Below are 144,179 nucleotides of genomic sequence, written 5' to 3' on the forward strand. Positions count from 1 at the left end.
CCATGAAGCTGGGCTACGGTCCCGCACACCGTTAGGCCGTCTTCCGCTCACGCCCCAACATCGTGCAGCCCGCCTCCAGTGGTGTCGCGACAGGCGTGAATGGAGGGACGAATAGAGACGTGTCGTCTTCAGCGATGAGAGTCGCTTCTGCCTTGGTGCCAATGATGGTCGTATGCGTGTTTGGCGCCGTGCAGGTGAGCGCCACAATCAGGACTGCATACGACCGAGGCACACAGGGCCAACACCCGGCATCATGGTGTGGGGAGCGATCTCCTACACTGGCCGTACACCACTGGTGATCGTCGAGGGGACACTGAATAGTGCACGGTACATCCAAACCGTCATCGAACCCATCGTTCTACCATTCCTAGACCGGCAAGGGAACTTGCTGTTCCAACAGGACAATGCACGTCCGCATGTATCCCGTGCCACCCAACGTGCTCTCGAAGGTGTAAGTCAACTACCCTGGCCAGCAAGATCTCCGGATCTGTCCCCCATTGAGCATGTTTGGGACTGGATGAAGCGTCGTCTCACGCGGTCTGCACGTCCAGCACGAACGCTGGTCCAACTGAGGCGCCAGGTGGAAATGGCATGGCAAGCCGTTCCACAGGACTACATCCAGCATCTCTACGATCGTCTCCATGGGAGAATAGCAGCCTGCATTGCTGCGAAAGGTGGATATACACTGTACTAGTGCCGACATTGTGCATGCTCTGTTGCCTGTGTCTATGTGCCTGTGGTTCTGTCAGTGTGATCATGTGATGTATCTGACCCCAGGAATGTGTCAATAAAGTTTCCCCTTCCTGGGACAATGAATTCACGGTGTTCTTATTTCAATTTCCAGGAGTGTAGATATTAATCTGATTAGGACAGACTCTTTTACCTGATAAGAGAGTACTTAGAAGAAATATAACCTATGCCATACTGTTACGGGATTTTCACAACAAGTAATGATGCCTTCGTGATACGAAAACGCGTGTATGCTTCGAAAATATTTTCTATAAAACGGAGAAATCTACATTTTGTGTGACAAATTCGAGGTGTATGGTCAACAGCATCGCTGTCTCAGATTGGATAAAGTGGATGTTTTAAACTGGAGGCTCCATGTCAGGGTAGAATTGGTTAGAACTACTGTATATATCCAAGCCGCTGGTGTTTGACTCACAGCGTGCCACAGCAGGAGTGACAATGAGGAGTCAGCGACTGGAAGTAACGGATTAGTTCGGCCTGTGACTGGCAGTTAGGTGCGAAGAATCCTCTGACCTGTCTGCTTTTGCCCACAGCAGTGGGGGCTAGTGAAGTGACCAAACAGGGCGAGCGGCGACAGAAGCAGATGTGTGTGTTGCGTGACAAGATTCAAAACTACAAGTGTTTGCGCTGGATGATTGTTCCACCCAGATAAATTGATCGATTGACTGCTAGGTGACAGTATCTCTTTGACCTCTGAGCGTTCAGTATGGCAGGCACGTGATTCCGAGGGATGGCTGTACAGCTGCCTGTATAGCCATCATGAGACGATGCCATGTCACTGCTGGTGGTGGATGGTTTGACTGCAGCTCTCAGCAGACAGCACGTACTTTGCGATCGCGGGTTTGTGTGATCGGTAGGACATTTTTTCACCAGATATGTTTAATGGAAACATTGTGGTGGAGGAGGGTGTTTGCGTTGTCAATCTTTGGTGCATACAATATCTTCAATATATTTAGCGCTATGATCTATTTGAGGCAGAAATTTTATTACTTGGTTTGCATAATATTTGTGTGTGATACTCAAACGTTGAAAATATGTTTTATTGCGTATAAAGATCATTGTAAGGTGGAGGTGAGTCTTGTAAGTGATCTATTTGAATGCTGTAAATTGTTAAACAATTAATTAGATGGGGTAATACAAATGGACTGCTGAACTCTATTTTTGATATCAAATTTGCTTTAGCTCTCCCTTTGTCTCCAGCACTTTCCAACAGGAACACGATATTCTGAAGAGAGATGAAAACCTCCATCTATGTGTTTGGAGACATTGATTCACACGACACAAGAAGTATGATTGTGTTTGACTCACCCTGCTCTTCTGATATTTCATCTCAGGTGGTACGTTTTGGTTCCCTCCCTTCCAATTTCGGTTTTTGCGTTTTTGAGGTACAAAAAAACTCATAAATATCGGTCATTTTTTCACTCTGTACAGTATACTTTAGTACCTCACATTGCACGAAATTCTACTTAGACCACATTCATGGACCCCTGTTCACTTACGTCTCGTTGTTGACTATAGAAAAATTGAGCGTTTAACTTCATTCAGTGCCAGCAACACTCTCGCGCAGTATCGGTCAGGCTGGGTTTCGTGACAGCGCATTCTAGAGACGTTAGCGCTCAAATCTGTACTTGTTTGCAGTATTGGCTGTGACATTAATTAAATGAAGACTGTTGTACAACAATTACTCACTCAGTGCCACCCACTATTAGATCGCATAGGTCGGTAGTATTTCAATGAGGATGACTTCCTACTTCTACCGACAAATAGCGATCAGCGGCTACACAGTACAAGTGAACACCCTTCAGCAAAGGAAAAGAAATGCAACACAAAATGCTATTTTAAATTAGCACCTGGAAGTTGTCAACTATTACTTTAATTTTGAAGGAATATCGAAAGCTTTTGTCGAATGCGTTTCGTGGTGTAGCCGTTTTGTTTTGAGGTTTATGAAGATGTGCGCACCTTGTAAGGTTGGAACTGGGAGGGTGATTTCTTCGTTCGCTAGGAAAGCAACTTTTCCTAGACAGAACTCTCACCGTGGCTATCCTTCTCACTGGGACACATGCAGTAGTTTGGTCGCTTATTCGGTCGGCAGCTTCATTTTATTTTATTATATAGTCGGCGACAGCACTGATGGCCTCTGACCAGGGAATACACAGTGGACAGCAGCGCAGCTAGTCAACCTGAGGTCAATCAGTTTCTGCGGTCCGTGCTGCGTGAACTTCCGCCATATTTGAGCGTTCTATTGCGTTTTACGTGCACGAAACTCCGATTGGCTGATTTCTGTTGTTGTATTTGTTGTATTCTGTGCGTTTTCTCATAATGGCTGAAACACATAGAAGGCGTCTAATGTTTCTAAAACAGGCAAGGGACTCTGTAAATTGTACTCGTCCTTCAAACGTGAGAGAGATTCAGGTGAGCCAGTCTGCGATATTTTAAAGCTGCAAGTCAGGAATGCATTGCAGCGGCCTGTGGCGATATCGGTGTCCGACCTGTCATGCGAACTTTGCAGGAGGCCAAGCTGTCTCACAGCAGGCAACTGGAAATCTGGAATTTCGGTCTCCAGGGAAGAAACACAGCGTGCCACAACGGATGGCAGGAATCTACAGCTTCGATCAAGATGTTTCACTTCGAAAAGATTTTGAATTTTATGAAAGAGGTGAGTTCCCCACGTCAGCGAAATTTCTCACTGTTACGCGTAAAGCTACTGGTTTGAAGGAGGTGCAATGTCAGTGCAAATAATACTGAAGAAAATCGGGATTAAATACGTACAATCTAATAACGGACAGAAATAATGAAGCGCAATGATATTGCTGATGCTATGATGACGTTTCTAACGCACTGCATAAACTCAGATCGAAAGGTACGTGAACTGATTATTACTTGGGCGAAACCTGGGTAAATCAAAAGCGCACTAGAAATTTTATTTTGTAAACAACAGAGGGACAAGGTGACTTGAAAGTTCCAGTAAAAAAAGGAGAGCGCCTTATATCACGCCGATTCTGCTGCTATTGGCTTTGTTGCTCACAGTAAACTTGTATTCCTATCAACGAAAACCAACTCTGACTACCATTCCGAAATGAATGGAGAAACAATTCGAGAATGTTTCAGAATCAGCTGTTGTCGTATTTGCATCCAGTTTCTGTCTTGTTATGGTCTATCCAAGCTATCACTCTGTTGTTCTAGACAGGCCTCCCGCTAAAAACACAAGAAAATGTGTATTCTTTCATAGCTGCGAAGTAATAATATACGACATGTCGAAAACACAAACAGGAGCAAGCTGATGGACCTTGTTTATATTTTAAGTTAGCGGTAAGATATTCAAAATTTATTCCCTAGCTCTGCAACCTGGCCATAGGATGATACGAGAACCTCCTTACCGTTGCCATTATAATTCCATAGAAATGTGAGGTCCCCAGTTAATGGATATGTGGCAGATAATAATACATCATTTAAAGTAGCCGACACTGAAAGGCTGTTCCATGAAGCAAAAGAAAAAATCACCGTTGCTGGCTGGGTAGCTTCCGTTCGTCACGTTGACAAACTGCAAGAATAAGATTATTGGTAAGAAGTTTTTAGAGAAGAAATAATCGATTTATTAATCGTCAGTCAGGCACCCACATCCAGACACTCCATTTCCGAAGGCAGTGACAGTGAAGCATCTGAATGAAAAGGCATATGAATGAAATGTAGATTTATTTTGTAATTTTTATGGGACAGTTACTTTCTTGTTAATCGGCCTGCGCAGTAGAAAGTATCAGAGCATTATCTGTTCTGTAATGAAATTTATACTTTTCTTGTCTCGCTATTCTAACTACAATATAACGTAGTTTAAAATGTTGTTCAGCCAATCGTGGATAATTCAAATCTGATTCTTTCGTCATTTTGTTAATAAAGTAAGAAGCAACAGAAGGTGTAATCCGTTCTTTAAGATGCAACTTACTATAGATTGAATTGTGCAGTGTGAATACACATTTCATTCTGTAATGTGTATCTCATACTTGTTAGGTGTTTCAGTTATGACCTTCAGTCCGAAGACTGGTTTGATGCGGCTCTCCATACTCCACCCTGTGCAGGCCTCTTCATTCAGAGTAACTACTGCAAACTACATCCTTTTAAATCTGCTTACTGTATTCATCCCTTGGTCTCCCTCTACGATTTTTACGTCCCACGATTGCCTCCAGTACTAAATTGGTGATCCCTTGATATTTCAGAATGTGTCCTACCAATCGATCCCTTCTTCAAGTCAAGTTGTGCCACAAATTCCTCTTCTCCCCAATTCTGTCCAGTATCTCCTCATTAGCTACGTGATTTACCCATCTAATCTTCAGCATTCTTCTGTGGCACTACATTTCAAAAGCATATATTCTCTTCTTGTCTAATCTGTTTATCGTCCAAGTTTCACTTCCACACATGGCTATACTCCATATAAATACTTACAGGAAAGATTACCTGACACTTAAATCTATACTCTACGCTAACAAATTTCTCTTCCTTAGAAATGCTTTTCTTACCACTGCCAGTCTACATTTTATGTTCTCTCTTCTTCGATCATCATCAGTTACTTTGTGGCCCAAATAGCAAAACTCATCTATTAATTTAAATGCCTCATTTCCAAATCCAATTCCATCAGCATCGCGTGATTTAATTCAACTACATTCCATTATCCTCATTTTTCTTTTGTTGATGTTCATCTTATATTCTCTTTTCAAGACACTCCTCATTCTGTTCAACTGCTCTTTCAAGTCCTTTCCTGTCTCTGACAGAATTACAATGTCATCGGCAAATCTCAGATATTTTATTTTTCCTCCCCAGACTCTAATTCCTACTCCAAATGTTTCTTTTGTTTCCTTTTACTGCATATTCAATATACAGACTGAATAACATCAGGGATAGCCTACATCCTGTCTCGATCCCTTCTCAACCACTGCTTAATATTCAAGCTCCTCGACACTTTGTAACTACTATCTGGTTTCTGTACAAATTGTAAATAGCCTTACGCTCTCTGTATTTTACCCCTGCCACCTTTAGAATCAGGAAGAGAGGATTCCAGTCAACATTGTCAAAAGCTTTCTCTAAGTCTACAAATGCTAGAAACGTAGTTTGCCTTTCCTTTTCCCATATTCTATGAGAAGTCATAGCGTTAGTACTGCCTCGCATGTTCTTACATTTCCCCAGAATCCAAACTGATCTTCCCCAAGGTCGGCTTCTACCAGTTTTTCCATTCTTCAGTAAGGAATTTGTGTTAGTATTTTGCAACCATAACTTATTCAACTGATAGTTCGGAAATTTTCACATCTGTCAGCATCTACTTTCTTTGGAATTGGAATTATTATATTCTTATAAAGTATGGGGGTATTTCGCCTGTTTTATACATCTTACTCACCAGTTGGAAGAGTTTTATCGTGGCTGACTCTCCCAAGGCCAGCAGCGGTTCTAACAGAACGTTGTCTACTCCCAGGGACTTGTCTTGACTTAGGTCTTTCAGCGCTCTGTCAAATTTTTCGATAACCCATCTCGTCTTCATCTATGTCCTCTTCCATTATATTGCTCTGAAGTACATCTCCCTTGTACAGACCCTCTATATACTCCTCCCATCTTTCTGCTTTCCCTTCTTTGCATAGGACTGGTTTTCCATTTGAGCTCTTTATATTCGTACAGGTGTTCTCCTTCCTCCAAAGTTCTCTTTAATTTTCCTGTAGGTGGTATCTACATTTTCCCCAGTTGTATGTGCTTCTAAATCCCCTTTATTAGATACACTTCATAAATTTATCACAAAACGATGAACCAGGCTTTAGCGAGATATGTTAAACTTCCGCTATTACGCTTTCCATAACGTAGCTGCTCTCTATGTGCTTTCAATCGATTTGACAAAGCAGCATTCCCTGTGAGCTGTACGACCAGAGGCTATTAGTAACTATAGTTTATTAGTAATGTCTGGAGCTTTTGACATGTAATCTTTCTTCCTTATGAGCTATATATTGTTCACAAGTACTAAATTATCGAATACTGTGGCTATATAAAAGTTAATTTTATTTTACATTTTTCATCATCCAGGTAATGTATTTTATTAATTTTTTTCAAGAATGATATCATATTTAAGGTTTTACTTTTATTTTACATGTTTGTGTTTAAAGCCCATTTATGACATAACAATTTGTTCTTTTAATGTATTTCTTGAAATTCTTCCAGTGTAATGAGTATTCCATGAAAATTTTAATTGCAACTGGATGACGACTTCTTGCCACAATATTTCGGCTGACTACCATTCTTGTGAGTGTTTTGCACTGGAGACTGCTAGTTCATGTCGCTAACGTGATAAAAAAAAAGAGTCTGCAGATGCATACACAAAGGCAGTCGCTACATGAACGACCTCTGGGCAATGCTGTTAAAATTCAGTTGTCAAATTAATAAAATTAGCTGTCGGTAGACATGTTATTAAACGCGAAATGTTTTCTTTCTGAAGAAATTAAAGATATCCTACGATGATATAATTCTGTTTGTACATTCAGGGACATATATGGATACTGTACTTTCTGCAAAGTGTGTTGCGAATAGAATTAATAACAAAGAAGTAATAAATTTAAAAGTCATGTGCAATGCAGCACCTTTTCACGCATCTCAGTGTTTATTACTTCATATCTCCTGAACTCTGTATGGTACCAAGATATTATTCTGTAGGTGCATTTAGTGGCACATGCGGATACTGTCTGCGAAATTTATTATGAATTAAGTTAATGGCACAGAAGTAAAAAATTTAAATGTCGTGTACAAAGTGGCTGTTTTTTACACATCTCATTGTTTATGACATCATATCTCCTGAACTATGATAATTAGATGGTTGCCTGACGGTAAGGGATACGTGCACCAAATCTGGTTGAAACTGGTATGGTACTTTAGCAGTAGATGTGGAACACACACATACATACAAATATACATATATCCTTGTTTACAATACATGTGGATAAAAAGGATTCAAGTCCTGCACCTTAGGCAATCCTTATGTGATTGTTAAACAGTCTAATTTTTGATTATCTGCACACAACCTGCTTTCTGTCACTTAGACAGGACTGCAGTACGTCAAGAGTATTCTCTCTTTTTCCATAGTGGAGCAGTTTTTAACTAGTTTTCTGTGGGAGATCGTGTCAAGTCTTTACTCATAGTAAATAATGTTGCAGAAATGTCTTACTGTCAAAGCAGTTATACAGAATTGCTTGTAGTCGTTTAAAGTAGACAGGCCATACTGTGCATAATTGAATAAGTTATTGTGCTCAAAACGCTGAATAACTTGATTTAAGTATCGTATTCGATTGCCTTAGACATTACTGGGATATATGGGGCGGTTGGTAATTGTCTGGTGATGTTGTGTTGACCTTTTTACAGAAAGTTTTATATGCAGAGATTTTGAAGCATTCTGGGTAGACACCTTGTTAGGGGTCTGTAGGCCCTTACTATAACTTTGCATTCGGAACAGGTCTATAGGGCGAACAATCGATTGTAACGTGTTGAGAGAGCGAGTGTCGAGATGGGCCAGTGTGGTTGGTGGGAATGGTGTGTGTGTGGAGGCCATTATTGAAATACAGGGTCTTTAACCGAGAAGGGTGTCACCATCGCCATGGTTAGACCCCTAAATAATACACTCCTGGAAATTGAAATAAGAACACCGTGAATTCATTGTCCCAGGAAGGGGAAACTTTATTGACACATTCCTGGGGTCAGATACATCACATGATCACACTGACAGAACCACAGGCACATAGACACAGGCAACAGAGCATGCACAATGTCGGCACTAGTACAGTGTATATCCACCTTTCGCAGCAATGCAGGCTGCTATTCTCCCATGGAGACGATCGTAGAGATGCTGGATGTAGTCCTGTGGAACGGCTTGCCATGCCATTTCCACCTGGCGCCTCAGTTGGACCAGCGTTCGTGCTGGACGTGCAGACCGCGTGAGACGACGCTTCATCCAGTCCCAAACATGCTCAATGGGGGACAGATCCGGAGATCTTGCTGGCCAGGGTAGTTGACTTACACCTTCTAGAGCACGTTGGGTGGCACGGGATACATGCGGACGTGCATTGTCCTGTTGGAACAGCAAGTTCCCTTGCCGGTCTAGGAATGGTAGAACGATGGGTTCGATGACGGTTTGGATGTACCGTGCACTATTCAGTGTCCCCTCGACGATCACCAGTGGTGTACGGCCAGTGTAGGAGATCGCTCCCCACACCATGATGCCGGGTGTTGGCCCTGTGTGCCTCGGTCGTATGCAGTCCTGATTGTGGCGCTCACCTGCACGGCGCCAAACACGCATACGACCATCATTGGCACCAAGGCAGAAGCGACTCTCATCGCTGAAGACGACACGTCTCCATTCGTCCCTCCATTCACGCCTGTCGCGACACCACTGGAGGCTGGCTGCACGATGTTGGGGCGTGAGCGGAAGACGGCCTAACGGTGTGCGGGACCGTAGCCCAGCTTCATGGAGACGGTTGCGAATGGTCCTCGCCGATACCCCAGGAGCAACAGTGTCCCTAATTTGCTGGGAAGTGGCGGTGCGGTCCCCTACGGCACTGCGTAGGATCCTACGGTCTTGGCGTGCATCCGTGCGTCGCTGCGGTCCGGTCCCAGGTCGACGGGCACGTGCACCTTCCGCCGACCACTGGCGACAACATCGATGTACTGTGGAGACCTCACGCCCCACGTGTTGAGCAATTCGGCGGTACGTCCACCCGGCCTCCCGCATGCCCACTATTCGCCCTCGCTCAAAGTCCGTCAACTGCACATACGGTTCACGTCCACGCTGTCGCGGCATGCTACCAGTGTTAAAGACTGCGATGGAGCTCCGTATGCCACGGCAAACTGGCTGACACTGACGGCGGCGGTGCACAAATGCTGCGCAGCTAGCGCCATTCGACGGCCAACACCGCGGTTCCTGGTGTGTCCGCTGTGCCGTGCGTGTGATCATTGCTTGTACAGCCCTCTCGCAGTGTCCGGAGCAAGTATGGTGGGTCTGACACACCGGTGTCAATGTGTTCTTTTTTCCATTTCCAGGAGTGTAGATTAATACCGGGAAAGTGATAAAGTATCATTATGAAAGTGATCAGTGACGTTACTAGTGCCGATATTTAGTTTCGCGTCTAACGCGCCGGCGTAACTTTGGATTGCAGTGTTGGATGCAGTGATGGATTAGCGTGTGACGATAATGGAAAATGAAGAAAGCCTGTGCTGAGATTAGCCGTAATTAGATATGTATGATGAAGGCAGTGGCTGTCTCCTTTTTGTATTTTGAGAAGAATATAAGTTCGTAATTAGTAAAACTGTGTTGGTGTTCCTTATTACCAGACATTCAGTATTATAGTATTGAACAGAACGAACTGGAAAGTAACAACTTCCGTAGCAGTCAATTCCGATTACCATCCCCATTAGGTTCATGGTCATGTTAATAATAAATATTGGGCTGCTATTCGATCAGATCAGGTCGGGATAATAAACGGAGGTGTTACAACCTTCGTCTAATACCTTATTTACGATGTTTGTTAATGGCATCAAAACTTCTTTTCTTATTTAACCACAAAGTTTGATGACCATAGTAATCTTGAGATCTCGAGTTGCAGAGTTTATCTATGGAATCACTGACTTATCTACTAGTTAAATTAGTCCAGATAAAAGTATCATTTGCTTTATTGTCTATAGTTTGTTGTCTTGCATCAGATTTTCTCATATATTAATCTAAGCTGATGGTTGAGAGGGGGTTGGCATAATGTATGTTTCATATATCTGGTGGAATCAGGACATCACTGGCTTTCTTTTGGCGGTGTGCCTTGTTTTAATGACCACCCATGCTGCTGCACATCTGTTTGGATCATTAAGAATGCATTCAATATTTGCTTTACATTCAACTAACTTGATTGATGATCTATAATACCTTTTTATCGCTGTGTATTTTTACTTCTAAGCTTTGCGTGTCAACACAGGAGCATCAGGATTCTTACATTATTTAGTTAAGATGTATGCTAACTGCACCATCTTTTAGGTTCATTAGGAGGTTTTTGCTTGCAGTGATTCTAGTAGTACAAAGGAAACAACGGGTGTTATTAGGAAAGAGACATGTATTAAGCTATCAGGCAGCATCCAACTGGGAACTAGTTACATGTGGGATCCCACAAGGTTCTATTTTAGGGCCCTTACTTTTTCTTGTTTATATCAATGAACTTTCATCAGTAACATTACCAGATGCCAAGTTCGTTTTGTTTGCCAATGATACAAACATTGCAATAAATAGCAAATCAAGTGTAGTCCTAGAAAGATCAGCTATTAAAATATTTGTGAACATTAATCACTGGTTGCTAGCCAATTTTTCTTTACTAAACTTTGAAAGAACACACTACATGCAGTTCAGAACTTGTAAGGGGTGTTCCACGAGTATATGCCTAACATACGGCAACAAGCAGACAGAGGAAGTGGACAGTGTTAAATTCTTGGGATTACAGCTTGATAATAAATTCAACTAGGAGGAGCACGCCACAGAACTGCTGAAGCATCTTAACAAATCTCTATTTGCAATGTGAATTGTGTCAGACATAGGGGATATAAAAATGAAAAAGCTGGCATACTATGTTTACTTTCATTCCATAATGTCATATGGGATTATTATTGGGGGTTATTCATTAAGCCAAGCTACAGTTTTCCAGGCACAAAAATGTGCAGTAAGAGTTGTATGTGGTATGAATTCAAGAACATCCTGCAGAAGCCTGCTTAGGGAACTAGGAATACCAACTACTGCTTCCCAATATATTTATTCCTTAATGAAATTTGTCATTAAAAATATATCACTTTTTCAAACCAACATAGAATCAATATTAGAAGTAAGAATAATCTCCACAAGGATTTAAAATCACTTACTCATGTACAGAAAGGTGTGCATTATTCAGGAACACACATTTTCAATAACTTGCCAGCAGCCATAAAAGCTTAACAACCAATGAAATTCAGTTTAAGAGAAGCCTAAAGGATTTATTGGTGGCCAACTCCTTCTACTCCATTGATGAATTTCTCAGTAGAACTAACTGATTCATAAATATAAGTACAATATAACTTATGCACCATTTCAGCACAGTAATGTGTTCATTGTAAATAAGTGTGTGTGTGTGTGTGTGTGTGTGTGTTTGTGCATGTGTGTGTGTAAGTACAATCTAACTTGTGTACCATTTCAGTGCAGTAATGTGTTCATTGTAAATAAGTGTTGTAGTAATATTGCATGTTTATTACCTTATAAATAAAAAACTTCTTTATTTTAAATTCAGTGCATTAGTGTTTGTAAAATGATTCTTTCATATAGTGTTCATTAAAAAAAAGGCGATGATTCCACTTGGGAACTGTGGAAGGTATATTATTTGTTTCAATTGTAAATGTTTGTCATATATTATTGTTTTCTGACATGTTCTACATCCTGGAGAACCTTCTCACTATGGATCAATTGGAATGAAAGTAAATCTAATCTAATCTAAAGGACAGATTTCATAGGCGATTTCCATTGGCAAGACTTGGATATAGAAACTGAAGTATTAATTTAATGCTAATACAGGGCAATCAATCTATACACTATAAATGTTCATATCTGTATTTCTTAGATGAAAGTAATCTCTATGTTGAAGTGGTACAACACGTCTCACTTTCTGATAAGAGAGGTGCATGTGAAAAACGTCACTTTAATTATTAGTAGCATAAAAGTAACTACTGTACTCATGTTTTTTGGGATTTACGTGCAGATATGAGAAAGAAAAAAAGGTGGCACAGTGCAGAAAGAAACAGCATATATGTAATCAGGACTGGGCAGTGAGGGGTCACTTGCACTTTGCAGATACTTTGGGGGTGCTGTGGGTTCCAAAGAAGGATGGGGTCTGACGACAATGGTCGAGCAGTAAAGAAAAATAAATCTTGTTATATGGACTCTATGACATGCTATCTTGAATGAAGTATGAACCAGTGGTTTTGTTCAAGCACTGAAGCATCATTTATGAACACGTCTGGAAAGCTTTGTGTATTATCAGTTTCTGAGAGTTGAGAACTTATTTGAATATAGAATAATTATGGACATTGTGTTTTATGATTTTGTAGTGTGTTGCTTAAATGTAGAAGCTCTCTTATAGCCCGCCATGGTTAATGTTCCATCATTCATGGAGACTCGCCTGCATTTTTTCATTTAGTGTTTTCAACCTTTCACCATACAATGACAGTTTACTCACAACAGAAAAAATAGTACAAATGAGCTCCGAATGTACACACCTACCAGTTTTCAGACGTCGTGTGGAAGTGGACTATGTGAACTACAAGTTTTTGTGTTATATCTGTTAACTGACTGCATCATGTTGCTCCATCTTGAGCCAGCAGATTCTATTCTCATAGATACAAAGTCCATGCTAGCTGGAGATCTTAAACACCAGTCATTACATAATAATTTGACGTGCTGCTTCTTTATTGTGCATCTATTTTACCTCTGTTATCACATTCCGTGTTAGATTTCATTATAAGAAAGCTTTAACGAAGCTCACAATACATATATGCGTTTGTCATTTAGCTCTGTCTTTTTTGTGAGTCTCCGTTGACAAGTCTCTCCATGCCCATTGTGTTGCATGGCGAGATTCTGTGGTCTGCAGCAACTGAATGGCGTTTTCATGGAATAACTCTCCTGACGAGCAATTACCTCCATGCACAGAAATCCAAGTGCCCATCGCCCATACCTTGCAGATACTATACATCCACTTTTCCTCTCATTACATGCACAAAAGAAACAAAATATCCCACACAGTATGTGGCCTAGAACAAAAGTAAATACGATGGTTGGAACTTTAATATAAAATGGCTCTGAGCACTATGGGATTCAACTTCTGAGGTCATTAGTCCCCTAGTACTTAGAACTAGTTAAACCTAACTAACCTAAGGACACCACACACATCCATGCCCGAGGCAGGACTCGAACCTGTGACTGTAGCGGTCTCGAGGTTCCAGACTGGAGCGCCTAGAACAGCATGGCCACTTCGGCCGGTGAACTTCAATAGTGGTAACCATTTATTTACAGCTTGTACAAAATAGATATGTGTTTCAAAGTTTTACTGACCTTAAAAGTGTCACCAGCATTGTGTATCACCCGTTGCCAGCGATGTGGATGTCTTAGGGTACTCTTAGCAGTGCCAGTTGTGTTGACAGTTCAAGCAACACGGTCTATTGCCAGACTAATTTGTAGGAGTTCTGAAGCGAATGCCGTGAAGTGCTTCCTTCATTTCTGGAACACAACCTATGAGCACCTTAGAGACAGAAGTAATGACACTTTCTGCAGGACCTCACCATCATTTTACAGGACAGTGCTCAAGCATGTACAGTGCAAGCTGTTACTGATTTGTTTGACTGGTGGGGCTGCTAAGTGATATACCACCTACTGCACTCCCCTGACTTAAGCCCTCGTGAGTTCAACTCTATTTGTAAACTTAAGGAAACACTTCACGGCATTCGCTTCAGAACTGCTACAAATTCGTCAGGCAATAGACCGCGCTGCTCGAACTGTCAACACAACTGGCACTGCTAAGAGTATCCTACGACTTCCACATCGCTGGCAACTTGTATACACAATGCTGGTGACTACTTTGGAGGCCAATAAAACTCTGAAACACGTATCTATTTTCTACGAGCTGTAAATAAATAGTTGCCACTATTAAAGTTCCAACCATCGTACTTGCTCAAGGTCATGACTATCTTTGGTCTGATAAGGAATAACATATCACTTTCTCCAAAGTGATGTGTTACCCTTCACGCTGAACATAACAGTTACACCTGTCTTGAGCAGTCAAAGTACAAGAGCAAAGAAATGAGTCTCACACCCTAACCGCAACCAGCTCCACACCTGGCTCCTATGATAGATATCATGTGATTGACGATCTATGCTTTAGCCATGGAACCCACGAGTACTTGCCTCACGAAACTGCAAAAAACTCAGTATGATTGTAAACGTACTAACGTCCATTTAATCATCACAGATATGCAAAGATTTTCACTTCATCTCAGCAGTCTCTGATGATTCTCTGGAATGTGTAGTGGCTAATCTTGGCCCTTAGGCGCAGGTGGTCACTGTCTGTGTGAAACCACCGCAATATGTGGCTCCTGGAATCACTCAGAAACCTGGAGCTGTGGTTAAGTCAAAAAGGCAAAACTGCACTGAGGGAGGCTACAAGTGAGGTTGTCGATGATCACACCACAGCACTTCATCTTCCTTCATGGGTCTTGTAAACATGATTGACTGACATGACTGACAGTATACTGCATTAAACCCTGCCTTACACTGAAAATTAAGCCAATGCAGGTTCAATTCAACCAGTCTCTCACTAATGGGGAACAGTGGCAGGTGGTGGTGGTGGGTGTGTGTGTGGGAGGGGGGGGGAGGTGCGTGCCTCAGAATATCCCAAAACTTATGGAAGTGAGGACTGTATTTCTCCCAGAAAGCTCCACGAACAATGGTTGAGTATGTATATGGGGATCCCAGGTTTCCTGAGTTGGGGACTATCATAAACTCTGGGCATACTTCAGCGACCATCACTAGGCTAGGTGGTGGAACGTTCTGGGTTTCAGAGAATGTGGGCCTCTGCTCTACTGCCTGGACCTCAATATAAGAAAAAAACATAAACTTCAAGCTTTGCTACAGTCTGATTAGGTAAATGACTGTTTAGGTGAAACAGTCTCTATCAGGCAACTCTGGGGGACCTGCAGACCCCCAGTTGTATAGGGTTTGCTCAGGTATGCGGGTCTCTGCCTGAATCAATATGTTTCCCTAGCAGGTGTGTTATGTGCTGATGACCCGAATAGCTGTTGACTTTAAACAGTCCGTAGTGAGCAACCTTTGGGCCATCTGCCACTCCCCGGTTGTGTAAGGTTAGCTCAGGCATGCTGGACACTGTCTGGGTTGACATATGTTTCCCTAGTAGCTTGTACGATCTTTATGAAGTTACCTCACTTCACATCTACTTCCAATGGAACGGGTGTTCTGACATGCAGCAAATACATCAACACAACAAAGAGAGCTTGGTTGATCAATCTACTCAAGAAGAAGTTTCAGAATTATAGATACAGGGCACTAATCTGCCATAACACTTCCATTGTAATCAAAAGAGCAGAGGGAACCTTTGAGAAAGTTTCCCCTTTCTATATTCACAAGGCTTTGGAGGGTATTACTGGGTCCTTAAAGAGTGTTAAACGATTTCATAATGGAACACCTATAGGTGAAACTGCGAAATCAAACCAAGTAACTTAGTTTCTGGGACTTAATGCCTTAGAAGACTACTCTATTGTGTCTGGATGGAATGACACCCTTAACTTCTGTAAAGGCATATTAACTGCTCCAATATAATGTAGATGTACCCTGGCAAGTTACGTGAAGAATGGAAAAAATATGGATCTCAAAAAATACAAAGCTATATGAGGAGAGTCAACGGGACAATTGAAAAAACTGCAACATTTATTCTAACACTCACCTCTCTCGAATTATTTGAACATATTCTTTCAGGCTGTATCTGTCTGAACTTTCTGCCACTTGCTCCCAGCTCAGCGCAATGCTTCAAATGTCAAAGATTTGGTCATATCACTATGGCCTGTAATGGGAGAACTGTGTGTGGAAATTGTGGAGGTTCAACTCACAAATCAGGCGACCCTTTGTCATGTAACTAAACGTATTTAGTGTTGTATAAGTCTTCAATTGCTGTGCAGTTTTGTTGTTAAATCATTCGAAATTGCTGTCATACGATCTGTCCTTAAAATGAGTAGCCAGAAACTGCTTTTTAAGTTCAAAATTGTCAGTTCTGAAATGTTTAATCATATCCTTCAGATCCTACTGATGATAACCAGGTTTCTTACAGTCTCCGATAATGTTTATGAACAGGTAGTTAGTATGGACATAATGCTAAGCTTAATAGTTCTTACCTCTTCAGAAAGCAAAAGCACCCACAGTATAAATGAAGTGATCAAAGTTGATTCACACGCAGTTAGAAAAGGTCAGAACTGTCGCTGTAGTCACAAATATCATTCAACTGAGCCAAAATATGCGCATTTTGGTGGCTACTGCTCATATTTAAGAAATATGTTCTCTCAGCCGAAATTAAATGAAGAGAGAGAGAACACAAACAGTTTCCAAACTAGATTAAAGCTATACTAAACAAAGACTAAGAGCAGAATTAATGAAACAGCGGTCTGACTGACATGGTGCGGAGTTGGTCATATAAAGACTTATTTCGGAATATTATGCAATTATGGTTAGTTTATAATAGTTTATAAGTTCTATCGGCCAGAAAGTACATCTTTTATTAGCTATTGAGTCTGCAGTCTATTTATCATGAGCAGTATCTATTAAAATATGCAATACTAAAAATTTATTAATTTCTCATAAGGGACTCTTGCTCATCAATATGGATGTCACTGGATTCATAATAATCAGACAATAAAATGAATATCAACATATCTGGTCGTTTGTCTATAACTGGCATTAAAAGTTTTCTTTTGAACGAATTAAGTTTGGGTTAATGTAAACACGTTAATGGAGAAGAGAAAGAGCTTTTTAATTTGAAAGTGGCCTTTTCTTACAAATTTACCAATTAGCACACAAGATTTTCCCTATGGTTAGATGGTCAAAATTTTATAATTGCAACAACTTTTGACTGGCATCATTTCTGATGAAAACCAATTACCTCACTGCAACCAGAACAACAAACTGAATGATGTGAATAATAGTTTCGTGGGAAGGAATTTGTTTCTATAACTGTTATAATCTATGTAACAAGTGCTTCATACAGGAACTATAACACTGGAATTTTGAAAAGAAAATTAGTGAAAATTTTACCTGAACCTTAATAAGTGATACAGTGCTGTGCTCAAAGCATAATGGTGGGAGCCAACCTGTTTCATGGCCACCCCTTATAGTAATTATACAGTCAAATAGCAGGCTGGATATTTCCAAGGTAAAAAATTATAGGTAATTAAACATAGAAATTTTTGAATACCAAACAAAAATTTATACTTTCTCATTTTTACTAAAATATTCACTGGAAAGCCAAAGAAACTAGTACACCTGCCAAATATCGTGTAGACTCCCCCCCCCCCCCCCACGAGCACCCACAAGCGCCGCAACATGACATAGCATGGACTCAACTAATATCTGAAGTAGTGCTGGAGGGAACTGACACCATGAATCCCGCAGGGCTGTCAATAAATCTGTAAGATTACGAGGGTATGGAGATCTCTTCTGCACAGCACATTGCAAGGCATCCCAGATATGCTCAATAATGTTAATATCTGGGGAGTTTGGTGACCAGCGGAAGTTTTTAACCTCAGAAGAGTGTTCCTGAAGCCACTCTCTATCAATTCTGGACGTGTAAGGTGTAGCATTGTCCTGCTGGAATTGCCCAAGTCCGTCGGAATACACAATGGACATGGATGGATGCAGGTCATCAGACAGGATGCTTATGTACATGTCACCTGTCAGAGTCGCATCTAGACACATCAGGCATCCCATGTCACTCCAACTGCACATGACCTATATTATTACACAGCCTCCACCAGCTTGAACAGTCCCATATTGATACGCAGGGTCCATAGATTCCTGAGGTTATCTTCATAACCATACACGCCCATCCACTCGATACAATTTGAAAGGAGACTCGTCCAACCAGGCAACATGTTTCCAGTCATCAACAGTCCAATGTCAGTGTTGTCGGACCTAGCTGAGACGTAAAGTTTTGTGTCGCACAGTCATCAAGGGTACACCAGTGGGCCTTAGGCTCCAAAAGCCCATACTGATGATGTTTCGTTGAACGGTTTGCACACTGTCACTTGTTTATGGCGCAGCATTTATATCTGCAGCAATTTGCGGAAGGGTTCCACTTTGGTCACGTTGAACGATTCTCTTCAGTCGTCATTGATCCCGTTCTTGCAAGATCTTGTTCTGGCTGGAGCAATGTCAGAGATCTGATGTTTTACCGGATTCCTGATATTCATGGTACACTTGTGAAATGGTCATATGGGAAAATCCCCAGTTCATCACTACCTCAGAGATGCTCTGTCCCATCGCTCATGTGCCAAGTTCAGACTCACTTAAATCTTGATAACCTGCCATTGTATCAGCAGTAGGCGATAAAAATAGCAACATACATTTATTGTCTTATGTAGGTGTTCCCAACCACAGTGCTGTATTCTGCCTGTTTATGTGTCTCTGTATTTGAATACACATGCCTATACCAGTTTCTTTGGCGCTTCAGTGTATTTTGTCCATTTTCTAAGAGTCTAGAGACGATGGTCATCTTATTTTAAAATAACATCACAATCAAGAATTCATTTTACAAAATTCAATGTAGCTTTAGTTACCACACTTAAGCAATGCTTGTCTCTAATACAAAGGTTACACAATTACATTTTTTTCTTACCCCACCATTACATTTTGCATAATGCTTTTAGTCCAGTATTTACTGTGTGCACTTTGCTGCACTCACAACACTTCAAAGCTCCATTCCATAGCAACAGTATCATCTCATGGCCATATGAAAAACATACAAATATCCCACATCAGTATCTTAATGTAAACTTATTAACCCTATTAATGGAATCTTGTATTAAAGGTACACATATACATATACAAATAACTAAATTACAGTTACATAAGTTCTTTTCACATTAACTAGAAAGGGTGGAAACTGATTCTCTCTTTCACACAGGAATTTCAGTTTTAAGTAATATACTCACGCACCATTATTCTCTGTCAACTTTGAATACATATAATATATTATTAACTTTCAATGAGCCCTCATACTTCATTATATTCATTCAAAGTTTTAAAGGATCTGCACTCATCCTGCTACCTTTAATTTCAAAATTTCTGTCTTTAGTACTGCGAGCTAACGTCCCAAAGATGTTGGGCTCACATGCTGTCCCTCTTCATCGAAATGTCTTGGCTCTAACTCGTGCATGTGTCCCATTTCATGCCCTAAATTTGACACCTGTGAAACTTTGGTTAAATTGTCTGGCTGATGGCAAGTTTGGGAAATTGTATGAAACATACAACGTTAACAGAACATATAACAACAGTAGTAATAATATCAGGAACTAAATTAACGACCCATAAATGATGTACGCCACACAGTCGCGATTTGGTTAGAATAATGTTTATTCAGAAAGCAAACTAATAGCGAAAGTGGTCGCTTTTAGAAGTACTATTACACTCGAGCGCATATCCATTAGACACAGTTCGATGATTCACAATCTCATCGCGAATTACATGTCCAATACTCCACATCGTTAACTACGCGAAAAGTTTGAGTTCTCACGAGGTGCACGGCTGCTCACTGCTCATAGACTAAGTCCCAAGATACCACACAATGGCTGTCCCCGGCCGCGTTTCCCGCGTTCTGAACATCCTCGCTCAACTGACTTGTGCAGTTCCCTTTCCTGAAGCCATCCATCTGATTGGCTACAGGTTATTCTTAATTATTTTACATGTTAACATATTTAAATAATCAAATCTTGACCACTTTCACATTCTAAATAAAGTAACACTAATATCCATTATATCATAAACATTAAAACCAATACAATTTCCTTTTTAACTTTGAATGTCATGGCCAGTAGTCTTGCACCAATGTCCTTTCTGATAAATAAATAAAGAACAAAAGTAATTATTATGCACTTAACTTTACAACAAATATTCTGTTTCCTAATGATTCAATAAGGTGTCATGCTGTCATCATTCAGTGTATTTTGTATGGAGGAAATGATGATCTGATGCTTAACTTAAATTCCTGACAATTTAAATTTACTTTACTAAAGTTACAGACTTGATATTTACAACATTTGTCATTTTAATGATGTTCTTCTATATGAAATGTCGATCGTTAAGATCGACCAAAGCGTTCAGATTTTAGCATTCAGGTCTCTGTTACAAAACTTGTTAATCTCACTTTAACAGTAAATACTAAACTATTATAGATATGAGCAATATTCACGTTTTATTGAGATCACCATGAAAATTTATGAAGGACGGATGGTAGATTAAAATTACTGTGGCTACATTCCCTGAATTACTATAAAATTAAATAGTTTTCATAAATATTTCCCTATATGGCTGATCTTAGGTCTGTCATACCTAACACTACTAAGTCCCCCTGGCCACAAACAGCTTCTACAGAGTTGCCCTATGACATAGGTTCTCGTCTGAATAACTCACCCTACAGCACTTAGGCCTCATTCAGCACATCAGACGTCTGTGAATTTCCCCATCTCATTGCGAATCTGCACTCTTTTTGGCACATGGTTCTGGTTGACCCAGTTTCTTTCACAATTCCTATAGGCTGACTCTTTCAGCCATATACTTAAATGAGAGTGAAATGCTCATTAACTCACTGTATGTTACAGTCACATTATTTGTAATCTTACTTTTAGTGCATAACGTTATACAACAAAGAAATGCTTTGATTCTCCATCAGATTTTTCACTCTTTAGGAGCATCCATCATAACATATAATCAATACGTTTCACTAATTTTTCTCTAGAAGATCATGTTGCACTACTTGAATGTCCATATTGCATGTTACTACAAAAGAGAGTGCATGAAATCATCATTACATCATGTATTAAAACAATTTGTTTATGACAGAATGAAAAATATTGCATCTAATTTCGAGTTATATATTCAGATGAATTCTTCAGTTATCACACACCTTATTTAGAAACCAGCAAATATTAAAGGTCTGCTTGCATCTCATATAGCTGGCACCAATTGATAGAGTATTATCTTTTGTTTAATGTTAGGGACTGAAAACCCATGAAGTGAAGATCGCACAAGAAATCTTTATTTTTATGTATTACTAGTTTTGGCTAACAATCTAGGTGTCTTCAGATTTAAGATATAAAACATATTTTTTCTCATGTAGGCACCATATAACAGCATAGAGAATTGCATGTAATACTGTAACACTTTTGAGGAATATATACATAAATTAATTACAGAATACTTATCATAAAACATTCTTGATTAATGTTGGTGCCATTTTGGCTTCACATTTCATTAAAATCGTTCTGAAAATGATAACATCCATACATAACCTGGTTAAAAAGAGCTTTTCGTTGCTTGTGGTCACAAAACTGAAAATATACATTATTATACAGAAGAGGCACTGCTAATAAAAAACAGTATTTGCATAAGAAATTGTTCACAAAAATGACAAAATGTAAATGGTGTTGTCCTACCAAAGATGTTATGCAGTTAAATCTTTGTAACGGATACAACCATTTTTCGCTTTCAATATCTGACTTTGAACAGTTGCAACAAATAATTTTAGTGCCAGATTGAACATTATGATCTCCATAGAAATTTAATAGATATGTTAAAGTTGAACTTCTTTTGTCACATTCTACTATCTTCAGTTTTTTAGCTCAGAATAGAGTTTGGTATTTAGCTGTTCTTGAGGATGTAAAAAGAGCTAGATGAAAACGGATTAATTCATAGCTGACTTGGACAGAGTCAATATTGCCACTTGTGCACTACGTAAAAATTAATCGAGTATAGTTCTCACCCTCTTCAAGAGTTTGCAGTCTTTAACTTCCTTATTTCATGGTCAAAACATAGAATCAATAATAGTTTTCTCCAAGTTAGCTCATCAGAGAAGCCTTCTGCCTCCTGAACACCCATCTATAGTGAAACAGGTATTTTTTTCCTAGATTATGAAACTAATCATAATCGTGAAATATGGCACTAGGAAATAACCCATTTGTCCCTCTCTTGCTAATGTAAATCCCTTTTTGTGTTGCAACTAACGAATCATCCTTAAATTGTGGATGTGTCTGATTTTCAAAATTATTAAATTATTTTGTTCTCACTAAACAATCTATTTTTTTACTCCTGTCAGTACACACAGCTAACACACAAGGAGATTTTGCACCTTTCTTGTGGAAGAACTCTCACTGAAAAATTATCCAAGTGGTCATTGAACATTTTCATCCTTTACTACAACAAACAAAAAACTAAGAGATTGTAAAAACACAAAATTTAGTACTGTAATACCCTACATTTTGTTACTGTACCATTTACTACCATGGCTGTGTCATTCACCAGCCATTGCTGTAGAGACTGCATAAAAAATTACAAATCTGATATATTACAATATAAATACTATGTGACATTACCATAAAACGAAAAGGTTTAGAATTTTGCTATATAGATACATTTCATTTACCATTGAGAGTCTAATTCTCTGATTGATTTATTAGTTTTGCTATAAAATTTAGTAAATCCATTTGCTTTCATCGCAGTCAAAATTTTCTGGGTGGAGTATCGTAGATGTAGTTTTAACTCTCTTGAATTTTTTTTTACCCTCTCCAGTGGCAGGACCTCCGCTCTGAACATTCACAGAGCTATCTTCAGAAAGTAGTCTCTTGTTTTCGAAAGCTGATAGGTTGGTTCATTTATCTTTGTTGCATGTGTTGTGGTCATTTATCTCATGCATCCTGCTGAAGGAATCTATTTTTCTTTAATATGAAGGAGGCACAAAAATATATAATGGCTGTAAACAGTCATTATTCCCAATTTTGTTCATAATGGTCTGCAATGCTCCTGTCCTCTCCTCGATGTAATTATTGTTATTACCTTCTTTTGCAATGATAGTAAATTCTTGCAGCCTGATGAATGACTCCAAAGCTGTAGTCTACAGCTAATACAACTGTAGAATAGGGCATCATATACATTTAGCAAACATTAGCGTGTAACAAGGCTTTTTAGTGTTCTCAGGAGGTACAAAACGTGTGACAGTCTATAGCATACATGCTCAGGGAGACTGTTCCATGTGAGTTTGTGGTCTATTACAAAATCCAGCAGTTTCATAGTTTCTACATTTTGCAGATATGTATTTTTGCTGAGGCATCATTCCATATGTTGCATTCTGTCTGCATTTACTCTCATCTTATTTGAGGTGAATCATTCCTTGCTCTTTTTGTGTACCAAGTCTGACTCCAGAACTGCTTGGATTGGATTTTCCCCTTTGCAATGAGAGTAGTGTCATCAGAAAACTGTATTGTGTTACTATCTATCTTTCTTTAGATCCATAGAGTATAAATCTCTCTGGAGTGAGCACTGCATTCTGTTCAAATGGTTCAAACGGCTCTCAGCACTATGGGACTTAACATCTGAGGTCATCAGTCTCCTAGAACTTAGGACTACTTAAACCTAACTAGCCAAAGGATATCACACACATCCATGCCCAAGGCAGGAGTCGAACCTGCGGATATAGCAGTCGTGCGGTTCCAGACTGAAGCGCCTAGAACCGCTCAACCACAGTGGCCGGCCACTGCATTCTGTGTATGTTGTCAACATTAAACGGCGAGTGTCACGTGATCTGGAAACGACACTGTCTGTTTATGCTGGCGTCTAATATTACACATATTTGTTGCATTTTTACCATTTGTTCATTTGTAACAGCGATGGAGAAAAGGGTATATAATTGAAAATTGTCTTAAATGATTAAATATGTCATTTTATGCTGCTAACATGATTTTTCCACTTCAATTTCAATATTCGTTTATAAAAAGGGAAGTGAATTTGAAATAATTTGACAGCCCACTAAAACGTTCCATTCAAGTCATGTGATGCCTGTACATCTCTGGATAGCTCGCTGCTCCTACTATCGTAATGCTAATTCACAGTGATGTCTTGTTTTGGAATTTACGTTTCGGAAAATGGGTTACAGGTAGTGTGTAGTACCATACTGTAAAATTCCATCTATAAATACTGCTGAAAAGCTGGTTTTTAGTGTTCCAGAGAAGAAAAGGATGCCTAAAATGTGGTTGCATCGTATTGGCAAATTGTCACTATGTCAACAAAAAAGTTCAATGCTATAATTAAAAAATTTGTTGCACTTTCAAGTTAACATTAACCTCCAGCATATGCTCTCTGACTGCTACAACGAAGGATAGCGTCATTCAAAGAAATTAAACTCGTAGTGAAAATCGTCGTTTTACCCAACTACACATCAGCTCAGTTGTTAGAGCTTTAGATCCTTAAATTTTACAAGATGATGTCCATCGATAGATGGTTTGAATCTAACGTGAAAGAAAATTTTAGCTTATATGTGAAACAAAACCACTTCCAATCGCTGTTAACGCATGTCACAGTCAAAAAGATATTTTCTACTTAATGTGACTACCGACCTTTTACTCAATTATGAACAATGTTTTTATTTTCGTACTGCCCACATAGGATCCCTATTGTTTAAACTTCTGGAGTTTCATCATCTTCCACAAAGTTGAAGTAAGTCTGCTTCGGATGCTAACGTTAGTTTACACTAGCAAATATCAAAACCCTTTACGTTTGAGTCACCTGCATGTTCTACATGTTTGATATCGCTCCATATAACCTCTTTGTATGAGGGCGCATGGTGATACCTTCACTACCAGCAATGCTTTCCAAAAAGAGAATTGTTTGTTCGCAAAGTAAATGCATTTATCTTCTGTTGTCCATTTCGTAAACTAAAACTAATGTGAAGCTATATATAATACATTCCACAATCGAAACAACTGCTACAATCAGTTCTTGCTAACGCTATTTTCGTATTTAATGTGAAACTTTTAAAAGTATATGACCCTTCAAGGATTCGACATGTGACCTCTTTCACTGCAGTCAGATGTGGTGTCCATGGCACAACTGAACGAGTGCTAGATTCCATATTTCCGCAGAGTATCTTCTACAAAGGTAATCGGCACTAAGTTTTGCCATTCATGACAGTCGACAATCTAGTTATAATATATTGACTCATTTGAAAACCTTCTACAGTTCCTTAGTTATAAGCGAGTTAATGATGTTTGCAGGGTCCAGGGAAAAGAATATCCATCATTACACATATCACTGCTCTAAATGGGTGGAGCATAAATTAATCAACTTTAGCAAGGCTTCCACTATCAGCAATCACAAATTTTTTTCTATTTTTACTTAAAATTTGTAATTGAGTTTTCCATCAGTAAATAGACACTGTTTACAGAAAAAGTACATAAAAACCTCATAACATCTGCTGACACTCCTAGTCAGTGATGTCATCGGAGCATCAGTCAATCATGTGACCAGATATTGATATTTCATGATTCTTAAGCTTTGATTACATAAAAAAACAGATATTTTGTGAGAATATTGACTGTAAATGCCGTTTAAAAGTCATAATCACTCAGAATAACAACAATACGAAAATATTTTAACGTAGGAAACTAGCCCATTACTGTAAATACTACAGGTACAAAGAGAAATACATGAAATAAGGAAAAACTGGTATGAATACTATGACATACTGATAGTCTAATATCCTGTTTTGGCTGTACTTTGAATAAATGTTTTAAATCTATTTTATGTATCTAAAATGTGTAGGATGACTCAGCACCCTTTGGTCATCAGCAGCAGTCATTTCTGAGTATTCCTACACATAATGGCAGGAAACCCTTAGCTCAAAAAATGGCCTTTTCTTTTGACAGTGATGAATCTCAAAGAAAGACTGATAAAAGTTAGGCTATTTTTCCTTTTCATACATTTCTGAAACCTCAAACCTCCATAATGTATGGTCAGTTTGCTTGTTTTAAACAGATATATATACATTTCTTAGGGTGTAATGTAACACAAAGAAACGTTTCATCAGTATATATATATATATATATATATATATGATAGGATTTTTTACTGAATAGAGAAGAAAAACTATATACATGCAGGGTGTTTCAAAAAGGTACAGCCAAACTTTCAGGAAACATTCCTCACACACAAATAAAGAAATGATGTTATGTGGACATGTGTCCGGAAACGCTCAATTTCCATGTTAGAGCTCATTTTAGTTTCTTCCACCTACACTCAATGGAGCACGTTATCATGATTTCATACGGGATACTCTACCTGTGCTGCTAGAACATGTGCCTTTACAAGTACCACACAACATGTGGTTCATGCACAATGGAGCTCCTGCACATTTCAGTCGAAGTGTTCGTACGCTTCTCAACAACAGATTCGGTGACCGATGGATTGGTAGAGGCGAACCAATTCCATGGCCTCCACGCTCTCCTGACCTCAACCCTCTTGACTTTCATTTATGGGGGCATTTGAAAGCTCTTGTATACGCAACCCCGGTACCAAATGTAGAGACTCTTCGTACTCGTATTGTGGACGGTTGTGATACAATACACCATTCTCCAGGGCTGCATCAGCACATCAGGAATTCCATGCAACGGAGGGTGGATGCATGTATCCTCGCTAACGGAGGACATTTTGAACATTTCCTGTAACAAAGTGTTTGAAGTCACGCTGGTACGTTCTGTTGCTGTGTGTTTCCCCATTCCATGATTAATGTGATTTGAAGAGAAGTAATAAAATGAGCTCTAACATGGAAAGTAAGTGTTTCTGGACACATGTCCACATAACATATTTTCTTTCTTTGTGTGTGAGGAATGTTTCCTGAAAGTTTGGCTGTACCTTTTTGTAACACCCTATATATATATATATATATATATATATATATATATATATATATATATATATATATATATATATACCCTAAGAAAAGTATATGTATATATCAGTTTAAAACAAGCAAACAAAAAATATATAAAACAATATATATATATATATATATATATATATATATATATATATATATGTGTGTGTGTGTGTGTGTGTGTGTGTGTGTGTGTGTGTGTGTAAGAGAGAGAGAGAGAATTGAAAGTAAACGGGAAAAAATATATACTAATAGCAATGAAAAATAAATATTTATGAAGTATATGAAAGCTGGAAAGTATGACATGCTATACTGAGTGAAATGTCAGCATTTATCTTGAATATATTTTGTGTACAAGTTTGATACAGAACAGTTATTTTTATCACAGCACCGGCATCGCCACACCTGGGATGATTGTTGTATTTCTGCTTTGCAAGTAACTTATTAAGAAATCAAAATACTGAATGTGAACCATAATAATGGGAACAAATATTGGACACACACATACAATGTAATCAAAGTAAAATTTCAGCTGCGTTTTTGGAAATACCTTCGAGTTACAGTATTTACCATCTGGTTAACAGGCAAAAAATATTAGTACATAAGATACCATCACACTCCCATATGTGTGTCATTGTCCACTTCCCTTCTTGCTGTTACATGTTCTACACTTCAACACATGACACTGAAGAGCTAAAATAAATGTTATCGAGGCAACTGTACTGTATGTTCATGCAATCTTCAGTATGCTGGAGTGGTGGGGGTGTTGGGGGATGGGAGCGTGAGTAGAGTATAATATCTCATATATGTTTTTAATATTTGGGATACATTTGGCATTGTACTAAATTTACCCAGCGATCGGCTTTTTTTTTTTCATTTCTGCTTGGTCTGCACTATTGTGGTACTATATGCAATAAATGTGCCACATAAACATATCAAAGTGTTAACACGACCCAAAATAGTACTCTAGCCTACTGAAAGAGGAAAATAAATACATGAAACCTGGAGAAAAACGACGAAGCGGCAGGTGCTAATGTGCGGCAAATTCAGTACTTTTTGGAGCACTTTCAAAGTCACTGGCTTCCTGTTAAGCAGTTTTGCAATACTATCAAGGCAGAACTTTATCACAATGGACTCGGCGATATGATAAAGTTCCTTATACACTAAAGAGCTAAAGAAACTGGTACACCTGCCTAATACTACATAGGGCCCCCCAAGCACACAGAAGTGCCGCTACATGGTGTGGCATGGACTCGACTTATGTCTGAAGTTGTGCTGGAGGGAATTGATTCCATGAATCCTGCAGGGATGTCCATGAATCCGTAGGTGATCTCTTCTGAACAGCACGTTGCAAGGCATCCCAGATATGCTCAATAATATTCATATCTGGGGAGTCTGATTGCCAGTGAAAGTGTTTCAAACAGAAGAGTGTTCCTGTAGCCAATCTGTAACAATTCTGGACGTGTGGCATGTCGCATTGTCCTGCTGGAATTGCCCAAGTCCCTCGGAATGCACAATGGACATGAATGGATGCAGGAGATCAGACAGGATGCTTACATATGTGTCACCTGTCAGAGTCGCATTTAGACATATCAGGGGTCCCATATCACTCCTGCACACGCCCCACCCCACCAGCTTCAACAGCCCCCTGCTGACATGCAGGGTCCATGGATTAACGAGGTTGTCTCCATACCAACACACGTCCATCCACTCGATACAATTTGAAACGAGTCACGTTCGACCAGGCAACATGTTTCCAGTCATCAATAGTCAAATGTCAGTGTTGAGAGGGTACAAACATGGGCCTTCGGCTCCCAAAGCCCATATCGATGATGTTTCATTGAATGGTTCACACGTTGACACTTTTTGAAGGTTCAGCATTGAAATTTGGAGCAAACTGTAGAAGGATTGCACTTGTGTCATGTTGAACGATTCTCTTCAGGCGTCATTCTCCCATTTCTTGCAGAATCTTCTTCCAGCCACAACAACATCAGAGATTTGATGTTTTACCAGATTCCTGATATGCACAGTACACTCGTGAAATGATTGTATGGGAAAATCCCCATTTCATCGCTACTTCGGAGATGCTGTGTCCCATAGCTGATGCCTTGACTATAACACCACATTCAAACTCATTTAAATCTTGGTGATCTACCATTGTACCAGCCGTAACCAATCTAGCAACTGCACCAGACACTTGTCATCTTACATAAGTGTTGCCGATCGCAGTGTCATATTTGCCTGTTTACATATCTCTGTATTTGAATACACATGCCTATATCAGTGTTTTTGGCACTTCAGTGTAAAACCCAAAGGTAGTGGTGGCTTTCCCAGATATCAAAAAATGAGTGCAACTGGACTGTGACACTTACTGCAAAGAAGCAAAATTGCCTCTTCATTTCTCTCTTCAAGGTTAGAGTCCAGTTTATTCCAGGTATCAAATGCAAATTGTTATGATGTTTACAAAGAGTCTGTACCAAATCTGCGGTACTTACGAAAATAATCTGTTTGTAATAGAGATGTAATGACATTCTAAACGTACAAGTCGCCTTACATACAAACCTAATGCTTCCAGAGATCAGTTGACTACTGTGACTGTGTATGTTGACAACAGAAAATCTATTCCCCACATCCAAACGCTCACTCCAGAGATATTTCTACTCTATGGTATGTCTGTGACAGATCAGTAGAGGAGAAATATCTCTGGAGTAAGCATTCGGATGCACATAATATATTTTGTCATGGAGGTAAAAAAGGAAGGGAGAATTATGCTGTATATTGTATTGAAGCCAGAGTAGTGCCTCCCGCCATTCTAGATAGCCCACAACATAAGCAGACTACTGTTTACATTACAGAGTATCAGGTCGCAAGTATTCTAGAGGCAGACGCTAGCCTGAGCCAGGTGACAGAGGACACAGGGAATTTGTGGAAAAGTTTTGGGAAAGAGGATGGGTTATTATAGTTAGTGGTGCAGGGGACAACCTATCTAAGAACAGTAATTACCGCATTAGGGGTTACCGGAATAAAATAGGAGAAGCAATCTCATATGAGTGCAGTGCCAGTTGCTACAGTTGGGAGATGGGAATATACTAGACATGGCCTACATCTGAATAAGAGAGGTAAAGATAGGGTTACTGAGGTTTCTGCAGATAATATACTGGGGGTGGAGGGGGAGGGGCGAGGGGGTGAGGTGGGCTAATCACACATAGCAGGATCCCTCATATCAGAAGGACACCTTTTTTAGGTTATAATCAGACTTCAGGAGTGCTGTTTTGAAAGAAGTGAAAATAACTGAGAGCCCCACAAGATACTTCATCATGCACAGAAAAGTAAGGTTAGCTCATTTCATCAATATATGATTGAGTAGTAAGGTATAAGAGCTTCTTTTTTGTTTGGAAAATTTGGAGACCTCTTGAATCATTAATTACACATTCCATGCTTAGGACACAAGTAAGCCACTCAGAAATTTGTGGGACATTTCAAAAATTTACATAATGATAATACATCTCTATTTAAGCAAGATTTACTCCTGGTTTAGGCTCATTTCTCAAATTAAGATCAGTGAAATTTACAAAAGGGGAAGTATGATTGAAAATAGTAAATGGTCGACATATTGGAGTACATGTATGTGATCCTGATACCACACCCCTTGGAGAGTAGTGTAGATGACAATATTTCTGAATGCCTAATCTATAACTGTAGGCACGTGGTGTGTTAAAAAACATTGAATCCAGTACTTTCGACCAGTCTTTTTATCAGCGAAGCAGCATTAATGACATTTAATAGTTTGGGGTACACTCTGTATTCTTCCACCATTTTCACATATTTAGTAGAAACTTCTATATTTTCAACCCTCTTTACCAGCATACCATATTTTCCAAAATATCAGCCATATTGGTTGTAGGAGTGACCCCTAACAGGGAATACATGTTCAATTTCAGTCTTAAGATGTTTGGCCAGCTATGATGAAAACATAATTACAGTAATATTTTTGTTCTGTCCTCCACAAGAATCGGAAGAAACAGTTTTCTTCACATTCACATATATTATCAACATTTTCAGGATAAAATCATACAAACATGAACACACAGACTATGGATTTTTTCTTGCTTCTGTTTCCAAGAAATAGTACAAAGAGCTGGTACCATCATTGTGGCAATGAATATTAAAAGTATTCAACCAAAAAAGTCGTATGTAAAACTGTTACATTACATTTAATTTTGGTATAGGCAAGTTCTGGGCATAATCAAATTCTAGAAAAATAATCCTATTGTCAGAGACAAATTTAATTTCTTTCATTAAATCTGCCTTTAAAGATTGATATGCTTTGGCACATACATTATGTAGATTACAGTTAACTTTACATTGGACTTCAGGATTTTTTGCCAAAAGCACATCACATTTAGCACAAAAATCACACCTATCTGATCTCGGTTGCCTAAAAGAATATTGACTATGTTCCCTCCAATATCTGTGGTAAGTGCTGTACTTTATTTTAAGTGGTTTTCCTTCTAACTCATAAAAATGTTGCTTAAAGCACTTAGAAAGTTTATGAACAGTTAATTCAGGATTATCAAAATACATCCTTTTGGTTCTGGCACTGCTGCAGTGGGACTCCTTACGTGGGAACTGGGACCAATTTTCTAATATTCTTTAACATGATACCAAACTTTTTTTCTATCTTATTGGGCCGATTATGGTATTTACCCATTTTGTCTTCAGAAATAGCACCTAGAACATGGCAGAACTACCCCAAATAATTATAATTGAATATAATTGTTGACGTTAATATAACAGACCTTAAAACAATATTTGTGAAATGAATAAGTCAGTGTTAACATAACATACCTATCTTTATTGTATTTTGTATTGATCTCAGCCTCATTTCAGAAATCTGCAGCACAGATTCTTAAAAATTTCTCATAAACTATTTTTACAAATCTTTTTGTTTTATGGTATATGTCCAATAAACCCCCCCATTTTTTGTGCTTAGTGGTTGAGATATGTAGTTTTTCTTTTTTTTTGTTTGTATCCCATCAAGATTGCATCCTGAAGTACTTTGTCACTATTATCCCAAAATACAACAAACAGTTGCTTCTGTTGATTGATTTGTAAACTCTGACAACACCTAGACAAGATTGAAACAAATGTAAACTATGATATAAAAATAAGCAGAACTGTATAATACTAAACTTCATCCACTTGAAGATATGGCAGAGAAAAATGAACAAATAAAACACAGACCTCTTCTTGCAACAGGATTCAACTGGCTTGAACTTCTTGGCTTGGCTGGTATTTTCTTTCCTGTATATACAGATATTTACACTTCCCCTGATTTCGGAGCTTCTTAGCAACATTTCTTCTCAACCCTTCTGAATTGCATTGTCGTTTTAACCTTACACTGTTACTGTCATTGTCATCAACGATAATTTCTTCTTCCATAGTAACATATTCATCACTAGTGTTCATCTTCAACAATGTGTGAACAATGAACTGAAGTCATGGGTGCAACAAAAGCGTTGCATGCAATCTTCTTTCCAAAGAGCGCCTGCCATCTAGTGAAATCATATGGAACTAATTTCTATAAAGATGATAGTTGAATGTTTGAAGAATGCAGTATGCACTCTTACACAATAACAGCATTAGCTGTTTAACGCTCTTGTTGCACCCAGGTACTCAATTAATAACCCCAACATAAATGTTTTTAAGAATAGGTTACAGGAGATGACATTGGACGTAATTTATAATGAACTAAAGGCCAACATAAAATGTAATGTTTTCCATGATAAATTCGTATCATTACTTGAAAACATCTCTCTGTGTAAGTTAATCAGAAAGGACACTAAACAGCCATGTAAAAAAGCATAGACCACTTGAACAACTAAAATATCTTGTGAAAGGAAAAGGGAAATGTATCTTTTGGTAAGAACAAGTAGAGATCCTGCAGTCGTTGCACATTACAAAAAGTACTCAAAATTACTAAGAAAGGTTATTCAAAAAATCAAGAAACACGCACCTAATGTCAGAAATCAGTACTTCCACCAACGGACCTAAGGCTGTATAGTATGTAGTAAAACAAGAGACAGAACAACCAGACATAGAACAAGACATCACTACTGAACTGAATCGAAATGCTATAAATGATGAGTCACAGGTACCAAATGCATTTAAGAGAAAAATCAAAGCAGTAAGTTGAAAATGTTACTTTCACAAGATTCAATCATAAGAATATATCACCAACTTCTTCTGAAATTGAAAAAATCGTACATTCTCTCAGAAATAAAAGCTTATTTGGTTTTGATGGTGTTTCCAAGGAAGTATTATAAATTTGTTCCTCGTAATAAGTCTAGTCTCATCTGAGATATGTAATGCATCACTAGCTCAAGGGATTTTTTCAGCAAGACTGAAATATACCATTGTTAAACCCCTCTTTAAGAAAAGTGATAAGAGGGGTGACAATAATTGCTGACCTGTGTCACTGCTGACGTAATTTTCCAAAATTTTTGAGAAGGTGGTGTAGTCTAGAATATTATCTCACTTTAGCAACAACAGTATACTTAGCAAATCACAGTTTGGGTTTCAGAAGGGTTGCTCTACTGAGAATACCATTTACACTTTCACACACCAGATTTTACAAACATTACATAATAAAACAGGGCCTGTTGGTATTTTCTGCAACTTCTCTAAGGCATTTGACTGTGTGAATCACAGTAAACTCCAAGATAAACTGATGTTTTATAGGATTGATGGTTTATCCAACAAACATATAATGTTGTATCTAACCAAAATAATGCATAAAGTTGTGATCAGTAATTCAAGAATATAGTCCAGGTACATAATTCTGACAGGGGAGAAATCATGTATGGGGTTCCTCAAGGTTCAATCTTAGGTTTACTGCTGTTCTTCAAATATGTAAATTATCTTCTGTCTAGCATACAAAAAGCAAAATTAGTTCCTTTTACAGATGACACTAGTATTGAAATCAATCCAAGCATGTGTACAGAAACAGAAGAAATGGTAAACAAAGTAAAAGTATCATTGACTGGTTTTCTATGAATGGTCTCACTCTCAATTTTAAAAAGACGCAGCATATTCAGTTGTGCACACCTAGTGGTACTACATCAAATATAAGTGTAACATATGGTGAGGAACTAATCAAAAGATTGAAAACTTCAAAAGTCTTAGGGGTCCATAGTGATGAGAATTTAAATTGGAAAAAAACACATTTTGGGACTCCTAAAAGAGCTTAGTTAAGCCACACTTCTGCTTAGAATCATTTCAAATCTTAGAGAGAGACAAATCAGTAAGTTGGGGGAGTTTGCATATTTTCATTCAATAATGTCATATGGAATACTGCTCTACAGTAACTCATTTTTAAGAAAGAAAGTCTTTGTTGTGCAAAAACGTGATGTAAGAATAATATGTGGTGCTCACCCATGATCATTTTGTAGACATCTGTTTGAGGAGTTGAGCATTCTGACTAATAGTTCATAGTATATTTATTCCCTCATGAAGTTTGTTGTAAATAATCCAATATGGCGCAAAAGGAACAAGGAGGTGTATAATTATCGTACCAGAAGGAAAAAGACAATTATTACTCCATGTTAACGTTGTCTTTAGCACAAAAAGGGGTGCATGGTGCTTCAACAAAAATTTTTGATCACTCACCCAGTGATATAAAATGTCTGACAGACAGCAAAGTAAAATTTGATCAGAAGCTGCGAAAGTTTCTCCTTGACAACTCCGTCTATTCCTTAGAAGAGTTCCTATTACAGTATTACACTAACAGGTAACAGGTGTTGAGTAGGAATAACTAACTCACAACTGTGGATCTTTTTGATAAGAAAAGAGAAAAACTATAGAAATGTTCAGAATGTAACCATATGGACAAATTAATTTGTGATGTGAGTGCAGAAAGACTCATTACACTATCTATCATGCAAAATCATCCATGGAACATGTAACTAATTGACTTGTTCGTTATTTCTGTCATGTGCACACAACAGCTGTTTTAAATAGTAAAAATTACAGTACTTACATGATTAACATTGCGTCAGGAAGGCAATTTCGGACGTTTTTCTGTACTTAAATGCATATTTGCTCCATTAATAAGACACATTTTGCCTTGTTAATGTAACTTTTTTGTTGACATTTTTCAAATAACCAAGAAAAGAAGGAAGAGATGTGCAAAGGATGTTTTCATAATCCACTTCATGTCACTTTTACTATATTTGTATCGACATCAGATGAAGCTGAAACTCCGAAACAGATGACTTTTGTTTACTGGTACTGTTTCTTGTTCATTACATTTTCAGATTTCAACACATATGCACAACATTTCTAATGTTTATTTGCAAAAAGAAATTACCAATGTGTTCTGTATTAGCCAATAAACGTGTGCAATGAAGAATGAAGCAGGCATGCTGTCATATCTTATGCATATCAATAAAGTGAACTATTACTAAAATATGAAGAAACAGAGCAGCATAGAATTGTACCTCCGTGCAGACTAGAGTTCCTGTTTTATTAGATTGTTTGTGCATTAGCTCCACTGTAGTTTACATGGCCTCTCACTTAGATATCTTACCTATGATGTGTTGTTCAGTGTGTGATCAATAGTAGCAATTTACAGGATAAAAAAATACAATTTTTTAAACATGTTCCAGCATTGTGCAATACTATATGTGATTAAGGGAATTGTCTCAAATGCTTAGACCCCGTAAAATGGATATTTTCCTTTAACATGCAAGTAAGTCATTTGTTTATTAATGATAGCCTAACCTGTGTAACATGGAAATAAATCATTTCTTTATTAATGATAGCCTAACCTGTGTAACTATTACTACCTTTCCAATAGTAGTCTATTTGCTTATGTTCCTAGAAAATTTCTCGCCACCAACTTAGTTTTGCAGGAATAACGAAACGCAGCACAATTGGAATGTACATCCACTTTGATCATCTGCTTGATTTACTTCTGAATTTCATTTTGAGGTGTTCAAAGTGTATAAGCCTATCCCATGCATTGTGATATACCAACTGTTACATCTTTAGTTATCATTTGCATGATACACCATAATGATGTGGAATGAATCATCATCTACTGACATCAATTTATTTTATAAGTATACCTCCATGCTGATCATTTATTAGTTGTTTCGTATTTTAATCAGATATGTACATTCATTAGTTATAATTCCTACCCATCACTATTTGCATATTACAATAACAGACAATCTTCTGCAGAATAGGAGGAGTTTTCAAAGACAAAAGTTCTCCATTTAATTTAAATTTTACGTTGCTGTATGTCGGGTATTTTATATACGTGGGTAAGTGCTCAAGACTTTTGGTTGCAGCATTGGGAACCACTGTTTGTGCTATAGACAGCCTTATTGTGATGTAATGAATGTCATTCTTTCCCGCAGGGATTGTAATTATATACATCTTTGTCCTGCTGATGGGCAGTGGATTCTTTACAATAGCCTTCCATGAAGAAATAATTTTACTCTGAAATGGATAGATTGCTACTCACACGTCGAGCAACAGGGAATCAAGACAAAAAGAATCTCCACATAACTTTTCAGCCAAAGCCTTCTACAGAAAGGAAGTAAAGCACACACACACACACATTCATACAGTCATACACACAAACTCACACACACATGACTGCTGTCCCTGGCTGTTCAAGTTAGAATCTTTCTTAAAGAGGGAGGAAATGTGAACAATGAATAATTGTTGGAAGGGGGAATTTAGAGCATGACATGCTGCCAAAACAATCAGTGGGATTACATAGCTGCGTGTTGCGTGGGGAAAAGAGTGTTGATATAGTGTCTCTTGAATGTCTGAGCATTTGTGATTTGGAAGGGAACGAAAAACACAGCAAATGGGAGAAAGGGTGGAAATTGAGTAAAGTAAACCAAATATAAAGTCAAACGAAAGATATAAAACTAATACAATAAAGATAAGCAATGCAACCACATTATTCATATATACAAAAAAAAGGCTCAACTTAAAAATGAAATGAGATTCCTTTAAATTTTAGATAACATTCAGATCCATTAGTACACCCATAAACAAACCTAGTTGGCGTCTTTGATGAAACAATTACGTCTTCACACAATCTAAGCACCCAAAAATGCCGAAACTGGGCATTGAGAGGTATGAATGTGGTAAATGTAATGCTTTGGGCTACTTAAGATTGCAGATGTCACCTTCAAATCTGTGACGTATTGATGACTCCCTTCTTTTTTTACCTCCATGGATTTTTGTTGTCAGCACTCTAGTCATGATATCTCGGGATGCAGTACTATTCTCCGTAAAGTGCCTTGTACATTTAAAATGTCATTATGTCTCTATTACAAACAGATTCTTTTCATAGGTGCTGCGTATTTGTTATAGAAACTTTGCATTTGATACCTGGACTAAACCGGACTCTTTATCTTTGAAGAAGACATGAAGAGGCAATTTTGCTTCTTTGCAACAAGTCTCAAAGTCCAGATGCACTCATTTTTTGATATCTATGACAGCCAGCACTAGCTTTGGATTTTATATGGAACATTATCATGTTACTAAGTCCATTGTGGTGAAGTTTTGCTATGATAGCGTTGGAAAACTGCTTAATAACAAGCCAGTAATTTTGAAAGTGCTTCAAAAAGTGCTGAATTTGCCATACTATTTATTTTCCTCTTTTCAGTAGGCTAAAGCACAATTTTTCTTCATGGTAACACTTTGATCTATTTATGTGACACATTTATTGCATATACTCCGACAATATTACAGACCAAGTAGAAATGGAAAAAAATGATCGCTGGTTAAATCTAGTAGAAAGCCAAATGTATTCCAAATATTGAAAATATATATGACATATTGCACTCTACGCTTGCTCCCTGGCACCACCCCACTTCCCTCCAGCATACTGAAGATTGCATGAACGTACAATATAGTTCCCTCCATAACATTCATTTAAGCTCCTCAGTCCCATCTGTCGAGGTGTAGAAGATATAACAGCATGAAAGAAGTGGACAATGACACACATGTAGGAGTTTGATGATATCTTTGTTACTAATATTTTATGCCTGTTAATCGGATGGTAAAGACTGTAACTTGAATGTATTTCCAAAAAGGCAGCTGAATTTTAGTTTGATTACAGTATATGTGTGTGTCTGACTTTTATTCCCCATTATTGTGGTTCACATTCAGTATGTTGATTTCTTATTGACTTACTTGTAAAACAGAATATACAACCATCAACCAAGGTGTGAAGATGCCATTGTGGTGATAAAAATAACTGATGCATACTGTACCAGACCTGCACAGAAAATATATTTAAGATAAATGCTGAAATTTCACTCAGTACTGCATGTCATATTTCCCAGCTTTCACATATTTTATAAATTTTCATTTCACATTTTACCTTTTGTTTAGTCTTGCAAGTCTCTCTCTCTCTCTCTCTCTCTCTCTCTCTCTCTCTCTCTCTCACACACACACACACACACACACACACACACACACACACATATATATATATATATATATATATATATATATATATATATATATATATATATATATATATATATATACAGGGTGCTCCATTGATAGTGACTGGGCCAAATATCTCACGAAATAAGCATCAAACGAAAAAATTATAAAGAACGAAACTCGTCTAGCTTGAGGGGGAAAACCAGATGGTGCTATGGTTGACCCACTAGATGGCGCTGCCATACGTCAAACGGATATCAACCGCGTTTTTTTAAATAGGAAACCCCATTTTTATTACATATTCTTGTAGTACGTAAAGAAATATGAATGTTGGAGTTGGACCACTTTTTTCGCTTTGTGATAGATGACGCTGTAATAGTCACAAACGTGTAAGTACGTGGTATCACGTAACAGTCCGCCAATGCTGACCGTATTTGCTTCTTGATACATTACTCGCGTTAATATGGACCATTTACCAATTGCGGAAAAGGTCGATATCATGTTGATGTATGGCCATTGTGATCAAAATGCCCAACGGGCGTGTGCTATGTATGCTGCTCGGTATCCTGGATGACATCATCCAAGTGTCCGGACCGTTCGCCGGATAGTTACGTTATTTAAGAAAACAGGAAGTGTTTAGCCACATGTGAAACGTCAACCACGACCTGCAACAAATGATGGTGCCCAAGTAGGTGTTTTAGCTTCTGTCACGGCTAATCCGCACATCAGTAGCAGACAAACTGCGCGAGAATCGGGAATCTCAAAAACGTCGCTATTGAGAATGCTATATCAACATCGATTGCACCCGTACCATATTTCTATGAACCAGGAATTACATGGCGACGACTTTGAACGTCGTGTACAGTTCTGCCACTGCGCACAAGAGAAATTATGGGATGATAATAGATGTTTTGCACACGTTATATTTAGCGACGAAGAGTCATTCACCAACAGTGAATAATATGCACTATTGGGCAACGGAAAATCCGCGATGGCTGCGACAAGTGGAACTTCAGCGACCTTGGCGGGTTAATGTATGGTGTGGCATTATAGGAGGAAGGGTTATTAGCCTCCATTTTATCGATGGCAATCTAAATGGTGCAATGTATGCTGATTTCCTACATAATGTTCTACCGATGTTACTACAAGACGTTTCACTGCATGACAGAATGGCGATGTACTTCCAACATGATGGATGTCCGGCACATAGCTCGCATGCGGTTGAAGCGGTATTGAATAGCATATTTCATGACAGGTGGATTGGTCGTCGAAGCACCATACCATGGCCCGCACGTTCACCGGATCTGACGTCCCCAGATTTCTTTCTGTGGGGAAAGTTGAAGGAAATTTGCCACTGTGATCCACCGACAACGCCTGACAACATGCGACAGCGCATTGTCAATGCATGTGCGAACATTATGGAAGGCGAACTACTCGCTGTTGAGAGGAATGTCGTTACACATATTGCCAAATGCATTGAGGTTGACGGACATAATTTTGAGCATTTATTGCATTAATGTGGTATTTACAGGTAACCACGCTGTAATAGCATGTGTTCTCAGAAATGATAAGTTCACAAAGGTACATGTATCACATTGGAACAACCGAAATAAAATGTTCAAACATACTTACGTTCTTTATTTTAATTTAAAAAAACCTACCTGTTACCAACTGTTCGTCTAAAATTGTTAGCCATATGTTTGTGACTATTACAGCGTGATCTATCACAAAGCGAAAAAAGTCGTACAGCTAAAACATTCATATTTCTTTACGTACTACATGAATATGTAATAAAAAATAGGGGTTCCTATTAAAAAAAACGCAGCTGATATCCGTTTGACGTGTGGCAGCGCCATCTAGTGGGCCAACCATAGCGCCATCTGGTTCCCCCCTTCAAGCTAGACAGGTTTCGTTCTTATTGTAGCTTTTTCGTTTGACGCTTATTTCGTGAGATATTTGGCCCAGTCACGATCAATGGACCACCATATATATAAGTTTAAAACAGACAAACTTTCCCTAAATTGTGCAGTTGTGAGCTATCAGAAATGCATGAAATTCACCACTGTCAAAAGAAAAGGCCATTTTTTGAGCTGGTGGAGTAAGAATACCAAGAAATGACTTCTGCAGATGACCAAAAACTTTGCTCAGTAATCCTACACGTTTTCAAACATAATAATAGATTTCAAACATTTCTTCAAAATGCAACCAAAACATCACACCGCGGTATCAGTTCATCAAAGTATTCATATAACACCAATTTTCTCTCGTTTCATGAATTACTCTCTGTACCTGTAGCAAGTGCAGTAATTCTCCATTGCTGTTACGAATAAACAGATGGTAAAAACGCAGCAAATACGCGTAATACTAGGTGTTTCGAACGCAGACGCAAGCACAAACAGCGTCGTCCCGAGATCACGTGACACTCTCCATTTGATGTTGACAACATGTCCAGAGATACTTCAACTCTATGCTTAGATCACTTATAGAAATGAGAAAATGAATGATACCTTGCTTCCTGTGATGTTGCTCCTTGAACTGAAAAAGTCTGGCATCTGCTTTCTAAAAAACACTGAAAGGTAACTGTAACAGCGCCTCCCACACCATAGTATTTTAATTTTTTGAGTAAGGTCGTACGGGGTATGCCGTGAAATGCTCTCTCTTTTCAGTGCTACCTTTATATTTTTTAGTAAGTCCAGTGCAGCAGTAGTTGTGAATTCTTGCTTTCAAAAACTAATTTGTGCACCATGGAAGAGATTGCTTCCCTCGAACCCATGCAAAAGCCGATTTTTCACAATATATTTCATCGCTTTAGTTAAGACTGATATGACTGAGTGATGGCTGCGAAAATAGGCTAACTTCCGATGCTAACAGACGACGACACAGTTTTGCCCATCAACGTCAAAACTTTCTTTCCGAGAAACCTTGACGGTGACGTCCTGCTCCGATCCCTCGCTTTCCGCGGCGTTGACGTACTGTGTGGATGCCGCCATTCCGTCGGCGTCAAGTGTGAATCGGTTTCACATCGACAAAGTGAAAAATATCGATAGCTACTTCGATTACGCTGAATCATACGATAGTTTTGGCGAGTTCTTAGATCGATTTTCAAGTGTTGGACTTGTTTAATGCTTTTTTCGCGGAGAAACCCGTGTGCGGGTATGTGGAGGGGTAGGGATTGCAGACGCAAAGGAAGCTGAGGGGAATCTGTCAGTGGACAACATTCCGTCAGTAGTGAGTAAGGCACGTAATGTGGTGGTATTCCGATTTTAGGTGAAAGAATCCAAACAAATATGGATAAATTAAGGTAAATATGATTCAGAAAGTTCTGTTAGCAAGCCTTATTGCTTTTAAGTGCGAATGATCTCCAAACAGTACTATATTATGCACAATAATAGTTCACATCGAATACTAAAAAAAAATCAATAAAGTAATCATATATTGGGTGTCATTTTTTGCCTTGTCAAATGAAAATTACTGGACATAAGTTCGACTGTTACTTCCTTTGTTTATCTGGAGTGGTCATGTCAAGTTTGAACACATCTAACGCATGTGTGTAAGACAGATACGGACCAATTGGAGCCCAGTCCAACAAGCAAAAGCATGTCATTGTATTTTTCCGTCTCTTAGGACCTATTTCCGTTCGTCATGAAAAACTATTGAAATGCGAACCCTTCCTTTCGGCTGCTAAGCTGGCTTTATTGTTGGGTAAAAGTTAATTATTGGCGAAATACAATCATCACAAGTTTTATTTTAATGTGTTCACATATTCCATGCTGTTCTGCTCCGGATTTGAATTGTGGGATGATGGTTAATGAGCATTTTCTCCTGAGGTTTTTACTCCTGTCATGTGTTTCAGGTTATACATGGTAACATGGAATGTGGCCACCCGACAACCAGAAGAAGATGTCGTAGAGATGTTGGGAATCGATAAAATGACTGATGACTTGTTGCCAGATTTGTATGCTATAGGGTATGTTGCCTTCAGTTTTCCCATAATTCATTACTTTTGCATATAATATCCAAATACACAATTGTTTTTCTTGTCTTGTAAGAATGCAACCTAGGTTTGTAAAGAGCCTAGCATTTCTGTGTTTATATGTTCTAAGAACAATAATTTGTTGTTGACTCAAGACTATTTGGACTGTCAGTTATTCAGAAAATTTTGCAGAGACATGAAGTATTGACTCTCTCCTTGCTTTCAGCTATCATTATTATTATTCTCTAAAAATGATTATCAAGTTTTGTAGTGACCATACACGCCAATGAATCTGTTGTCAGCCCATGAATATGAGACTATATAAGTAAAAGGACAATGTGGAAACATTATAGAAGTTCTTCTCCATAGAATTGAGAGTATTTGAGCTGTGATTGCAGGTGACCAAATTTTGGTCATCAGTCTCTTCCTCAATAATTGTCTGTAACATCGTATGCCTGTTGCTCCAGACCACATAAATCAGGAAATTCTGGTCCAGATTGTTTGCTGTGAATTTTCAAGATAAAAAAATAATAATGTGTAGTAGTATCCATGTGTGAATTCTGTCATTGATTTCAGTGAACGTTACTGAACCTATTCATGTGTAAGTGATTTCATTTTAGACTGCATGAAATATTGATGCATTTGCTTCCTGTGTGTCAGTTTCAGCTTTATTAATACTTGCACAAAGTAAAGTGTAACTCCCAATTACCGCTACTTGTGTTGTAGCTGTCATGTAGGACAAAAGTGACATTAGTGTGTATGAAGTGCTCCTCACCGCCTGGCAGCTGATGTACAGGGCTGGGAAATGTAGAGACTTCACCGTATTTCAACATTTTTAATGACTTGTGTATGCTGTTTTCCTTCATTCTGATGCAGACTAAATATACATTATGTTTTTTGGAATTTTACTTACTTTCTTTTTCTCATGGTGGTAGCCTTTGGTGTTGATCTGGCTATTCCCTAGGTTCTGCTTTCTTTTCTTGGAGTATTCATTCATCACCTTCCGGCTGAAGTAATCTTTGGTTCACTTCTTGGTTTCATGTTCATTTTCCAATTTTTTTTTTTTTTTTTTGTCTATGCAGGTGACTGTGGAAGGACACCTTAAATAGCACCTACTGCATGCAGTTTTAAAGATCATCTGCACACAGTACCTGCATAGAATATTATACGCACTTCAAAGCCAATGCAGTTGCCAATCCTGTGTGATGTGATCGTTAGCTGCTATTATGGTTGAGCTCCCAGACAACACAGGGACAACACTTGATGCCTGAGCTGCTGTCAACCCATGTGTACCAAGGAGCCCACCTTCCGGAGCACCAGGAGTCCTGGCAACAGATGTAATGTCAAATGGACTTTACTGTGGCCAGGTTGTGCCTTTGTGAAGAGCCGTTGATTGGAATATGTGGTGCCACAACAGATATGTCACACATATATCATTAAATTACAGCAAAATAGTGGCCGTTCTGTTACCTTTATCTGATCAGACAGGTATAGAAATTTCGTTGTGGACAGTTATAACCCCACTTCTTTCCTTACCCTGGATTTCCATAGGAAGAGGCACAAGCCAGATGTCTGGGAATGCAAAAATTTCTCCAATACTAAGGATGACCAAACTGTTGGGGATACTTTTATTGTGATGAAGCCATTATATCTTGTAAAACACTTAAAGACGTTGGAAAAAGTGTGATAGATAGCCATTACTTAAAGCCTCATCTGATACAGTCTACAACTCTTCAGCCCTGTGAATGTCTGGGCAACATATCAGTGACTAGTGTCACACACAAAAATGCGTAGCAGAGGAATCAGCTACAGAGATCTTATGCTCAGACGAGGCGCTATGGCTAATCTCAAACAACGAGGCGTGCATTTTATCTGCCATGTCAAAAAGGGTCCCAAGGATTATAAGACAGGTATAGGTGCCTTTAAAGGGAATGCCCTCCCAGAAAAAGTTAGTCATGATACAGGTGTACGTCCCACCATCCATCACCCAAGAGGCACGTCCAATGCTTACGCTTCAGGCATATGTCATCTCACTACATGGCAAACCCAAAATTTGGGAGCTGCAGACAATCACTCCACAAAGGTAGTCATTGTTAACAATCACGTCTGAGTGTCAATTCCATGGAACAGTATCCTTCGCATTCACCAGTTTGCCTGATCTACAAGAGAGAAAAGAAAATACAGGAATATAAATATATTAACCGCTGTCATACAATGAGATATGAAAGACATATGAACACCTTCAGGTGGCCAGTTATTTGAGTCACATCCATCACTCCCACTACCTCAGTTTCTTTCAAATCAGTCTTTCACTGCTCTCCTCTCTTATGGTTCCCTGTGCCATCATCTTCGGGAACCATGTCCTGCACCCATTTGGAGGAGCAGCTTCCTCCTCCCGCATCTACCGTTGACAGAGGTCGCTGTATCCCTGGAAACTCATGGACCGTAGATCTGACATGAGCCAGTGACTGAAGGAACAATTGCTTGACAGTCCCTGAGGTATTCACTCCCCGTCCATCCCCACTCTCATCACAGATAGGCCCTTGCAAGGATCTCAAAGCCTGTGAAGGAGAACAAGATGAATCAGGACAAGGCTAATCTGATGATCCTGAAGGTGCCAGATCCCCACATGCTGTTGGATTCTGAATTAATGCTCATTGATGTGGTTTCATCCGTGTCAGGGACAGGTTGTGATCCTGGGGTGTGACTGCTCCTCCTGGCCCTTCACAAGTGCTGGACACCTGTAATGTGATGATTCAGTGGAACTGTAATTGGTGTTACTGTCACCTGCTGGAAGTACTCCACCTTACTTGCTTCTCTTCTGCAATTTGCTTTGCTCTATAAGAAACACACTTCACTGATGACTATTCCTCTATGCTCCAGGTGCAGTGTAGTGCATTGTCAGAACTATACTGGCGCTGAGAGGGCATCTGGAGGGAGTCTGTACATTGGTTCGCACAGATGTCATTTAAATGTGCCTTCCTCTTAATACCATATTGGAAGCAACAGCAGTGCAAGTGCAAACAACCACAACAATAACCATTTGCAATCGTTATTTACCTCCAGGCAGGCCACTTATTTGCACTGAGTTGAACACTAATCCAACTACTCGCCCACTCCCCTTTTCTAGGAAATCAGTATGCACCATCCCCTTTGGGGGAGTACCACTTAGTCTGTTACAATCCTTCTAGTTGAGCAGCTACTTACTATGACCTGTCTCCTCAGTGATGGTTCTCCTACCCATTTTATTGCCACCATGCTCCTTTTTCAGTCATTGACCCGACGACCATCTCTTTCCCAAATCTTATGGCTTCAATAGATAGGTCACTATGTGACAATATTTGTGACAGTGGCCTCTTTCCAGTGATCCTGTTGCTTCCTTGGCACTGCAAGGTGGACTGACCATCATGTTAGGTGCTTTGAAGAGCAAACTGTCAGTTGTACGCCTCTTGGTGTTACCTTCACCTCATCTGTTACGTTGCATCAATGAAGTTCTGCAAGATGTCTCATACACGATGCTATGCTGCTGTAACTACTATTCCCCTTTCTACTTGTCCTCCCTTTTGCCGGATGGTGCCATGGTGGACCAAAGACATTACAGTAGCTGTTCATGATCACTGAAGAGCACTGCATTGTTTCAAATAATCTTCAGAAATCAGCCTTACCACATTTAAGTGACTTCATGCTATGGCTTGCTACCTTAGTAAATGCAGCATGAAGGAACTCGGGTAGTAAGACATCATCGCTGGGAACATGTATCGTGTCTTCTCTACATATTTCTGTGTGGTGAAACTTCTTGGTGTTTATCTGCATAAATATGCACTACTATACAGTACTTCATACAGTCTTAGTTGCTGCATGATCACAAGCAGTCAGCATGAGAACATAATGGTGTGGATTTTTCAATGGCACCACCACCTCAAGGAAATTTCGTCGTTTGGGAAAACAAAAAGTAGCTAATGTAAAATTTATTTTAACATGAACTAACCATCTGAAGATGAATCTTTCAGTTCAAAACCTGCAACGGCACTATTTAAATAAATAAATAAATAGCATTGTAAAAAGTGGCTGGATGTTGTCATCTTCTGTGTAAAAGTCAATCTATATTTTGTATACAGCCATGGCCACAGAATATCAGCTTTCAACAAAAATAGCATAAAGCATAAATAGGTTTATTTACAACTCACAAAATTGTAGAACTGTTGAGTGTCATAGACACGCACACAAACAAGACTGCAAACTTCACTAGCTTTATAGACAAATCCTTACACACACACACACACACACACACACACACACACGAACTGTACTGCTATGAGAACACAGAGCCATGACTGCAGTTCATAAGACAGACTGAAATAAGAGGTTCTGGTGGGTGGAGTAAGCACGGGAAAAAAAGAGGCAGGAGAGAGGGTTGGGGAATGGTGATTCACACCTTAGGAGTAGTATGATGAGGGGGAGAATCTCAGATGTAGATGAAAGCTGACTGACTTTCTTTACAGATATATGCAACCATACCATACCAAACTTCAGTATTTTATCTCTTTCTATTTTCAGATAGCGTTGCAAAATTTGTAAGTGTTGACCTTTTTAACACTATGATGGTGCGAGAGACAGTTGCTAACAGTTTGAAGATAAATTATTTAAAAAAAATTGTCATCCAGTTAGTATAAATTTGGTGTTTGTACAATACAACGTATAAAGATTGTAAACAAAATTATTTAACATCTTTAAGTAAACTCACCAAGGTAGCAAAGAAATGCACTGTGGAAGTCTACACAATTATATGAAGTAGTGTCAGTTTCAAATAGCATCAATTCACATGAAAACTTAACATCTACTCATTATTCACTATGAAGAATGAAGAAAAAAAATTGCTGCACTGTTTCATAACTTAGTGATAATTTGACTCTGTAAAACTATAAAAAGTAGTCTTTCTTTAGCATTATCTCCAGAATGGAGAGGTAATGAGAATCCAGAGAATTTTTGCCATATAGTGTAAATTTCTATTAAAAATCATTTTGATTATGTGTGATAGTTTCCTTCCAGCACAGTTCACATTTGAAAGTATTTGTTCTGTGTCCACTGGCCTCATTACTGTTCACATTTGGTAATGTTATTTTTGATTTTCTTAAATTTCAGTTTTGAACATATAATTCCCAAATTTATTGTGTTGCAGTCTTCAAGAAGTTAAGTCGCAGCCTCAGAACATTCTGATGGATGCCATATTTGATGATCCCTGGACCAATGTTTTCAAGTAAGTCAGCTTTGCTTGTGTAGACTTGACAGTCTTTCTCAAAAATTTTTGTCCCTTGTTTCACCACCAGAGAGAGAGTGAATCTCCAAAGACAATCAAACACTTGTCTGTTTTTATTTCTGACTAAGAAGCCAAATACAAATTTTTGTAGATTTAGCTTTGAAAATGCTTTCATAATGAAATAATTTCTTCTGCTCCCTTAGGGAGTTGAATTTCCAAAAACATTAAAAACTGTTTTTTATAACTGAGAAGTCATTAATAATTCTGTGATGATGGTTTACTTTCAAAAAATCTTTCACGCACTACTTTTCTCTATAAGCAGTTGAATTTTCAAAAATACTGAAACAGTTTGTTGTTGTTGTTGTTGTTGTTGTTGTTTTATTTGTGACTGAAAAACCAAATACCAATATTCGTAGTTCTAGCTTCGAGATTGCTTTAATAATGATATATTTTCAGAAAACTTTTCATCCCCTAAGGAGTGAAACTTCGACTGATCTATTCTTAAATGATGTGTAAAATGTAAGATCCACACCCTCACCAGATTTCATGATTCTACGCTTAGCGATTTTGGGTGGGTGGTAGTGGGTCAATCAGTAAGTCAGTGAGGACATTGCCTTTTATATAGGCAGGTAAAAACACACTATATGCTGATATTTTTTTAAAAAAATGGAGGCGCATTAAACATATAGCAGCTATCAAACATCAATCAGCATTTTTCTGTCTGCCTAATAATACCTTGCTGCTTTTATTCACAGAGTGCACCTATGTCTCACCTGAATAACTTCCTTGGTATTTAATTCCAGTGCTTCAGTTTTTCATAAACATTGAATGTAATATACTCTCTTCACAACTAAGTCTTGTCCATTGTGCAAGATCATTTACTTATTGTGGCATCTTTTAAAGCCAAGTTACATGGTGAAATTAATTTTTTGGAGAACTATTTTGCTAATGTTGAAGTTCACTTTGTGCCACAAAATTAGTCCAGTTTTACTGTTCATAAAAAATAATAAATAGGACTGTGATTCAAGTTATCAGGGGAATGCTTATTGTGGACATTTGGTGGCTTGATCTTCAAGATAACAACTTTAACCATCATGTCCCTCCTGCCATAATTTGCAGACCATTGAGTTGACTTAAATTCCCTGGAAGTCTGTTTTGTTGCCTTCTTTGTTACTGTCACTCCTTGCCACCAATAAATTTAATGAGAATAGAAAGCCAATGTGCTTGTCTGCCAAGATCATTTCCACAGTGTCATTCCATACTTATGAGGTAATTACCATAGCTGGTACATGGTTGTATCCTGTCATGGGACCAAATTGCTGGCACTACTTGATATACTTGCACAAACTCCAGGAAGCTCATAGATAAATTTTTGAACAACCATCATAGATAGTATTAAGGCCTGACTATCAATGAACACTTGAAACTTACTGGCAGATTAAAACTGTGTGCCCGACCGAGACTCGAACTCGGGACCTTTGCCTTTCGCGGGCAAGTGCTCTCCATCTGAGCTACCAAAGCATTCTCAATGAACATTTGATTGGCTAAATCTCCTCTGAAACAAGCTGTTCATTTAGTACTGGCAGTAGCAGAACAACTGTTTAGCTGAATGTTTTCCTTGTTGTCAAATCAGATAGATCTTAGAGGAGGTGTTGGCTTTATCTATCCAAGTAAAGGGTTACAGGAAAAAAAGACAAGCCCTGGTACTCCTGTGTATGTATTGTTCCATCCCATTTGTCAGCAGCAGAATCCAGCCTGAGATAAAATAATAATAAATGTCATGTTAAAGTAGGAGAAAATTGTCGCAATGATGAGCATATTCAAAAGAACGTATGGATTTTTATTTCTGCACGTCTCTGGAAGACTACTTACCATTAGAACAAAAGTGCTATAAGGATAAGATTATCCTGGAGCACTTCTTTGGGGGGAGGGGAGCAGTAGGAAAGGAGTTACATGTATCAAAAATGCCAGATATTAAGGGCAAATCCATAATTTGTGGAAAACATGAAGATGAATATTGGAATAGAGACAATTGAGGGAAGAAGAATTAAACAGAGCTACGGATGAAACAAGGAAGGTGAAAAAGCAACAGGGGACAGGATAAAAGAGCGATAAAGAAGAGTTTGTTGAACCGAGAAAAGGGCAATAAATTTTTTAATTTATTTATATACTGTATTTATAATTATCACTATTGCTTGTCTTACTTTCGTCAGCAAATTTCCCTCTTAACCAATGTTTTGTTAGTATTTTATTCTTCTGCCTGATATTACTGCTGACCTATGAATTCGATGCTTGTGTGATACTCTTATTCTTTCTGTCCTGTTTTAATTTATCGCATATGTTGTGTTTTTCAGCTATAGCTGCACCATAGAGGAATGCATTAGTTAGTAATTAAAACACTGTCATGTGACTGTGAAATTGATATTGAGAAGTGTACAAAATATCTCTCCCTCCCACCCACCCTCACACCCACCCTCCCACCCACCCTCCCACCCACCCTCCCACCCACAATCCCTCCCACATTCCCTCCCACCCACCCACCCTCCCTCCCACCCTCCCTCCCACCCACCCTCCCTCCCACCCACCCTCCCTCCCTCCCACCCTCCCTCCCTCCCTCCCACCCTCCCTCCCTCCCTCCCTCCCACCAACCCCTCCCACCCACCCACCCTCCCTCCCTCCCACCAACCCCTCCCACCCACCCACCCTCCCTCCCTCCCACCAACCCCTCCCACCCACCCACCAACCCCTCCCTTCCCCCTCCCCTCACCAATCCCTCCCACCCACCCACCAACCCCACCCACCCACCCACCAACCCCTCCCACCCACCCACCCACCAACCCCTCCCACCCACCCACCGACCCCTCCCACCCACCCACCCACCAACCCCTCCCTTCCCCCCTCCCCTCCCTTCCACCCCACCCCTCCCTTCCCCCTCCCCTCCCTTCCACCCCTCCCCTCCCTTCCTCCCCTCCCTTCCTCCCCTCCCTTCCACGGCTCCCCTCCGTTCCACGGCTCCCCTCCGTTCCACGGCTCCCCTCCGTTCCACGGCTCCCCTCCGTTCCACGGCTCCCCTCCGTTCCACGGCTCCCCTCCGTTCCACCGCTCCCCTCCCTTGCCCCCTCCCCTCCCTTGCCCCCTCCCTTGCCCCCTCCCTTCCACCCTCCTACCCCTCCCTCCCCTTCCCTCCTAGCCGGCCGCGGTAGTCTAGCGGTTCTAGGCGCTCAGTCAGGAACCGCGTGACTGCTACGGTCGCAGGTTCGAATCCTGCCTCGGGCATGGATGTGTGTGATGTCCTTAGGTTAGTTAGGTTTAAGTAGTTCTAAGTTCTAGGGGACTTATGACCACAGAAGTTGAGTCCCATAGTGCTCAGAGCCATTTGAACCCTTCCCTCCTACCCCTCCCCCCTCCATCCCCTCCATCCTCTCTGTCCCTCCTTTGTGTGTGTGTGTGTGTGTGTGTGTGTGTGTGTGTGTGTGTGTGTGTGTGTGTGTGTGTGTGTGTGTGTGTGTGTGTGTGTGTGTGTGTGTGTGTGTGTTTCGCTATTAATACTTCAGTCATGACACTGATAACTGATATTCACCAGTTATCATAAGTAAGTCCTCAGCCAGTTGTTACTATTTTCATTACCCTGTTCTTTATTCTTTTATAAACTATGAAATAAATCATATATAAAAATAATGCTGAATTTTGTGACTTACGGTCCATGTCTGCAATGTATGAACAGTTATTTACTAATTACTTATACTTCAAACAATTTGAAAAAACTGTGCCTGTTGGAATAACTATTAAAGAGTAATGTTAAGTATCATTAATGCTGTCATTGTATTTTTTTTATTTTTAGAGATGTATTAACAAAACGTGACTACATAAAAGTGAAGACCATAAGACTCCAAGGAATTCTTCTAAGTTTGTTTTGCCTTAGAAAACATTTGCTGCATGTGAGAGATATGGAGACACAGTACACAAAAACTGGTTTAGGAGGTATCTGGGTAAGAGCCATTTTCTTTTCTTTCATTTCTTGAGGCATATTTAAAATGGGAGAATTGGTTTGTCAATGATTCTATTACTAAAATATTTGACATTATTCACGACTTCATTTGGCGCACCATTCTTTTAATTTAGTAAACTATAATTTCATTGTTAACTCGTTCTTGTACATACCTGTTAATTTCTGAAATAAGAACTTTGATAATCCTTTAGTATATATTTTTTGCAGAAATAGTGTCCACACTTGAAAGATGATACATTAATATCCCATCATCTGCATACTGGGCTTGCTACTTCTTGATTTCCTGAGATTAGACTACTTTGGAACTAGGTTAGTTTTGTCTGCAGCTACCAGCCTGTGGCCAAACGGGCACTTCTGTGCAGTATTAGCAATAGTTGCATTACTGTTTCTAATGTGTTTTTGTATCATAATGGAACAGCTGGTGGGTTATAGATAACGGAAGGAGTAAAGTTAACAACTCACCAGATAGTTGACGTACAGAGCCATCAGTAGGCACATAAGCAAGACAGAACATTGCTACGTTTGGGACGACTCTTTCTCCATGTGTAGAATACTTTTGTGCTGTGGCCGAGGGAGCCATGCCAAATAATGTGCCCCAGGCAGAAACAGCTATGAACTTTATTTACACTCAAATGGAATACAACAAAACAAGTCATTCAGACTTGAATACACAGTACTTGGTTCCAATCCACTGGTAGGCACCAATGTTGTGCTAGGAAACTACTTACGAGGGTGGCAAAGGTGCAGCTGTATCAGTGATGAGCACTAGGGATTGAGGATGATCCAGGAGAGATGTACCAGTGAGGTGGAGGCTCATAGCCAGTCAATTATGGATGTGGCTATTGTGGAGAAATAGCTCCCTCAGATGTACTGATGAGGTGGTTGGCAGAGGAGGGTGCAAGGTTGGTTGCACACAGACAGGCGACCGGTGTGACTGAGCATGGAGAACTTCGACTAGATGTAGACATACGGCTCGGGTGTGCCTCAAAGTGAGGGTATCAGTGGCCAGTATGAAGAAATTGAATGAGGATTGGATTGAAGACTCAGACATGACTCCAAGGAGACAACAGTGCTGATCTGCAGATCAGATTGAGGGACCAGTGATTGTAGTTGGCATGATGCCTCAGAGCGACTCTTGGCAAGGACTGGGCTGGATGGTGTTCTTTATAGCTGCCCAGCAGAAGAATACTTCCACGATGATCAGCTATTATGTGATTGCAGTGCAATTGCAGCACCTCTTGTGGGTCAACAAACATGATGTGCTTGTATTTGTGGTCATATTGTTTACCCTGCATGTCTGTGGTGGTGTTGGCAGCAGCCCCTACATTTTCCTGGCTTATTACACTGTGCCAGCACTGCAGCTCTACCAGGATTTGGGGGTTGTGTTGGGTGGTATGATTGAGATGAAAAAGGTGACATACTGAAACATCACATTTGTTTTATGCATGTTTTAAAATGTTGGGATTTTATCAGAAGTTTGGTCCTGTGCAGTGCTATCACAGTTCATCACAAGATGATTGGTGCCTCTCTATTAAAGCACATAGTTTTTCTGCATGCAGCCAGACTGATTGAGGAAGAATAATTAGACTGTGCAGATACAGCTGTCCAAGTGCTTGACAGGTCTTCATGCATTATATGAAACCTTGTAAGTTTCTTCATATGTATACCTTGTACATGCGCACTAAATAAATTAGAAAGTTACAGTGTAACAGAAATTGCTGTAAAATCACGAAGGATAGTGATACAAAAGTGTCTTGAATTAATTGGCCACACTTCACATAACAAAAATAACTGCATGTGGTGATCTTAAAGGTTCCCTGTTAAGTTCTGTATGAATATTAACAATCTTCCATCAGATACTGCAAAAGGTCAAGTTTGTTTCATGTGCTGCAAGTATTGTGATACATGGCAAAGGAAATATCATTTTTGAATGAGCTGCTAACGAAATTTTCATTGAATAGCTGATACACTGTCATTATCACGTGCACTTCATACTTATTGCCCAAGTCTAAAAGGAAACACCTTACACCTACTATACCATATATTAATAAATTATTAGAAAAAAAATAGATGGACTGGAAAGACTTCAACAGTGTGGAAACTGCCTCTTATGCAGCTATTAAGGTTAAAGCACTATTACTTATTTCAGAGAAAGTATTTAGAGTGGCTTGAAGGATATTGAGGTGCAAAATCTTCTAATTAATTTTGTGGATAAATCTTTTCATCAGCTGACTTAAAGAAATAAGGATGCACTGTTGAAAAGAGAGTTGAGCATTCACAGTACGCACCTGAAAGGTATTTTATGGAATATCAGTCCTCTCATGGTGTGGGGTGGTTCATGGTGTGGGTTCCTGTCGCCATGTCCTAGTTCATGAACCACGGGCAACGTATGAGTGGCCAAGTAAGTGGTCCCGACAGTCGGGAAACCAGTTACTTTGGAATAAGGCAGGGCATCTCGGACATATTCTGAGTCGTGGTCACCTTTGTTCTCATACGGCAAAGACTACCAAATCCACCGGTTAGTCCCTCAACCGTTAGGGGTAATACCCAATGGGACTCGGGGCAAGTAAGGCTAGCAACCTGCTTCCCTGGTACTTTAAATATGATGCTGGCAACAATCAGATCAAAATGCCTCGGACCTTTGGAGGTAACGGAGTCCCACCTCTGACAAACCAGGGACTCCTAAGATACGACTTGGCAAACAAATGGTAATGAGATGGGGAGCTATTAATATCAATGGGGGCTACTCTGGGAAGGAGGTAGAGCTGGCAGAGGCTGCAAGTAAGATGGGGCTGGACATTTTAGCTGTTAGTGACATTCGGGTAAGGGGTGAGAAAGAAGAGGAAGTGGGAGAATACAAGGTCTACCTGTCAGGAGTCAAAGCAGGAATAGCACAATGGGGTGTAGGGCTTTACATCAGGAAAGAAATGGAACCCAGCGTAGTTGCAATAAGGTATGTAAATGAATGACTGATGTGGATAGACTTGACAGTGTCTAGCAAGAAAATTAGGATTGTCAGTATATTTGCATTGTGACGGGACAGATCAAGATAAGATGGATAGTTTTTATGAGGCACTCAGTGATGTAGTTGTTAGAGTAAAGGACAAGGACAGTGTTCTGCTCATGGGTGATTTTAATACCAGGATTGGAAATCGAACAGAAGGGTATGAAAAGGTTATGGGTAAATTTGGAGAGGATATGGAGGCCAACAGGAACGGGAAACAACTCTTGGATCTCTGTGCCAGTATGGGCTTAGTAATCACAAACTCCTTTTTTAAACATAAGAACATTCACCGGTATACTTGGGAAGGCAGGGGAACCAGTTCTGTCATTGACTATATAATAACAGATCAGGAATTCAGGAAGGCTGTAAGGGACACACGTGTATTCAGGGGATTCTTTGATGACACTGATCATTATTTAATCTGCAGTGAAATTGGGATTGTGAGGCCGAAAGTGCAGGAGGTCAGGTCCATATGTAGGAGGATAAGAGTGGAGAAACTTCAGGATAAGGAAATCAGGCACAAGTACATAACAGCGATCTCAGAAAGGTACCAGTTAGTTGAATGTAATCAATTACAGTCATTGGAAAAGGAATGGACAAGGTACAGGGACACAGTACTAGAAGTGGCTAAAGAATGTCTTGGAACAGTAGTGTGTAAAACTAGGATGAAGCAAACAGCTTGGTGGAATGACACAGTCAAGGCAGCCTGTAAAAGGAAAAAGAAGGCGTATCAAAAATGGCTACATACTAGAACTCAGGTAGACAGAGAAAGTTATGTTGAAGAAAGAAACAAAGCCAAACAGATAATTGCAGCATCCAAGAAGAAATCTTGGGAAGACTTTGGAAACAGGTTGGAGACTATGGGTCAAGCTGCTGGAAAACCATTCTGGAGTGTAATTAGCAGTCTTCGAAAGGGAGGTAAGAAGGAAATGACAAGTATTTTGGACAGGTCAGGAAAACTGCTGGTGAATCCTGTGGATGCCTTGGGCCGATGGAGGGAATATTTTGAAGAGTTGCTCAATGTAGGTGAAAATACGATCAGTAATGTTTCAGATTTCAAGGTAGAATGGGATAGGAATGATGATGGAAATAGGATCACATTTGAGGAAGTGGAGAAAATGGTCAATAGATTGCAGTGCAATAAAGCAGCTGGGGTGGATGAAATTAAGTCGGAACTCATCAAATACAGTGGAATGTCAGGTCTTAAATGGCTACACAGGATAATTGAAATGGCCTGGGAGTCGGGACAGGTTCCATCAGACTGGACAAAAGCAGTAATCACACCAATCTTTAAACATGGAAACAGAAAAGATCGTAACAACTACAGAGGTATCTCTTTAATCAGCGTTGTGGGTAAACTCTTCTCAGGTATTATTGAAAGGAAAGTGCGAGTATTAGTTGAGGACCAATTGGATGAACATCAGTGTGGGTTTAGGCCTCTTAGAGGTTATCAGGACCAGATCTTTAGCTTACGGCAAATAATGCAGAAGTGTTACGAGTGGAACAGGGAATTGTATCTATGCTTTATAGATCTAGAAAAGGCATATGACCGGGTTCGTAGGAGGAAGTTATTGTCTGTTCTACGAGATTATGGAATAGGAGGTAAACTTTTGCAAGCAATTAAAGGTCTTTACATGGATAGTCAGGCAGCAGTTAGAGTTGACGGTAAATTGAGTTCATGGTTCAGAGTAGTTTCAGGGGTAAGACAAGGCTGCAACCTGTCTCTACTGTTGTTCATATTATTTATGGATCATATGTTGGAAAAAAATAGACTGGCTGGGTGAGATTAAGATATGTGAACACAAAATAAGCAGTCTTGCATATGCGGATGACTTAGTTGTGATGGCAGATTCGATTGAAAGTTTGCAAAGTAATATTTCAGAGCTAGATCAGAAATCTAAGGACTATGGTATGAAGATTAGCATCTCCAAAACGAAAGTAATGTCAGTGGGAAAGAAATATAAACAGATTGAGTGCCAAATAGGAGGAACAAAGTTAGAACAGGTGGACGGTTTCAAGTACTTAGGATGCATATTCTCACAGGATGGCAACATAGTGAAAGAACTGGAAGCGAGGTGTAGCAAAGCTAATGCAGTGAGCGCTCAGCTACGATCTACTCTCTTCTGCAAGAAGGAAGTCAGTACCAAGCCTAAGTTATCCGTGCACCGTTCAATCTTTCGACCAACTTTGTTGTATGGGAGCGAAAGCTGGGTGGATTCAGGTTACCTTATCAACAAGGTTGAGGTTACGGATATGAAAGTAGCTAGGATGATTGCAGGTACTAGTAGATGGGAACAATGGCAGGAGGGTGTCCACAATGAGGAAATCAAAGAAAAACTGGGAATGAACTCTATAGATGTAGCAGTCAGGGCTAACAGGCTTAGATGGTGGGGTCATGTTACACGCATGGGAGAAGCAAGGTTACCCAAGAGACATGGGTTCAGCAGTAGAGGGTAGGAGGAGTCGGGGCAGACCAAGGAGAAGGTACCTGGATTCGGTTAAGAATGATTTTGAAGTAATAGGTTTAACATCAGAAGAGGCACCAATGTTAGCACTGAATAGGGGATCGTGGAGGAATTTTATAAGGGGGCTATGCTCCAGACTGAACGCTGAAAGGCATAATCAGTCTTAAGTGGTGGTGGTGGTGGTGGTGGTGGTGGTGGTGGTGGTGATGATGATGATTATGGATAATAATGGAGAAGAACACATTGTTAGCTATTGTTCTTTTGTGGAGCTTAATTTTTACCTTTCATCCAACTGAATATAGATCCAAGAGGTGAGAAATTCAAATAGTTGAAAGATACCCTTCATTGAAATGGGCCCTCCCTCCTTTTTGCAAGGTGAATTGAATATCATCCTGAAAAAGCCTTGTAAAATACAAAAGTGAGATTATCCTACTTGTTCTTACCCATTCTTGATGCCAATAATTTGCTCCATCTTACCTCTTTTCACTACCAGGCCATATTCCATGGTTACATAAAATAAGTAATTTTTCATGTTTGTTGGACTTTATTATTCATAGCCAATTGCTGATGACAATAATATCTTTAGTTCATATGCAAACATTTTATTTAAAGAAATATTTATAATTTAATATTGAACCACGCACACATTAAAATTCAAGCCTGCTAAAATTCTTTGTTTTAAGATTTATATAGCAATTTTGAAAGCTCTCATTCTCCTCTTTCAAACAAACATTTTACTTTGTCCAAAAGCTTAATATTTCAAAAGTTATTTCTAATCAAAATTTATGTATCTAGAATTTACAATCTTAAAATGTAATTCTTTCCAAAAATCTATGCTTTTACAAAAATATAATACTAGTTTATTAATTATGCCAATTAAAAAATTCCATTTTCTAGAAAGATCTTGATGAACTTCAGGGATCCCCTTGCATATTAACTTCTTCCTCATAGACACCAATTATTCTGCCGTTCTCTAATTATAAACACGTTTACTTCATTTCCTACTATAGATCCATATCTTTCACTTCTTCCACCTTTGTCTAAAACGTAATAATCCAAACAATGGAAAGTCCTGAACGGACTGATAACCACAGCAGTTGAGTCCCATAGTGCTCAGAGCCATTTGAACCATTTTTGAGTCCTGAACGGAATAACAAAAGTAGAGAAAGGATAGATAGCTACTCATCACACACAGGGGGGATTTGAGTCACAGACACAAGTATAAAAGACTGCTGATGTATTAAACTTTGTCCGTAGTAGAAAAACACACACACACACAACCATGTATGAGTTGGTTGCACTTGTGTGATGTGCGTATGTTTTGTATTTCAGAAGGATTTTGTGCAAAGCTTAATATTTTAGCAGTATTTTTCATTGTGCTTGTCTGCAACTCGGTGCCTTGTCTATGTGGTGAGAGACAATCTATCCTTTCAGTAGGTTTAATAGTTCTGTTCAGGGTGTAATTAAAGTCCAGGAACACTTTCAATTATTTATTGCACAAGAACTAAACATTTTACAGATGTCATACATACTGCAGTTTGAAGAGAAACTCTGAAAGTTTATTTTACAAACATTCGATATGCGAACCATGAGTGACCTGGCAGACGTCAGTACGGTAATCAAATTCTTGCCATACCAGTCCCAGCATGGCATTGTCGATTGTGGCAGTCACTTCCCGTATTCTGTCCCAGAGCTCTGCTGCATCACGTGGTAGAGGCAGTACATACACCAGATCTTTAATGTGTCCCCACAGAAAAGTCACATGGAGTGAGATCTGGTGATCGGGGAAGCCATTTCATGAAACAGCTGTCCGCTTCTGTTGCATGGCGGATCCTTCGATGCAGCAGTGGTCAGGTACCTACTAATATCACAATGAAAATGGGGTTGACCCCCATCCTGCTGAAAGATGAATGGAGAGTCCAATTGCATTTGAGGCATCAGCCATTGCTGCAACATGTCCAAATAGGAATATCCAGTGACAGGGCTCTCAGCGAAGAAGAATGGCCCCTACAGTTTTCGATGTGACAAGGCACAAAAAACATTTACCTTTGGGAAATCACGCTCAAATTCAATGTATTCATGTGGTTGCCTTGTACCCCAGATTCGAGAATTATGCTGGTTCACTTTCCCATTAGTGTGAAAACTGGCTTTGTCGCTAAAAATTAAGCAATCAACAATGGCATCCCCATCCTCATTCAATTGTTGCAACTGTGAACAAAACTCAAAACATTTGTCATCGTCGCCATTGAGCTTCTGCACTAGCTCCAATTTAATGGTTTCATATACAGCTTCTGTTGCAGGACTTCCCACACTGTCACTGGAGCCACTTCGAGTTCATGGGATGCACGATGTACTGATTTCTTTGGACTCCTTATGAATGTCTTTCGTATGCGCCCCACATTCCCTTCACTCGCTCTGGGACGTCTGTTTCTCTTTGCCAGGCACAAGCAACCTGTCGTAACAGATTTGTTGTGCCATTGGTAAATGGCCTTCCTTGTTGGTAGCTTCTTACCATAGTTGGTTCTAAACATCCATTGAACAGCTGTAGCACACTTGTTTTTGTCGAGCTCCAACACACTGAAAGCTCACTCTGAACCTGAATTAGCCGTGTTTGCGACTAGTGCTGACTATCAGCAAATTACCAGACTGTGCTGTGGTGGTGCTCATGGGAAAAAAAAAAAAAAAGACTTCCAGGGTTTCTTCTTCAAAATGGCATATGTATGATACCTGTACAATGTTTGGTTCTTGTGCAATAAATAATTGAATGTGTTCCCGTATTTCATGTACACCCTGTATTTTACGTTTCTGTAATACACACATCTATAAATAGGTGTCATGCACACAGTAGCAGTCAGTCAGGGCCAAGAAGTGAACTCAGACTTCCTTGTTCGGTAGTTCATCATGTAAATTTCAGTCAGTTAGTGTTTGGTTATGAACCTGTGAAGTAATATGTTGGTCACTCAACACTTGGTAGTCATAAGGAATATAACTGTAGTGAGTATGTACAGTATTATCAATTCTGCATTTAGCAAGCATAATGTAATGTTCTAAGTCAGTGTTACCACTTCTGAAACTTCTGTTAATTGGTGTAGCTTAATGATCTGTTTTACAATATTGGTATTTAAGACATATCAAGATAATTGATCATCAGTACTGAATATAGTGTTTATAAATTTGAAGAGAATGGAAAGAAATTCTTACAGTGTCATGTACATCTATTTAACAAATGTTTATTGCATCAGATAATCATAGGAGTAAGGTCAAAGAATACGCAGGAGGCTTGTGTTTGAGTCATCAGCCTTCTGAATGATTTGATGCAACCCACCACGAATTCCTCTCCTGTGCCAGCCTCTTCATCTGAGTAGCATTTGTAACCTGTAAACTATCTGCTGGATGTATTCCAATCTCTGTGTTCCTCTACAATTTTTGCCCTCTACAGCTCCCTCTAGTACCTTGGAGGAAATTCCCTGATGTCTTAGTAGATGTCTTATCCTGTCGCTTCTCATTGCAGTGTTTTCCACATATTCCTTTCCTCTCCGATTCTGCGTAGAACCCCATCATTCCTTACCCTATCAGTCCACTAATTTTCAACATTCATCTGTAGCACATCTCAGCTGCTTCGATTCTCTTCTGTTTCGGTTTTCCCACAGCCCATGTTTCACTTCCATTCAATGCAGTGCTCCAGACATACATTCTCAGAAATGTCTTCCTCAAATTAAGGCCTATGTTTGATACTAGTAGACTTCTTTTGGCCAGGAATACCCTTTTTGCCAGTGCTAGACTGCTTTTGATGTCCACCTTGCTCCATCCATCACTGATTATTTTGCAGCCTAGGTAGCAGAATTCCTTAACTTCGTCTACTTTGTAACCATTAGTCCTGATGTAAAGTTTCTCGCTGTTCTCATTCCTGCTACTTCTCATTACTTTTGTCTTTCTTTGATTTACTCTCAATCCATATTCTGTATTCTTTAGACTGTTCATTCCATTCAGGAAATCATGTAATTCTTCTTCACTTTCACTTAGGATAGCAATGTCATCAGTCAATTGTACCATTGATATTCTTTCACCTTGAATTTTAATTCCACTCCTGAAACTTTCTTTTATTTTCATCATTGCTTCTTCGATGTACAGATTGAACAGTAGGGCCAAAAGACTACATCCTTGTCTTACACACTTTTTAATCCAAGCACTTCGATCTTGGTCATCCACTCTTATTTTTCTTTCTTGGCTCTTGTACCTTGTCATATAGTTTACCCCTATTTTTCTCATAATTTTGAACATCTTGCACCAGTTTACATTGTCGAATGCTTTTTCCAGGTCGACAAATCTATGAACGTGTCTTGATTTTTCTTTAGTCTTGCTTCCATTATCAACTGCAACATCAGAATTGCCTCTCTGGTGCCTTTACCATGCCTAAAGCCAAACTGGTCATCTAACACATCCTCAATCTTCTTTTCCATTCATCTGTATATTATTCTTATCAGCTACTTGGATGCATGAGCTGATAAACTGATATTGCGATAATTCTTGCAGTTGTCAGCTCTTGCAGTCTTCTGAATTGTGTGTGTGATATTTTTTCCGAAAGTTAGATGGTATGTCGCCAGTCTCATACATCCTACACATCAGCCTAAATAGTCATTTTGTTGCCACTTCCTCCAACTTTAGAAATACTGATGAAATGTTATCTATTTTTTCTGCCTCATTTGTTCTTAAGTGCTCCAAAGCTCTCTTAAATTCTGATTGCAATACTGGACTCCCTATCTCCTCTAAATCGACTCTCTTCAATCACATCAGACAGATCTTCCCCACATAGAGGCCTTCAGTGTACTGTTTCCATATATCCACTCTCACCTCTGCATGTAACAGTGGAATTCCTGTTGCACTCTTAATGTTGCAACCCTTGCTTTTAATTTCACCATAAGTTGTTTTCTATTCCCTGTATGCTGAATCAGTATTTCTGGCAATCATTTCTTTTTTGGTTCCTTCACATTTTTTGGTGCAGCCATTTCGTTTAAGCTTTATTTCATTCCTCAGTGACTTGTATTTCTGTATTCCTGAATTTCCCTGAACATTTTTGTACTTCTTTCTTTCATCACCCAACTAAAGTATTTCTTCTGTTACCCATGATTTCTTTCCAGTTACCTTCTTGATATCCATGTTTTTCTTTCCAACTTCTGTGATTGCTCTTTTTAGAGATGTCCATTCCTCTTCAACCCCCCAAGGGGCCCACAGTCCTTTTGTGGGTACGTGTGTGGCACGCACGGGGCCCCGAGCTATTGCAGTCTCCTTTCCTTTCCCAATCCTTACTCCTTTGTCCCTGCCCACTCTTTTCCCTCTTAGTGGACTTCTTTATGTTGGCCTGGCTATCCTCCTAGCTTTGTTTAGGTCTGTGCTATTGTTTAGTTTGCTGTTTCCATCTCCTTTTCGGTGTTTTTGGTCCCTTTGGGGTTTGACCTCCATTCCCAAAATTTTCCATTCAGTGTGAACCATTTGGGGATGGACTCCCTTCCTAGCTTCCATGGTGCAGGTTCCTCTCCACCTCCCCCCCCCCCTTTCCCTTTGCACCCTGGTCCCCCCTCCTGCTAGGTCACCAGCATGGTAGCCAGTCTGTGTGGTTGGGCTGTTAAGTACCCACTTGGCTGAGCCCCCTGAAACCACAGAGATCACACTGCTAGTACCTGAGCTGTTAATGCCTCGTGTATGCCCAGGAGTCAGTGCTCATCACTTTGGGGCACCAGAACTCCTGGCAGTGGCTGATGTGCCAGACGGCCCTTGCTGTGTCTGAGTGGCACCCACGGGGCAAGCCCCTGATTGGAATGGGTGGTATTAGGGCGGACGCCTTGCACATGAAGTGTCAAAAGCTTCAACATCCTCGACATTCTGTGGCTGTCGCTAAGAGTAGTAGCAGACGTGACCTCCTCCTTCTGATCCTTCCGCCTTCCCCTCCCTGGCCACCCCTTGGGAGGAGGGTCAGGCTCGCCGACATGGGTTGAAACCTTTCCCTCCGTACCTGGTTTGTACCAGGACGGATGGCATAAGTTTTGCCATGACCAAGCCTTTGTTTTTCATGGAGACGATTGAAGATAAGTATGGCGAAGTGGAATAGATGAGTAAAATGCAGTCCGGTGCTTTGCTGATAAAGACATATTCTGCTGCCCAACTGACGCCCTGTGTGCTTGTGACCATCTCAGTGACGTCCCAGTTTCTGTCACACCCCATCAATCTTTGAACTCGGTACAGTGCATTATTTTCCACTGAGATCTTTTTCTGCAAACTGATGAGGAGCTCCGTGCTCACCTTGAGTGGCGAGGGGTTCGTTTTATCTGCCATGTGCAGCGATTCCCTCCAAACAATCGCACCACTACAGGTGCCTTTATTCTGGCCTTCAAGGGGAATGTCCTCCCAGAGAAGGTCAAGGTAATGGTGTATCGGTGTGATGTAAAACCTTATATTCCACCACTGATGGGATGCTTCAAATGCTACGGTTTGGACACACGTCTTTCCGCTGTACCACTGATCCCCTCCGTGGTGACTGTGGGTGCCTCCTCCATGAGGTGGTCCCCCACCAGTGTGTGTAGATTGTCATGGACATCATTCTCCACACTTGCCTGTATGCCCAATGTTTGTGAAAGAAAGGAGGATTCAAAAGTACAAAACCTTAGATCGGCTCACCTACACTGAGACTCGTCAGAAGTATGACCGGCTCCATCCCATGTCTATGTCTTCTACTTTTGCTTCTGTTATGTCCATTCCCCCTCCTCTTCCCAGCTCCACTCCATTCGCCCCATGCCTTCAGCCTCCTCCTCCCTCTCCTACTCCCCCTCCCCCTCCCCCTTCCCGTCAGTACTAATACCCACCACTTCGGGTGCTGCTGCCCCTCCTCTGCTGGAGAAGTGCTTCCCTCCTTCGGCAGCCACCAGTACTGGAGCTCCCTCCCGGGACTGCTCTCCCCGGCACCCCCATGAAAGCCGATCTACTGCTCCACATCGGCAGCGCGATCCACGGCCAGTGGGCACCGAGATTGCCCGGTGTAATTCCGTGCCCGCCCTCGCTGAAGTCTGCCCTTCTCTTCCTTCCCAAGAGAAGAAGCAGAAACTCAAGAACAAGGGCATGTCCCCTCCAGAACCCCTGAGGTGCAGCCTTCCCCTCCTCCAGTCAATGAACCAACAGTGTCCCCACCTACATGGATATTACCCCATACTTATTGGTGACAGATGGTGACTCCAGTCCCTTCTCTTCCCTTTTGGACTCTGGCTTGAGAATCCTCCAGTGGAATTGTAATGGGTATTTTCATCACCTTCCAGAGTTGCAGCCCCTTCTTTCCTTCTACTCTGCCGCTTGTATTGCTCTCCAGGAGACCCATTTTGTCAATTATTACTCACCCTTCCGTCGTGGGTTCCGCGCTTTGTCGGAACCGAATTGGCTCTTTGTGGGCTTCTGGCATTGTTTGCACCTGGAAGCCATTGCTGTCAGTGTCCATCTGGCCACTCCAATGACAATCTGTAATCTCTACCTCCCACCTGACAGGCCGCCCACTTCCCAATCCCTCACTGCCCTTCTTCAACAACTCCCTTCTCCCTTCCTGCTATTAGGGGACTTTAATGCCCACAACCCTCTTTCGGGTAGTCATATGACTACTTCCCTGGGCAGGAGAGTTGAAGCTGTTCTGGCAGGGCTTGACCTCTGTTTACTAAACACAGGTGCTCCCACACACTTAAGTGTGGCGCACGGCACTTTCTCTACCATTGAGCTCTCCATCTACAGTCCCAGCCTTCTTACCTCCATTCAGTGGGGAGTTCACGATGACTTATGTGACAGCGACCATTATCGGATTGTTTTAACCTTCCTTCAGTGTGTCTCGCTCCGTCACCCTCCCAGGTGGGCCATATCTAAGGCTGATTGGGGTGCCTTCTCCTCTGCACCCATCCCCCCTGTATTGCCCCATGACAGTGTTGATGAATCTACTCAGACTTTGACTGCTGCCAACCTTTCAGCATTCCCCATGCCGGAAGATGGTCCCTTGGTGGACTCCGGAAATTGCTGCAGCCATAAAAGACCACCGCCGTGCTCTTCAAAACTTCAAGCGGCATCCTTCTATTGTTCTTCTTCAGGTCTTTAAATGACTCTGCTCCCGGGCCCGCTACCTAATCAAATTTCAGAAACGGATTTACTGGGAACGATATGTACCAGGACCACATGCCCCCTCTTCTGGGCGAAACGCAGGCAAATGTTTGGCCACTGTCCTCCCACCAGGGTTGCAGGAATTTCTGTGCATGGTGTTGTCCTTACCGATCCGGACTTTGCAGCAGAGAATTTCGCCCAAGACTTTGCTCAAGCTTCAGCATCGGCTCAGTATCTGCCCACGTTCCTTCTCCTGAAAGAGCGCTCAGAACAACTGCCTTTGTCTTTCGTTTCTCGCTGCTCGGAGCTATATAATGCTCCATTCAGCGAGTGGGAATTTGCTAGCGACCTCACCCTTTGTCTTGACATGGCTCCTGGACCAGATCGGATACATAACCAAATGCTCCAACACTTATCGGTGGCTGGCCACCATTGTATACTGGACCCTGTTCAACTGTCTGTGGAGTGAGGGAGTCTTTCCTACCCAGTGGCAGGAAAGCATTGTTGTTTCAGTGTTGAAGCCAAGGAAGCTGCCTCTTCAAATGGATAGCTACCATCCAATTAGCCTTACTGATACCCTCTGCAAGCTCCTTGAACACATGGTGACTCGGCGGCTGTTTTGGATCCTTGAATCCCATGACCTTCTGTCATCAACTCAAACTGGTTTTCGCTGTGGCCACTCTACTGTGGATAACTTGGTGCACCTGGAGTCTGCTATCCAGTCGGCTTTTGCCCATCGGCAACACCTCCTTGCAGTCTTCTTTGATCAGCATAAAGCCTGTGACACCACCTGGCACCACCACATCCTCACCACCCTTCACGAATGGGGCGTTTGTGGCACTCTGCTTATTTTTATCCATAACTTCCTTTCTTGTTGCTCTTTTTGGCTGCTCCTACAGCACTGCTCCCATCCGCAAGAAAATGGGGTTCCACAGGGTTCCGTGCTGAGCGTCCCTCTCTTTCTCATAGTAGTTAATGGTGTGGTGACAGCTGTTGGACCGACAGAGACCCCCTCTGTGTATGCTGACGATTTTTGTATCTACCTCGCTTCCTCCATAATGGGCACTACAGAATGCCATCTATAGGGGGCAATCTGCCGGGCGCACTCATGGGCTCTCTCCCATGGCTTTCAGCTTTCGGCGGCCAAGACATGACATGCATTTCTGCCGTCGCCGTACAGTCCACCCCCATGCGGAACTGTTCCTCGATGGCCAGCCCCTCGAGGTAGTGGACACCCATCGCTTCTTGGGTCTGGTCTTCGATGCCCTGTTCAAATGGCTCCCTCATCTTCGCCAGCTGAAGAGGACGTGCTTGTCCCATCTCAATGTTCTTAGGTGTCTGTGCAATACCGCCTGTGGTGCAGACCGCTCTGTTCTCCTGTGATTGTATCAAGCGTTTGCCCAATCTCGTTTATAGACTATGGAAGTCTTGTCTATGGTTCTGCATCGCGTACCCAACGCTGTGAATCCTAGACCCCATCCTCCACTGTGGGGTCCAACTTGCGACTGGTGCCTTCCGGACTAGCCCCGTACTTAGCCTTCTCGCAGAGGCAGGGATTCCACCAATGCGAATTTTGCGCCAACAACTGCTGATATCTTATGCACTCCACATTCGCTGCAACCCAAAGCACCGTAATTATGGTCTCCTTTATCCAGACACGGAGATCACCCTGCCGCAAAGGTGGCCGCGATGTGGGCTTACCATGGCTGTCTGCATTCAGTTGCTCTTTTCTGAGCTCCAGCGATTCCCTTTACCGCTTCTCTTCTCTGCTCACGCACATACCCCTCCTTGGAGCATCTCTCGGACGCGGCTCTGTCTTGATCCCTCAGGTGATTCAAAGGATTCTGTCCCTCCGATGGCTCTTCGCCACCAATTCTATTGTCTCCTCATTTCATTCCAGGGTTCAGAAGTGATTTATACTGATGGCTCCATGGTTGCTGGCCGCACTAGTTTTGCTTACACCTATGAGCGACGCACAGAACTTTGTTCCTTGCCCGATGGATGTAGTGTTTTTACTGCAGAATTGGTAGCCATCTTGTGTGAACTGGACCATATCTGCTCCTGCTTAGGACTATCCTTCACTATCTGTAGTGACTCATTGAGCGGTTTGCATGTTATCGGCCAGTGCTTCCCTCGCCACCCATTGGTCATCGCTATCCAGGACTCCCTTTCTCTCCTCGCTCAACATGGATGCTCGGTGGTTTTCATTTAGACCCCAGGCCATGTTGGGATTGCTGGCAATGAATTTGCCGATCGACTGGCTAAGTTAGATACTACCAGGCCATCTCTTGCTATTGGCATTTTGGGAATAGACCTTCGCTCAGCATTACGTCATCAGGTTTTGGGCCTTTGGGATGCAGAATTGCACACTCTTTCTTCGCCGAACAAGTTCAGGGCGATTAAGGATTCTACAACTCCGTGGCAGTCCTCCTCCTGGGCCTCTCATAAGGCCTCTGTCATCCTATGCCAGCTCTGCATTAGCCATACTTGGATGACTCACAGTTCTCTCCTCCATCGTGAGGACCCCCCTCTCTGTCGTTGTGGATCGATGTTGACTGTGGCTCACATCTTATTGGACTGCCCCAACGTAGCGACCCTGTGACGAACTTTTAGCTTTCCAGACTCGCTACCCCGGGTGTTAGCTGACAATGCCTCAGTGACGGATCTCGTTTTACGTTTTATTCGTGATGGGGGTTATTATTATTTTATTTAAGGGAGGGACCTTCCACCTTATCGATGAGTGGAGGGGATGGCAGGCCCTCTTGCTCCCCCCTTCGCCCCAACTGGATTGGCTTCAACTGGGTTTGGTGGTTCACCCCAGCCCTCTGCCTTCCCACTCCTTTCCTTATGGAGTCTGTTATGTCTTGAGCATCTCTCTTGTCTTCTGTGCTTCTTCCTTCACACCCCTGTCATTAGTCACTTTCTTTCCCTCACTTCTTCCATTCTTTTCCTTCCTCTCCTGTGAATAGTTTATCATTTTATGGATGTTGTGGTTCCCTCTTTTAATGTGGGATTTTTTCGGTTTTAGTTAATCTAAGGTCGGAGGTGCTGATGACCACGTAGTTTGGTCCCTGCCCCAACCAACCAACCAACCAACCAACATCCATTCTTCTTCAATTGTACTGCCTGTTGAGCTAATCCTTATTGCCGTATCTAAAGCCATAGATATCTTCAAGCATACCTTGTCATTCCTTTATACGAGGTGTACATGAAGTCCGGGAACACTTTATTTCTTGTACAAGAACCAAACATTATACAGATATCATTCATATGTCATTTTGAAGAGAAACCCTGAAAGTTTTTTCATGTTTACCGCCACAGCCTAGTTTGGCAATTTGCCAATAGTTTGCGCTAGTCACAAACATGGCGAGTTCAGGTGTGGAATGAGCTTTCTGTGTGTTGGAGTTCGGCAAAAACAAGTGTGCTACAGCTGTTCAATGGATGTTTAGAATAAAGTACAGTAAGAAGCCACCAACAAGGAAGGCCATTTACCTCTGGCACAACAAATTTGTTAAAACAGGTTGCTTAAGCCTGGCAAAGAGAAGCAGACGCTCCAATGTGAGTGAAGTGAATGTGGAGCACGTACGAGAGACTAGCACGGACTATTGGCAAATTTCCAAACTACACTGTGGCGGTATACATGGGAGGGGGGGATCTTCCAGGGTTTCTCTTCAAAATGACATATGTATGATATCTGCACAAAGTTTGGTTCTTGTGCAATAAATAATTGAAAGTGTTCCTGGACTTTGTGTACACCCTGTGCTTCGGTATCCCACTTCTTGCATATTGGTTCTTCCTGACTAATGTCTTAAACTTCAGCCCATTCTTCATCACTTCTACATTCCGATCTGAGTCTATATCTGCTCCTGAGTGTGCCTTACAATCCATTATCTGATTTTGGAATCTGTCTGACCATGATGTAAGCAAACTGAAATCTTTCCATATCACCCAGCCTTTTCCAAGTATACCACCTCCTGTTGTGACTCTTGAACGGAGTATTCACTATTACTAGCTGAAATTTATTACAGAACTCATTTAGTCTTTCTCCTCTCTCATTCCTTGTCCCACGTCCATATTCTTCTGTAATCCTGTTGTCTACTCCTTTCCCTACAACTGCATTCCAGTACCTCATGACTATTAGATTTTCATCTCCCTTTGTGTATTGTATGACCCTTTCAATATCCTCATATATTTTCTCTATCTCATCATCTTCAGCTGGGACATAACAGAAGCAAAAGTAGAAGACATAGACATGGGATGGAGCCGGTCATACTTCTGACGAGTCTCAGTGTAGGTGAGCCGATCTAAGGTTTATATACGTGTACTATCATTGTTGGTGTTGGTTTCCTGTCGATTCTGGTAAGAATAACCCTATCACTGAACTGTTCACAGTAACACATTCTCCGCACTACCTTCCTATTCATCACGAATCCTACTCCAGTTATACCATTTTCTGCTGCCATTGATATTGCCCTCTACTCATCTGACCAGAAATCCTTGTCTTCTTTCCATTTCACCTCACTGACCCCAACTATATCTAGACTGAGCCTTTCCATTTCCCTTTTCAAATTTTCTAGTTTCCCTGCCACGTTCAAGTTTCTGGAATTGCGTGGCCCAACTCATAGAACATTATTCTTCTGGTGGTTATTCAATCATTTTCTCATCATCAGCTTCCCCTTGGCATCCTCTGCCAGTGATAGGAATGGGGACTATTCCAGAATCTTTTGCCAATGGAGAGATGTTCATGACACTTTTTCAATTACAGGCCACATGTCCTGTGCATAAATGTTGTGTGTCTATAACGCAGTGGTTCTTAGTGCCTTCTGCATCCTCTTGCCATTGATCATTGCTGATTATTCTGCATTTAGGGTCAGTTTCCCAACCCGAGGACAAGAGTGTGCCCTGAACCTCCCTCCACTTGTTTGTCCTCTTTGACAAGGCCATTGGCAGAATGAGGGTGTCTTCTTATGCCGGAAGTCTGTGGCCACCAATGCTGATTATTAATTAAAATTTAAGCGTTGTCAGGTTTCAGACACGGGACCAAGGACGTATTAATTAGTAGTCAATGAGGAATGGGGTAGATTCAAGGGAACATTAGTAAGTGCGGTGGAAGCAATATGTGGGTGGATAAGCAACAAAAAGAGATAGAAACACCCTGGTGGAATGATAAAACAAAGGATATAGTACAGAAGAAGAATAGTCTATAGGGTATAGTTCCAGAAGAGGACAGGAGGGACAAGAGAAGAGTATCAACCAAGAAAGAAAGAAGCAGAAAGAGTGGTGGTGGAGGAGAGAAGAAAGTGGATGGAACAGTGGACCAGAATGGAGGAGGAGGATAGTGAAGGTTGAAGAAAGGTGTTATATGAAATGATTAAAAGTGAGAGGAAGAACAGTACTACAGATTATGCACGACTGGTGAACAAAAGTGGCTAAGATGAAGAGAATAGGGAGGAACCCAAGAACATGTGGAAAGAGTATTTTGGAGAACTCCTGAGTGCGAATGGAGACCTGGATGAGGAGAAACAAGCTGAGGAGAAAAAAGAGGAGGAACAGCAAATAGAAAAAGACCTTACATGGAGAGAAGTGGGAGAGGCATTGGGCAAGATGAAGGGAGGGAAGTCACCAGGGTTGGATGAGCTAAGTGTAGAGATGGTGAGAACAGCAGGAGAGGTGCTATAACGAGTAATGAAAATTGTGTGGAGACAGATGATGACCCCAGAAGACTGGAAGAAGGGAATAATTGCCTCGATCTTTAAGAAGAGAAATAGAAGAGAGTGCAATAACAATCAGGAGGATAACATTGATAAGTCATTGTGCAAAGATTTTTGAAAGAAATTTGGAAGCAAGAATTCAGGCAAAATTAGGAGGGGGGGGGGGGGGGGGGTTAAGAGCAACGTGGCTTCAGAACATGGTGGATCTAATTTTTGACAACTGATGATTTGGAGGATTAGGAGGAGGAAGTACAAGAGCAGTTGGATGTATGGGAATGAACAGTACAAGAATATGGGATGAAATTTAATATAAGTAAGAGTGAGATGATTATCACAACAAGAACAAAGGAGAGAGGAACAACTGCAATAACGATTGGTGGGGAACAATTGAGGAGAGTGGAGAGTTTCAAGTACCTAGGAAGCCTTATACAGGAAGATGGAAAAGAGAAATAACTGAGTGGGGGAGAAAAGCAGAAGCATTTGGGAAGCCTGATACGGAGTAAGGGTGTACCCCAAAACAGTAAAAAGGTTATATACCGGTCATACTATATCCCAGTCCTGACATATGCATCCGAGACCTGGGCTGTGAAAGGAAGAGAGAAAAGCAAAGTACAAGCTAGTGAGATGAAATTCTTGAGGAACAGTATTGGAGTAACAAAGATAGACAGGTTAAGAAATGAGAGGATCAGAGAATTAATGAAGTTGGAACCATTACTGGAGGAGATAGAGATATCGAGGCTGAGATGGTATGGACATGTTAAACGAATGGAGGAGAAGAGGATACCCAGGATGATACAAGAGATGAAACTGGAAGGAAAGAGGCCAAGAGGAAGACAGAGACAGATGGCTGAAAGGAGTGGAGGAAAGCATCGAGAAGAAAGGAGAAGACTAGATCAAGGTGAAGATGGAGAGATGGTGGCAAGACAGAAGACGATGGAGAGGCTTATGTTCCAAACAGACCCAGCCACAGGCTGGAAACTGTCAATGATGATGATGATGATGATGAATCAAAGACACTACCTCTAGATCACAGTTGATACTTGAGACTTAAGAGGCATAAAAATAGGTCAGTAAAACTACAGCCTATTCAAAGAATTAGCTCTTCTACATACTGCTTCTCTCTCTCCTCGCACAAAGTGAGTGCTTTATAACACTTCATTTGATCTGAAGCACTGCTATATGACCAGTATAATTGCTACAAACTCATTTCATTTGGAAATTCCTGGCCATACTAGTCTAATAATTATTCTACAAAATTTGTATGTTAACATGTTTGGTAACTGCAGCATTAATTTGTAAATGGAAAAATAAGTTATATTTATTTTTGCTGGTTTAGTAGCCATGAAGCCTGCTTCATGTATGGTCTGTGGTTCCGCATTAAATTGGGGTCTATCAATTCTTGTATTAAACGTGTGTGTTTGTTTAACATATTTCATGCCCATTAGGAACTCCTCACTGATTGTGTGAAAAGACATTATATGTAATATAATGTAATTATAGTTTCTATTTTGCAGTGTACCTCAATTGCTAATGTAGATACCTCTCCCTGAATGTGGTTTATTTTTAGGGCAACAAAGGAGCTGTTAGCATCAGATTAAATATATATGGCTGTTCCTTGTGTATAGTGAACTGTCATTTAACTCCGCATGACCCCTACCTGCAAGAAAGGGTTGCTGACTATAACACAATAATTAGGAAACAGGTCTTCAAAAAGAGAGAGACAAGTCACATACTTTATCATGAGTAAGTATTCATATTTATATATGTATTTGTTAGTTGCAGAAAATACACACAATCAATTAATTAGAATCACAAACTTCTTAATAACAATAAAACTTTCATAATCTTCTGTTTGCATAAAATCAGAATTGAAGTCAATTAAAACCAGTAGTTAAGCACAGGATGCAAAATAAGTGAAGAGGTAAATGTTAAAACGCTAGTTTCACATAAAATATGAATTATGGACATGGTTAATTTGGGAGCCAATAATTTGTATTATAAATATTGATAAAGACACAATTTACATAAACTGCTTCTATGTCATATCCTTACTTATCGGAAGTTAATGAGGTAACTGGAACTGTAGGTGGGAACAAAAGATACTTCCCAGTAGATGTATTTACGAAACTATTGGTGCAGTTTGGAGGGGGGGGGGGAAGCAGATTCATTTAACTTTAATACCTAGACCCTATTGAAGGAGCTGTTCAACACAGTAGTGTCAGTGTCGTAGAGCTCAACACCCAGGAATGAGCCTTGAAGTTTGGAAAATAAGACTAATTTCAGTTTAATAACTATAAGATGGATGTATATTTCTCTGAGTTCATCCCACAAAATATCATTGATCAATGTGTTTATAACCACAGTGATTCCAAATGATAAAGAATGACATATAACGGGGCAGCCTGTTTCTCATTGCTTTTTCCTAATTTGTGATTGTGGCCCCCAGACATTAAGAAAATTATTGGATTGACTGAAGTTGGCCAGTAAGGTAGTGTGTAAAACATTTTTTTACGTGTGACTTTTTACATCATCAGATTTGAATTTTCCCAGCCTGCACAAGGTTGCATGAACATATTAATGAAAACTTCCTCTTCTGCATGTCTTCTCATCCCACCATTCTCCAGTGCTCCCTCCAGAATACTTTATGGTCTCATCTTCCAGCCTCCAATGGGGTGTTTCAGAATTTCTTTTCATGAATTAATTCTCCCTCTTCCTCCTTGACCCCCTATTTACTATAATTACTACAGGCTGTTTATTTTATTCTCTACACTTGCCTTTTCCTTTTCTTCTTCTGTGTTTCTTCATTTCCCTATCACCTTGTTCTATCACCTTTGATTTGAATGTGGCACTGTCATTGATCTGTACCTAACCTGTTCGTCAAATTGCAGCTGTCTCAGCATGCCAGCTGAAGATACTTCTGTTTGGTAACTACATGGTGCTCATGAAGTGTCAGTAGAATACAAAAGGAAATACTTCAATTCTAGTTGCCTGAGACTGCAGCTGTGTGTGTGTGTGTGTGTGTGTGTGTGTGTGTGTGTGTGTGTTTTGCTATATGGTGAGTAGCAACTTTCCTTTTCATAATAGTGTTACATTTCATTCTGGATTTTCCATTGTTTGATACTTTCTAATTCTGCATCTATGTGCTTACTACATCAGATGTTCCAGATTTGTAGGAAACAACAAAATGAACCATTTCAACATTAATTCTGCTGCCTCATTTCAAAACTAGTGTGAGCGTGGTACTGACAAGCTGATCAGAAACATTGTTCTGCTTTATTTTGCATGTGTTACTCATACATTCTGTTGTGCAAAATAACACCATGAGGATGAAATTGAAATCAATTAATGAAGCACTATGTTATCTAAACTTTTAAATACATATAATTAATACAAAATGTCACATTGTTTGCTTAGGCATGTTACTACTGATAATAAAAATTACAAATTACCTAAACAGGTACTCACCAAGTACAGCCTGATATTAAAATGTGCAAGGACACTTACTTCTCAATATAAAGTGAAATACATTCCACATACTTGCCATATGAAGTGGCACATTGCAAGATGGTATTTATATTGTCACCCACTGCGAAAGTGACTTTGGATTTCCCTCCATAGGACAGTAGTTTCAGGAGTAATAGTGCACTTTAATGTGATTTGTTTTGACAAGATCAAAGACAATGGATTTCAATAATAATGCTGGAAATATTTGTCAGTTTCTTGCAGGATAGACCCAGTAGAGGTAGAAACCTCACAAAATACTTTGGGAGCACTAAATTTTCTGTTACTTTTCACAGGAACAAAACTATGATTTATAGATGCTCATCTTATTGCTTGGATGAGGGATTTCAGTTGATGATATATTTGAGAAAAAGTTCCACCACAACAGTATCTTGAGACTGTCTTTGTCCTACAACATGACTAGTTTCAGCAGCACATTACTGCCGTCCTCGGGCCCCACCACTGCCAAAAGAGTATTTGATTTCATGGGCACATTTACTCTGGGGTCTTCGTTACTATCACACTTGGGCTAGCTTTCATCAGGTGTCTATACTTGACACTGTGTTGATTGGAGACAACACAGTATCAAGTATAGACTCCTGTTGAAAAGCTAGCCCGCATGTGCTAGTAACAAGGATCCCACAGTAAATGCACCAAGGAAATGAAATACTCCTGTGGCAGTGGTGGAGCCTGAGGATGGTGGTAACGTGCCTCCGAAACTAGTCGTGTGAGAGAATAAAGACATTCACAAGATACAGCTGTGATGGTACTTTTTCTCATATAAAGTGAAATTATGAGATATTGTAAAATTTGTAACTTAGGTGAAGGAAGGAATTATTTGGGTCATGTGGGTGTTTGTAATGAAATACTGCAGTATTGTTCCATTAAGTTTCGGGTGTGCAGCCCCAAGAAATCTGCTTCTTCTTATATTTCGGCTGTATACTGTCCAGCCATCTTCAGAGTGAGTCACAAGACTGCCGCTCCAGTGCTCGCTTCGTCCATTTATACTCGTGTACCGCGCGACTGCGCATGCGGCCACAGGTGCAAATGCGCCAGAGATGTTGGTCGGTGGCAGAGACGTGCGTAATGCGCAAATTGTATCTATGACTCCAAAGTCAATCTGTGTTAGCATATCGATATATCATTGTGAGCTGCACTGTGACGACGTCTTTGTGAGTTTATTACAGCAAGTGCAGGATTCCATGATTTATCAAGATTGAAACCACTATCTCTATTAATTAAATTCGTCGTCAAGCGAATTTCAGTTGCCTCCTTCATTATAGAGTCCCAAAAGGATGATGTAGTTGCCAAAATTTTGACGTTGTCATACCACATACTGTGACCATTATCAATACAGTGCTCTGCCACTGCCGACTTGTTAGGTTGTAAAAGTCGTGTGTACCTCCGGTGTTCTGTACATCTTTCTTGGACAGTACGAGTTGTTTGTCCGATGTAAGAAAGGCCACATTCACATGGAATTTTGTAAACTCCAAATTTTCGGAGCAGCAAATCATCTTTGACGGAGCCCATGAGTGCAGCTGTCTTGGGTGGAGGACGAAAAATCACTTTACTTTGTGTCTGCCGAGAATCCGTCCTATTTCTGATGAGAGATAAGAAGTCTTGCAAGTTGTCTTCTCCATGGGGCCAAACTACAAAGGTGTCATCAACATACCTCCAGAATACCGTGGGTTTCAAGTCAGCAGATTCAAGCGCCTTCTCCTTGAAGTCCTCCATAAATAAATTGGCCACCGGAGGGGATAAGGGACTACCCATGGCGACTCCATCCATCTGTTCAAAAAATTCGTTGTTAAATAAGAAATATGTGAAGGTCAGAACATGTTTAAATAAAGCTGAAATCTCTTTGTCAAAACTTCTTTCAATAAGTTGTAGAGATTCTGGAAGGGGAACCTTTGTAAATGAAGCCACCATGTCAAAACTAACTAATATATCAGACGGGTTCATTTTCAATTATTTCAGTTTACTAATGAAGTCAGCAGAGTTTCTTATGAGGTGAGTACATTTTCCCACAAGAGGCCTCAACAATGATGCCAGATGTTGGGCAACGTCATAGGTCAGAGAGCCTATGTTACTCACTATGGGGCGTAGAGGAACATCTTTTCTTGTGGACCTTTGGTAGTCCATAAAGTCTAGGAGGCACTGGACCACTTGGTTTTAATCTGTGAACAACTTCTGGTGGAAAGGGAGAATCATTCAGAAGTGAAATAGTTTTCTTCGCCACTCGATTAGTGGGATCCCTGCTGATCTTCCGGTCATGCTGTCACTCAATAAATTGTACATTTTATCATGGTATTCGTCCCGAGACAATAAAACAGTAGCATTACCTTTATCTGCTGGGAGTACCACCGTCTGAGTATCCAGGCGAAGCTTGCGTAGAGCAGCCCTCTCTGCCACAAATATATTGCTCCTTCGTGGGCGAGCCTTCATAATTGCACGGCATGTTTCACGTCTTATTTCCTCTGCTGAATCCGAGGGAAGTGGTTGAACAGCTTCTTCAGTGGCGCTGATAAATGAAGGCAATGGCAGAACCTGTGGCGTGGGTGCAAAATTCAGTCCCTTACTCAAAACCATCATCGTAGCATCGTCCAAATCTCTACCTGTCATATTAATAGCAGGGTGTCGAATAACAGTTTCTCGCTGCGATGTCGTCTTCAGTCGACTAAATTTTGCAGTCTGTCGGGATGCGGCCACCTCACGAATCCAGTCTGATTTGGCCCAAGTTGTGCCATATTATCCAGATTTGACAGTCTCTGTTTGGAAATCTTTTGCTGAACTACGATAAGGCAGGTGATAATCTGCAGGTGCACTGAAGTTCTACACTCAAAGACAAGAGTTCTACATGCAGCTAGTATAGGGGACACTTGTCACAGTGCTTTTTTATGTACTGTCTTGACCGTGTACTCTCTGAGTACTTTTCAATCATCTTTGCCTCCCTCCCCTTTCGAGACGCTCCTAACTTTGATTCAAAGTGACTGACTCCCACTCTCATAATCTCCTCAAACTATTTCTTCTTTCCTACTCTGAAGCCTGTGGGTCTGAATGTTAAGGCGCGTTTACACTGAGTTCGCAACATTGTTCGTGGCTAGTAATGGACTACTGATCTTCGCAACATGTTCGCAACACAAAATCAGTGTTTCATGGCTGTGTCGGTGGAGATCAAAGAAACATTGTTTGTGACCTCCTACCACTAAATTCCGCTATGCAACGCTAGTGTTCGTTTGCTCCGAGTGAATGTTTTGGTGTTTGTTTTGCTGGAGTGTAGTGGTGCGTTTATTTTATGTCTCTTCATTTTTATTTGAAATGTCACGAGACAAAATTTTCCAATTGATATCGCTCTGAGGCAGAGGAGTGCCTGTGGAATGTACGTTGCGCAGGTTACAAAAATACTAAAATCAAACATGATTCATTACAAAAAGTTGCTGCGGTGCTTGGCACCAGCAGCAGTGATGTGGACAAAAAAATTTAAATCTCTCTTGTCTCAGTACCGAAGAGAGGAAAGTAAAAAATCTGGATGTGGTACTGACACACTCTACAAAACAAAGTGGTTTGGATTTAAATATCTATGTTTCCTGGATGATATCCAGGAACCAAAGGAAACCCGGGACACAATTGAAGAGGTAAACAAGGTTATACTTGCATATGATTAATTTTATTCTCTTGTACGACAATTTTAACTGTAATTATTTTGCCATGGAACAGCTCCTTGTAAGCTCACAAAGTAGTAGGCAAATTCGTCACGAATTTCCTTGAATGTCTGAGAAGTTCTCCGTGGTATATTTGGGAGTGCAGTAATAGAGGATGCATTAGCATCTCATCTCCATACCCCTGGAATGACTTTACCTGTTTGTGGAAAATAGAATGGAAGCTTCCAGGTGGGCTGTATTAACTTCTTGACTCCGAATTTCTTCTTAAAAAATTGTGCAGACACACTGCTGTCATTGTGATGGTTTGTGCCTTCTGTCGTCGTAATAGCATCAGTTTGCCGAAGACACGAAACACTGAAGCCATAATACCAAATCTGTTTTCCACACTCATCTTTTCCCCTGACAATCTGTAGTTATAGAGCCTCTGTTGTGCCTACCTGGATACGGCTTCATGATGTTTTCCTGTAATGGAAAAGCATCATCTGTCATGAATACATATGGTAGTGGCTTTTCCAGCCAGATAAACACTTGTGACATGGCAAGTTCAGTTTGTTTTTGTGAATTACCTCATTTATGGAGGCATTTTTGAAAACACCTTCATCAGAAATCCTCCCTTGGCAGCCAACGTCAGCATATAAAAAGTTGTAGTTGGCGTCAACTACAAGCAACACAATGCCAAATGATCCTTTGTAGTTATAAAACTCGCTCCCATTAGCAACAGGGCACTATAGAACAATGTGCTTCCCATTAATTGCTCACATGCAATGACTGAAGTGGAGTGCCTGGCGAAACACACTTTCTTTTGAACATCATTCGTCTTCAGTAGCTGGCATCTGAAACAAGTAAATTTGGCTTCAGGTTTTGCAAGAGCTATCTGAACATGCAGCAGCTGAAACAGAGGAACCTGCAGAGAAAGGTGAAGAGGACAGCACACCACCTCCACAAAAGTGGGCCAAGAGGGAGGTGGGGGGTGGAAGAAGCGACCCCATACTTGATGCAGCAGAAATGTTGCATAATATTATGCAGCTGCAACATCAACGCCGATGACAAAAGGACTCGGCAACAGATTTCGAAAAATTTGTTGTCACTAAGTTGAAAGAGCTTCCACCCTATGAAAGGGCGGTGGCTACAAAAATGAATAGGTGATGTGCTGTACGAGGAAGCAGCAGCTTACAGTAATAAACATAGGCGCAGCAGAATCATCATCAACAACTTCAACTGCAGATTCCCCTGTCACATTCATTGGCAGCTTATCTGATTTGGATTGTGAATAAATTATCTTCATGGAATGATGCAAATATGTAAATGCAAAGAAAAAAATAAATATCTAATCAATTAAATATGTCGCAACCTGGCAAGAATAGTGACACAACTCAAAAATGCAATATTTGAGAAAATACTTTTCAAGAATTATACGAAACTTATAGTGAAGTGTACAAGCTTCTTTTACATTTCAAGTAAGTATTCAAAGGCAGTATCTTCTGTTATATTATATACAAAAGTAATACTGTCATTGTATCCATATTTTTCAGCGACATAAACTTAGAGTTGTCACTTTTCTTGATGCAGTATGTGTTTCAGTGCTTTTAACATAGCTTAATTACCTTTAGATGATCCTTCAACCAAAGCTTCACAAACTTCCGGAACTATTTGAGGTATGGCTGGCTTTGAAATGTGGAATAAATATGCAAGGCTTTGATAGGAGTCTCCTGATGCCAGACTTTGAAACAACTGGTCCTATAATATTCACCAACATTTCAAAATCTGACGGTGACATCCTAGTGAGTTACGAAAGCCAGAACCATCTTCCAGATTCAGCTCACATAGCATGTCATTCCTGCCACGTCTTCTATAGTATGTTTTGGTCCACCGACGACGACTACGTCGTTTTCTTCATCTATGCATTTTGTAAAGTATTAGTAATGCAGCACCAAATGTCATTAATTCTTCCTCTTCATTTGACATAGCATATCTCTTTATGTGAATACACAAAATAACCTATCAGTTCACCGCAGCAGACTGTGTGAATACGTAGAAATGTTGGTCGCTAGTGTAAACGCGAGTGCGAACAACGAACAATGTTGCCAACATGTTGAGGAACGAGTTTCACACAATGTTCTGAACAAAAACATGTTCTGAGCTCAGTGTAAACGCGCCTTTAGAAGTACTTTCATTGTTTACTTTTGTGTGTGTTTGCTGGTTGTCTTATAGTGGTGCCTTCTGAAAATGAGTACTAGCGAATCCACGTGTCTTGCTATGAATGTGATGAATTTCTCAATGGAGTTTTTCTTTTACAATTACATAATCACTAAGTTTGAATTAATTTGAAATTTTCTGCTGAATAGTTAAACAAATGCTTACTATCCATAAAAAGAAATATTATATTAAAACCATTTTTATCACTTTTTGATGCAATTTACAAATGTATTTTTTGTTACAGTTATGTATTTTGGATCGGTGACTTGAATTTTCGCTTAGAAGAAAATCCAGCTTTGACAGCAGAGAAAATTGACTCACTTGTGAGGAAAGGTGATCTCAAAACCCTTTTACAGAAAGATCAACTCCATCAAGTAATGAACAGTGGGGATGCTTTCAGTGAGTTGACAGAAACATTGCCAACATTCCCTCCCACATACAAATTTCAGTTTTACTCTTCAGACTATGATTTGAAGTGGGTATACCATTTGTTCTCTCTTGGAAATAGAACTATATAGTTTAGATTTCCCATAACTTGTGTTCTGTTTGAATTACAGGAGACGGCCATCTTGGACAGACAGAATTTTGTATAATGTGAATGAAAATGCTTATGAAAACATGACACTTGAAGTGGAACAGCTCTCCTATAATAGCTTTCCACAATATACTCAGAGTGATCACAAGCCTGTTATGGCAGATTTTGTAGTAAAGGTAAGTAATAAAAGATGTTTGGCAGTTGTGTTGTTCATAAAAATATTTTGCAGATGTCATTTTCTTAAAGATATCTATTAATTTTGAATGTAGTTCTGTTGGCAATGCTCTATGGAAAACTGAAAAGAGGGTTTCATTTATGTAATAGAAGAACTAGTCACTGAATCGAACAAATGCTATGAGCTTTCAAAGTCTTTAACTGTTAGTTGCAGATATTTTACTGAATGCCACATCCTTGTAGCTCTGTATTCTGTAATGAACAATGATATTTTGTTCTCCCTTTGTCGACCAGTGCTACAGAAATTGCATTTGATGCATTCATAAGACATTTGACAAAACTGTGTGATGAAATACTATTAGAAGTTTAGAAAGACAAATCAGAAAGATTAGAAGGAAAGCTGTATGGGCAAACAGTGAGCCGGCATATAAAGGCTGATGTGTTTCCATAGTGAAAAAGGTTGATGGGATTCAGGATGCTGCCAAAAAGTGTGAGTGCACGTTCATGCGGATGGGCAAAATTCTTGAGTGCAACAAGCTTTTATGTGCTCAGGTTAATTTGGATCCAAGCAAATCTCTTGGACTATTGTCTCAACTTACACACAATGACACCCTTTCAAAGGAAAAGCTGATCTCCGTGTTACATATTACTCTTACCTATAATCTATTTACAAAGTGTTCTACAAGAGTATAACTTTGTTAGGCCATGGAAAGAAATCAGTATTAACGTAAATCCTTCAAGGCTTTTCTAAATAAATTTCTTTCAGCCACCTAACCTTTGCCGTAACCCCCCTTAGCCCACTTGCACATACCTCCTTTGGTCATAATCCTTACTTACATGAGCCAGATCATTACAAAACTGGTGATAATCCATCCTGAGCCTCGGAAATCCAGTCCACTCCCACTGGCAATTCATACATAATCACGCGAAAGGATAAGATGTGCAAACATGCACGATCAGTTCATGTAAATATTTAATTCTTTATTTTGTACTGGCATGACCAGGAACAATCTGTCTGAAAAATTGACTACAAGCAAGCATCTGCACCTTGAACATGTTGAATGTGAGCAATAAGACACACAAATTTGTTGAACATGTTATGTGATGAGAAAGCTTCTCTAAATACGATTGGAATTCTACTCTTTATTTTACCTTTTGATGAGAGAAATTGTTGAGTTGTGGTACATGGTTCATTTATTAAGCACTGTGCACTGCTTACACAAAACAATACTTGAGACCAAGTCCAGCTGGCACAGGAACCTTGGGAAGTCCAAGTCTGTTACAGTGGTTATCATATAAATAACAGCTAGATCACAGGGTCTGATGAGCACTGGCCGAGAACAACACGCAAGTGGCACACTTGTTGGCACTTTCATCTGAGTCGGAAGTTGATTGGTGCCATGTGATCAAATGTAGCACTGGGAGATGTCTTCCTTCTTTTATGCCACTCCCTGTGTAAATGCGATGATTTATATGTCACTTAGATTTACGTGGGCTTGGAACCACAGAAACTCAGTTGCTTGTTGTTTAAAATTTTGTGTGTTGTCAGAATTCCTCTCTAAAATCTGAAGTTATAGTTATATTGCAGAATGTCTACCTTAAGGCAGATGATGATTATGAGCTATCACTTGCTGACAAGTATGAATGTCTTCTTCGAAACTCATTTTCTGTGGGATTTTAAGTGACTGTAGAGGCCTGATGGAGCTAAGATTTTTCCACATTGTTGACACACATTTGTTGTGGTGGGGACTGGCTGCATAGTGTTGCGTATTGTCAGGAGCTCCCATTTTTTCCTAGCATTGCGCATGTCAGATTCTGTTTTCTGCCTCAGTTGCTCAAAATGCTGATTTCCTTCCCAAACTTTACAGTTATCCCAGTTACCAGTTTCAGTTTGACATCTTTTCATATCGTCCTTTTATATTTGTATCATTTCTGTTGTTTTCCAATTTGTCTTTGACCATGCTTTGGCTGGCATACATACCGTATTTACTCGAATATAAGTCGCACTCGAATGTAAGCCGCACCTGAAAAATGAGACTCGAAATCAAGGAAAAAGTTTTCCCGAATATAAGCCGCACCTGAAATTTGAGACTCTAAATTCAAGGGGAGAGAAAAGTTTTAGGCCGCACCTCCAAATCGAAACAAAGTTGGTTCGTTGTAATATGAGACACAATTTAGCTCGAATGAATGACGATACAGCTATAGTAGTTTGGTCTGAGTCGTAAGCTTAGCAGTTAAGCTTTACCACGTAGCCATTGCTTTGCATCAGGCGCTCCGTCCGTATTTATACGGGTACCCTTCCTTTTTCACGTGCTTCGTGTGGTTTGAATGGATTGCTTATTTTTCTTTGATCTGATAAGTGCCGTTCTCTTTGTTATAGGTGTTTACATCACTTTAAGCTGAAAATGCATTACTGTACTGTGTCATGCATTGTTTGTCGCATTCTGATAATGAGTGTTAACGGCCTGTCGCCGCTCGCGCCATGGCTTGCTTTTGCGCACGCTACAGCCACTTACAATAAAAACGAGAGAGAGAGAGAGAGAGAGAGAGAGAGAGAGAGAGGAATCATCTCATTAGGGAAACAATGGCAAGAGACTGCTATTTGTTGTTACTTACACTGATGCCTTCTTTGATAATGATCAACAAGAACCAAATAATAGTCTGCGTATGATAGATGATGATCTGAACGAGAGCTTAGCGAAAATTTTTCTCCGTTTGAAAATCTTTGCAGGTGCGTCTTTAGTACATTACATTCTGCACAGAAATTAGTCATCTTAGATTTAAAATCTAATCAATTGTCGTGCTTCATTTCTGACTGTATCACCATTAGGCATAATAATAATAAGAGTTTCATGACATGATATGTATATTCTTTCGTGTTTGTTGTTGTCTCACTCTAGTTTCGTAGTTTATTAGGCAGACAGGATTTAAATGAGATAGCAGCAAACACAAAAGAATACGTGGCAAAATGTTTATATTCGTATTATTCTTATGGTGAAGGGAATACTGCATGTGATTCACAATTCACAGAAGTTCCTATTAGCAACCATCTCTTCTCACAGGCAGGAAAAAATTCAGAACGTAGAGTTGGTCATATTGACAAACATCCCAAACAGTCTTGCCAGTCGGATTTTCGTAGTACATAGAAATGCTGCTACATTCGAAGATGAACAATACGGAATTTGTATTTATTTTGTTGGATAATGTATGAAAATGCAGTGGTTGAAACTCGGGGCGGAGAAAAAAAGCTAGTCTTCCACTGTTTTTTTTTTTTTTTTTTTTTTTTGCGCTACATATATTCGACGCAGAAGTTAGTTGTGGCGGCACCTACCAATATTTTTCAGAATTTTCGCTTACTTTGCACTCGATTCTAAGCTCAGCCGGTGTTTTTGATTACAAAAACCGGAAAAAAAGTGTGGTTTGGATTCGAGTAAATACGGTAATTTGTTTTGGTAGATGGGATTCAGGTGTTCAAACGATTTGGCCCATCCAATGGAGTTAATGCTTAATGATCACGGCTTCAATGCTAGTAGAGTTTTCTTCTTCCAGATCACTGATTTTAGTTCACCCTTAAGATCCTTCTCAAGCAGTGCTGATGGTACTTTTCCAGGTATCATATGTGCTGTCTGTAAGTAGTCCATGCTTCGCACCCATATGTAAGAGATGGTGTAAAAGTTGGGTGATGTACCTAGAGCTAATGACGACCAGAAGCCATACTCCCATATTTGAGGAGATGGATTTCAGTATCAGTATTTGCGTTTGCCAAAAGGTGGTTGCCAGGGTATGGGAAGTGTTCTTCATTCTGCCAGACTTTGCCTTGGACTGTGATTTTTGGGTGTATGGCGGTATGGTTAGGTGCCGTTGGATGTAGGATCTGCATCTTCTGGATGTTAAGGCTTAGTCCAATACTTAAGTTTGCTTCATCAATACATTTAGGTTGCTTGTGGATCTTCTGAGTTTGCAAAAATGACATTATCATCTGCATATTGAATATCAATGGTGGTTGTAGTGGATACTTTTGTCTTCGCACATAGTCTATGGAGATTGAACAAATCCCCAGCAGTCCTGTATTCTATTTTCTATGCACTTTGGCAGTTTCTCAGTGACAAGATGAGCCAGATAAACCTCTCTCAAACTATTTTGACCAAGTTAATTGTTTGTTGAGATAATAACTTAATGTGCCACTGCATATTCTGCAGCCGAGCTCACATTAGCCTGCAACACGTAAAAAACTATTGTCAGGTATGGACATAGCGCTTCAAAGTTTGATTCTTATAAGACAGTGTCTATACCACAGACGAGAGTATATAGTTACCATAAAAATGTCTTTTGGGGGTAAACAGACAGTTTAATACTGAAGTCTGTTGTTAACACATTCACATAAAATTTTTTGAAATAAAATTTTCACAGGTTAGTCCTCATTGTTTTGTCAATTGGAATCAAGGTATTGTAGGATCAAGCTCACTGTTTCAGCTCAGTGTGTAAAGCAGCTCCAGAAGAATGTGACCCTCCCAAGCTATATCCATAAGGGACAATGAAGCAAAGTAGAAAGCCCAGTTAATCATCAAGGCGGAGTGGAGACATTTTCCAGGGAAAATAACTCTGACGAGAATATCAGTCCTTAAATGATTGAGCATTTCTGTGTCCAAGAGGTAAAGTATATTTTCCTATACCCCTTGACATATCTGCTTGTCAGAGGATATGAGGATCAACACCGATCGTGTTTAGTCACACCATCTGGTCCTTGATTGTAATTAGGTCTAAACTGTGTTTTCTCAGTTTTACACACCACATACTCCGGTATATTATGAAGCATTAAGAATAGATGTACTTTTTTTATTTTTAAATCAGCGTGTTTTACAGTAAGAGTATTATTGGCTGATCCAAATTTTAGTTCCATTTTTCTCAGGGTAGTTCCACTGATCTGAGGTAATCCATGTTGATCTCGACAGTACTCCTGTCTAGCTATTCCATGGAGATCTTGTGAAAATTATACCAGCTGGCAATGCAAATAAGTCTGATCTTCCTAAACAGAGACACATATGCACACATTTGTAGCAAAATATTTTCACTGGCTGAAATTTGGCAGCCACATCACCACTTTCTTTTTTCTTCCCTGAACATATCTTTAGATTCTGACAGTATTCATTTTCTGGAGCTAAATCTGTGAAAGTCTGCCACCGAATAAAATTAGACTTTCATAAACGTAAAAGATTTTGACTAGAACTTGAAATCTGTCGAACAATTGTGTGGCAAAGTGCAAGCGTGTTCTTACCTCCACTAGGCTTTTTGTCAGCAAGTTGCTTTCTTCCTAATTTTTTCTTTTTTTTTTCTTTTTCTTTTTTAGCTGCCTCAGTCTTGACCCCATTCTCTTCTGAACATGACCAATATATTCCAACTTTTTTTATTTTGATTTTGTTACCAATTCAATTGTTTTGAAATTTTTGAAGTCGCCAACACCTAGGAAATTGACATGTCCTGCATTGTACTGTGAGATAGACTTTTCAAAAATTTTCTTTGCCTGTTCAACTTCCATACCACGACTGCTTCCACTATAATTACCTTGACAGCTTTCAGAATGTTTATTTTTAATTCCACAAGGGCATCTGCAATATTTTGAGAAAATTACATCATCAGTTGCCTTCGCAATGTCTCCACTAGTGGCTCTTACCACACCGAGTGACTGATGCCTTCTCTCTTGCCAGGAACCATGTAAGCCTACAGTAAGGTCCATTATGTTGACACTGTTAGTGACATGAACAGCTTCTTCAACTGCTTTCTGCATAGTTTCTTGTGCAATATCTTCCACTACAGACCTAATGTTCTGTTGGAAGTACTAAATTTTGTGGAAGGCTTTGGTAAGTTCGTAAGACCACACATCATTTCTTCTGTGGTTGCACTTTTCTGATAGAGAGAAGGGCATAAAGCAGTCTCAGATTAAGTTCAAATAACTTTCCTGGTTCCCTTTGCATAGAGTGACAAATAAAAAATGATTCTTTGTAATTACATAATAGGATTATTTCACATGCAAGGCCAACGTGTGACTTGACTTGAAGCTCAATACCTCCCTGATTATAATTCTTACACCTGATATAATTTTTAAAAATATCTGACTGTACACTTATGTCAAATATTTCATTTACGTTGTTTTGATCTATTTCCTGAGACATTTTATTGTAGCTGTCTTCATTTGTAGTCAGTTTCCTCTTGGATGCACTGCACTGGGAAGAAGCAGCCTCACTATCTGCTTCATACCTAACCTCTGGATATGCAAAAATGTTCTTCCAAACATGGTTCTTCCATTTGTCTTTCTGCTTTCTATTACTCACTTGTGGCATTTTCGGTAAAAGAATGATTTTCAAACAAGAATGCATCCACTCTGTCTACCTACTCAACACACTTCAGAACAACACACTCAAAATTGTGCTCAAAAACCACACAACAAACTTCGATGTACAACTGTCATATTTTTTGCCAGAGCTGCCAACCTCTGCACAGAATTCACACAATGCAAAAGTCCTAGCCCTATCTCTGAAGAAAATAGAGAGAAGTTCAAAACATGTAAAAATCTTTCTCCGACACAAAAACCTTGTCAAATGGGTTGGGAAACACCCACAAAGAGCAGTGCAGGCCCTTTTTATTTATTTGATTTTAAATACTTAGAATTAAGTTAGATGTATGTCTTGAAACAAGTTAATCAGAAAACGTGATAAAATTTAATTTATTTTTCATATTTTTCACGTTCTGGGTGCCCTTAAAAATCGTGCCAGAAATCCATTTTAAGACTTTGTTTTATAGTGTTTTATCCCGGATGCCATAGAACTGTTGTTTTTCTTTAAAATTTCAGCAGCAAAGACAATTTTTAGGAAGATTCACTAATTGGTGTGCATTTCAGATATCCACCGTTGAACAGTGCGCTGCACACTTTGATGTCACATCAGCATATGTTTCTTGTATCAAAAGTTTTGCTGCATACATTCAGACCCCCCACTCCCTCGAAAACAAAAGTTACTATATTTGTTATTTTTCAGTGCGTCACTGGCATTGTTAATCTTCACCATTGCTCAAATCCCTCTCAAGGACTCAGCATTCATTTGCTGAGTATGGGTTTGTCAACCCCAGGGTTCCTGAGCTACCAGTTCACTGTCACTGTAAGCTCTGGACACGCATCAGCAACCACCATGCTGCACGGTGGGAAACTTTGTGTGGCACAGGGAGTGGGGATCTTGGCTTGACAACCCGGCTTGTAGGGATGGTAAAAACCTCTGTAAAAGAAAACCTTGAATCCCAAGGTGTGCTATACGCTGATGGGATGCATGGCTGTTGATGAGGAAGGGTCATTAGCTGCAACCTCTGGGGGACCTGCTGCACCTTAATTGTATAATGCTTACCTAGGCATGCAGGGCTCTGTCTAGGTGGACTTTTATTTCTGTAGATGTTCAAGGGACCATGATGGATCTTTTGAAATCTTCTCATCCTCCTCCCAGTGGAAGAGGTGGACTTCTGGTAGGTAGTAACACACAGTCAAACAAGAGGGCCCATGCAGCCAGTCTTCTAGGCTTGAGGATTACACATACTCTTTCAGTATCGAGTAACAGAACATTGCTGGTGGCCAGAATGTGTTTCTTATAATTAAACAGAAAGATCAGAGGTTCAAGAAAGTTTCAGCTTTTTACCTCCAAAAAGGTTTAGAGGGAATCACTGGAAGTTTAAAATCTGTCAAGCTCTTGCTAAACGGGACCCTGTTGGTAAAAACATCAAATTCCCAAGAAGTGAAGAACATCCAGAAAGCTCAGTGCCTCAGGGTGTATGCAATAGAAAGTGAACTGCACACCACCTTGAACTATAGCAATGGTGTTGTGACTTGCAGGGATGTGCTTGAGATTCTCTGAGAAGAACTGAAACCTGAGAGGACTGAGGAAAGCATCGTTGAGGTGTACAACATAATGAAACTGGTGGATGGTGATCTCATGAAAACGGACTCCTTTGTACTTACTTTCAGCTGCATGAAACTTTCAGATCACGTTAAGTCTGGTTTCCTCAACCTCAGTGTACAGCCTTATTTTCCTAACCCCAATGTGCTGTTTTACATGTCAACACTTCAGACACACAACTGTAGGTTGTAAGGGAGCAGCCACTTCCAAAAAATGTGGTAAGGCCACCTATGAAGATGTTGGTTGTTCATCTTCTTCAGAATGTGTAAACTACTCATGGGGTCACCCTGTCTGGTGTAGGGACTGTAGTGTCTTCCTTGAAGAAAGGATGATAAGAGGTCAAAACATGTCTCTCGTATGGTGAGGCCAAAAATATCTAGAAGGCCTGAAGTTTGCCTACCTCCTTTGCATCTGCTCTTAAACGACCAGTTCAGAATACTGATGCTGCTACCCAAATGGAGGTTGCTAGTGTCAGCACTAGTATTTGGTTTTGCCAGTGCCCTTATGTTGCTGCCGTTTCTTCAAAGCCTATACATCAGCCAAATCTGTTGTTATATGTATGAAGACAGTAACTTGTTCTCGAAAGAACAGTTACTGTTGATGACCGTGCAGCTTTTCCCTGGAATAAATGATGACTAACTGACAACCTCAGCTGCCGACAGGTGGTGTTGTTATACCTCGATGTGGACAGCTGAAAATGTGTGCCCCGACCGGGACTCGAACCTGGGATCTCCTGCTTACATGGCAGACGCTCTATCCATCTGAGCCACCGAGGAATCAGGTGAATAGCGCGACTGCAAGGTCTTATCTCTTGCACGCTTCCCGTGAGACTCACATTCCCAACTGTACACAATTCTACATATGTATTGTACCTTATAGTATTGTGGACAGTTGAGAATGTGAGTCTCACGGGAAGCATGCAAGAGATAAGTCCTTGCAGTCGCGCTATTCACCTGATGCCTCGGTGGCTCAGATGAATAGAGCGTCTGCCATGTAAGCAGGAGATCCCGGGTTCGAGTCCCGGTCGGGGCATACATTTTCAGCTGTCCAAATCGAGGTATAACAACACCTGTCGGCAGCTGAGGTTGTCAGTTAGTCATCATTTAAATCTGTTGTTGCTAAAGTTGCGGAGCTACCATACCCTCCAAGGGTTCACTCTGGTCCACTGTCCAGTGGTGCCACTATCATTATATATATGAAGACAGTAACTGCTCGAAAGAACAGAATACTGTTGATGACCGTGCAGCTTTTCCCTGGAATAAATGATGACTAACTGAAACCCTTAGCTGCCGACAGGTGTTGTTGATATACCTTGATGTGGACAGCTGAAAATGTGTGCCCCGACCGGGACTCGAACCCGCTGTCCACATCGAGGTATATCAACAACACCTGTCGGCAGCTAAGGGTTTCAGTTAGCCACTATCATTGCCACAGTTGTGGCTCCGAAGACTCCCCAGGGCAAAAAATCAAGGACCAAGGGTTCACCACTGACAGTCAGGAAGTAAACAGTCCAATGATGTCATTACTATGTGACATCTCTCTTGACTCTTCAGTAAAGCTAATGCACCTTGGTGTTGCAGTGGGGCAGTCATTTCACCCCAAGACTGAGCCCCCACCCATTACGGGCTCTCCTCTCGAGCAGAAAACAGGGTGAAAGTGCAACTCCTGTGATAGATGGCTCACATTTTACAGTGGAATGTTTAATGGGTTCAGGACACATGTGAAGGAACTGGACTGCTAGTGTAGGAACACCTCCTGGGTCTGTGTTCACAAGAATCACATTTTAAAGCCACTGACACTCATGTGCTAAGAGGCCATATTCTTCACCGGAAGGATGACCTGCCTGGGGACAGAGCCAAGGGAGGGATTGCCATGTTTGTCAATAACATGGATCACTCCCCTGCTCTCGCCCTGGCTACTGACTTGCAAGCAGCTGCTTTTGAAATTCGTTAGTGTGGGAGGATCACTGTTTGCTCGCTGTATCTACCTTCGCGAGACACGAAGGTAGATACAGGCTCTCATAGGTGTTGTGGAACAATTCCCACAACCATTTTTGCTACTGGGAGACTCAATGTCCACCATGTGTTGTGGGGCTCAACCTCTACTTGGCCTCAGGGCCAGCTTTTTGAGAGCCGCATGTCGTCTCACAAGCTGTACATCCTCAACACAGGTACTAGCACACATTTCTGTACTGCTACTGGGTCATTCTCAGTCATCGACCCCTTTTTCTGTTCTCTAGCCCTCGCAGACTGTTTAGTGGGACGTCATTGACAACTTTCATTCCAGTTACACTTCCCACTCCGCATTCACCTACTGGATGCATCATTACCTGATGAGAAGCCACCAAAATGGATGGTCAGCAGAGCCAACTGGATGCAGTTCAGCCAGCTGGTTGTGTTTGAACATCATGACAGCGCCTAGGAATGAGTGAACCACATCACACGAGTGATCCACCATGCTGCTGACTTATCCATCCCAAAGTCCTTAGGGCATCTTAGGAGGTGACCTGTACCTCAGTGGACAGATGAGTGCTGTTCATCCATCTGGGACAGGTGTGCAGCACTTCAGCAATTTAAATGCTGCACTACAGCAGACAACCTCCTAACCTTTGGAGTCGTAAGAGTCAAGGCTCAGTGCACAATTAAGAAGAACTAGTAAAGGTCATGGCAAGTGTTTGTGGAGTCTATCAACCATTCCACTTGTTCTACAAAAGTGTGGGAAGCCATCGGAAGGAATTCCAGTAAAAACAGTCATTTACCAATAGCAGCAGTGCTGAAACAGGAGTGTCCTCAAACAATGCCCAGAGACATCACTCAGACATTGGCAGAGCATTTTACAAAAGCCACTGCCAATTCCAGCCAGGATCCAGCGTTTTGCTGCTACCGTGCGACTGTAGAGTGGGGCAAGTTGCATTTCAGATCTCACCATTCTGAGTCCTACAACTCCCATGTCTTCATGTGGGAGCTGGAATCAGCCCCGTATGAGACTCGTGACACTGCAACTTGTTACAACCAAATCTGGGACTGCTGCTTTGACACTTGCCAGAAGTGTCAAAGGAAGACCTTCTCGATTGTTTCAATCTTATATGGCAAACAGGTCACTTCCCCAACTAGTGGAGAGAGGCAATTTTGATACCTCTCCCCAAACCATGAAAGGATCTCTCATGACTCGGTAGTTATTGGAGTATTGCCTGAATGAGCTGTGTAGGAAACATCGTGGAGTGAATGATTAACCATTTTCTGGTCTGGTTGTTAGATATCAAGCAACTCTTTAGCCTCTCTGTGTGGATTCCGGAGATTTCCGTCCACTGTCGACAGCCAGACCCTAATAGAGCCAGCTGTTCAGCAGGCTTTCCTACATAAATATAGGTATATCGACATATTCTTAAATACCAGAAGATATACAATACTACTTGGAGACACAGTAGTCTTGCACAATTGCGTCAGTGGGGCTTTCATAGCCATTTACCCTTCTTCATATGGTCTTTACTGTCTCAGCAGGTTTTTAGGACTCGAGTTGGTGATAAACTGTCAGATTGTTTCCATCAGGAGAATGGTGTCCTTCAGGGCAGTGTTTTAAGTGTTATCCTCTTTATCATAGCCATAAACAGCATATTTTCTATGGTAAGGCATTGTGCTTATATGTGGATGATTTTGCTGTTTTGTGTTCCTTCTCCATGGTTACAACAGAGAACCATCAGTTGCAACATAGTTCTGAGTTTATAGGAGTGGGCTGCAAAGACGGGTTTTCAGTTTTCTGCAGATACGTGTGTGTGTGCATGCGCTCATTTTAATTATTCTTTTTGTTTGTTTAATTTATCTGCCTTGCATGTAAAGAACACCATCCGACATTTTAGCAACTCAGTGGGGTTCCTCAGCATCATTTTTGACTCCAAACTATCGTGGTTGCCACAGCTGAGAGACCTGAAAGCCGGAATTCTGAAGGCACTGAGCATCATGAAATGCCTTAGCCACAGGTCTTGGGGAGCAGAAAGGGCGCACCTGCTCCAGTTGTATAGTGCTTTCATGTATTCGTGGCTAGACTATGGGTGCACAGTATATGGATTGGTGAGGCCTTCTTATTTGGAGATCATTGATGCTGTCCACCATGAGGAGATTAGGCTGTCCACAGGTGCTTGTAGGACCGGCCCCATACCCAGTCTCTGTGCTGAGGCTGGTGAACCAGCACTTAAAATTTGATGGCAACTTCTCAAGGTGCATCAGGCATTTAAGTTCCTCACAGCTCCAAATTTATCGGCATATCAAACTGTTGCATGTCCACCTCTGGAATACCTTTTCTCCCATTGTTCATGAGATAATGTTTGATCTTTGTATGAATGGACATATATTTCTTATTGTAGATTTCATGCTTTCTCCCATATGCTCCTTTGAGCTTCTGTAACCAAACTTTCTGTGATTCCTTTTCTAACTCTGTTGGTTCTATAATCTCACTGAGGTATTTGAAGTGTGGAACTTGTTTGATCTGCCCATATTTTGTGTTCAGTTCCTGAATGTCGAATTTAGTGCAAATGAACTTGGTTTTCTTGAATGAAATTTGTAGTCCAGTTTTCTCAGCGCATTCCTTGAGGACTCCAATCTGTTTTATCGCTGTATTTCCGCAGGCTGCTAGTATTGCTAGGTCGTCTGCAAAAGCTAAACAACTGACCTTGATGTCCTCATTCTGTTGTCAAAGTTGAATGGGTTTCCAGTGGTCCTGGGTTTTAAATTATTTCTCCCAATCTTGGATGACTTTATCCAGAACAAAGTTGAAGAGCAGTGATGACAATCCATCACCTTGTCGCACACCGGTCTTTATGTCAAAGGGCTCTGACAATTCGCCCATGAATTTCACTTTTGACTTTGTGCCCGTGAATGTTTCCTTGATGAGTCTTAATGTCTTTCAATCAAGTCCCTGTTTTTCTAAGATGTTAAAGAGGGACTATTGATCCACCGAATCGTGTGCCTTCTTGAAGTCGACGAACATACAGATGACCAGAGAGCTTTGGGTTGCTCTCTTTCAATAGCATCTTCAAATTGAATATTTGTTCAACACAAAAAAGCCCTGGTCGGAAACTGGCTTGATAGTCACCAATTTTGTTTTCACGCTGTTGTGTTCTTTGAAGAAGACACGCAGATAGAATTTTGTAAGTGACTTCAAGGGGAGAAATCTCTCTGCAGTTATTGGCATCTGTTCTGTCACCTTTCTTGTGTAACAGATGGATGAGTCCACAGTTCCTTTCTTCCGGTACCTTTTCCGTTTTCCATATGTCTATGATGATTTGTGAGAGCTCCTCAAGTGTATTTGGGCCTGTGTTCTTCAATAGTTCTGCAACTATACCATCTTCTCCAGATGCCCTATTATTCTTGAGTCTGAAGATGTGTTTATGGATTTCTTCTTTGGTATGTGAAGAAGATTCTGGGTTTACTTGTGCGGGAGTCTCTTTGGGCCATCTTGATGTGGGCTCCTGGCGATTGAGTAGCTCTGAGAAATATCGAGCCAGTTCTCTACAATTACCTTGGTTGGTCAGTGTGAGTTTGCCATCTGGTTTTCGCAAACATAAGTTCTGAGGGATATCGAATCCTCCCTGCGAACGTTCTGTAAAAGTCTCAAGTATTGTGATCCCGGAAGTCTTTTTCTATAGAGCCCAACTGGTCCTTCATGTGCCTCCTCTTTGTTTGTCTGATAATTTTTTAGGCTTTCTTTCTGGTCTGAAGGTATTGTTGAGTCTCCAGTGACTTTTTAGTTATATTTCTGGAAAGCACTCTTTCGTTCTTCCAGTGCTTCTTCACATGCGGAGTCCCACTATGGGTGTTTCGTATTCTTCTTCAGTGGTCCTGCCTCTTTGGCTATCTAGCCCATAGCTCGTGGTCTCGCAGTCGCGTTCTCGCTTCCCGAGCACAGGGTCCCGAGTTTGATTCCCGGCAGGGTCAGAGATTTTCACCTGCCTCGAGATGACTGGGTGTTTGTGTTGTCATCATCATTTTGAAAGTGGCGAGATTGGGCTGAGCAAAGGTTCGGAATTTGTACGGGTGCTGATAACCGTGCAATTGACAGCCCCACAAACCAATCATCATCATCTTTGGCTATCTTGATTATCTTGTTACGGAATTGATGCCAGGTGCCTGCATTTTCCTTTTCCCTTTCTTCTTTTATGTTGCTTTCTTTGATCTTTTTGGCGTCGAATTTTTGAGGACGAGTTTTCTTGTGGTGGATTCTTTTCAGAGTGAATTTCACTTTCATCTATACTAGATAGTGGTCAGAGGCACTGTTGGCTCCTCTTCAGACTTGCATGTCATTAATTTCCTTCTGTGAAGGGTGTGTGATGGCCACGTGGTCGTTCTGATATTCTCTGAGAGACTGTATAGGAGATCTCCAAGTCTTCTGTTTTTGAGGATGTTTCCTCAGTGAGGTGGTCATTATTTTAAGATTGTTCTGTTGACACACTTCAATGAGTCTCATGCCATTGTTGTTCGTGAATTTATGGGCCGGGATTTTACTTGTGGTCTTTTGGTATCCTTTTCTCTGCCAATCTGGACATTGAAGTTGCCTAGTAATATCTTTGTGACTTCTTTGGGGCCTAATGCCATAATCTTCTCGAGTTTAGACCAAAACTGCTCTACCTTCTGCAGATCTCTCTTATTTTCAATGTTGGTGGGTGCATGTACATTAATTAGTGTGTATTTTTTGTTTGCAGATTGTATGCGCATTGTCATTAGTCTATTATTTATGGGAGTGACTTCTTTAATAGAATCAACTATGCTCTTGTGAATGACAAATGCCATACCTAGGAGTGGGGTGCCATCTCTTCCTATTTGTCTGTCTTTTTTACTTTTGAAGATACGGTACTTACCATAGTCTAGTGAGTTTTCATCTGTAAGGTGTGTTTCCTGAAGAGAGATTGCACTCCTGCTTATGTTTTCAATATGATATTTTCTGACATTTTATATGAGCACCACAATTACATGGGTCTAAACAGAAAAAGGGGGGGGGGGGGGGAGCAAACTGGTGGTTGCTCTGTTGTTTTCCCAGACCGTGTCCTCAAGGTCCAATTGCCTCATGACTTTACTGTGTTCGATGCAGAATTATATACGATCTTGTGGATACTGGAGCAGATGAGATGGTCTCCCAGTTTTAAATTTCTTGTGTGCTCCGATTCTCTGAGTGCCCTTCACTCTCTGCAACATTTTTACACGGCAGGTAAAGTAATCCACAGGTAATCCAGGATGCCCTCCTCCAACGATGAAGACTGGGGAAGGGGGTGTCATTTTGTTGGGTACCAGGGCACAAGGGATTTGTGGGGAACGAAAGGAAAGCAGTCAAGAGGGCATGTTGTGATCCTCAGTTGTTTCAGTGTGCCATCTCTCTGCATGCTATAGCCTCACTGTTGAGATCGAAAGTCTTGCATCAGTGGGAGGATAAATGGGTGGAAGCGACGGCCAGTAAGCTCCATCTAGTAAAGCCCACAACGCAGCCATGGTGGACCTCCTTGCTGCCATGTCGATGGGATGAGGTCGTCCATACTCATCTTCGCATAGGCCACAGCCCTACAACACGTGGCTTCTTGCCCTGGAGAAAGGCCCTCAATGTGCACCACAATTTCATCGGACTGTTTCATTTTCCGACCCGTGGGCCACAGTGGATTTGCCAACAGGTCTGCCCTCTGTTTTAATTAATGTCCAAATGAATCTAGTTTGAGTTTTAAAGATTTGTGAATCATCCAATATTTTTCCCAAGAGTTTATGGGAATGGTTTTAATGTGTTCACAGGGTGACTGACTCTCATGTTTTTTGTGAGTAGTCAACTAGTCACATTTCCCTGTGCCTTTCTTTTAGCTCCTGTATCATTTTACTTATGTTTTAATCTCCCGTATAGCACATTTTAGAATTTCTTCATTGTCTTAGTGCATAAGTTAACATTTTCACTGTTTTATTCACATTCTTTCTTTTAACATGTGTAAGGGCGCTCGTAACCTCACAGTGTAGCACTCGTTAGCGCCACACACACACACACACACACACACACACACACACACACACTCTCTCTCTCTCTCTCTCTCTCTCTCTCTCTCTCTCTCTCTCTCTCTCTCTCTCTCTCTCTCATCACAAGTCACATACTTTCGAACAACCACCAAATTCTCATAGTGTCTTCTTCATACATGTCAATCGTGCTGTCACTGAGCTCACAAATTGCAGACTGCATTCCTTTAAGCCCAGACTGTGGACTTCATTTAACAAGTTCACCACAAGTGCCACCTGCAGCTGTGCCCACAGTTCTACTACAAAAAGCAGTGAGCCCAAGGTGAAGTACATGGTGTGCCTACAGTGCTGTGTTGGCTGTACCCGTCATTGTAGTGCAATAAACAAAACTGAGTGGTGTAATTTACTATAAGTTAACGACCAACCAAAGGTTGGTTTGAATGTCCCAGTGTGTTAATAGACATGAAATTATCGGAAGGAATATACCTTTGCTTTGTCAGATCTTTGGACTGACTTACCCAGCCAATCACAGGAGACCTACAGATAAAGATGGATTCCGAATCATGATGCAGCTCGACATTTTTCACATTGACATGTCATTCCCAGAGGTAAAGAAGCATAAGAGGACTCAAAGGTTAGCAGGAATTAAATGCTGAGCACTTGAGTTTATAATCTAAACAAACACAAAAAAGAAAGAATTACTTTACAGATTTTCCAGGGCTAATTTAATTGTTTTACATACTTTATAATAAGTACTTCAAATTTGGATTAGGGTTGTATTATTTCTTTTGTGTCATGACAGAGAGGCATGCCGAGTTACGTGCCACAGGCAGCAAGAATAGATGTACTTTATTTACCCTCAGTAATGGAATACAACAAAGCAGTCATTCGCACTTGAGTCAACACTACTTGGTTCCAATACACTGATAGTCATTGATGTGGCACTGGTAGAGCCCTGACAAGACGTCTGATGTTACTTTGTGATACAACAGTATTCATATTTTGTTGTTATAAGGGAAAAGTTAATTTTCCGCCGTAAACAAAATTTATTTTTCAATGTACTGTATCAAGTACTTACTTTGAATAACCAAAAATGAAAGAGTAATCAAAGAATTATTTCAATAATATTCATGGCTACAATGCAGCATTTGCTATGGTCAGCTCCGAGGCAAAACTTTCATACACAGTTTTACATGCAATATATCACTTTTTAAGATACATGACTTTATCATTGGTCACCTCCAATGACTTCTGTGTGTGTGGTCATTCACCATGTCATGCACAGTTACATTTTTATGAGATCAACAAATTAGGTCAAATTTCAGGTATAGGCAATACTGGAAGAAATTAATGTATCTCTTGGGATCCACTATTAGGTAGCACAGATGTGTACTGAGGGCTGCCGCCTCTCCAGGACACTGGCAACACCATCACAGAAGGTACAGGATAAATAGTGCAATCACAACATCAGCACAATGTGTTTGTTGTCAACCATGTATCATGCAGCCACCACAGTAACACACAGTCAGCTTTGCCGCTGTTAGTGCAGGCATCACGGGCACCGACTCCTGTTATGCAGATCACATGTCCACCAATTGCTGGAGGAGTATTCTTCTACCGGGCAGCTATAAAGAATGACAACTGGAGCCAGTTTGCATGGGAAATCGCTCCAGGCCAAGCATCAGCCACAATCACCGGTCCCTCGATTAGAGCTCCTAGGTCCCAGTGCATTCCTTCTCTCGGAGTCGCGTCCAAGTCTTCACTCGGTGCCTCTCAAGTTCTCAATAGTGGCTGTCAATATGTCACGCCGAGCCACATTCCAAGTCTTCACTCTGCATCTTGTTTGAGTTTCTCCGCGCTGGGCTCGACAGCAGCCACACCTGTGGTCTGTCAGTGTGGAACGCACTGTTTCTCCCAGAGCATGCCAGCTGTGTCCGCAGCCCATTCAATGGAACCCATCTGTCCACAGTATTAAGTCATTTTTGCAGCAGAAAAAAAAAGCACAAAGTTCTTTAAAATGTCACAGGAAATGCATTAACAAATGACAAATACAGCAAAACCATGGGAGGTGGCAACTGTTTACTCCCGCCCTCAGCATCTGCGCTGCTAGATCACCATGTGTGAAAGGATCAAACACAGCTGAATCAGCGCAACCAGTCCCGTGGACTAGCAGGTTATGCTGTCAAATTGCCAGCGTGTAAAGCCTTATGGGGGCTTTGTCTTCAGTCAAGAATGTGACTTACCCGTGTGACCAAATTGCCAGTGACCAAAATGTAAGCATATTTTGGCTGGGTAGGAGCATGCTAGGGAGAAATGTAATTGGTATGTTTCCACTCTTGGACAGTATTGGCAAAAAGGTAATGATATTTAATTTCCGATTTTCCAATCTTATTTTACCCAACCAGACAGCTGTGCATTTTAAAGTGTTGCTTCCGGGACAAAGAAGTGCACCAGCCATGCGTCGTATTTGCCTGGTGGATTAAAAAGGAGGGTTGGTATGCTGGCCATGCTGGATCTATTTCCACATATCCCCTGACGTGAATACTGGGCTTTTACCCAAGTCCTGCCTCATTTACATGGTTTGTAAATATTTAGATACCTTTTTGCTCACATTCACACTATGCACAAACAGTTGGGGCACACATATTCTGTCCTGGGGGGTAACTGGGTAGCAATGGGAAACGCATCAGGCCATCCTTTAAATGAAGCATATGCTAAAACCCTTAATAACCACGCTGACCCTGCATTGGTGTGGGACAGAAGCACAAGAAAGAGAGTAATGTACAGTCTCCTTTTCTTTATGTATGGTCATTAAAAAGTCTCTGCTGGGAGATAGTTCTAGTTCGTTACCAAAATAATTATTTCCAGAATAGTTAAGAGAATTGTACACAAGCTCAGATTTATTTATTGATTGATTATTGCCACATTGACATTGTATCAGCATGTTTACTCTGTGTTACTGTGTGTTAGAATGTTTGCCCCAATAGCTTGACTGTTGGGCACCTTCTGATTATCTCAGGCCATCTAGACCCTAGTTACTGCAGCCACATAATTATTTTCTGTTATTTCTGTTGTGGGTTATTGTAGCTCTCTGCATATTTCAGTTATACTTCCATCCAGTATGTAATAAATGTTTTCTATTAAATTATTGTGCCACAGGAGGTACCATTGAAATAGAGGGATGTAGAAATATTTCTGTAACACCTTGCATAATTTGAAAAACTTTGATGATATGAATGGAATTTTATTTGTTGATAGTATACCTTATCTAGTTTTTATAGATAATGTGCAAATCAGTAATTGATGAAATCAAGAATTAACCTCAATTTTATATATATATATATATATATATATATATATATATATATATATATATATATATATATATATATATATATATAATTATTTTGCTGCAGGTCTTCAGTGATCATGAAGATAGCTTTGTGACATTTGAAGAAATTGGTGTCTGGTGCACGTCACGTGATAATTCTGCTACATACTTAGTTCCTTCTGGTGTAGAACCAGCATTTTGGGACTGGATTGGAGTGTATAAGGTGAAATATTATTTTGTGTAATTAGTAACTTTAAATAGCTATCACTTGTCTTAAATACAGAAAAAGTGCTGTATTAAGTGCCATGTGACATTACAGGCTCTAAGCCTTATATTAGTTGGATGCTAGAAGAGTAGTTAGCAGTTGAAACAAGCAGTTTTTCCTGGGAGAGAAGAATTAGCTGTTATTTGTGGGCTTGGGCATTGTTATTGCGTAATGTCTGCTTGAGGTCTGAACAATTTCACTCATGTTTTGAGAGCCAAGAGTTTTGAAATCAAATTTGAAGTGCCAGATAAATGATTGTTTTAACTTAGAAACTTGTCAGTAAACACTTCCGGGCTAAATTGCCGTGGTCGATCTGTAGAACTTCTTCTCCCTGACGTTTCGTTCTCAACTACGGAGAACATCTTCCGAGGTGAGTCAACAACTGGCTGCTAGGAGCTGGGGCCGCCGCTTATATGGATATCGTAGGAGGCGCCACCACACGTCACATGGCGTCGGTGTGCAGCTATCTCTGGCTATCGTCTGTTCTCTCAATTGCAGGCAATCGATTGTCACGTGATTGATGCAATGTCGACCGCCATATCTTATCCAATTTTAATCCTTCTTCTTTACGATTAAAATTGTATTGATGTTTGTGGATTTCAATTGCCTCTCTATACATACGTGTATAATAGTGCAACGTCCTCGCTAGCACGCTTGTTTCACCAAATTTTATTTCGTGATCTCCATCCTTAAAAACATGTTCCGCTACTGCCGATTTGTCGATATGTCCCAAGCGACAGTTTCTTTTGTGCTCCGTCAACCGTGTATTGATGCTTCGTTTTGTAGTTCCTATGTAAACCCTGCCACAACTACACGGAATTTTATATACCCATGGGGTGGCTAGGGGTTGACGAGCATCTTTTGTTGATCTTAGGCATTCACTAATTTTCTTAGTAGGTCTAAAAATGGTCTCTACCTGAAACTTGGCTAGTACTTTCCCAATGCGATCCGTGATATTATGGATGAACGGAAGAAATACTTTTCCAGCTGATGGTTGTTGCTGTCTCCTATCTTTAGGCATTTTTCTATTTGGATGAAGTGCTCGGTTAATCTCGTTTTTCGTATAACCATTTTTCGCAAAGGCCATTCGTAAATGATTTAGTTCTTCTTGTAAGTAGCCTGGTTCACAAATATTATTGGCCCTATCCACTAGTGTTTTTATGACCCACCCTTTTGCCTAGGGTGGTGGTTTGAGTTCTTATGGAGGTAGCGATCAGTATGTGTACCTTTCCTGTAGACCTTATGGCCTAAGGTCCCATCCGCCCGTTTGATAACTGATACATCCAAGAAGTTAAGTTGTCCATTCTTCTCCTTCTCCATAGTAAATTTAATCTTTGAGTTGATGCTATTTAAGTGTAGTACCAGGAAATCATTCAAGTCTTCTTCCTCATGATTCCATATTACAAAGGTATCATCCACATACCAATACCACTTCGAGGGGCTTTTTTTGGCCGACTGCAGTGCTTGATGTTCAAAATATTCCATGAATAAATTCGCAATTGCGGGACTTAGGGGGCTTCCCATGGCTAACCCATCGATCTGTTCATAAAATTCACCATTGTACTGAAAATAGGTCGAGGATAGACATTGTTGGAACAAGGCTACTATATCAATAGGGAACATATTGGCTATATAGGAGAGAGCTTCATCAACTGGAACCACTGTGAACAAAGACACTATATCAAAACTGACAAGGATGTCATTAGGACCGACAGTAATTTCCCTCAATTTCTCAATGAAGTGTAGAGAGTTTTTAATATGACTCTGTTTTGCCTATGTAAGGTATATATGAGTCATATTAAAAACTCTCTACACTTCATTGAGAAATTGAGGGAAATTCCTCTCATTTTTCTATAACATTGCCTTTAAGTTCATTTTCCATGTGTAGCCCCTCCCAGATTTCCCTTCTTTGCTTAGTACTGGTTTTCCATCTAAGCTTTTGATATTCGTATAGCTACTTCTTTTTTCAAAAGGCCTCTTTTATTTTACTGTAGGTATTATTGAGTTTTCCCCTAGTTATACATGCTTCTATATACTTTCATTTGTCCTCTAGTCATTCCTGCTTAGCGATTTTGCACTTTTTGTCAATCCCATTTTATAAGCAATTGAAAGTCCAGGATGGAATAATGACAGTATTACCAAGAGGATACATTACGATTCACCTTACAGAGGAGACTTTGGGTTGTAGACAAGCACAATGAAAAAACTGCTATAAATTTAAGCTTTCATCCAAAAGGCCTTGTTCAGAATTCGAAAAGACAACACAATCACATGAGCTCAACTCACACACACGATGACTGTCTCCGGCTGCTGAGGTCGTACCACAGACTGCGGCAGAGCCTTGTAGGAGATAGTCTGTACGGATGGTAGGTGTGATGTGGAGGCTGGGTAGCGCCTGAAGGGAAGGGATAGCATGGTTGGGGTAGGGGAAGGTGTAGTGCTGCTTTTGAGAGCCTGCAGGGACATGATGGAGACAGGGAAGGACTGGTAGTTGCACTCAGGAGGTTTGTTGGGAGATGGGGCGGGGGGCGTACTGGTGGGTGCTATGGTGGAGAAAAGGCTATGTAGTGCTGGAATGGGAGCAGGGAGAGGTGGATAGGTGAAGAACAGGAACTAGGAAAGGCTGAATGCTGGGGGTTATGGGAACATAGGATGTACAAGGGGGTACCCAAAAGAAATCGAATTTCTTTTTGGTGGCATAGCTTTTGTAGGACTGCATTTTGCTTCCAGGAGTGCATAGAGTGAACATTCCAGACCCAGTAAGCCAAGTGCCATTGCTGAAGGTCAAGACTAGTTTCGCCAGAGTTTATAGTGACAACTGTTCTGTGTGATTGTCGTTTTTGCAATGGCTGCTTTCTGTGAACAGCATGCGGCAGTGGAATTCTGCTTTTTGCTTGGAAAAAGCGGAACAGAAACTCTTGAAATGTTAAAAACAGCGTACGAGGACTGCGTTATGGAGGAAACTTAAGTGTTTGAATGATTTTCCAATTTTAAAAACAGTGAAATGTCAATTGATGACAAACCTCATTCTGGTGCCGTTCCATGGCTCAAACCTGTGAAAGTGTTGAAAACCTTCATGCAATCATCAATGAAGATTGATGACGGACCATTGAAGAAATTGTGGAGCTTTCAGTGGCGATCTGGAGTTCAGTGTAGTGAGTTGTGATAGAAGATTTGGGAATGAAAAGAGTGGTTGCCAAATTTGTGCCAAGACTGCTGACAGAATAAAAACTAGGTCACATGGAAGCATGCTGTGCTTTGAAAGAAGAGTCCCAAACTGATCCAAACAAAAATTATCATATGTGATGAAACTTGGTGCCATGGTTACGATCCTGAATGAAAGCAACAGTCAAGCCAGCAGTAGTCTTAAGTTTGCTTCACCCAAGAAAGCTCAGGTGAAATCAAACATTGAAAGAAGGCTGATTTGTTTTTCCCAATGTGAGGAGTTCTCTATTCAGAATTTATTCCGCAGGGTCAGAGAATTAACAAGACTTTCTGCTTGGAAGTTTTGAAAATATTGCACAACAGAGTGCAGCGGAAATGGCTTGGTTTGTGGCAGTTGTATGATGAGTTTTTCCATCATAATGCCTCTGCTTGCACAGGCCCATCTGTACCACAATTCTTGACTGAAAATGGGATGACCCTTGTTCCTCAACCCTGTTATTACCCATCTTTACTCCATGTCACTTCTTTTTGTTTACCAGAATGAAGAGACGTGAAAGGAAAGCATTTTGCTTATGTTGCTGAGGTTAAGAAAAAAACAATGGAGGCACTATTAAGCATCATTAAAGATGAGTTTAAACAATGTTTTGAAAAGTGGAATAAGAGATTAGACACTTGTACAAATGCAAGTGGAGAATACTGTGAAGAGGTTGAAGGTTTATGCTTATAATGTGACTAAATAAGTTTAAAAAAATTGGTTTGGTTTCTTTTGGGTACCCCCTCATATTGCATTGAGAGTTCCTCCTTGTGCAGTTCAGACAAGCTAGTGTTGGTAGGAAGCATCCAGATGGTGTAAGCTGTGAAGAAGTCATTGAATTGAAGGACGTTGTGCTGGTCAGCATCTGCAGCAGCTCTGTGCTCCATCTATCTCTTGGCCACAGCATGTCAGTGGACAGATATGTTGTTGGTTGAATTAAATCTTCTCAGTTTTCAAGCCACATCAGTTCGAATAAAAATCTCAAGTTTTAGATGACTGTTGGGAGCTGAAGACTTTTATTCGAATTCACGCGGCATGAAAACTGAGAAGATTTTATTCAGGCATGTCACTACAAGAGACTCAGAGGACACAGATTTTTAGTTGTCATGCCCATACAGAATGCAGCTTAGTTTGTAGATCATACGACTGCTTTCAGAGGTAGACCTGTGTTTGATGGAATAGGAGGTGCCTATGACAAGACTGCCATAGGTGTTGGTGGAAGGATGTTTTGAGTGGTCATGCAACCAGGTTTGTTGCAGCGATATGAGCCATTGAGGAAAGGTGGTGGGAGCAGTGATGGGCAAGGATATTGTGTAGGTTCAATGGGTGGCAGAATACCACTGTGGGATGGACGGAGAGGATAGTAGGTAGGGTCTTCCTCATTTCAGGGCATGATGAGAGGTAGTTGAAACCCTGACAGAGAAAGTGATTCAGTTGCTCCAGTCCCAAGTGGTACTGAGCCACAAGGCAATTGCTCCTTTGTGGCCAGACGGTGGGTATGTGGGAGATGGTAGGTGACTAGAAGGACAAGGCACGGGAGATGTTTTTCTGCTAGAGGTTAGGTCACTAATTCTAGTTCGTGAAAGCCTCAGTCAGACCTTCGGTATATTTGGAGATGGACTGCTCATCACTACAGATATGATAACTGGTGGCTAGGCTGTATGGAAGCAGCTGGACTGTGTTGCAGCTGTCGAAGTGTAGGTATTGCTGGTGGTTCGTAGGTTTTATATGGACAGAGGTACTGATGTAGCCCTCCTTGACATAGAGGTCAACATCGAGTAAGGTGTCTTGTTGGGGGCACAAGGTGTTGGTGTTCTGGATGGATGTGGATAGGTTGTCCTCACTGTTGGTGCAGATCACAAACATCTGAACCAGGTGAGGTGGTTTCGAATTCTGGATGGTTAGGAAGGATTCCTCAGGAAGACTCATGAATAGGTGCCTCACCAGGTTTACCATGGTTGAGGACACCCTATCCACTTTCCTCTAGAATCCCAACACCTTCTACCCCTTTCTCTTTACCCAGTCCTCCTCAACCCAACAAACCACATTACTCAATGTTGACCTCTACCTCAAGGATGGCTACATCTGTACCTCCATCCATATCAAAATCACCAAACACCAGCAATTTCTCTACTTTGACAGCTGCCACTGATTCCATCCCAAGAAGTCCCGTCCCTATAGCCTAGCCATCTGTTGTTGTCGATCTGTTGTGATGAGCAGTTCCTCTCCAATTATACCAAGGATCTACTGAGGCTTCACAAACTGAAATTGTCCTCCCAACATTGTACAGAAACATGTCTCTCATGCCTTGTTTCTCTGCTTACCCAACACCTCCCATATACCCAAAATCCAGCCACAAAGGAGCACTTCCATCACGACGCAGTACCATCCAGGACTGAAGCCACTGAATCACATTTTCCACCAGGATTAAAACTACCTCTTATTGTGCTCTGAAATGAGAAATGTTCTACCCACTAACCTTCCCACGCCTTATACAGAGGTCTTCCACCACCCACTAAACCTACGCAATACCCTTGTCCATAAATTTTCCATCCCTGCTCCCAGCTCCTAGCCTCATGGCTCATATCCCTACAATAGTCCTAGATGCAAGATCTGTCCCATACATCCTCCCACCACCACCTACTCCATTGCACTCACAGGCATCTCTTATCCTGCCAATGGCAGGATTACCTGTAAAAGCAGGCATGTGATCTACAAACTAAGTTGCAACCACTGTGCTGCTTTCTATGTGGGCGTGACAACCAACAAGCAATCTGTCCACCATCAAACTGCGGCTAAAACACAGCTGGACCACCCAGTTGCTGAACATGCTGCACAGTGACTTCTTCACAGCCTGTGCCGTATGGATCCTTCCTACCAACACCAGCTTTTCAGAATTGTTCTGCTAGGACCTCTCACTGCGGTATATCCTACATTTCTGTAACCCCCCCGGCCTTCACTAGTACCTGTCCTTCGCCTACCTATCCCCTTTCCTGCTCCCACTCCAGAGCTATACAGACTTCTATTCCACCCACCCACTACCAGACTACACAGCCCTCTATTCCACCAAAGCATCCACCAATCCTTTTCCCTTCCTATATTGCTCTCCTTTTCCCCGCCCCCTCCTCCTTCAAACCTCCCAACTGGACCTACAGCCCTACTGTTTATTACCATGTTGACTTTTACACACAAAACACAACATTACATTATTCTCGAACTCGAAAGAACAGAAAAGAAAGAAATGCTGCATCAAGCAAAAAGCACGTGTATGTATTAAAGGTTTATTTTACATGTAGTACTCCTTAGCATCAGGTGCTTCTATATTTGAGCAATGAGCAGAACATTTGGCGATTCTGGGTGCCTGCACTGGGATGTCCAAAGGTTTTCTTCTTGGAAAATTTCTTCATATTTCGTTTCTCCGTATCGTTCCAGTGTGTTCTTATTACAGTTTCTACCGTCTCATAGCAAAGGTTGAGATCTAATGCAACAGCCTGAAGTTGCCATGAAAACGAAACAGTAATTTCAAATACAGTGGCGGCTACTGTCAAAGTTAAGACAGTCATATCATTGAATAGAAGCCAGAAGACTTGCACTTTCCAATGACGGAGAAGTTCTGTCCATTTCTTCAAGGAACTGTACAATAGTCAAAGAGCTCTTTGAATTGAAGGAGTGCAAATGCCTTTCAAGCCAGCCTGTCGCTAAGACTTTGTTTCTTAACTCTTTTCGCCTCTGGGTGTTTTTCAAGGATAGCTCGCTTGATGAGTATCAACCTTTTTGCTGACACTCTCACAATATTGGTAACACAACTTACAAATCGCATCATATTGTGAATACTAGGCAATCTGCAGGCCCTCACAATAGCTAGGTTTAGTTTATGTGCTGCACAATGCGTGTAAGTTAATAGTGGTTGGAGCTGCTTTATTCGGGATTGTACACCACTGAACTTTCCAGACATGTTGGCACTTCCATCATAAACTTGACCACTCAAATTCTTAACTTGTAGGCTGACTTGATTTAATTCTTGAATGATTCGATCGCTTAATGAAGCAGCAGTCATATCAGTTGCAGATAGAAAGCATATGAAGTCCTCATGTATTGTGCTTTTTTGTAAATTCAGATATCTGGTACAACAACTGAGTTGTTCTGTACCACTGGCATCTGTTGTTCCGTCACCAAGGAAAGCATAATATTTTGCTTCTTTGACATTGTCGTGTACCTTTTTCATAATGACAGAATGGCAAAAATCGATCAGCTGATTCTGAGTGGTTTTGCTCAGATACGTAGCATTTTTTTTGGGACAGTCTCTAAATGTTTCTGGAGGGATGAATCACCTGAATCAATGTGAAATTTTAAAAGTGCTCGAAATTTTCCTTGGCTGATTTCATCACTCAGTGTACCATCATCTCGGTGGCCTCTTAACGGTATGTTTTCTCGATCACATAATATGATCGTCTTCACTGTAGGAATCAGCCGCTCTTTGTTTGATTTAATAATTTTCAGTTTCTCAATTTTGATTAAATTATTTACAGCTTTTTCAGGGTTTTCATATGAACTTTTGAAATGTGTGCTTTTTAAAACTGCCATTTTGTGATAATCTGTGGCGGAATGGTTTCTGAAACTTTATAGTGCTTTTTTGTATTTGCAAAGCGGACGAGTGACTAAAGATCTTAGAGCCACAGAATGCTTTCCTCCATTATCTGCTCAAGAAAATAGTATGCAAGGCAAATAATATGCACTGTTCCGTTGTTGGCTATAGATTAGCCAAGAGTATTTCTTTAGCCTGTAAGAACGAAACTTTCTTTTTTGTCCACCCTCTGCTGCTCCGAATATGCATAATTATGACATTGTTCTGAAGACTCCATCAGATGTTTATACTTTCCCTCATCACTGAGTACTTTTCCTACCACATAAGAAATATCAGAAGGATTTGCAGCGCAGGTAGTCAGTGTACTAGCCACTTCCACTGACACTGGTTCTGGCTCTGTAACAACAGCAAACAAAAACTACAACTTGTACACAAATCAGAAAATCGTATACAAGCAAATCAACAACTTAACAACTAGAATAACTCATCAGAACTATATCACAGGTTTATTTAAGAAGGCAAATAATCATTTAAGGGTTTAAAATAAAACTCACAAATATGATGATATTTTTTTTTTATGGGACAAACTTTAAATCGGCTAGTCCCTGTAAAAGTTACATACAAACTAACCTACTCGACCAAAATGTATGAAACAGCTGATTTTTTGTGAATTTGAAGTTCATTCCACAGTAAAAGTTGTTTGTATTGATGAGTAGTTCAACCCATTAAAAGATTATTTACTGATTTTAGGTGAATAACTCGGTATAAAAGTGTGAAATTCATGGCAACATCAGCATGTGTGCGAAGAAAGCTAGTTTAAAAAGAATTCAAAACCAAACAAACCTGATGATTGATATTACATCACATCATTTACACTAAATATTACTTCATGCTGTCCTCTGTAGGACATGCGGAGAGGATTGAGTGCTCAGTGAAATGAGATTTCCCACTGAAATAACTTATTCAAACCAATATAAACCACTACATTTTTTATTGTGCCTTTAACAAAACCAGTAGATTGTTATTTTGTGAGCACTGAGTATGTTCAGTTACCAAAAGTATGAGACAATTAAATTTATCCCTTTGTTTAAAGCTAGAACAATATTATGAAATGTGGCACAGCAAACTTACCTAAGAGAATATGAAGAGCTCTGGATTATCAACGTTGTCCTCGACAGAAGGTTCAACACCAGAGGCAGAGGTAGTAGCAAATAAATTATGCTCAGAGGCTTTACATGTCATTAACAGTTCCTATCAGGTCGTAACATCTTCAGGTGTAAGTGGTGTCACATAAATTAGCACATGAAGACAACCCAATGCTCGTAGTCGGAGAATCGAACCCCATGAAGAGGGGAAGTGCTCAACGAATAAAAATCGGTGAAACAGTGGGGTGAATAGTGCAGGGGATGCGGCACCTGTAGTCAGTAGTCATAAGGGTAAAGCACTAGTGGATTCTCTTGACTACGAACGTTGGGAGCATCTCCACGTGCTAATTTGTGACACCACTTACACACGAATACGCTGCTTTAACGCAGCGAAACTGGGTGGGTCAATAAACCGTCAGTTAACAGCTGTCTGCAGTTTCATTCAGTTTCAAGTCACCATGAATTTCAGTGGCTGTGGCTGCCCATGTCACAAAGTTGTAAGTTCCTACCTGCGTCAGCACTTCTGTTGGTGGTTCATTATTTTGGCAATATTGTTTCTTCCTTCAGGTTCCTACTCGAATCAACAAATGTGAATTCATCATTTCAGATTTGATTTTATTTTTCGCTTTAGTTTTAATAATGTTCATCTGGCCAAAAATTCTTTCCACTTCCGCATTTGCATTTCTGTGTTGTAGCATTTCACAGCAGAAATTAACGTCTCTTTTGGACCATTTGCTAAGAGCTAAATTTTGTCATTGAAAACCAGTTTTTGTTGATGCAGGATCAATATTACATGATTCAAGGAGAGGAATCAATGACTTTTTAACAACATGAAGAGCTTTGGGCACTGAAAGAAGTGAAATTCTCCTCAAAATTTCTTGTTGTCTGGAAGCCTCTTAGCTCAGGATTAGGTTGACAAGACACATCTAGAGATCATGGAGTAGTTAATTTGGTAATGGAGAGTAGTCTGGAGGGTAAAAATGTAGAGGGCCCCCAGTGCTTGGCTATGATTACCAGGTTCAAGTGGGTGTAGGTTCCACTAGTTACACAAAGATGAAAAGACTTGCATTGGATACAAAAGTGTGGGAAGTTGCATAAAACCAGTGTTCTGACTGAAGACTGCAACAACTATGCTAAATACAGCATGTCATGTGTTTGATAAATGCAGATCACCACTAAACTTGGCGTAACAATATTGGAAAGCAACAGGTTCAAATTTCAGTCCAACTATCATAATAGGATAGACTTTTCCCAAGGTTTCACATAACCACTATATATAGCTATGAACACATTCACAGAGGCCAAGAAGTGAGTTCTTTTAATAAATAAATTGTTTACCAAATCTACAGTTGTTTTGGTGACCACAGAAAATTTTTTGGAGAGAATTGGGAGGTGCTCAGTTACTGCTGTAATGAAGAGCAAGAATTTATTAAGAGACTAGGAATAGATAGTCAGTCAACAAGTGTGTTTCATGAAAATTATTGTCATTGGCAACCAGGATCCTGCTCTGACATAGTTGAATAACAGTGTTAAAAGACGTCCAGAATTCAGTTACTCTGCTGGAAAAGCTTAAAACTGATCTGTGTTTTGAAGCTGTAACTGTTTTCCTTCTCATAGAAATGATCAATTTTGGCTCACTTGTAGTAGTAGTAGTAGTAGTAGTAGTAGTACAACACTCACCAAGTGCGTAGGGAAAATTTCAGAACAGGTGCATCAACTGATGCATGCTCCAGATTTGAGAAGTAATTGGGATAATAATTGACAATATTAAATTTTTGATGTTAGGTAAGTGGAATCAAATATATTGAGTATGAAACCCGTAAGGAGTGGTCCTTATTTGAGGCTTACTGAGCCACACAACGGTCCAGATGGGATAAGATTTGCAGAAGTGACAATAAGTGTAGGATATTTTCCCCTATTGGCGCAAATAGACGAAGAAGAAGAAGAAATAATGAGGTAGCAGCAAACTGAAGGGCATCCAAAGAATATCTTTGCATTCTTTTGGACAGATAACAGTTGTACAAAATTTCTGAAATAATGACGTTCTTGCCATTGACTGTAATTATTGTTTGTTACATTATTGGCCATTGTGTAATTGTCAAGTGGTGCTTGATGTGCGTGAAGACGAGCCACCAAGCTGTATAGCCACCAGCATATGGCAGACAAACATAAAACATATAACAAGTTGTCATGCATAAAATTAGTATAAAAACTGGTTAATTTAGCAGCAGAAACAACACTTCCCAGGCGGGTTACATATAGCTAATTAAAAATAAATGTATAAAGTGCTATTTGGGGAATGAACTATCTATGTAAAATATAGCAGGAGAGTGCTAGCTGAATGTAAATGATAGTGGAGTGAAGGAAACCACTCACTGAATAGCAAAAGCTTTGAGTTTTTGACAGAAACACACAAAACAGGGAGAAAACTTGCTAGTTTTCGGAACAAATAACTTGTCAAGTTACAGTAAATGTGTACGTGCCCCCCCCCCCCCAAAAAAAAACACACACACACACACACACACACACACACACACACATCGGGTTTGTGGTGGTACACCTCACTTTCCCACCAGTTCCTGTAATAAGTGGAACCCGAAGAAGGTGTTGCCATACAGTGTGGCCTTAAAAGCACCCAACTCTATCCTACATACAGATGTGAACATCAGTTAATCCAAGCTTACCTTGGGGATGTAGGTGTAGAGGAAGGGCTGGACCACAATCATAACAGTGGGAGAGTCTGAAATTTTACTCATTTCAATTAATGTAGTCTGCACTTAAAATGTACAAACAGGAAAATGAATATTAAGAACTGAAATGGAAGGAAAAGGTGCATTAGCATACAGTATCAGATTTCATACATTATCAAGCATGAGTTAAAAATGTCACAAAATGTTATCAAAGAAGCCATTATAAGGTTGAGACAAGTGTGAGCTAGGTGTCTTCCAGTCAGGTTGATCATTTGTTTCTCACAAATAGTAAACATCATTCTCAATTTTCAAAGGTGTCACAGCTGTTAAATGTGCTTGAGGCCTTAGAGCCAGACTTTTGCCAGTGTGACACCTACCACAGGGCCCTCTGAGATGGACACTGCCTATTTGGGCACTTCATGTTGACTGCTTCAGGACATTGACAAAAATGAGGCTGAGTGACCGTGCTAACTGCTGTTTAAAAACTTTTCCTAGCAGAAAACAGGCACTATTTTCTATAGCAACTCTATGTTCATTTTACCAGTTACCATTAACTGGGCGGTCCTAGCTGCAATTACATCTAAGGAAGGTATCACTGCACTCCTGACATCCTTCTTCAAACCGAGGAGCCCCTCTAATGGTCACTCCTACCTTGGTAATCACCAATGATTACAGCTTGAAAGACATTTCATTAAAATTAACTTGTACCAAAATTACTGCTTTATAGAAGGAATGATAATATGTAATTTCCATCTCAAATGTTTTATCGCAGGTTGTGAGAATAGTCTGGGAGGTTTAGAGAACAAGAAAAAGTTAACATATCTTAATCATAATTGTACATCTTGTGATATGTCTGATATTCTGCAAATCATTGGACAGCAAGTTTGCTTATAGATAGTTGTGCGCCTCTGGTGCACTGTGATACGTATAAGTTTGTTATAGTAAGCTAGTTGGTATTCACTGACAACTTTTTTCTTTTTTCATGATGCAAATTTTACCATTGTTTCCAGGTATGCCATGAATGTTTTTCCTCATCGGAGCTTATTTTCTTAAGTAATTTCGTGTTTAAAAAACTGTTTTTGATTTCCTCAATTGCTGATTTAAAACTGAACTTTCTAGGATGGTTTTACAAGCCTCGATGACTACATCTGTTACTCATATGCTCCTAGAATGACTGTAGCTGTGAGATCTGATGATGGTTCCCAGGTGAAGAAAATAACATTCCCAGTCTGCACTCTAAGGACAACAGGTCTTCATCGTCTTGTATATTTTGGAAGTAATTCAGGAAGTATTCTAGGAATGAGCCAAGTGTTTGAAATCAAGAGTACTGATTCAAGCCACTTGCATAATGGATTTGATAATGATGAGACCTGAGTGTGTTGTTTGTAGTATAAAATGCGTTATTTATTTGTCTGTCAGCTGTGAACTTACGTTTTGACAGTACATGCAATGGCGGGAGTCATTGCTGGTCGTTTGTATTGAATGTACAGTGTGTGTGAGCTTTAAATAGTTACTCTCTTTGTGATGCAATATTTTTGTGTGTAAAAAAAAGAAGCTATTTCATCTGTTGAAGCACATTGGAGGCTGATACAGAATGCTGTTTTATACTTCAGCTTAAATGAAACTTCTCATATTGATAGTTCCATTAACACAGTGGGCTTATGTTTGTAGTGTTTAAAACTCACTTGAATTGGATAGTACCTGTTTTGGCATATTAGCCATGGCTCCTAGTAACTGTTAATGCAGTGTTGTTGCTTTCTAAATCTTACAATACACTGTTAGGTTTGAAATTATTGCTCATTGTTCTAAGATCCAAAAGATAAACTTTAGATATGTACTTACAGTATGTAAAATAATTAGTTATTTTCATGCATGTTTGGCTGTTTCTGCTGGGCATCTAAATATAATTAACCTAAATAGGAAATTTAAATGTCTTGAGGCATTGGCAGTCCATAATCGTTCCTATAGTAAGCTAACACGTATTGCCAGTACGTTACGTATTTTTTGGGAACAGTACATATCACTATTTTAACCTTTTTGTGACAGTATTTTGTGCAGAGCCTCTAGAAGAAAGTGTTTGTGGTGGGAAATTAATTGTATATGAAACAGATGTGGTGCATTTACTTTATATTTTGTATACTCTAATTCTTAAAACAAAGTATAAGTGTTCACATGTACTTTCAGTATTTTGATATCACACTATCTGAATTTGCTGTTAGTCAATCCTATGCATTCAACATAAGTTTTCATGTAATCACAATAGATAATATGTTGTTGATTTAATAAATTATATGGTACAGTACCTGATTTCTTTAACTGAAAGAAAGATTTTATTTTTGGGTGTAAATTATGTCATTGCTTTTTGCAAGGATCACAAATGTAAGCATAATTCATTACTTTGTCAGTGTTCATTGCAGGTCCATTTGTCTCCCTTAGTTTCAGTACTGTAGGGGTAGTCCTTGCACACCAGTTAATTCGTAATTCAAATTTTGTGATACTATAAACTCTCTGTGTGTTGGATTATACTTCTGATTATCATTAAAAGTCCAAAAAACATTTGTGTTCAGTCTGTTTTCTTTTTTATAGTGAAAAAATTTATAGTTTGCAATTTTTGTCATGTCATAATCCTGTAGTTTATTTATGTTTTTATTTTTTCCGTCTCCTTGGAAAGTGCAGTAATTTGTTACAGTATAAATTCAGAGTTATTCTTACGGACATTATCAGTGTAAAGAAAGACAGAGAAGAATATGTCATGGAGGATTTGCCAGTCTTTCATAAGCAGCTTTAACAGAGCTCCAAAGAGATATTTTTATTAAAGAAATATGTTGTTGGTTTTTCTTTTCTTTTACTCTGTAACTTTGGTGATATTTGTCACTTTTTCCTGTACAAATTGCATTTAATTATATGTCTTTAAAGTGATTAAGCATGTATGCAAATGTTTCATGTGAAATCTGCTTAAAGTTCCTTTACAGCAATGACAAGTACAGTTCTTTAGAGCGATTTACTTACCTACCAGGTTTACTATAAATTTTAATCTGATATATATTTGCCGGAAACAGTTGCCAACATTGAATTAGCATAGATATTAAACACAAGAATGTGACATTAGTTACCAGTACATCTTTCCCATTCCCTGTAGGTTTCTTGTTTGTTTTTGATTTTTTTTAATTGATAGATTTGCAGCAGATAGTTAGACACTAACAGATGTGCCGCCTCCTGTTCAAGGAGACCTGTAAGCATAATGGATATTCCAGTATTGAAACATTAAACTAAGTATGAGGATAATAGCCATTTACCTGCAGTTAAATGATTGTGGCACATATGCTTATGTGAAAGGACAGAAAATCATAGCAGCTTTAAAGTCTGAGCTCTTTTCTTTGTATTAGGTAAAGCTAATACAATTTTCAGTCTCTTCAAGTGTGCCTATGCCTTCACATATTTGCTGGTGAGTGTTACCTATCTTATTTTTAATCCTTTTTATACTCGTTTTTTATTTTTTGGCTCAGTTAATAAAGTTAGTTTAGTAGCATTTTACGGCACAAATGTTGACTTGTTCAATAAGAGTTTCAGTTAATTATCAGAAAGAGTAAGGTAGTGTTTGTACGTATATGTTGGTTTCATTAAGGTAAAGATGTGAGTTTTAGGCATTTTGTGATCGTGCTTTGTCTGTGTGTGTAAAGTTATTTCATCATTTGTTACCTGTAATACATGAGTATTCTGATAAAGAAAATTATATGAATCCTGAAAGATTGTGCTTAATTTTTGGAAGCTATTGTGCTTACAGGTCTTAAGTTGCATTTTGGAATAACCCAGAACTGACTAATGGCTGTACTTTTCTCTTAACTATGGGTTTTTATTCTTTCAGTTTAATTAAGTATAAAGTCTGAGAGGAATAATATAAAGAAGGCAACCTCTGGTTTTTGAAACTGTTTCGTTGAATGTGATAGAGATGCTTCCGCATTACTAATGCTTAATATCATTTCAACTGCTTGTGACAACTTTGTTCATTTTCTAGTTAGACACTTTAAGGTCTTTTAGCCTCTTTTTTAATTGTATTAAATGGATAACACTAATTATATTTAATTGTGCAATTGTTGTTCATTGTGATAAGATCTCATTAAATTGCTTTTTGTGTTCTGCATAATCTTTCTAATATGCTATAAACATTTTCTTAATGGAATATGCTTGTCTTTGTTGGTAAAGAAGTTCCAGTTGGTAAGCATTGCAGGTCAATGCTATAGGAAATGTTTTGTAATATACAAATCCTTTTAATGACTGTAAAACTGTTACTTCTTAGTGGCTTCCATTAAAGATCACTGCTTCTTGTTTGTTCGATAGACTTCATTAGCTATGAGTTATGTAGGTATCTGTATTATTATTTCAAAAAACAAATAACTTTGTTTAGCTTTCTCACAACCTTTTGTTTAAATTTTGTAAATAGAAATAGGTTTTCATACTTTTCATATGTGAATGGAAAATTATGGACGCATATCAAAGTGCTAGGAGCAAAAGCAATTAATCACAGTATAAAAAATTGATCCCTATTGTGGACATGACCATTAACAAAGTAGTTGGTTGATGTAACTCATCTGTTTAAGTTAGGTTTACAAGAACCCAACTTACTCTCCCTCCCCCCTCCTGCTCCTCACTTCCCCTACCAACATCAGTGCAGTTACATACTTACAGATCTTTATATCTCATCCCCCCCCCCCCACCACACACACACACAGAAAAGGCTAATTTTCTCATCCTTGTTTCAATCTGTATGATGTGATCTCCCTCATCTGTTTTTGTGTCTATATATACCTTTGCACTTCCTTTCATGTGCTCATTAATTCCATTAATTTTCTTTTTGAGTTCTGTTATCTCATCCTCCTATCTTTTGTATCCATCTCACTCTTGTGATTATTCACTTGTAACTACATTTAATTTCTGTCCTGCAATAAAATTACAGATAACTTTCTCACTGCTTCTCATTTATGTGTAATCTTCAGATGATTGCTTTGCTGGCCAGGACTATTTGTATATATAGTTGTGTGTGGTTTCCTTGGTATCGTTTTCTGTCCCACCACTGTAATGATTTTGTTTTAAATTCTTATTTGACATATTTCAATTTTGTTTTGCAGTTGATTTGTTTTTCCTTCTTTATTTCTGTTTCCTGGCCTTATATCTCACCTTCCAGGGTGCAAAACCAGAAAGACAGCTTATTTTGGCTTTGGAACTGAATATCTGTATCTGATGATTTCAAACACTTGTGAAATACAGTGTGTTATGTAACCAGCTTCTATCTTGGTTCAGTGTTCATTTATTTGCATTCATTAGGTTTTTGCCCCATTTGCACCCTCAGCCCATTGATGACTTGTTGGCTCAGCTCAGAGATCCAAAATTGCAGTTGTCGAAATGTTATTTTACAGCTTTAATAAATAGTGACTGCATTGTACTTACAAAAAAATCTTAAGTTTCACAGAGTTTCATATTCGACTTTAAATTGTGGACGAGCTAGTCCTTAGGCCAATGGGAGATAACTGCTTACCACTGTACTGTAGCCTATAAGATGTAAACACACTTGAAATAATTTACTGCACACTGCCTTGGTATGTAGAAGCCCATGGCACCCACAAATATATTCTTTGAGCAGGTAAATTTGTCGGTGTAATGCATTCCCCTGTACTTGGGTATCAATTTGAAGAAAGACATAATTATTCTGGCAGTCTATACACTGGTGATTGATGCAGACTGCATTAGTTTGTGAGAAAAAGGAAGTGATAAAACTTTGCATTTTAATTTCATTTTTCAGGAGATACTTTAGGATTTATTAGCATATTGAAGTCCTTTTTGTAAGCAGTCACAATCACTAACTGCCTTAGTTTTGCACTGTAAAAATAGTGTAAATGTTATATATAAGATTGATTTTTGTGTGGGGCCAATATCCATTTGTACTTAGTTGTATATACAGGTCACTGTATGTTTCCATGATTATTGTAGATGGGTTGTACAGCTGAAGGGTTGAAAATGGAGACCTTTCATCTTCTAGCTTTTTAATTATTTTATTGTTTTGTGTGTACAATAAAAAGTGCCTTAAATTTTAAATATATTTGCCAATAATTTAAAATATTGTATCATAGTAAAATATATTTCTCAATAAAAATCTTTGTTGATTGTTCTTTGTTAAAATTTGAACATACCTTTACATAAAATAGGGCAATCAGTTGAAAAAGCAAAATGCAATTAATGAAAGAGGAAAAGAAAGGCTTACAGAAATCTGGTTATTTATCTAAAGCACATTTCAGCACAATTTCTAGCAATTGCTGGAAAATTGTGGAAGTGTTGTTAATATATTGTCCAACAGTTATTCATTATTCTCTACCACTCCAAAGTGATAGACTGAACTTCTACATCTGTACTCGACAAGCCACCTTGTGGTGTGTGTTGGAGGGTACTTCAGTAATCACTACATTTTTCTGTTTCCCTGTTCCATTTGCAACTTGTGTTTGGGAAGACCAGATACCTGTAAACCTGTATTACAACCATGAATTTCTAAGTTTGCCATCATACTCATTTTGCAAGAGTTGTGTAGGTGGAAGTAATATACTGCCTGATGGCTAGAAGTGGCTGCTCTCATGGTTGTAACAGTAAACCTCAGTGAATATAATAGAGGGAAACATTCCACGTGGGAAAAATATATCTAAAAACAAAGATGATGTAACTTACCAAACGAAAGTGTTGGCATGTTGATGGACATACAAACAAACACACAAAATTCACGCTTTCGCAACCAACGGTTGCTTCGTCAGGAAAGAGGGAAGGAGAGGGAAAGACGAAAGGATGTGGGTTTTAAGGGAGAGGGTAAGGAGTCATTCCAATCCCGGGAGCGGAAAGACTTACCTTAGGGGGAAAAAAGGACAGGTATACACTCGCGAGCGCGCACACACACACAAACACACACACACACACACACACACACACACCAGTGAGATGCATAAGGCCTCTCGTGCAGCATATGCCAGTTTGATGAGCATCACCACTCTGTGTTACTAATTGAATCTTTAGTGAATTTACTGCTCTTCTTTGGACCTCCCCTATTAACCCTACCCAGTATACGAGGTGTGGCTAGAAAAAAACCGAACTAGTACTGGTGAAACAATAAAACGAATGCAATAAGGCTGAAAGTCGCATGGCCTGTCACGTGACTCTCGCTCCACCTACTGCTCGAGTTTCATCTGCCTCCTGCACTCAGTCTGCCCGTGGCGTCTGTTTTAAGTAGTTGACGTTTTGTCTGTGCGTCGGAAAATGTTGAGTGTACAGAAAGAACAGCGTGTTAACATCAAATTTTGTTTCAAACTAGGAAAATCTGCAAGTGAAACGTTTGTAATGTTACAACAAGTGTACGGCGATGATTGTTTATCGCGAACACAAGTGTTTGAGTGGTTTAAACGATTTCAAGATGGCCGCAAAGACACCAGTGATGACACTCGCACTGGCAGACCATTGTCAGCAAAAACTGATGCAAACATTGAAAAAATCGGTAAACTTGTTCGACAAGATCGCCGTTTAACAATCAGATCAGTGTCTGAGTTAACAGGAGTTTCCAGGATGTCAGAACAAATCATTCTTCGGCGTTCCTTCTGTTCAACTGTGAGACACTTTGGAACCATTTTTGAACACACTTTGTTCATGTTGAAACTTTCATGAAGAATCTGCCTAACACTTTCCTTGTCAACTCCTGTTAACTCAGACACTGCTCTGATTGTTAAACGGCGATCTTGTCGAACAAGTTTACCGATTTTTTCAATGTTTGCATCAGTTTTTGCTGACAATGGTCTGCCAGTGCGAGTGTCATCACTGGTGTCTTCGCGGCCATCTTTAAATCGTTTAAACCACTCAAACACTTGTGTTCGCGATAAACAATCATCGCCGTACACTTGTTGTAACGTTACAAACGTTTCGCTTGCAGATTTTCCTAGTTTGAAACAAAATTTGATGTTAACACGCTGTTCTTTCTGTACACTCAACATTTTCCGACGCACAGACAAAACGTCAACTACTTAAAACAGACGCCACGGGCAGACTGAGTGCAGGAGGCAGATGAAACTCGAGCAGTAGGCGGAGCGAGAGTCACGTGACAGGCCACGCGACTTTCAGCCTTATTGCTTTCGTTTTATTGTTTCACCAGTACTAGTCTGGTTTTTTTCTAGCCACACCTCGTATACTACATTAGCCCAATCAACAAAATAAAATGGGTGGGTGGGAGGGGGGGGGGGGAAGGATTTGCGTACTCACATTTTTGTAGTGGTAGGAGGAAATTCCATGTTCAATATGCTAAAAATCCCAATTGGTGGAATGTGGTGTGTGTGTGTGTGTGTGTGTGTGTGTGTGTGTGTGTGTAAAGGTCACTTTTCTATGTTTTTCTTGAATAACTTGAAAATTGCAGCTTCAGTACTAAATAAAAATATGTTAAATTTGCTACAAAAAGATTCTCTAATTCTTTTTTAGTACTTTTAGTTTCCACATTGCAGAGAATGGAAAATTGCACATTATTAAAAATATTAATGGTATAAAATTAACATTTATTGTTGAATGAAGTGAGTTCAGAACAATTTTTAAATGCTTCTACCACATCTAAGTGCAGTAGAGTCCTATTTGGGGATAAATTGTCTTGCTTGGGTGTAGCTGGCTGGAGCAGCGATGTGGTGTGTACAAGTGCCAGGAAAGGCAGGTCGCCGAATAGTGGTTGTGCACTCCCCTCCTTCATAGGTCTTCAAACTGAAGAGGGAGCAGGTTATTCTGCACTCAGCTAACCCCACTACATCACAATATGCAGATGCAGTGTGATTCACAAAGTTATATCAACCCTCCACAGGAAACCTCATGAATCACTGGTGACAGAGTGTATAGATGTGCGTGGGGGTGCTTATTTTCCACCAGCTGCATTAATACTACATGGAATGCAGATTTGAGTTACTAATAATACTTATGCATGTGGGCAAGATCCGTATAAATCTCTGCACACTATTCTACTATGCTAGAGGAGAAAAGGATTTTTAGTCATGCTGTACGTCATCTGTGGTATTCTGGGAAAAGCAACTTTACCACCACAAGCACTCCTTCCTTTTCACTTTAGAGACTGACTATACCTTCCCAGTATTTCCTGTCCCCTTAAGTGAGTAGTTGAAATAAATTTGCTGAGCACATGATTATATAATGAAGTTATTTTCAGTTTATTAAGTGAGTATTTATTTGCAATTTTTAAGTGAGCTTTTATGTAAAATATTTTCCTGTAAACAATGGCTGAGAGGTGTTTAATTTGCATGATGTTGTCAGTGATTTATGTAGTGTTGGTGCAAAAGGGACTGGCTTGACAAGTGACACGTTGGCGCTGTCTGTTGTTGACAGTGTATTGTTTAGCCATCTACACTCTGCAGACCACTTTGAAGTGCGTGGCAGAGGATACATCCCATTATACCAGGTATTTGGGTTTCTTCACATTCCATTCATGTACTGAGCACAGGAAGAATAATTGTTTAAATGCCTCTGTGTGTGCTGCAATTAATCTAATCTTGTTCTCACAATCACTACATGAGCAATAACTAACGGGCTGTACTACATTCCTGCCGGCCGGAGTGGCCCTGCGGTTCTAGGCGCTACAGTCTGGAACTGCGTGACCGCTACGGTCGCAGGTTCGAATCCTGCCTCGGGCATGAATGTGTGTGATTTCCTTAGGTTAGTTAGGTTCAAGTAGTTCTAAGTTCTAGGGGACTGATGACCACAGCAGTTAAGTCCCATAGTGCTCAGAGCCATACTATATTCCTAGAATCATCATTTAAAGCTGGTTCTTGAAACTTCATAAGTATGTTTTCCCAGGATAGTTTATCTTAGAGTGTGCCAGTTTCTTCAGCATCTCTGTGACATTCTCCCATAGGTTGAACAAACCTGTGACCATTTATGGTGCCCTTCTCTGTATACATTCAGTATCCCCTATAAGTCTTATTTGGTGAGCAATATTCCAGAATGGGTTGCACAAGTGGTTTTTAAGCAATCTCCTTAGTAGACTGAGTGCATTTTCCCAGTATTCTACCAATAAACCAAAGTCTACTACTTGCTTTACTCACAAGTGAACCTATGTGATCATTCCATTTCATATCTCCACACACTGTTACACCCAGCTATTTTTAGGAGGTGGCCAATTCTGGCTGTGGCTCATTGATATTACAATCAGAGGATACTGCTTTTTTTATTATTTTGCGAAGTGCTCAATTTTACATTTATGAACATTTAAAGCAAGTTGCCAATCTTTGCATCACTTTGAAATCTTATCAAGATCTGACTGGCTGTTTATATAGCTTATTTCAGACAGTACTTCATTATAGATAACAGCATCAGCAGCAAAAAGCATGAGGTTACTGTTGATATTGTCTACAAGGTGGTTAATACACATCATGAACATCGAGGGTCCCAACAGACTTCCCAGGAACAACCCAAAGATACTTCTGCATCTGACAATGACTCTCCATCCAAGGTAACATGCTGTGCCCTCCCTACCAAAGCATCCTCAATCCAATCAGACATTTCCCTTGATAAACCTTACGACAATAAGTGTAGATGTGTTACTGAGTCAAATGCTACTCAGAAATCAAGAAATATCGCGTCTTCTTGAATGCCTTGATCTAAAGCCATCAGTATAACATGTGAGAAAAGTGCAAGTTGGGTTTCGCATGATCGATATTTTCATAATCAGTGCTGATTGGCATGGAGCATGTCATTCTGTTCAAGATACCTGTGTATGGTTGATTGAACTCAGAATGTGCTCTAAGATTCTGCAAGGTATCAATTTCAAGGACATTGGATGGTTAGTTTTGTGGATCACTACTACCCTTCTTGTAATTGTGTGTGATCTGTGCTTTCTTCCAACTACAATTTTTTGTTCAAGACATCTATGATAGACATAGTTAGAAGAGGATCTCTTCACCGCAAATTCATTTTAGATTCTGACAGGAATTTCATTGGGTCTAGGAGCTTTGTTCAAATTTAACAATTTTAGCTGTTCTCAATACCACTTGATGGTAAATTAATGAATGATCAGAAAGTTACTGCACTTTTTCCACCATTGTGTTACTGGCAGACTACATAAATCTCTTACATTCTTGAACTGCTGGTACTTGTACAGGCTACACTGAGTGGAGCCACTTACTGCACATCCGCAGTTTATCTTACAAACTGAGTGTGAATATCTCTGAGGGAATGGAACTGATCATGTAAAAGTTCTGACCCATCCCTTTCTCAGAGGACTACAATAATTGTAGTAATAAAAGAAATAAACAAACTTTGCAAATTACTGACCTTGCATGTGTTTCCATAAGAAATACATATTAGTATGAGCATGTGCAGGTAGAATAATCAAAGTTCATTGTTCATATTTAACTTTGTGTTCGGTGAAATTGTTGTTTGGCTGTTCATGTAGATGGTAGATTCTGATTTCTGCAAGACATGGTCAGGTTGTTACTTGGACATATGTACATTGAAATAAAACTATTATACAGAGTACTTTTTCACATCAACTTTTAAGTGACCACCAGATCCTTCATTGTGTGACAGACAGACTACTTGTTGACAGTATAATAAAATCATTTGCAAATCGAGTTTACAGTGCAACAGCTCATGCCAGCTTTCAACTTGCTACTCCATAACTGACAGCTCCAACTACTATCAGCAATAACAAAAACAGATGAAGTTTACATACAAATGTATATAACATGTAATTTGATATAATAGATCTTTCTTAACTGAAGAGTGAGTCACGTAATATTTCATAAACAAAAGCATTTTTATGTAACTTATTTTTTTAAATAAGTATGAAAAACAGTAAGTATGATTAGAATACTGAATTGCAATGTACTTAACTTTTTATTTATGGTGTTTCACGTTCTTCAATACTTTGCAAAAAAAGAGGTGTATTGAGCAGTTGCATTCCTATGTTGAGAAGTTGCATTCCCTTAACAACAGCTAACACCAGCAGAAAAATACAAAATCATTGAATTTGCAAACATTAATGGCAGTAAGATAATTGGGGTAGTCAACAATCTGTAAATATGCAGTTCTTCAAAGGACAACAGAGAGAGAGATTCTTGTAGCAACTTTCAACAATAATGTATCCATGACCCAGCGTACATGCCACCATGAAGGCACTGTTCAACTTGCTGCCTGCTTGCCAGGCTACTGCCAGCACTTAACTGGCAAATGCTACAGAGAATTGTCCACTTACCCAGTACGTAAAGTAACAGTTTGAAGCAGCAGGGATTTTAAATTAACAATGTAGTCCACCACAGCCAAAGGCAAAAGAAAATCTAGTGGGACACTTCCCATATGGCACATAGTTTACAGATCGATTATACCAACCCATCATTTCCAGTCCAGTTCTCTTATGTGTGTAGACAAAATAACTTCACTGAATTGTTCTGTGTATAGTACAGTTATTTTCAGTTTATTAGTGAGTATTTATTTGCAGTTGTTAAATGAGCTATTATGTAAAAAAAAGAAAAAGAAAACACCTTGAAAGCTGTAGCTTTAACCTGTCTATCACACTGAAGAACCTCTCCCAAGTGTGTGTTAATTTGTCTCCACTATCACTGGCTGGAATATTTTTCACAGCTTGAGGCGTATGAAATGCATCTCCCCAGCCTCTACCATCCCAACATCTAAAGAAGCATGGGAACTTGTTCCCTCTCCATTATTACTAGGACACTTAAATGCCATGGAACTTCAGATATTTCAATATAAGTCAAGCAATGCATTAGAGATGATTACTGCTCTAGCAACCTGGCAAACGAGCAGTGAGCCAGATGGTGCCTTCACGGTGGTGTGTGCACGGGGCCATTGACACATTATTGCCTTTGAGAGATGTTATTAAAATCTAAAATCAATCAATCTCTCTCTCTCTCTCTCTCTCTCTCTCTCTCTCTCTCTCTCTTTTGTTATGTCCCCTTTGAAGAAATGTGTATTTAGAGATTGTTGATCATCTCAATTACCTCATAACTGTTGATGTTTGCAAATTCAATGAATTTGTGCTTTTCTGCTGATGTTAGTGGTTAAGGGAATTCAAGCAGTGACTAAGAATTTATCATCCTTAGTGATATGCTCCTCCCCCCATGAACCATAGACCTTGCCATTGGTGGGGAGGCTTGCATGCCTCAGCGATACAGATAGCCGTACCGTAGGTGCAACTACAACGGAGGGGTATCTGTTGAGAGGCCAGACAAACGTATGGTTCCTGAAGAGGGGCAGCAGCCTTTTCAGTAGTTGCAGGGGCAACAGTCTGGATGATTGACTGATCTGGCCTTGTAACACTAACCAAAACGGCCTTGCTGTGTTGGTACTGCGAACGGCTGAAAGCAAGGGGAAACTATGACCGTAATTGTTTCCCGAGGGCATGCAGCTTTACTGTATGGATAAATGATGATGGCGTCCTCTTGGGTAAAATATTCCGGAGGTAAAATAGTCCCCCATTCGGATCTCCGGGTGGGGACTACTCAGAAGGACGTCGTTATCAGGAGAAAGAAAACTGGCGTTCTACGGATCGGAGTGTGGAATGTCAGATCCAAAAAGGGAAATGGATAGGTTAAAGTTAGATATAGTGGGAATTAGTGAAGTTCGGTGGCAGGAGGAACAAGACTTTTGGTCAGGTGATTACAGGGTTATAAATACAAAATCAAATAGGGGTAATGCAGGAGTAGGTTCAATAATGAATAAAAAAAATAGGAGTGCGGGTTAGCTACTACAAACAGCACAGCTAATGCATTGTTGTGGCCAAGATAGACACGAAGCCTACACCTACGACAGTAGTACAAGTCTATATGCCTACTAGCTCTGCAGATGATGAAGAAATGTATGATAAGATAAAAGAAATTATTCAGATAGTGAAGGGAGATGAAAATTTAATAGTCATGGGTGACTGGAATTCAATAGTAGGAAAAGAAAGAGAAGGAAATGTAGTAGGTGAATATGGATTGGGGTTAAGAAATGAAAGAGGAAGCTGCCTGTTGGAATTTTGCACAGAACACAACTTAATCATAGCTAACACTTTGTTCAAGAATCATAAAAGAAGGTTGTATACATGGAAGAAGCCTGGAGATACTGACAGGTTTCAGATAGATTATATAATGGTAAGACAGAGATTTAGGGACCAGGTTTTAAATGGTAAGACATTTCCAGGGGCAGATGTGGACTCTGACCACAATCTATTGGTTATGAACTGTAGATTAAAACTGAAGAAACTGCAAAAAGGTGGGAATCTCAGGAGATGGGACCTGGATAAACTGACTAAACCAGAGGTTGTACAGAGTTTCAGGGAGAGCTTAAGGGAACAATTGACAAGAATGGGGGAAAGAAATACAGTAGAAGAAGACTGGGTGGCTTTGAGGGATGAAATAGTGAAGGCAGTAGGGGAGACGAGGGCTAGTAGAAATCCTTGGGTGACAGAAGAAATATTGAATTTAATTGACGAAATGAGAAGATATAAAAATGCAGTAAATAAAACAGGCAAAAAGGAATACAAACGTCTCAAAAATGAGATCGACAGGAAGTGCAAAATGGCTAAGCAGGCATGGCTGGAGGACAAATATAAGGATGTAGAGGCTTACCTCACTAGGGGTAAGATAAATACTGCCTACAGGAAAATTAAAGAGACCTTTGGAGAAAAGAGAACCACTTGTCAAGAACTCGGATGGAAACCCAGTTCTAAGCAAAGAAGGGAAAGCAGAAAGGTGGAAGGAGTATATAGAGGGTCTATACAAGGGTGATGTAGTTGAGGGCAATGTTATAGAAATGGAAGAGGATGTAGATGAAGATGAATTGGGAGATACGATACTGCGCGAAGAGTTTGACAGAGCACTGAAAGACCTAAGTCGAAAGAAGGCACCGAGAGTAGACAACATTCCATTAGAACTACTGACAGCCTTGGGAGAGCCAGTCCTGACAAAACTCTACCATCTGGTGAGCAAGATGTATGAGACAGGCGAAATACCGTCAGACTTCAAGAAAAATATAGTAATTCCAATCCCAAAGAAAGCTGGTGTTGACAGATGTGAAAATTACCGAACTATCAGTTTAATAAGTCACAGCTGCAAAATACTAACGCGAATTCTTTACAGACGAATGGAAAAACTGATAGAAGCCGACCTCAGGGAAGATCAGTTTGGATTCCGTAGAAATGTTGGAACACGTGAGGAAATACTGACCCTACGACTTATTTTAGAAGAAAGATTAAGGAAAGGCAAACCTATATTTCTAGCATTTGTAGACTTAGAGAAAGCTTTTGACAATATTGACTGGAATACTGTCTTTCAAATTCTGAAGGTGGCAAGGGGAAAATACAGGGAGCGAAAGGCTATTTACAATTTGTACAGAAACCAGATGGCAGTTATAAGAGTCGAGGGGTATGAAAGGGAAGCAGTGGTTGGGAAGGGAGTGAGACAGGGTTGTAGCTTATCCCCGATGTTATTCAATCTGTATATTGAGCAAGCAGTAAAGGAAACAAAAGAAAAATTCGGAGTAGGTATTAAAATCCATGGAGAAGAAATTAAAACTTTGAGGTTCGCCGATGACATTGTAATTCTGTCAGAGACAGCAAAGGACTTGGAAGAGCAGTTGAACGGAACGGACAGTGTCTTGAAAGGAGGGTATAAGATGAACATCAACAAAAGCAAAACGAGGATAATGGAATGTAGTCAAATTAAATCGGGTGATGCTGAGGGAATTATATTAGGAAATGAGACACTTAAAGTAGTAAAGGACTTTTGCTATTTGGGGAGCCAAGTAACTGATGATGGTCGAATTAGAGAGGATATTAAATGTAGACTGGCAATGGCAAGGAAAGCGTTTCTGAAGAAGAGAAATTTGTTAACATCGAGTATAGATTTAAATGTCAGGAAGTCGTTTCTGAAAGTATTTGTATGGAGTGTAGCCATGTATGGAAGTGAAACATGGATGATAAATAGTTTAGACAAGAAGAGAATAGAAGCTTTCGAAATGTGGTGCTACAGAAGAATGCTGAAGATTAGATGGGTAGATCACATAACTAATGAGGAGGTATCAAATAGAATTGGGGAGAGGAGGAGCTTGTGGCACAACTTGACTAGAAGAAGGGATCGGTTGGTAGGACATGTTCTGAGACATCGAGGGATCACCAATTTAGTATTGGAGGGCAGCGTGGAGGGTAAAAATCGTAGAGGGAGACCAAGAGATGAATACACTAAGCAGATGCAGAAGGATGTAGGCTGCAGTAGGTACTGGGAGATGAAGAAGCTTGCACAGGGTAGAGTAGCATGGAGAGCCGCATCAAAAACCAGTCTCAGGACTGAAGACCACAACAACAACAACATGGTTAGTGTTGCTGTAGTTGTACTTTAGGTGTTTATTTGGTTTTAAGTGCTACGTTGTGATATTTTACTGTGCAAAAGTCTGTCAGTGTTAGTAGTATTCATGAGGAGCAGATTTAGTTCCCATATGCATATTCGTTGAAGGGGTTTGGCTTTGGTTGCAAATATTTCCTTAAATTGCGTGTTAGTAAATAGTAATAGGGTGACATTGCCTTGTGGTTGTATTGCAGTGGAGCCAGAATGGAGTGGGCTTCATTCGCCAAATTTTTCTAATATGTCAATAGGTGTTGGTCATATTTATTGTTTTATCACTAAGTTTGAGTAACTGTTTGTGCTTCAGTGGGTTTCCAGATTAGGTTGTCTGGGGGTCATTGGTTTTTAAAGTTGTTAATTTGGGAAGTCACTGAATATCCAACTGTAGGTGAAGTCTGTTGTAGTATTAGTGTTGTGATTTTTTTTTTATTTTTTTTTAAACCTGTCAGTGGTTGTTATTTGCATTTTATGTGTAGGGACTTTAAGAGAATTCTGAAACTAATGACTGATATATCTTACATCAGTTAAAGTGGCTTACTTATTGTATTTAGTTGTTGGTCCCCATATGAAGTTATACTTCATAATATGTGAAGTTGACTAGCGTCACATTTCTGATTAAGCCGTGAAATATGTATAACCTTAAGCCGTGCAGAGCAGTAATTGGTGTGTTGGTTAACTGCCCTCATTGATTGTTGGTTCTGGTCCCTAACTTTGGTGTTGCAATTAGAGGTAATTTAAGTATTGCAAAAGAAATAAACCACAGCCCTCCACTCAAGTAATGCTTGTGGAACCAAGCAGGGAATTAAACTGAAAAGTGAACAACACTCTTGGTGGGGGATGCTGCCTTTCTCGAAAGAACACTACAGCTACTATACGGGGCACAAAAAATAAATGTTCAGTGTAGAACAGTGTGCAGAGATGACATCCATGTGTGTTCACTGCATTTATGTTATTCGTAACTCATATCGGTATTCCATGTAGTGGTAATGCACTTTGTGGAAAATAAAGATCCCTTGACATGTCTATCCCCTGCACCATCAGTGATTCATAAGACACACTGTGGAGGGTCAATACAATTTTGTGAAACACCTTGTATTTACTTCAGACAATGGAAAATCCAGGATGGAATGTAAAAATATTATGAGAAGGAAAACTGCTGCTCACCATATGGTGGAGATGCTGAGTCACAGATAGGCACAACAGAAAGACTCTCACAATTATAGCTTTCGGCCATTAAAGCCTTCATCAACAATAAACACACACATTCACACGCACACGCTCATGCAAACACAACTCGGTGTCAGTCCTGAGTTGCTTTTTTTAAATTTGTTGTGTGTGTGTGTGTGTGTGTGTGTGTGTGTGTGTGTGTGTATTGTATTCTTGTATTTACTTCGTGTGACATAGTGGTGGAGAGAAGGTGGGAAATTACCTGCTCACTCTTCAGTGTGCAGATCGTGGAAGGAGAGAAGTGAATGACCCTAATCTAGCAACCTGATTTCCGTCACACTTCTACCCTCCATCCTCCCTGTTACACATAGTTACACCTCCAAAACACAATTTGTCCCTTAGTATGCTTCTCCTGCACCTAGGTGTGGTATACACATTTAATATTTGTTCTTAACCTACTTCATTCAACAATAAACATTGTTGTATAATTAATACACTTATTTTTAATAACCCTGGATTTTTCCATCCCCTGCAAAACGGAAACCATTAGTCATAGAGGGGGGAAAAAACTAATGGGACCTTTTTGCAGGACTTTTAATATGGTTTAATTTTGTACTGGGAAAGCCATGGTTTTAGAATTGTTGAAAAGGAAAAAAGAAACAGTCCTTCAAACACCTCCCCACCTCCAAACTCACATTCCACCAGTTGGGATTTTTAGTATGTTGTTAATGGCACTCTTTCCTATCTGTGTACAAAAATTTGCAATTACATAAATTTTTCTCCTATATGACCTTTTTCAATTTTCATTGACTAGTCTACGGACTAGTGAGCAATACTCAAGAACTGGTCAAACAAGAGTTCTGCAAGTTGCTAAAATTGTGACTGAATTAGATTTCCTTATAATTTTAGCTTTGCATCCACTTTCCTGACATAAAGTGTTGTAATTTCACTTTAGGACATACCAGATGCATATTCCTAAATATTTAATGCTGGGGTCACAGTGGCATCAACACTGGGGAGTTCCACCACCTACAGATATCAACCAAAGACAGACACAAGTATGTACATGGTCTTGGTATAGCCAATATCAGCCGAACAGTACATCTGGTCAAATTCAGATCAATTTTTTTTCTTCCCACAAGCAAAACATGGACTGTGAGAAATTTTTAAGTCTGGTAGTAGAAAGGAATAGTTTGTGGCTGCCTGAGGATGAAACATATAACAACAGGGGTATCTCAGAATATATGGTCTGAAATTGCCTCTGTATTGGAAATCACAAGTTTCAAACAACTGAAAAATTTAATGATAATTAATTGAAAATTATCTTATATTACATTATATATGTTCTCATGCTGTCTAGCCATTTTAGCCTCACATCTGCATTTCATGCTGAATGTAGGTGCATTTACAAATTATTATTACTGCTTACTGGTGTTTTTATGGCAGTGGAGTGGCAGTTCTGTTACGAGATGGTTTGCAAATGATCTGCTCACTGAAACCAGCACTGCCCACTGCAATGCAGTACCGCTACATCGTGCTGCATTGTTTACCAGATAAGTATGGCAATTGGTGGAAACAATTCATTGTAACCCAAAGACCAATTCCACCGATTTGCTTGTTCCTGCCTAAGCACCAAGTTGTATTGTGACATATCAGGGCCAGTTCCTTTCGTCTGTTGGGCAACTTTAGTTGATTTTGTATTCAGAAATTACTTATCTGAGTATGCCATTTAGCCATTTGTGTAATGATTGAAAGAAAGAACTGTACTATGACTTTTTGCAATGGAACACTTTCAAAAAATCTAATTCAGTAATTTTGCTTTCTCCCAGGCATTGTCCATTTTTAAAGCCAGTTTCATAATCGAGTGACTGTGTAGATAATTTTGACTGGTTACTGACTTAATTATAACCAAAAGGAAAAGTTTGTGTATTCTAGTTACCACAATGAGCTCTCCTCCTTTCCCTCCTCCCCAAAAAAGGGGAAAAAATTAAAATTGGAAATGAACTTGCATCTTGGGTGTGCGCCAGGTCTGCATATGGAGGTGGCTGGTGGGATGGGAAGGGACAGGGGGAGAATATAAAGGCAGCATCAAGCAGGTATCACTCAGTCATTAGAACCACTTGAGGATGGCAAGAAATCAGCTTTGCCAAAATAGCGTGCCTTTTGGATGAAGCCACCTGTCCAAATACCTGAGAACTATTCAAGAAGTTGCATCTTGCCCTGCCACACACATATGAATCAATTTGATATTGGTTTGAAGAAAATAATGGACATAGAACAATATGAAGTGTACCCAGAGCCATTTGTTATGAAATCTTACCGTTTGCTGCTGTTCAGCTGTGTATTAAACTGAGATGAGCCAGCATTATAAAAGCTTCCAGTAGCATTGTATCTTTAGCAATGTATTTTCTTACATTTACAGCCAATATAAAAAGCTACTAAAATATGAATACAAAAATAGTTAGCATGTATTTAAATGTTCCCTGCCCGAGAACAAAATAAAATAGAAAAATCTCATACAAATTATGCTCTGTGTTATAAACTGTGGATAGTAGAGTCACATTGCAAAGTGGTAGAATCAGTACGTGAACACAATTTTCCATTGTTTCAAAGAATGGAAACTCGAGGTAGGAGTATTGACAATGTAGGAAAAGACAGATTGCTACTTACCATAAAGAAAACACATCAAGTTGCAGACAGGCATAATTAAAAGACACTTACTTATAGCTTTCAGCCACAGCCTTCACCACCACACACACACACACACACACACACACAAACAAACAAAGAGAGCAAGCTCATCTCACGCACGCATGACCGCCAAGGGTTGTCGTTTCAACACATTCTTCCCTCCCATAATTATCCCAGCCACAACCTGTGTAACATACTGTTCCCACACCCTCCACCCAACACTTTCCACTCCCTTGGTCCAATCGTCTCCTCCCCATTCTCATCTCCCAACCGGCCAGAATGCAACATCATGTGGGATGTAACTACAAACTGGGGAGGGGGGGGCCAGCACAAGGGATAGGGACAGTAGTACGGGTGGGGAGAGAGACAAACACTGTCTGGTGGACTGCACAGGGACTAGACTGCCTACAAGTGCAACATCAGGAGGCTGTGGGGCAGGAAGGTGGGGAGAAAAAGTACAAAAATGGGAGGAGCACGGAAAGTCGGGCAGATGCGATGGCAGAGGGCTGCAAATAAACAGGTTGGGAGATGAGAATGGGGAGGAGACAATAGGACCGAGGGAGTGGGAAGTGTTGGGTGGAGGGTGTGGGAGCAGTATGTTATGCAAGTTGTGGCTGGAATAATTATGGGAGGGGAGAATGTTTTGTAACGATAACTCCCATCTGTGGAGTTCAGAAAAGCTGGTGGTCAAGGGGATCCAGATGGCTCGGGTAGTGAAGCAGCCATTGAAGTCAAGGGTGGTGTGTTCAGCTGCGTGGGTAATCTACATTGCTCTTGACCACAGTTTGGTGGTGGCCGTTCATCCTGGTGGACAGCTGGTTGGGTAGTCATACCAATATAAAAAGCTGTGCAATGGTTGCAGCAGAGCTGGTAAATGACATGGCTGCTTTCATAGGTGGGCCGGCCCTAATGGGGTAGAATAAACCTGCGGCAGACTGGAATAGGAAGTGCTGGGTTGGTGGATTGGGCAGGTTTTGTACCGGGGTCTTCCACAGGGACTGATTTTCAGGACTGTTGCTGCCATCTGGAAAGTAGGAGTAGTAGATCTTTGCACCACTAGGTGGCGAGAGCTGCATATTTGAAGAGTCAGTGTGCGGAGTGTCATTCATCTGGGAGGAAGTGTTGCATGTCCTTATGAGTTGGAGTTAGGATTTGGAGTGGCATAGGAATGGACTAGGATGTTGAGGAGGTCGGTTGGGTGATGGAACACTACTTTTTAGGAGTGGTGGGAAGTGTCTCAGGTAGGATGTCCCTCATTTCAGGGCACGATGATAGGTAATTAAAGCCCTGGTGAAGGATGTGGTTCAGTTGTTTCAGACCAGGGTGTTACTGGGTGACGAAAGGAACACTGCTTTGTGGATGGGTTCTGGGTGTGGTGGGAGGATTGGGGGCAGGCGGGGGAGGGTAAATGGCACGAGATCTGTTTGCGGACTAGGTCTGGGGGATAGTGCCTTTCTGTGAAACCTTGGTGAGACCATCAGCAAACTGAGCAAGGGAGTTTTTTCACTGCAGATATGCCTTCCCCGGGTAGCCAGGCTATATGGAAGGGATTTTTTGGTGTGAAAGGGATGACAGTTGTCAAAATGCTGGTACTGTTGGTGGGTTTAATGTGGACAGAGATGTTGATGGAACCACCAGAGAGGAGGTCACATCTAGGAAGGTGGCATGCTGGGTTGAGAAGGAATGTGAAGCGGATGGGAGAGAGAATGTTGAGGTTGTGAAGGAACAAAGATAGGGTGTCGATCATGAAGCTACCATCAATGAACCTGAACCAGACTAGGGCTTTGGTATTTTGGGAGGCTAGGAAGATCTCCTCTAGATGGCCCATGAAAAGGATGGTATAGGAGGGTGCTACACGGGTGCCTATGAGTTTGCTTTGGATTTGTTCGTACGAGGTGGAATCCAAGATTTTCAGGACTGTTGCTGCCATCTGGAAAGTAGGAGTAGTAGATCTTTGCACCACTAGGTGGCGAGAGCTGCATATTTGAAGAGTCAGTGTGCGGAGTGTCATTCATCTGGGAGGAAGTGTTGCGTGTCCATTTCCGTAATACTCTGCCTTTGGTATGTGGTGATTTTATGATGGATCCGTGAACAGAACAGTGCGTGTGTATCAAATTCTGTGCGAATCTCGGGAAAAGTGCTGCTACAGAGACCCTTGCATGATTCAACAAGTGTTTGGGGGGACAGAGCATGAGCCGTACGCGTGTTTGAGTGGCATGCTCGGTTCAGGACCGGCCGTACAGACGTCAAAGATGATGCTCACACTGGAACGCCTGTTAGCCATACAACACCAGGCATTGTTGCCAAACTTCAACAATTGGTTTGTGTGGATCGATGTCGAACCATTCAAGACCTTGCGGATGAAGTGGGTATTGGTTAGGGGGCATGTCAACAAATGCTGACAGATGAATTGGGCATGCATCATGTCACTGCAAAATTCATGCCAAGGATCTTGACTGCCGATAAGAAGGCACAGTGTGTTGAAGTGTGCACGGACTTTTGTCAGACCGCATCTGATGATCCAACCTTCTTGTCACGGGTTATCACCAGCGACAAGAGCTGGATTTATGGTTTTGACCCAGAGACAAAGCAACAATCGTCCCAGTGGAAGAGGCCAGGATCTCCAAGGCCCAAAAAAACAAGACAGATGAAGAGCAAAGTGAAAAGCATGATCATCATTTTCTTTGGTACCAAGGGAATTGTGTACAAAGCATTCGTCCCACCCAGCCAAACATGGAATTCTGTGTACTACTGTGACGTTTTGCGACAGCTCCATGAAAACGTGTGGCGATGACGGCCCAAACTTTGGCGTCTAGGGAACTGGCTGCTGGATCACGACAAATTGTCCTGTCACATGTCCCTTCCTCACCAGGACCTTTTTGGCAAAAAATAACATGGCGGTTGTTCTCCAGCCACTGTACTCACCAGATTTGGCACCTTGCGACTTCACGCTATTCCCAAAACTGAAACTCAAGTTGAAAGGCCAATGGTCCGACACTCTAGAGAGGATTGAAGAAGCATCGCTGGCGGTGATAAACACCCTCAAAGAACAGGACTTCCAGAAAATGTTTGACCAGTGGCAGAAGCGCTGGGACCGTTGTATACATGCGGATGAGAACTACTTCGAGGGTGATGGTGACCGTTAGTCCAAAGGTGAGGTTTTCAACAGATGGCAGCACCAATCCCAAAAATTGGGATTTGATAGCAACTTGTATATACCTTCCCTTAAAATGAGAAATAGTAGTTATGGGTTGGGGTAGAGTTAGTAAGGAGTGTGAGGAATGAGGCAGTGGGTTTGAAGTTTGAAGGACATTGGGAAAGGCAGTGTTCAGTTGCAGTAAGATCATTCTACTACTCTGCAATCCCTACTCCATACATCACATGTCTGAAACTGAATCCCTTACTCTCCAGCACCTGAAGGAGTGTTCCAGACACCACCTCCACAAATTATACAACCTGCTGTCATCCTACTACCAATTCGGGACACCACTATCCAACCCCAATCATACCCACAGTGTTCCTCCTCGTCCACCCCTCATAACAGCTGAATCTTGCCTAGCTGACCTTTTCAACTTGTCACACACCCCCAAAACTCCCTATTGATGCTTCACCAAATCTAGAGCCAAAACATTCTCACAACAGTGTTGTTAACCTTTCACCAAAACCCTCAGCTCCATAGAACTTTGTCCTATCCAAAGACCTTACATTTAGCCCTACATATAAATTTAACCATGCTGGACTTCTCAGAGGCCTGCTCTCCTTCTCCCAATCCCTGCATTGGAAGCACTTCTTTGACACCAATTCCTCCAACCAAAACCACCCTAACTTGATTTCCTCCAGACTAACCAACTGCTGGTCACCTTTCAGGAATTCCTTACCTCCAACTTAGCCTCACCATCCTTCCCCAGATCCCTTCCTCAGAATGCCAATCTTTCAATAGAAGAAAGAACAGCTATACAAACCTCAAAATAAATCCTGACCTCATCATCCTACTGCGGGCAAAGGGTCCACCACTATTGTTATGAATCACAATGACTATCTGGCAGAAGGACTCCACCAATTATCGGACTTGTCTACCTATAAACTTTGCTAGACTGAACCCATAGCAGAGGCCCAACACAAACTCAAATCCCTGCTTCTAAGACACCACCACTTCCTTCACCGACTCTCCACCATCCCCACCCTTTACTTCCTGGAACCCTAGTCGTCACTGGTGATGCCACTTCCCCATATACCAATATCCCCCATATCCATGGTCTTACTGCTACTGAACACTACCTTTTCCAATGTCCTTCAGACTCCAAACCCACTACCTCGTTCCTCATTCACTTTCCTACCTCATACTAACCCACAACCATTTCTCATTTGAAGGGAAGGTATACATGAACAAATCTGCAGCATAATCATGGGCACTCATATGACACCCTCCTTTACCAACTTTTTTATGGGCCATTTAAAGAAGATCTACTTAGCATCCAAAAACACCAAACCCCTAGTCTGGTTCAGGTTCACTGATGATAACTTCATGATCTGCAACCCTATCTTCATTCCTTCACAATCTCAACATCTCTCCCATCCACTTCACGTGGTCCTTCTCCATCCAATGTGCCACCTTCCTAGATGTTGACATTCTCCTCTCTGATGGCTCCATCCACACCTCTGTCCACATTAAACCAACCAACAGTACCTGCATTTTGACAGCTGTCACCCTTCCTCACCAAAAAAATCCGTCCCATATAGATTGGCTACCCAGGGACGGCATATCTACAGCGACAAAAACTCTCTTGCTCAGTATGCTGAGGGTTTCACCAAGGCCTTCACAGACAGGCACAATCCCTTAGACCTAACCTTCACATCAAGTAGGAAGATTGCCCAATTTTCAGCCATTCTGTGCATCCCCCTCTACTACCCACCGGCAGCAAATAATATTCATTCTCTTTCCAAGCGGCTAGCAGCGAGTTACAGCTCAAGAGCGAGAACCTTGCTTCTACATGCTGCACTGTTACTGTACTTTGTGACAACCAAATTATTCTTTCCACTGTCATTTTTTTTTCCTTGCAGCAGTATAGCCGTGAATGTGTATTTGTAAATTTTTATGTGCAATTAAAAAGAAAGTCAGGTGACTGCAATAAAAGTGAAGTGCTTACAAGCAAGCAAGGGAGATTATTTACCACATTTTTAACTTTTTCAAATGTGTATTTGAAAGCAGATCTCCTACTGCTGACATTTGAAGACACAAGAATGGGCTCCAGAACCATGTGTTGTTGCCAAGAGAACTGTAAAGAGAATTGTAAATGAAAGTGTCAGAGCTGTAGGAACCGTAGAAAAAACTGGTTTCATGTCACCTGGAAACCATTGAAATGCAAGGAACCTTTAACACACATGCATGGTTTTAACAATGATGTCTTAAAGTGCTGCAAATGGGTGATGAATACTCAACATAACAAAAACATGTTATAGTTATGCAGAAGAAAATTGGCTTCAATGGTAAGCGCTTCATCTGTAAATAATTATAAGACGTTGGTTCCAGATATCTTAAGAAGAGAGGTTTTAGTTCAAAGACGTGAGCTAGGTGTAGCATGAACTACACCTCATATAAAGATAGGAATAGGTTCTCGGATAATTATTCTGCATGCTGACTCTTTTTCTGGTTTTGTTTCTGAGAATAAACTTGCATTTACGTGTAAGAAAAACAGCAGTGAATACCATTTGGAAATGAACACTCAGTTTAGCGACATGATTCACAATTCTTGTTATATCTTGCTTCAAAGTCGGTCATTGCTAGTTATAATTCAATATTACAGAGGAAACCCAAGTACAAACACCAGAAAAGCAGATATTTTTCCCTGGATTAAAAATAAACCTATTAATCTCAATATAAACCAGACTTGTGCCGATCTCCTGTAGCTTGTTAATTTATGCAAGTCACGTGACAAAATGTGCAAACTTGACTCTTTGCACATGAATGGAGTCATGCAGTTTTGCATTTACATGACAAGATGGCCCATAAGATGGCGCCGATAGGAAAGTGTAGTGACGCTTCTCTCTCGTTAAAAAGGCAAAAAATGAACAGTTCTTCGTGTAGAGAATGTAAAAAGCGTGTGATGAAGGGTATTCTGTGTATCAAATGCAACTTCTGGTTACACGAAAAGTGCGCGAAAGTAAATCTAAAGTTCGTCAGCGATGATTTTACGTGGACATGTTACGGTTGTTTACGTGACGAAACGGCCGATCTTGTAAGTGCAGTTGATACAAAAAACGAAATTATAAAGTTACTACGAAGTGACATTGAGGCATTAAAAACCGAACTTTCAACCATCAAGAAAGAAAACGATACATTAATACAAGAAAAGAAGTCCTGTGTGTGTAAAAGCCATCAAACGGAAAAGCAAGAAGATCGCGAAAATACGAATGACCGATCGTACTTTAAAAACAACATTTCAAGTGTTCCCGTTGGTGTCTCGGTAAACTCAGTAAGCCAAAAACCGGAAGATAAATATAAATGGAAGGTGGTGACATACAGCAAAAGGAAAAACAAAGCGCCAGATACGCAACAAAAGGAAAATGACTTTTTAATAATTGGCGATTCGCTGCTGAAGAATATCGCTGTCCCCAATTGCAAGATCGACGTACGACCTGGTATTAGAACGCATCAACTTGGTAAACATTTTAAAAATATGGTAAATGCAAGACAAGATACTACAGAACCAGATTCTGAAACCATACATAACTATGATGGGGTATTTATACATGTTGGGACGAATTCGTTAAGGAGCAGCAGTGAGGAAGAAATGGCAAGCGAAACAAGAAACATGATTCGTTCTGCAAGAAATATGTATGCAGGATCTCGTCTGATACTTAGCGGAATCATAAACAGAAGGTCGGTGAGTGAAAAATATATCGCCAAAATAAACTGTGCTCTTAAAGAACACCGAGCGAGGTGGCGCAGTGGTTAGACACTGGACTCGCATTCGGGAGGACGACGGTTCAATCCCGCGTCCGGCCATCCTGATTTAGGTTTTCCGTGATTTCCCTAAATCACTCCAGGCAAATGCCGGGATGGTTCCTCTGAAAGGGCACGGCCGACTTCCTTCCCCGTCCTTCCCTAATCCGATGAGACCGATGACCACGCTGCCTGGTCTCCTTCCCCAAAAAAACCAACCAATCTTAAAGAACAATGTGATCGTCTTGGGGCAATTTTTATAGACCCAAACAAATTCCTATGTGAAAACTCACTAGCGAAGGATGGCTTGCATTTAAATAGACTGGGGTCTGTAACGTTCAGCAGAATGTTTGCAGACGTCTGCAAAATCATTAGATGCAAGGGAAACTAATATGGCCTGAAGGGGATGAAAAATCATACACTCCAGCTGGAAAAGAAAAATATACGCACCATACAAAAAAAAAAAAGATACTAAAAAATTTGCCCCAGAATACAGCTCACAACATGTAAACCAACAAAAGAAAAATTACATAAAAGTACTTCATCAAAATATTCAATACTTTGGTAACAAAAAATTAGAAGCAGAAGTACTCCTGAGTGAAGTAAGACCAGACATATTATGCATAAGTGAACATGGACTAACTGACAGTAAAATACATAATGTTGCAATAAAGGACTACAAACTAGCTAGTTACTTCTGCAGATCTAAATATAAGGGTGGTGGCGTTTGTATATATATTAAAACAGGTACTCTATCAACGAATGTAAACAGTGAAGCTGCTAAATTTCCCATAGCTAGAGAAAAAGACTTTGAAGTTACTGGTATAGTGGCAGAGGATTTTAGAGTGTTTTGTGTGTACAGGTCACCATGTGGCAATATTAGCATCTTTCTAAAAAAATTTGCTAGCTTATTGAGAATGAATATGAAGAGAAATCTTATTATATGTGGAGACTTCAACATTGACATGGGAAAAGACACAAAAATAAGACAGGATTTTGAAGAATTGTTAACACAGCATAACATGAAAGTGACAATAACTGCACCAACAAGAGTGACTTCACAAAGTGAGACAATTATTGACAACATAATTACTAATATGTGTAACTATGAGTCACATGTAGTTCAGGCAGAAATATCTGATCATCATGGACAACTAATCAGCTTTTGCAGAAGTAATGACACAGTATCAGAACCAAAACAAACAACCAAAGAAATTAGGATCATCAGTGAACAAAATATCAACATCTTTAGAACAATGTTAAGTAAGGAAACCTGGAATGAAACCCTACAGGCCCAGAGTGTAAATGAAAAATATGATGCATTTATTTCAACAATTAAGTACCATTTTAATGTAGCATTTCCCAAAGTAAAGAGACAAGAAAGGCATCAAGATCAAGCACAGTGGATTACGAGTGAAATACTAGAACAGCGAAGGAAGCTTCAGGACGTGAGACGGATGGGCGAAGCTGAAAACTATAAAATGTTAAAAAAGAAGTATAGAAAAACAATAAGAGAAGCCAAAGCAAGAGCAATTGACACCACTATAGCGAACTCAAAAAACAAGGCAAAGGCAGCTTGGAATGCAATCAATGCTGAAAGAAAGGAAAAAGATGGGTCAAACAAAGAAGAAGGTATTAGGTCAATTAAAGTAGACAACACAGTGGTCACAGATGGTATGGAAATAGCAAACATACTGAATAATAACTATATCAGTGTAGTAGAAAACCTAAAATTGGAAAGAAATAGTCAAAAACAGAAGGGTATTAAGGTACCAAAAAGATCATGCAGTACTATGTTCTTAAGACCAGTCACGGAAGATGAATTGCGGAAAACTATACAGAAACTGAAGTCCAAGAAATCAGCTGGTGATGATGAAATATCAAATCATGTAATAAAGCTGGTATGTGAGGAGATGATAACACCACTGCTGAACATAGCAAACTGTTCTTTCAGAGATGCAATTTTTCCAGAAAAACTGAAGATAACAAAGGTAGTGCCAGTGTACAAGAAAGGGTGTAAGGATGATCCCAACAACTACAGACCAGTTTCACTGATATCAGGTTTCTCAAAAATCCTAGAAATGCTTATGTATACCAGATTAGTTAACTATTTGGACAAACATAACATTCTCATGACCTCACAACATGGTTTCAGAAAGGGTAAATCTACAGAATCAGCAATTGTCAGTCTAACAGAATACATTTTACAGTCCTTAGATGAGAAAAAGGTTGTCTCTGCAATGTTTCTGGATCTTTCAAAGGCATTTGACACCATTGACCATGAAATGCTGATACAAAAATTAAGCAACTATGGCATTCGGGGGCAACCAGGTGAATGGATAAAATCATACTTGAGCAACCGCAAGCAGTATGTATCATTAGGAAACTCGTACCAATCAGAAACCAAATCCGTCAAATATGGAGTGCCGCAGGGTTCGGTAATGGGGCCATTGTTATTTAATGTATTTGTTAATGATATAGGTGTTGAGAAGGAAGAAAAGAAAATATTGTATGCTGACGACATGACAATACTAAATAGTGACCAAAATATGGAACAGCTTGAGAGAAGAGCATACATATCTGCAAATGTCACAGCTCAATGGCTGTTGGAAAATGAACTGGTTATAAATCTAAAAAAAGACTATGTATGCAGTGTTTAAAAACAAGGAAAAGGCTGTAGACATGGATTTAGAGGTTGATGGAACAAGGCTGCAAGAAGTAGAATCTGCTAGATTCTTAGGTATTCTTGTGGATAATGAACTGAAATGGAAAAAACATATTAATAATGTCTGTAAGAAACTGAGCTCTGTCATATTCTTAATGATGCAACTATCACAGTATTCAGACAAGAACCTTGTGTGTACAGTGTATCATGGACTTTTCGAACCATACTTACAGTATGGAGTGACTGTGTGGGGAAACTCAAACAAACAAGAGTCAAAACGAGTGTTCACATTACAAAAAAAAGCAATTAGGACCATTTTAAGAAGAAAGACCTCGGAAACATGCAGAAACTGTTTCAAGAATTTAGGTATCTTAACTTTTTCATCGTTGTATATATACAAAACAATAATGTACATCACAAAAGGTAGTGAGGACTGGATTACAAATGCTAGTGTACACACCCACAATACAAGAAAGAAGAATGAAGTACGGAGCATACCCCACCGACTGGCAATGCTAGAAAAAGGACCCCAGTACTCTGGTATAAGACTACTAAGAAGTCTGCCCAAAACCCTGCAAGATAGTGTACTTCACAATGACTTTGCAAAGAAACTTAAAGACTATCTCATTGAAAAAGAGTTTTACAGTGTTGCAGAATACTTATGCCATTCAAAAATTCAATTCAATTCAATTCAATTCAATGTCACTGTTGTAGCATGGGCACAGTCTGGGCAGCAAGCTGAAAAGCTTAAGAAAAAAGAATTTGACAGGGAAGTGATGATGGATATAAACCTTGAACCTAACATCGTAAATTTACAATCAGATTGTTCAGAAGCAGACTCGAATAGAAGTGATGATGGTATTACTGTTGTAATTGCAACCAGGACGGTCGTGGGGTAGCAATGATGGAAAGCGCGGCGGGACCCGCGGAGAGGCCCACGAACAACAACACAATGGGAGAGGAAAGACATGACCAACGAAGGACAGAACGAATACAAGATCGAACAATGGAGTCACCAGGAAACAAACACGTCCACTCGTACACAGAACAAGGAAAGAAGCTGTCTAGTGTGAAGCGAGGTGTAAACCGACGTATGCGAAATTAGACTGGCTGGATGAGCGCTTAAGTACGCTATCGGGGGCACTGCTATTGGCCGCTGGGACCACATGTTCGGCTGTGGTGCCCTCACACTAAAAGCGGGCCAGGAGGTGCGCGCCGCCACAGCTTAGGATGCGATGGTGCACGGCGCGATGGTGCAGAGACCTCTATGGATCTTCAACGTCCATGACGCCTGGCGCGGATTCAAATTCCGCGGCGCGGTACCAGAATTACAATGTAGACTTTGGAATAAAGCAATAATATTTCTTAGTTTTAAAGAGTTGTGGTTTAAAAAATATGTTTGTCAACTTATCAGTTGCATACGTAATAATAAGAACTTCCTAACCTTTCAGATTAGGATATATGGAATATATGAGTTATACAGACTACCATGTTCAACATATTGTCCAAGCAGAAGTTAAGCTTCTCCCACCATGTTGTATGCTCTAATAACACATGAGAATGTAGGTGGATAAATTCATCAGAAGTCCAATATTTCCACATGTAAACCCCTGTCACTTTCAAGGCACGGACTTGGTAAGGCCCTAAAATGACAGTAACTGTAGCTTGTCGAGATATTGGTGGTTTTCAATGTTATCAGTCAGCATTCCCTGGAGTTATTCACAGATGACGGTTAATTGTTTGCTTGTTCAATGGATTATAAATGCAGTCTCTCACTGTTATGTCAAACAAGTTAGTTTACACTCGTAATGC

General features: G+C 40.2%; 1 protein-coding gene and 1 non-coding gene across 2 annotated transcripts; both read left to right on the forward strand.

Annotated features, from left to right (window-relative positions):
• Positions 1–41,909: 41,909 nt before the first annotated feature.
• On the forward strand, positions 41,910–118,661 carry LOC126261867 (phosphatidylinositol 4,5-bisphosphate 5-phosphatase A-like). The gene is made up of 9 exons (XM_049958575.1): positions 41,910–42,066; positions 42,619–42,732; positions 47,918–47,995; positions 51,837–51,984; positions 72,873–73,048; positions 80,909–81,139; positions 81,222–81,375; positions 100,700–100,837; positions 113,618–118,661. The coding sequence occupies exons 1-9, from the start codon at positions 42,053–42,055 to the stop codon at positions 113,870–113,872; spliced, it is 1,308 nt and encodes a 435-aa protein (XP_049814532.1). The 5' UTR covers positions 41,910–42,052; the 3' UTR covers positions 113,873–118,661.
• On the forward strand, positions 90,266–90,339 carry Trnat-ugu (transfer RNA threonine (anticodon UGU)). The gene has a single exon. It is a non-coding gene; the product is annotated as a tRNA-Thr (tRNA).
• Positions 118,662–144,179: the final 25,518 nt, after the last annotated feature.

This window comes from Schistocerca nitens, chromosome 1, assembly GCF_023898315.1.
Source record: "Schistocerca nitens isolate TAMUIC-IGC-003100 chromosome 1, iqSchNite1.1, whole genome shotgun sequence".
NCBI lineage: Eukaryota > Metazoa > Arthropoda > Insecta > Orthoptera > Acrididae > Schistocerca > Schistocerca nitens.

What these genes read in the sequence shown, in the direction of transcription:
- LOC126261867 (XM_049958575.1), top strand. An exon ending in CCAGATTTGTATGCTATAGG is followed by an intron (nt 42,733 to 47,917) that starts GTATGTTGCCTT and finishes ATTGTGTTGCAG; the next exon opens with TCTTCAAGAAGTTAAGTCGC. An exon ending in CTGGTTTAGGAGGTATCTGG is followed by an intron (nt 51,985 to 72,872) that starts GTAAGAGCCATT and finishes GTTTATTTTTAG; the next exon opens with GGCAACAAAGGAGCTGTTAG.